Source organism: Oenanthe melanoleuca, chromosome 13, assembly GCF_029582105.1.
Source record: "Oenanthe melanoleuca isolate GR-GAL-2019-014 chromosome 13, OMel1.0, whole genome shotgun sequence".
In the NCBI taxonomy this organism is placed as follows: Eukaryota; Metazoa; Chordata; class Aves; order Passeriformes; family Muscicapidae; genus Oenanthe; species Oenanthe melanoleuca.
The window spans coordinates 9557327-9675007 of record NC_079347.1 but is presented as its reverse complement, the minus strand read 5'-3'; the positions used below and the strand labels follow the sequence as shown (position 1 = coordinate 9675007).

General features: G+C 47.9%; 3 protein-coding genes and 1 long non-coding RNA gene across 6 annotated transcripts; 1 reads left to right on the top strand and 3 right to left on the bottom strand.

The window, feature by feature from the left end:
* Positions 1 to 1802: 1802 nt before the first annotated feature.
* On the bottom strand, positions 1803 to 44282 carry RNF130 (ring finger protein 130). Its single transcript, XM_056502154.1, has 9 exons — positions 43343 to 44282; positions 33276 to 33470; positions 20076 to 20326; positions 16527 to 16598; positions 14616 to 14698; positions 8061 to 8157; positions 6876 to 7080; positions 4763 to 4856; positions 1803 to 1997 (listed from the first exon to the last, which is right to left on the bottom strand). Exons 1-9 carry the CDS (start codon positions 43608 to 43610, stop codon positions 1982 to 1984), a joined length of 1281 nt encoding a protein of 426 aa, XP_056358129.1. The 5' UTR covers positions 43611 to 44282; the 3' UTR covers positions 1803 to 1981.
* Positions 44283 to 47530: 3248 nt separating this feature from the next.
* FLT4 (fms related receptor tyrosine kinase 4) lies at positions 47531 to 104663 on the bottom strand. Of its 2 annotated transcripts, none has more exons than XM_056502506.1 (30): positions 104510 to 104663; positions 83917 to 84013; positions 77950 to 78221; positions 73630 to 73742; positions 72586 to 72748; positions 72199 to 72338; positions 71338 to 71506; positions 70670 to 70787; positions 69935 to 70086; positions 69176 to 69338; positions 67288 to 67432; positions 64645 to 64753; positions 63211 to 63570; positions 62815 to 62961; positions 62034 to 62165; positions 61654 to 61760; positions 61222 to 61357; positions 60307 to 60411; positions 58812 to 58925; positions 58491 to 58579; positions 58105 to 58252; positions 57448 to 57542; positions 56980 to 57102; positions 56497 to 56608; positions 56023 to 56122; positions 55431 to 55536; positions 54373 to 54512; positions 53657 to 53777; positions 52800 to 52885; positions 47531 to 51499 (listed from the first exon to the last, which is right to left on the bottom strand). In XM_056502506.1, exons 1-30 carry the CDS (start codon positions 104565 to 104567, stop codon positions 51280 to 51282), a joined length of 4140 nt encoding a protein of 1379 aa, XP_056358481.1. In that variant the 5' UTR covers positions 104568 to 104663; the 3' UTR covers positions 47531 to 51279. The 2 variants fall into 2 exon arrangements, with proteins under 2 accessions (XP_056358481.1, XP_056358482.1); XM_056502507.1 differs by having other exon boundaries at positions 47531 to 51496.
* A 4164-nt stretch (positions 104664 to 108827) lies between these two features.
* Positions 108828 to 114469, bottom strand: LOC130258821 (nuclear factor 7, brain-like). 2 transcript variants are annotated; one of them, XM_056502530.1, is made up of 7 exons: positions 114379 to 114469; positions 113607 to 113881; positions 112956 to 113051; positions 111150 to 111383; positions 110775 to 110794; positions 109944 to 110059; positions 108828 to 109850 (listed from the first exon to the last, which is right to left on the bottom strand). In XM_056502530.1, the coding sequence occupies exons 2-7, from the start codon at positions 113877 to 113879 to the stop codon at positions 109306 to 109308; spliced, it is 1284 nt and encodes a 427-aa protein (XP_056358505.1). In that variant the 5' UTR covers positions 113880 to 113881; positions 114379 to 114469; the 3' UTR covers positions 108828 to 109305. The 2 variants fall into 2 exon arrangements, with proteins under 2 accessions (XP_056358505.1, XP_056358504.1); XM_056502529.1 differs by having other exon boundaries at positions 114383 to 114469.
* LOC130258822 (uncharacterized) lies at positions 112988 to 117475 on the top strand. The gene is made up of 3 exons (XR_008841542.1): positions 112988 to 113073; positions 116960 to 117126; positions 117290 to 117475. It is a non-coding gene; the product is annotated as an uncharacterized LOC130258822 (long non-coding RNA).
* Positions 117476 to 117681: the final 206 nt, after the last annotated feature.

Below are 117681 nucleotides of genomic sequence, written 5' to 3'. Positions count from 1 at the left end.
TGACCTCTAAGTAACCTATCAAAAGTTGTATCACTATTAACACTTCGTTGAGACAATTGTTAGAGGCTTAAAAGAAAAACTAGAGAAGATGATGCTGAGTTATTTAAATCTTCCATGGAGGGAAATGCACTAAAAAGTCCTGTCAACCCTTTTGTACCACTTATCACTCAACTTCTCCTTCTGCTGCTGTTCTGAAGAAACATGAACAGGAACTATTATGGTGCCTTTTGCATCTGGGTCACTGCACTGCTCAAGTGGTCCCTGCCCAAGAGCACTAAATAGCACTTACAGAATTTTGTTTCAGGAGACAAGCACAAACTTATGTTTTATTACTGCTGTTGAGAGATGAGTGACAAAAACATGTATCATAGTTTGTTCCCTAAATCATGCTCTAACCACATTCCTCCTTTTTTGGCAACAACACTCAGTTGACACATGTTGTACGTTACAAGCATACAGCCCTCAAACACAGAATGTTTTTTCCTTCTCATGAGTAAGTCCAATGGGGTTTTCCAGTCTTTCAAAATGCACTTACTGCTCTATTGATTTGTTTCCACATTTCTTTCAGAATTTCACAAGGACACATTGAAGAAGAATTCTACTAAATGCACTGAAGCTATCACATTCTTCACTGCTTATTATAAGAGCTGCCTTCTCAACTGAAGCCTGATGGACAAATAAGAATTAAGAAACTATTTTAATGTAGCATCTGGCTGTGTTCCTAAATTCTAAAAGTGCCTATACATAAAAATAAAATTAAATTAAATCCTCTAGTTCCCAGTGCATAAAAAAATTAAATCTTACAGCAAAATTGCTTCTCTCTGCTCATTTAATTAAATTAGAAAGCATTCACTTTCTACATCTTTATCTGAGAACAACAAAAACAACTAAATGCAGAATAGTTTTTAACTTCTGTCAATTACTTTGTCCTTCCCAATTTGTTACCTTCGTTTACCCATCTCGTTAAGTCAAGCATTAGCATTTGGCTGCAACTCAGGCCCATGTGTTTTAACTGACTATTGTGAAATTACACAGGGCTTGCATAACTTGCATGAAACAGCCAGAGTGAGGACAGTGAGAGGAGATGTTTTCCCTCTGTCTCCTCACCAGTACAGAAGCTGCGGCAAGAAAGAACATGCTTGCATAGAGTTTCTACATTAAAGAGCGTTATCAATCTTCCATGATCTGAATTTGAGCCAAAACTAACCCCCACCACTGATATGAAAGGAGGCTTCACACATGGCAGCAGGGAAATGCTGTGCTTTCACTTGTTACTAGGAAGGAAGAACTGGTTTAGAGTGGCTTCACTTTTATCGAAAGGAGGGTGGGGTGAAAGTAAAAGACAGAAAAGGTTTATGATTTCTGTTTTGAGACAACAGCTTTGCATACCTCCAGCAATGCCTGGCCTCAAGGCAAAAATCATACTGCAGTGCTCCCAGGGCACTGAGAAACTGAGAAAATGTTCTTATTTCAAATTAATTCTCAGCTGGAGTCGAGATAAGTCCATTATAGCAAAATTGACAGCTTGACCCAGCTTTTTTCCCTAACAAGTTGATGTGGAACAATTGCTAACAGAACTTTTTAGCCATTTCAGTGGCAGTTAAGTCACTTGATGGCATCATAACAAGGGCACTGCATGAGATTTCCACTACTTAGCTTGTGTCCCAAATGAATGGAGAATAATAGAGATCTGCAAAGATGGAATCATTCAAAGGAAATAAAGCACCTTGTAAAATTTACAAAATGCTCTCAGACTTGAGTATTAACACAGAAAGCCCAAGAAAAATGAAATTCTCACAGAGTAATATTTCATAATTAAAGTTTTTTTATTTCTTCACTTTTTCTTTAATACAAAGCTTTGGCATCAGCAAATTTTATGAAAAAATAGAATGTACTAAATAATTGCTTGTGCTGCATGATCAATAAATGATGCATAAAAATAGGTGTCTCTCTCCAAGGCAATCGGCCGGAAAGCGTTTCTTCAATAGCATTCTGCTCTGCAGGGCAGAAAAAAAGGAACAAAATATTTATGTTAAAGTTAATACTTAAAAAAAATAAATTCCTGTAAAAGTAAGTTAGTGAAAAATGACTAATTATACAAAGCCAGAGCATTAAGAGACGTCTGTATTTGTCACATCATTCCTACAGAACAGCCAGAGGTCTAAGCACTTCTAAGTTTTTGAGGACACTCCATCTGCTACTGAAAACTTTCTCTAAGTGGTGCTATCCAACATTTGGGCTTTCTGGGCTTAAACCCACACTTACACAGTAATTTCTGACTGTTCCCTAGGAAGCAAGGCAAATTGTGCTGCTTCTGTTCCCTTCAAACACTGCCTAAAACTTTTCATAGTAGTACTAGAAGGGTATTTTGAGACCAAGAGAAAGCAGCTGGCTTCTTACTTTATCACTTAGACAATGTTTACTTTCATCACAACTACTAAAAAATGCATGTGTGTGTATTTATACATACACAGCTAAATATGTATATACCCACAACTCCAGAACTATTGCTCTAAATAACTGTGTTTAAGCTGTGGAAGGACATAGCAAAAAAAGGTGCAGAATATGTTTTTAGGTGAGTTTTAAAGCAGGATTTCAAGTCTTTTACTTGCATCAGCATATTATATGGCCTCATTTTTGCTACTGTTGTTTTTCAATAAGAAAACCCCCTCAGATTCCTCTTAAAACACTATCATAAGAAACACAGGGCATGCCAGCATTGCTTTTTACATGGAGAGCAGCATAAAAAGCAGGCATGCTGCTTAATAGAAAAGGCAATGAGAAGGAGCTGCCATGTATCTGGCATGATATTCAGCACAGAAAATTCTCTGTCTGGCACTGGGAAGGTGTAAGTGAAATAATAAATCTTAGCATTAGTGTCATTTTAAAGTGTCTAGAATGAGTAGTAGAAGCTAGCAGCACTTGTGGAGGCTGCTCAGATCCCAGAGGATTCAGATGAAGAGCTGCTGGGGTTAAAGGCCACAGCCAAGAACTTCAGTTACCCAAATAAGTGATTTTTGAAGCTCTGGTTTCTGGTTGTGAGTTTTCTCAAGTCTGTCTCAAGTACTCACTCAATGTGCTTGCATTTCAATTCCTATCTCTCAGAAAAGGAGCTCTCCTTTTATCAGCAGACCCTTTGTTTGTACTGAGGGAACATCACTGTGAAAACACTTTGCTGGAGGCCCAAAGTCCCTGCCAATGTGCAGCAGCTTATCCTTGCAGAAAAAACAGTTCCAGATCCCACTGAGCAACAAAAACAAGAGTTGCAAGGCAAGGCAGAAATGCAGCTGCTATCAGCGCCCACATCTGGACAACACTTTGTGGGCTCCAGCTCCTCCTCCTTCCCAAGGACTGTGCAAGTGCCCAGCAATGCAGACATTCCTGTTCTACAGCTCATCTTGCCCCATGCCCTCCCAAGCTACTTTTCCAGGCAGATTAAAGATTAACTATGTTCAGCTGCAGTTATGTTGCCAAATTGCTAATTGATGACTGCAACTTCAAGATTTTGACAAATGGAAAAAAAAATCAGTAGACATGATAGGGCTGTTTGAAGTTCTAAATGTTTTCTTCATAAAGCCCTTCTGGAATCAGCATATGAAAAGAGTAGGAAGATTTGCAAATTAGTGGTAATCAAAAATCCCTGACCAATATTATGGACCCTCCTGAAGATCATTAGCCTGAGATTGCCTAGACTTTTACACTGGAGACTATTAGACATGTTTCCATTCTACTGAGGACAACTTATACTTTTCAAATAGCAATTAAAAGAAAAAAAATATCCAAACCCCTTCTCTTATCTCAAAGAAAAAAATCCCAAAGAAAATGTTTATAAAGCTGCATTTCCCAGCTGCCTTTCTTTGGATCTCACCCCACTTCTGGTAGGGAGGTCAGCACTTTAATGGAAACTCAGCAGTGACAAGATATTCAGAGACAAAGAAAGACGTTGACACTTTGCCTTTCCAAATAAATAATTAAATTAAGATTAAACATATATCCTCAGCCCAGATATTCTGTATACCTATATGAAAATAACTAGATGTACCTAGATCTGCAGAATAGATTTATACTTGCTCACACACAGAATTATAAAAAAAAGGACTGAAAGTCATTTGCTAGGGTAATTTCTTGTCCAGCCTGCCTGGAGGGAGGCTGGGGGTTTCCATATAGGTTAAGAAAGCACAGAAGCAAGCATCACTTCATCTAAGAGAGAATAAACAGTACTGCATTCATTGCTTTCATCTCTCCCTTACCTAAGAGGAAAAAGGTAGTTTTCTATTTAAATACCATTTTCCTCCCCATCTTAGCTGAAAGTGTGCCAACCAGAAATATGGAATGTTTTGTTTGTTTTTTTAATATGAAATTTGACTATATAATTGAGTCAAAAACTGTCAAAGGTAACTGCTGGTAGTAAGTTTTGGCTCTGGCAGGTGAATTCTGAATATAGGAATTTAATGGCAGGAATCTAATGTTTACCTAGAACTGTGATCAAAAACTGACCATAAATATACTGTTTTCCCCTTTTCATGTCTCCTCTTAGCAAAGAGATTTCCTCAGACAAGCCAGCTAAATATAAATTAAGAGGAACTTTACATGTCACCCTGAAAGCTGCTGTTTACAGAGACACTCAGGGTTGAGAAAAGCAGGAAATTAATTTGATTCCTTGGAAACTACATATTTCCCCTTCTACTGATATTTATTCCCAATGTTGTCCATGACACACACCCACCCAGAAACACACAGAAACATCTGAGTATTTACTTACTCATTAGCATTCAAGCTAGCTGTGGCTTTGATGATCATGTAGCAGAGTGTGAGGGCACTGAGGAGGCCAAAACTGGCAATAATAAACCATTCTTCTGTTGACAAAGGAAAGGGAGGAAATCACTCGTGGGAGAAAGCGATGCCAATATTTCCCTCAAACACCACTGGCGGAAGGCAAGAGGCTTCTAAGCCATGACTGGCCCCAGGAGGTGAAGCAGAAGGAGGTTAAGCCACAGAGTTACTGACGGGAGAAGGCTAGCAAAGAAGAAGTGGAGAGAGGTGCAGAAAAAAAGCATGGCACAACAGTATTTCCTGGCTGAGCCCAAGGGTTAGTGATAAAGAAAAGTTACTTAACAATGTAAAGTGAAATGCAGGATCAAGGGAAAATGAAAACTCTGTCCATCCCCAGGTCAGAAAGACAACTGTCAGGTTGGGTTAGGTTGGTGAGATGCAGCTCTTTCACATAAGGACACCCAAAGTACTATCACACCTCAACTGTGTATTTGCCCCCTCCCTCCTGAATTTATGTTACAGTGTGTTATTCAAAACCCAATAAAGATCAGGATAGATTGCTCAACAGTAAAACATAACTAGTTTCCTTAATAGATATACCCACAGAAAAATAATTTCAATACTAGGGTGGACACAACACACACATATTAAATAAAAACTAATACAAAGAAGTCTATTAAAGAATGTTCACTATTCAAAATTCTCCCCAGGATCAACCTGGCCTGCAGTAACATTCAGAATACAAACACTGTTGTTGAATACAGCTTTTGGTTTAACTCCCATGCACCAAAGAATGCATGTGTTATCCATAAAATACAAACATTTCAACAGCCCTTTCTAAAGCTTTACTTTATAAACATCGACAGAATGAACCGTTGGTGGTTTTACCCTGGCATCCCATCTGTGCACAAGCAGCACTACAGCTGTGAACAGACAGTAAAAATCACCTTCTGAAAAGGCAATCAATAAAAAGTGAAAACTACAGTTTTCCCACCCATGACAAGGAAACAGCACAGCAACAGATCTGTTCTTGTTCAACACATCTGAGTGCAAGGTGAACCAGAGGTTGAACACTGGATGGCAAAGTGACTAACTGGCTTTGTGGAGAATCCTGATTTTGTATGTGGATTTTCCAATCTCAGATCAGGACCTTTCTAGATACGGACTATGTTTTTCATGCGGTGAGGTTTTTTGTTTTAATGAGACATTTACTTTGCTACAGCATCTAAAGAAACACTCTAATGAACTGCAATGGTTTCACTGCCTTGTATACATGTATACCAATGGTAGTGTCATGAGTTCAAAATCTAGATCACAGATGCACATAAACAAAATACATGTAGAAAATTAGCCTGTTGTACTGCATGGATTCTATTTTTTGCAATTCAGCCAGAAAAACAACCATGCACGGATCAAGATGAGACTGTACAGCATATGGATAACTTATGCAATTCCACACATACTGTATTTATTATAGTACTATTGTACATTAAAAATCCTATGTAAATTCCAGTCAGTGGAATTTTTCCATGCTGCTCTTATGAATAAGAGCTTTCAAGCAGCGCAGGAACAGTCTTCTGATGTTATAAAACACTTGGACAATACTCAAATGTTGGTACATCAAATGCTTCTTTAATTCACAAATTTTGTAAGAAAAAACACCTGCTAAGTGATGTCAGAATTCCAGTAGCAATGTTCTCAGGGGAAAAAATGTCTGCAGAAATAGCTATCAGCTAAAATATTTATATTTGTAGAAATTATTGCATGTAAAGTATTCTGAAGGGATAAATAACAATTTTGGCAATCCAGCTTCTTGTGCTGGTTACCAAATTCAGGAAGGTTATTTTGGTGCCATTTCAGTCCATCCAGGGTTTTTTGCACACGGATCTAAATGGATATACTATTAATAATGGAAGTGCTGGCACTGTCATACCTAGAGTTATTGGTTCCAATAAGGAGCATATGCCTCTTGCAGAGACACTGAGGTCACCTTTGTGCCTGCAGGGACATCCATCACCAGGGCTCTGCTGCACAGAGGGACACACACACACACACAGAGCACAGAAGCCGTAGGATGGTACCAGGAGGCAAAGGACACTTACTTGTCACTGCAATGTTGATCTCTCCTGACCTGGGTGTCAGCTCCCCGTCCTGTGGCAGCTGTGACATGCCCGAGGAGCGCAGGGGCTCCAGGCTGAGGGAGCTGTCGGCGCCGAAGTCGCCGAGCGCCGAGCGCCTGCTCGCCGGCTGCCCCCGCGTCAGCCTCTCCATGTCAAAGGCGACGTTATCTGTGCAGGGCACGTTGGGCTGGGCAAAAACACAGCTCTGGGTTACACTGCTGAATGCTCCATGGGCAGCACACACACACATTGAACTAAACCACTCACACACCCTTTGTTCAGCTGATGTGGCTGTCCCCAGGCCACACAAGAGAGAAACATGAATGAACAACTTCTATCTCTTCAAGAGAAGGAAGAAGCAGAAAAAAGGATTGGAATACGAGGAAGGGACTCAAGTACACTTGTAACATAGCCTATGCCTGTATGGCTTACCACAACCATGACAAACTCTGAATTCTGCATCCTCTTCTAAAAACCCAGGAATGTTATTAACTGCAAAAACAGGTCATCCACAAAATATCTGCTACTATTTCTTAGGAAATGTGCAAATTTGCAACTGACACAGCTAAAAATGGAGGCCTCATTATTCTCACTGTCTTGAATCAAAAACCACTTTAGACAGTCTCTCCATATGTTCTTTTCTTACTCTGAAAAGAGCATCACTCCCACTATGTAATTTTTCCCTCATACAGGAAAGATTAAAAAAAATCTGCTTTGAGGTTTCACTGCTATCCCTTTGTGAACTGGTCAATGAAAGCAGTCCTTGGGGATCCCATAAGACATGAACTGCTTGAGGAAACTCACTGGCCTTGGCTAGGGTGGGCTTTTAATGTGCAAATTTAAGACTGCCTACAGGAAACTACAAGAACAAGAGAATCAGAGAGTAAATTTAACATGGAAGAGTTGAAAAGACTTGAGAAAAAGGAAGATTGCAGAGAATCTAGTGTAATTCCAGTAGATAATTGACAATATATGACAATATATTCTCAACTAATAACCAGGGAATGAAGGAAAAACAATGAATCAGCACCAAAGAAATTTGTAAAAACCCCCAAATACTTTCTGAGTAAGGGCACTGGAACAGCCTTCCCCCTCTCTCCCCTACAATTCATCTTCCTATTCTGGGTCTCAGACATGGGAGGAAGAGTTCACAACCAAGCTACTTACCACAATTCCCAATGCTTTCAAAATGTTCAGTTTACACATCGGACACGTACAGTGCTCACTGAGCCATGGATCCACACAGACCTTGTGGAACACATGCCTAGAAGAACAGAGAAGACACATACATAGTTTGCAAACAATTCTATTTTACACAATGAAAACTGATAAAAATTTGGATAGTTACTTTTTTTTTAAAATTTATAATACATGCAATTCTTAGAATTGCCAGTATTCTGTGCTAATTGCAGTAGGTAATAAGAAGGAAGTAAGAAATAAATTAAAAAATATTGCTTGCTGTTGTCAACCTTTACTAGTAGCTCAATTAGGAGGAAACACTTGAAAATTTTGTTCCCCTTTTGCCCCCTTTTCCTCCCCTTTTCTTGTGGCTATGAGTAGTAGATGTAAGGTAGAACCAAGGTAATGCCATTTCCACCATAACCTTGTCTACAGCCTTGTCTCAGTTTTGATGCAGAACCTGACCATAAACTTGGTAGGAAGAGCACAGACCCTACACCTGTCAATTTTGTTCACAAGTCAGTGGAACCAACCTAAACACATTCCTGTCTGACTTTGAAAAGGCTTTTATAATTATCACATTGAAGTAAAAATAAGGCTTTCCCTGCCATCAGTATTTCTTGATATCACGAAGAAAAACACGTCCATCATCATACAATTGTCATACAAATAAAAGCAGAGGCAAACTGGGCTTTCAGAGATGGAAAGGCAAATTGGGCTCCTACTTGCACAGCAGGGAACACTGCAATAGGCAACAGTCTGAATTGCCTCCTACGTTGCATTTGAAATCTTAGTCAGATACATGAATATAAATATAAGTGTTGGGATTGATATAAATCAATATAACAAGGAAGGACTATGCAGAGACCAAAACAAAGTATATAAATTAAAGGAAGCAAAGGAAATGCCCTCCTAGCTTTTCAAAAGGCAAACTTTTCAGAGTATATTCATGGCAGGAATGGGTATCACAAGACTGTCTACCCAATATAGCTTTAGCAAATACTCATAATAACCCAGTCTGAGTAACTGCTTATGGTAATTCCTATGATAAGAGCCCTGATCCTTCATTTCCAGTGGTGCTGACTGCAGAGGAAGAAGCCAGTAAGAGCAGGCACACCCAAACACGACAGGCTGGTGATCATGACAAAGATCAGCAATTACAAGGGCTGCTTAGTCAGTGAAGAGCTGTGCTCTGGAGCCAGCAGGGAAAGGGACAGAACAAACAGGTCTTGCTATCCATCTGAGGCATCAGCAGGGTCTGGAAGAGGTGGCCATGTGTGCCCCCAGGGCAGCATAAAGCTGAGATACTCTCTGACCCCTCCTTGCTCGGGTTACAGTTGTGCTATGTGCCTCAGAAAGTTCAGCATGGAATCTGGGCATTCTTTGCTCCCTATCTCTTGAGATTTTAAAACTAAAATGAGATCAAATGAGGCATGCTACCAGACAATTCTCTTTTAAATCTCTGGAAAGCAACCTGAAACTATTAAACACGGCAATAGACACTATATAATTATTGTCTATGTCTACTCAGTCTGATGGAGGGACTAAAGAATATCAACATAGTGAAGTTCTAGGCAGCTACAGCTTTATGTCCTACCTGTACTAACTAAAGATGCAGAACTAGGGTGTAAAATAGTCAACAGAAGATGGACAGGCAGCAAAAGAATTTTGCTTTTCTTTATCCCAGATAACACAGGAATAGAAACTTAAAGAACCTCAATTAGTCACTTGCCTGTGCCCTCTAGCAAGCTGGCTACCACAAAAAACAGGGTATGTACAGTGCCTTCTGTTCAAATCATCACCCAAAATAGACTCACTTCTATTATTATTAAGTCTTAATGCATTCACTTTATTACTCACAGAACTACAGGAAACAATGTTTAGAAACTCTGGGTGATACATAAAGGTTTGAAATACTCTGAAACATAGAGAGATGCTATTTTTCTATGTTAGGCAAATGATGACTTTTATTTGCTTATATTTTAAGTCTCTGGAGTCAGTTTTTTTAATGTAGAACAAACCTGAAAAATCTAATATTTTGGGAAAGAGCAGACATCAAGACTCTGCAGAAGTATGAAAACAGCTTTATTATATCATTATTGGCTAATCAGTGCTGTAGAAGCACTCAGATCAAGAGAAGCATGCGACTGATACAGATGCCAACATGCATCCACTAAATATTGTGAGTTATTTTTAAAAGTCATTAGCACTTTGATAGATTTATATACACAGCCCAATTGTTTTTGTGACCTCCTAATTCTTTGCTTTTAGTTCCTGAATCTTCAAAGACGTTTATTAATGTGTTTCAAAGAAGTGCAGTTCTCCAAAGGTTATTGATTTAGAAAGCATGGCTCTGCCTACTACTTACACAGTTTCTCTACCTCTTAAAATGTTTGCTGATAGCATCATTGTGGCTCAGGCTCTGTCTGGATTCCTCTATTTGCAAGAGTTAAAAAGCAGTTATACAGCAATGACGACAGCAAACAATTATTTTAAAACCTCACCCTGACAAAGCAAGCCCTTGCAATTACTGCTGTCATAAACCTCCTCCATCTTCCTATTTCTGTCACTGGTATTCCAAGACCATAAACGTGACGAGTTCCCAGCGAGCTGCTCCTGGTCACGACAGCTGCTGACGCTCCCCAGGAGCCACGCTGGGGAGTCAGGTGTGACACAGCCCTGGGCTGGAGGGAGCAGGGCCAGCAGCCAGGCTGGCAGCACTGACAGAGTCTCCCATGCGGGCACAACTCCAGGCAGGTGACCTGCAGGTATTTTTCCACTCTGTCAGCACACCCCATCCAGTTGCCCTCCAGCTGGTAATAAACACCTTAACACAGACTCTTGTACAACAAGGCTTCTTTGCAGCTTTTCACAGGGGAGAAGGTGAGTTAGGAATCTCTTCTGGTGGTGTAAGGCCTCCAAATTCACACATCACAAAAGCAGAAGGGTTGAATGATTTATGAGTGCTGCTCCCCTAGAGCTCACTACCCTTCCCTGCTCTCAGTGCAGCATCCCACCAAAGGGACCTCTGCTGCTGCAAAGCAGGATTTTTGGCCACTGCTGAAGGCAGCTGCTTCCCTGGCCCTGGGGTCCAAGGCACTGCAGGAAGCAGAAAGGATGCTATCAAGACTCTATGTTAATTTGGTCTTAAAAATAAAAAGTTTGCAGCAGCAAGTCTGAAAATCTGGTTTAGTCACTTTTGTCACTTTCCTCCTTCTTGCCCAGGACAGGAATTAAGACTTTTGCTCAAAAGCCACTTATTTTGTAGTATTTGCTACGCTTTTAATTATTTTCCTACCTTATTAATTCCTTCCTTCCTCCTTTGGCCACCTTTCTGCCCTTCCCAATGTCATTTTCTGTTCTTCTCTAACCTGTTACTTCGCTCTCCCTTTCCCTTATCTTTCACTAATCCTTCACACTACCCACTCCTGATCACTTTTCACCTAGTGCCTTCTCAGCCCCTAGATACAACAGTGTGATGGTAGAATAAAACTATCTGAATAAGGAAAATTGTCCATGAGGTTTGTCTTTTGCTAGGATCCCTCTGACATTTGCTTCCTCTACTTACTTTTCACTTATATAATGACATTCACAAAAGACACATTCCTCAAACTTGGAAGCCACCTAAAATAGGTGGCTGCTTGTCCCTCTGTGCACTAAAGCTATAGGTATGGCCATAGACTGCTGGTACTGAACATCTCTCTTTGAAGCATAAAATGAACTACTGCAAACAATGCACTTGAATTTCTACAATTTTCACTCTAGTTTATTTTAAAATTTGCCACAGTTTCGTGTTTTGCTACAGAATTTTAGGTGCAACTTGCTCAGCTGCTGTAGATTTTGCCTACTGCTTGTCAGCCCAGACCAGATTTCTCTGCTGAAGCACAGTGTGACAGGACATACTTAACTGAGGAGAACAACTGTGCTACTAAAGAGAAAGGCTACTTTTAAATTGATGAAAGCAGCAAAGATGTCACATGTCAGTGATTCCAGCTGTCTAATGATTACAGCTTCCCCAACAAGCACAGTAAGAACTTCTAGCCTTTTATTTGCTTCCTCTTGGTCAAATAATTTTCTCCATGGTTTTCTTGCAATTCATCTTCTCATCTGGCTTAGAAACTCTTCTAGGCTTTGTTTTATTGTCTGTGTGCTGTTTGGTTTTTGGTTTGTTTTTTTTTCTTTTAACTAACATTGATTGCATGCTGCACTAAAATGGAAGGCTGAAATATGAGGAAGTAGAAAGAAGTTAAACCTCCATAACAAGATTTGGGGAAAAGCATCTCAGGCACTGAAAACCGAAAAATCTCACATGGAATCTAAAATTTATTTGGCCCATCTTTGAAGATACTAGTTGGCTTTTCATCTACAAGTACAAAAATGTCTTGTGAAAAGCATCCATCTCACTGTTTGTGTCTAGCCTAGACAGTTTTGCACTTAGCTTAAAAGCTGAGGTGCAGCAAATGAAAAGTGAGATGTAAAAAAGAAGTAGAAAGCGAACATAAAAGTTGTCATACAGCCTTTGGCAGGAATGAAATCTGAGCCTTTGCTGACCTTACGTTCTTGTGAAAAACAGAACAGAAAATGATCTGTACAAGAGCCTTGATCTCTCCTTTACATGGGAAACTGCACTGGGGCAGGCTGTGCTGAGGTGGCAGCCAGGTGCACCTGCATGCAGCTCCCTGAACAGCTGCAACTATCCCCGAGAGCCCAGAGCTTCCTGTCTGCAGGACTGCAGCTCAACAAAGGTGTCAGAAGAAAAAGGTCTTTCTTTTTAATTTAAAAAATAAATCAATGATCACCTTGTTTAAATGGTCTGGATATCAGCAACATATCCACTGCTTGCACAGGGGCAGTTCTTTAACTGGCTTTTAATTCCAGCTCTGCCTTGTGCTCAGTGGGAACAGATGTTTTCCTCCCACGAAGACTCATTTTCTCTTCACTGGCAAGGACCTCCTCCTGGCCTTTGCTCAGTATCAGGAGAAAGGCACAGAGGAGTGGGACTTGTGACCTTTCATTCCATGTCCTTGAGCCTCACAGTAGCGCTACACAAGACACACTTTCTTAAGAGGCAGTTTACAAAACAATCATCTCAGTGGTCCAAAACTGGTGTGCAGTTTCCAGAAGTTCCTCCTCTAATTTCTGAATTACCTTCTGCAGAACATATCCAAAGAGCAGGGCTTAATTCACCTATACAAGCTTCACTTGAGATTGCAATAGATGATGTAACTCTGAAATCTTTACTTTACACTCAGGAGTACATTTTTCAGAACAAGAGTACATCGGTAAAAATGACCAAATTGTAAAAAAGAAATGCACACATCCACATGATCAAAAGCTCCCAAATCTTTTCAATCTAAACTCTTCTATTCTTGAATATTTTAATGAGAATTTCTAAATGATTAGTTGTAGGGTATTTTAGCTGAACAACACTGAGAATCTAAAACAGGTCATTGTTTCCTGCTGTTCTAGCAGTAAGAAACAGAGAACAGTAAACTGAATTAGAGTTTTGGCTACACATATTTTGATCAGTAAGATATAAAATGATACTGTTTTCCTTTTATGATGATGGAAATGCCCTGCACATCAGAAGATATTAATGATATTCAGAAGAGCCTCCAGGAGGATTTATAAGACCAATAATGAGCTCTTATGTGCTGCTGCTGCCTGACTGGAGATCGACTCCAACACATGACTTTGCTACTTCTGGATTATCATGCAGACCCATTCATGTACCAAGCACAAGCCAAGTTACTGGATCTGGCAGCACATATACAACCTAATTTACATGTTTTGTGTCTGGAGATGAGGAGAAAACTTTTCATTTCAGAACACAAGGGAAAGATGTCCTTGGTAATGCTACCAAAATGTATGATTCATCAAAATCAACCACGGAGTGGAAAAGTATTTAAAAGCATTTCTCAAAGGAAAATGTCCCAAAACAACTCAAGAATGGAATTGGAATGGAAGCAGACTAAAAACCTGTAAATGTCAACACCATGCTATAAAAGGGGGAAGAAGTTGTCACATTTTAAGCAGTAATGCAGAATCACCAGCAAGTACAAATCTTCAGACACGAGCCAAGATCACACTGCATTGAAGAGACCAAAGAGAGATGACAGCACAGTGGCTGACTAATGCCAGGTGGTATGAAGGTTGCAAAGACTGCATTTCCATTCCCTACAGTTTGAGGAACCAGCAGACAGCTGTTTCACATCTACAGTACAGAATACTGCAGCTGTACCTGGCTTATTATACTGAAGTGCTTTGAGTCTGCCCATCACTTGGTCCTTAAACCTGCACTCCTTCCCCTCACTGCAATCTCAATCGCTCCACTGCCAATATCTTTAATATAATTCTGTTTAATCTCCACTGTCCTAACACCTTCACACCTTCTGGCACCACAGTCTAAAATAAAGTGGCTGTTATTAGGACTGGAACATCCAACAAATGCATTTGTGAATTACAATGCATCTATTACATGAAATGAAACAAAAGAACACCAAAAGAGAATAGTTTCCAAACAAAGCAACTTTATTATCTTACTTGCATGGCAAAATGCGAACAACATCGTTCTGCTTGTAACTCTCAATGCAGACAGCACAATGATCAAAGTCTGGGTCTGTTTCCTAAAATGAATAGAATGAGAATTCAAGTCAAGAGTTGAGGCTATGACAAATGTCAAAGTAGTTGTGACTAGTACATGAACTGCACTGTGCCAAGTGGCTGTTACTAAATTATAAACCCAATGACTGGATTATTAAATCCCAACATGACTTAAGCAAGAAAAGCATCTCATACATGCAAAACTCCCCCTTCTTGGAGCTGGTAAATCATCATTTGATACATAAGCTAAGGCCTAAGGTGATTTTAATGTTCAGTGAAATTGTTATAAAATAGAGTGGAGATTTTCCTAATTTCCTTCTTTTTACTTCCAGCTTAGAGCTAACAATTCGATTTTATTCAGTTTTTTTTTGTTTGTTTGTTTTGGCAGAATAAGAATTCTGGGGCTCATTTTCACAGCCAGAACGAGCACACTTTACTTAGTGCAGAGTAGTCCACATTTGTGGCTGCTGCTTACTTGAAGAATTATCAAACTTCTTACCGAGATGTGAATATGAGGATCACTGATTGACCAGCTCCTCTCTTTTCTGTTTTCCAGAAGTTATGATTTTTTAAAACTATATTTTTAAGTATATTTTAAAATTCCAAATGAAAAAGGCAGGACTTCATTTGTATACAGATAGACCATCAACAAGACATATTTAAAATGTTTGGGCCTGTGACACAAAACAGGCTGTGCCTTTTCTTAGTTCAACTTCATTATTCTTTTTCATGCCAACCAGCTACAAGCCAGACACCAAGAAAGAGACCAGAGCAAGGTCAAAGCCACTCCTGGTCAGCACCAGCCAGGGCTGCACACAGAGAACCCTGATGGCTTCTCTGAGGAAGAAAAGGTTTTTCCCACTCTGTTCACCTGCACATGCACCTCATGCTGTCTGTACTGCAACCTACATAGCACTTGCCAGTTCTCACTTTTTGCTGTCAGGACAACAGCATTGTTCTACATGCAAAGATTCCTCTAATTTGTATGTTCTCCAATTCCAGGAAAGGTTTAGTGCAGTGGCCTGTTCTGAAATAGAACTATATAGGGAGGGAGGAAGAACATAAAGACATTTTCTCTGCCTTCTCTCTGGAAGCAAATTTTCCTATCACTTCCTAATCTCCCACTGTTGATAGTGTTGATAAGAAAGAAAAAAGGAATCACAATAAAAAGGTCCTAAGACATAATATTTTAAAAATCAAATCATAGCCAGAATTCCCCTGTCTTTTGAAAATCAAAGCTAAAAGTTAAGCAGGATTAAATAACTATTTTTTCCTTTCAGAATGAAAACTAAAGCAATATTGCTCACAAAAATGGAAAAAGCTTAGGACATAACACACCATATATTTTAGTTTGTATACTAGCAAGAAACATTCTTAGAGTAACTTTGACTGAAATACCTCTTTATGCTCCTCCTTAATTTACTGAATAGTCATATTTTACTTAAGAGATTATCTTCAATTACCTGTCTTTTAAATTTATTTTTCCTTTATAGAACTTACATATGATAAAGTTCTAAGCTTTATAATTCCACATAAACAATGCTAGCCCTATGTTCTCATGCCAGGACACCCTCCCAGTCAGCCAGCACACAAAACCACCCTCAGTCACAGTTGCCAGATGGAGTGCAAATAGTATTTAAGCAAGGGAAACCTCTTTGAAATATACAGACTTACAGCACACATCAATACTAACAGTTACACAAAATATTGTGTCACAGGACAAAGTAAGCCTCCAACAAGGAAGGCAAAGTCAGAAATCAAAAACAAAAAGAAAAAACTGAGATTGTTTCCCAGAAAACAATTAAACATGATGCTGAAGTTTATCACGTTGAAATCTTATTATTATTATACCTTATCACCTTTCTTTACTGTCCTGGTTGTCAATTTACCAATGGCTTTCTTGGCAGCATCTCCAAGACGACGCTAATAAAGTGACAGAGAAGAGAACACAAATTAACCCTGATAAACAAGCTTCATTAGTGTCCTTTATAATGACTTATTTGGACTCAATAATACCATTGCAATACACACTATGGCAGCAGGCCAACACATAAGGTAAAATGCAAACACAGCAAAGCACAGAGATTCATCAGGAAGGAAAAACAGCCAACAACTGGATCCTCAAATGCTCTCCACAAGCATGGAGATAAAACTCACTGACTGTGTAGAAGTCCACAGAAGTGAATCAACATTGATGTGCAAAACTAATCAAACCCAGGTTGCAGGACAAAAGCTGAAGCAATGTCCCCTCCCAATGATTTCCATTATATTTTGTTCATACTGATTTTTATTCAGTGTACTGTAATATATTGCTTGCTCTCTTAAGCTTGAATTATTTTTATATTTCCCCTCTGAGTAGGCTGATCTTATTCTGAGATGCAGTGTAACCTAGTTTCTCTCTTGCTATTATCCAAAACCACCAGGATCTCATAAAAGAAAAAACTGATGGGTCACGAAATCTAAATTACCCAATACAGACTTAAATAAAGCTGAAATTAATACTGGTTAGAAGATAACCTCAATTTGAATGCAAAAGCCAAATTATTTTTTCCTGTTTATGCTGCTTTATGACCACCACAGCTGGATGAAAGGAGCCTTTTCTGACATTCAAGTGCTGACTCCTAAGGAAATGCCCACTTCTCAGCCAATAATGAACTGTTTAGCCACGGTTTTCCCACTGGGGTCCCAGAGACAGGCACTGAATGAAACAAAGATTCTGTCATCTTCCTTCAGGGACATGAGACATCAGTTTGCAACTGACTTAAAAACCAGAAGTTATGTATTTCCTCTTCCCTCTCCAACCTGAACTAAGTATTCTGCCTTTGAAAGGGAAGAGCTGCTTCTGAGAATGTAGCTCTCAAAACCTCTCCTGCAGCCTGCAATGAATGTGTGGGGTTTAGTGCCCACTATTAATAAAACTGAACCCCAAATCCTTCATAAGGTGTGTCCCCTGTATCACACATTTCCTCACATGCAAACTGCAGTGAAAGTTGCTTTTATGTGAAAAACACAATGAGCTCAGAAGTCTGTATCACAACTGACTGTACCACTTATTCTAGAATTACATAAGCGCTTTTCTTCCTTGTGGTTTTCACAGAACAGCAGCTCTTATTTTATATTTTTTAGAGCAAGGATTTGAAAAAAATCAGATACACAGTTCCAGCTACTGAAGTACATCCATGTAGGAAGGACAGCATCAGAAGCATGGGATGGGAAATGATACGCTTCCTAAAGGCAGAAATCTCACCCTAACTTCAGTATGTGAGAATTTGGTCAGTTTAAGCAGATCTAAATTACATGTCCTGGAACAAGGATATTAGCCTGAGTACTTAATGACACACAACACACTGGGCACACTGCTGGAGTAGATAACCATTGCATAACCAAAAGTGTCATTACTAAGAGAGGAAGGAGGCTGAAATGGCATTTAACTTAAATGCTCAACTCTACCAGCTAAGTAAATGTGGGTAGTATCTATATTTCGTTCTACTGCATGTGATTGTATATGCACTACAAGAAATTTTAAAGATTATTTTCCCATTGAAAGCATAATATTTCAGCAGAACTTTCCCAACATATTGAAGTTCTTTTACATAAATAAATTTGCTAAATAATAACTTCCATCTCTTCCGTTTAAGAGGTCAATCTCTTCCATTTTCTAATTTTAACAAATACTCTTTCATGCTAACACTGGAAATGCTCAGGATTTCCTATTTTGCCAAGTTAGGGCACAGGCATACAGCACATGCTTGCCTTTAAAACCCACAACTGTCTGGATGAAAAAGGCCACTCCCACATGCAAAAGAGTTTCACACCTCCACCGGAAATGCACAAGAATAATGATGTGAAATGCCAATATCTACTTGTGTTATCTACAAAAGACACCAAGTTTTTGATGGCTTTGATTTAAAAACCAGAAAAACTTGCACCTTGACATAACTTAAAAACAAGATCATAGCCTAAACCAAGTTATTTAATCACTAACAGTGCTGTCTTTGTGAAAGCTCTCAAAGCTCTTTAAAAATAAGCTGTAGCTGTCGCCACCTTCTTATTAAAGTTTAATAAGCTCAGCTTTTTAAACCACATAAAATTTTCATCAAGTTTCTCCTGACCTTTGTAAAAATCTAAAGAAAGAAAAAAGGTCATAAGAGCCCTTTCCCAATGGAGCAACTGTTTTGAAACGTGGACATTTGGAAGGAGCCTAGAGCCATGTAGGGGATAGAGAAGGCACAATTTAGTATTCCACAGACATTCATTAAATTACAGTTATATTTAAACTTTCACCATCCCAAGGGACCACACTAAGTACCAGCTACAGTGTGGTCATTTAAGAATGACATCCTTAGGAAAATCTACAGGATGCCCAAGGGACCTGCAGCATCAGACACTATTTATAGTAGCTGAAAAGGAAATCCTGTGCCACAGCAGAGGCTTCGTAAGTTTGAATTTGTTTTAGATCTGACAAAAAAACAAAGAACTGACCCACAGTCAGCTGCTGTGTATCAGCTGTAATTTGGGGAAGAGGGGGGACAGTTACTAGAGGTCAGGAGGTTTCTAAGTTAGTCTTGACAGAGAGGCAGGGCAAAGAGAGCCCTGTGGATTTCCTGAGCTTTACTGACCCTTCTCAACAAAAGCCAAGGCACACTATGGAGGGTCATTAAGTGCACTCCAGTAAAACATTTACTCCTAAAGTTTATCTGTGTTTGAGTTGACAACTTGATTTAGTCTAGATGTCTGGATATGGTAATACATAACTCAGTTCTTAAACAAATAAAGAGTTGAAAAAGAATATAAGAAAAGCATATTGGACAAAATTTTGGTTAAAATATATTAGGCATAATTAGGCAGGAGAATTAGGCACTCCTTACTAAGGGTGGTCTCAAATAAAGTTGAAAGTTAACACAGACTTCTAAGCAGCTCTACACCTTAGTTTTTTTTACTCTACCATTCATGACAAATTATGGTTTGGAAATACTTCTGTACAATTTCTGAATTACCTTAACTATTACAGAACATATCACTAAGAGCATGGAGAGAATTAGTAACATTTGCTCACTACACAAGTTGATTCACAATTTAACTTTCCTCCTCATTCCCAACATACATTCAGTATACATTACTCAGCCAATACAGAATCCATCTTACTTTTGAACTTACACAAACCAAAACTCAAGTATTTTGCTTCAGTTTTACTCCTTCTGTCATGTAATAGGATCTGTATCAGTGCTGCTCAGGATGTAAACACTTTGCTGTATAAAAATCCTTGTCTGGCAATATGCTCTGCCTTGTAACAGAGGTTCTTAACAACAGTTTGATGGGAATTCCTTATTTTTTCTCTATTGATTATTGTATACAGAAATATTATCTCCATAACTTAAGAGAAAAGAAGAGACCCCTTACCTGATTTCTGTCACGTGCACTTGTGTACCTGATCTTCTGGATGAAGTAAAATATTAACCAAGCTGAAGAAATGATCATCAAGACAATGAATGATATTGACACAAAGACTAGAGAGCCCCGACTGAAGTTCTTCGGAGGAACACGGGACCCCACTGCTATGGCCATCAGGACAGAGATATTCTTTTCCAAGTAATTCAGGATCTCCTTAACCTTTGATTCTGTAATCATGACAGCAACAATGTCTCCAGTTCCTATAAAAAGGGGAAAAAAGTTCAATTGCTATTTAAAGTTAACACAGCACTCTGCTTACAAGATTTTCCAAATGCAAAGCCATTTGACAACTCAAGAAGCTTTAATCTAAGCCATCTATGGCACATGGAACAATGCTACTGGGCACTCTACTCATGCCTTGTCCTTCCAACTCAGATTTTCAAATTAGGGCATTAATATGCAAACTCTCCGCATCTCCACAGACAGTAACAGATCTCTACTGCTGGTTACACAGTACTTCCCACATTGTAATTACTATGTGAAGTCTGAACTAGCTTTCCAAAGTACATTTGTTCCAGATCTGAAGCAGTGAATACCTAAACAGGCAACTCTCAGAAAAACATTTAGGAGATGAGTGAGAATATGAGAATATTGCTTGAGCACCCTTAGCATAGGCTGTGCTGTGGATGTTGCTGGGGAGAGTTATGCAAGTTCCCTTGCATGGTTATGTGGCTGCACAGTAGAAAAAGAATTGAAAAAACTTGGCAGAAGTTTGACAGCTGATTTTATCACCCGTACAAAGACACGCTTGATAGGATCGCAAAGAGGCTGTCAGCTTCATCAGCTCCATTTTCAATGTGTAGCCCATCTGTTTTCATAGTTTCTTGCCTCTAGACTATTTCCTGTCCCAAAGGGAAAATTATTGGTACAAGGATAATAGGAAAACCATGAGCCTTGCTGAAAAAGAACAAAATCGCCTATACAGCAGAGAGAGCACCTATGTTTTAAAGTAAAGACCCCATTAAAAAAAAAGAGGATCTTGAACACAGGGTAATTCTAAGTTCAAAGAAAGAAAAGTTTCAGAAAAACCAAAGCCAAAAGGAAAAAAACCCTTGTGAAATTTCATTCTTATTCATCCAGACTTATTTGCTTCCTATACTAAAAACCTTTTCAAGACCTATTTTCAAAATGCTTACAAAGTCTGTTCATCTGCTTGTTCCATCTGCTTGCTCCAATTCACATTCCCTCTGAGAGGAAATGTATAAGGCAAACAACTTCAGCACCAAGATTCTGGATTTAGAGTGGATTTAAGCTACAGAGAACCTAGAATGACAGTAGAGAACATGAGGTCCTATTTTAACATAAAGCATTTGTTCAAAGTCTTTTAATCAAAACCTAATTTTTAAGAAACTACTGTATCCACAAAATGATGTTCAAGAGCCAAAAGAGCAGCTTGTTTGAAACCTTGGGCACAATAACTCCGGGTGACAGCTACATAATTTTCCAAAATGGGGACTTTTAATGGAGTTGTGCAACAGTCTTAAATGTTCTCTTGTTACTCTTTGAATTCACCATGCTAAATAGTAACATTCATAGTCACTATCATCAGATTTCCTATTAAGTTCACCAATGTTGGTGATGTGGATTGTGCTGATGAAGATACTCAAAAGAATCAAAACTGATAATCTCAGAAATTAGAATTTGCACAATAATTGAAAAAACCATTCCACAGCCCTCAAATTGCTTTCCTCAATAAATTTAAACTTTTCTTTATTTAAAAATGAAATGGAAAAGTCATTCAGGTTTTGTCCTGCTAACATGGGATTGAATAGGAAAAGAAAGTTCAGTGTTTCCTTCTGAATATTTTTGAAACAGTGCCACAGTAATTCAAAAGCTTTGAATAGCAATGAAAACTGAACCCAATTTATTTAATCTCTAGTATAGCACAGACTCACACAAGATCAACTTTCATCCAGCTCTCAGAAGACACTTCAGTACCAAGTCTGATTTCATGAAAAAATAACCAATATATTTAATAGACAGCAAATCTCAAAGTAAAAGTCCATCACTACCTTTATTTTCATGGAAATCTACCCAGATTCATATTTGTCCAGTTAGGAAGATAGTTCCTACCCAATCTTACAGCACATTTTTATAGCACAAGAGACACCCTTCCTGCAAGATCCTGTAGATGCAGCACATGCTCCTGCAACCCCAAATCCCTGCAGCTCAGATAGTGCAAGATCAATCAAGAGAAGATAATTTATATTGCTTGATATTTTCCCCAGACTTCAGTTCTGCTCTTCATATCTAGTTCAGACAGAGAAGAAAAGCAGGGAAGGGTACAGGAAGACTCTATTCCCCAGAGCACATGTTCTGCTAAGCTTCCCCAGTAGGAATTTATTTGCACTGAGAAATTATGTTATTATAAAAATATCAAGATAAAGCACTCAATGTAATATTCTAACAGGATTTATAGTTATCTACAAAGCAAAGATGACAAAGATCTTCTGATACTAGTCCAGTTCTATCTGAATCCAAAGCTGAAGTCTCTACCTATTCCCCTCTACCCAGGGAATGTGACAAAGCTGACAATCTGTCACGCGTTTTATATAAAGCCCAGCACAATGGGAACCTCTGGCATCACTGCAAAGTGATTTGCATTCCAAATGACTCAACTGGGAACAGCCAAAGTGCTACTGCTGCTTCTGACCCTGCCAGAGCCAAGGAGAACTGCAGAAAAGAAAAATAAATGGTGTCTGTTTAACATACTGAAGCTCAGTGGAAACTGGGACTTGGTTCATCCGTATTTTTGTCAGGGGCATCACCCTAAATAATTTTAGCAAGAACTCCCTGTTTGAGAACAATTGGGGGCAGGAGAAGAGAGTGACTCATTTATTTTAAGCACCTTGAAACCTTGTATTTCTGAAACTTTAGCAGAAAAAAAAAATCCTCAGGTGAAGACAGAAAGACTAAGAGTGTTTGTGAAACTCAGAATATGGTCTTACTCCATAATCTTACAAAAAGCAATATTCTCCTCAGCCAAGAACACAGTGTCCAGAGAAAAGAATCTGGATTGCTTACTAAAGCTAATGAACTACACATGGAACCACAGATGACAAGCTAGGACAGACGGTAGGCATAAGATAAATATTGATGCCTGTAAACATAAATCATTTAATTGCTATCATCCAAGCCCAGGCAGCGCTCTCCAGCTTGCAATTTTACCATGCACATGTTTAATTAGGATAGTTATACAACTCTGTGTATGAAAAGGGATGAAGTTGTGACTAATCATTAAATCTGTGTAATATTACATTGTGAGAGCAGAAGACAGAACTTAAAAGCTGAGAAGACAGTAAAAACAAGACTATGGGAAAAACAGCAACATCCAGAAATTTCCTGTGGAGCTCATAAGGAAACTGCTTTGCTCTCTCACTGACCTATTCACATCTCCTAGCAATTCTAAAAGAGCATGCTTAGAAAGTCAATAAAAAGTCATCTCAAATAAATGTTACAAGTGTCATCACAGGCAAGTATTTGTGGTGCTTTTGTTGTGTTGTTTTTGGTAGGTTTCTTTTTTCATTGTTGCTGTTGATTCTTGACCACCAAATGTTTATCAAAGCTCAAAATATGAGTAACTATGTCCAGGATACCAGGCTGAAGCTGAAGACAGGCATGGTTCAAAGAGAAGACTTCAGGCACCTTCAGTCCATCCAGCATGCACTGGAGGTTGCAGGGAATGGCAGCCTGGCAAAACGCAACTGCCAATCAGGCTGCAATGTTTCAAGCACCTTCTTGCAGATGGGGAGGGCAAAACCACCTCGAGTGTGGAAAGTGACAAACCACCTGTAAGAAGCACTGAACTATTTTGATTTGATGCAACAAGGTTTGCAGAGAACTGAGAATTAAGTCACATACTCATAACAAAGGTCAGTGATTTGCTAATGGCTGATATTTTAAGCTAAAGTCCTTGCAATAAGTCTCTGATAGTGGCTGCTGATGCTGCAGACACAGCATGAAGCACACAGACTGCACTCATCTTATGCTTGTGTAAGAATACTGTTCTCTCTTTAAATAGCAGAGAAAATTTTACTTCAACCGAGTCCTTTCATAATTTCTATCTGAAAAACCTAAACGTAGCACATTTACCTGAATTCTGTTGGTGAAAATTCTAGAGAACTTCCTTAGAAAACACAAATTCCCCATTTCCTGATAAAGATTGGTCCAGACCATCACTCGAAAGCTGGATTCAGACAGTGAAAGGCCACTGCCTTTCTGAGTGTGGCATTAGGATCATCATCACGATAACGTAATTGGAAATAAAACTGCCCATCCTCAAAAACCAGACTTCCCTATTCTTCTATTAAAATACTGTAGCTGTGTGCTAAGCACTTCTGAATGCATTATGTCAGAAATAAAAAGACAGCAACACCTACTATTCAGTACCCAGGAAAGGGATCAGTCCTACTACTGAGAGCGACAGATTTCTGGGAATAACATCAACTAACAGTGAAACCACTCCAACTGAATTTGGGAGCCCAGAAAATGACAAAGAAAGCAGGAAAGCACTAATGAAAGCTATGGCTCCATATGAAATTTCAAGAGACTGATTGTGAGTTTTGTGAAAACTCCAGAAGACATCTGAGCTGCATGAGAGCAGAGGTGGAAGCAAGGATTACCTCTGCAAGGGAAAGGATTCAGCCACAGAGGATATAATCCATGGGACCCATAAGGCAAAGGATATGGGAAAGGCATACTGATCTGTAAGCAAAGCTGTGCTGCTAGAAAAAGGCTTGGGGAGAACTGTTTTTAAATAAAAATTCCATGGCACAACAGTGGGGAAACCCACACATTTATCAGGTACCTTAATATTTTTGTCTGATGCAAAAGAAAGAAATTTATTGTGAAGAATAACTCTTACATTCTAAACAGGTTTATGGGAAAGCAGACACCAAGAGGACGAGCCTTGGCATATCTTCAGAGTCATTAAAACCGGTCTAGCCGCACATATTTTTATTTTGATCTAATCAGAAAGTAAACAAGAGCACATCCAAGCTGTCAACACATGAGCAATCTCAAGAGTAGAATATGTTGTCTGAGATGTCCTAAATCAAATACTTCTGAAAACAGAAAAAGACCATAATATTTGACAGTTATTGCATTCTAAACAAGACAAGAATTTAATGCAAGGAATATACATTAGTTTTAAAATGAGACTGGTAGAATTTTAAAACATTTGTCTTCCTGTTGCCTTAATAATTTTGAAAATGTTGAATTCTTGCCTGCATGTAAACGTTTAGCTTAGGATGTCTATTTTATATATGTCAGACACCAGAACAGATTTTACAAAATTGCTATGAGAAAAGTCATAAAGGGCAGCAGCACATGAAATTATTACCCAGAAGTCAGGCTTTTCAGGATGCCTCAGTTAAATACAACCAGTGGAAAAACTTTGTATCCCAAAACACTGAGCAGGTATTTTCAGAAATCACAAGCCTCTTTGCTGCAGAAACCTATACTAAACAACCTAAATAAAAAAGCTTCTGAGATTAAAACTTGAATTCTCTCTACTCAAGAAAACAAAGAAGTAGGTATTTCAAGTTCAGTGAGGAAAACGCTTCTGTGAAATACTGTCAGTGTGAGTCTGAAGAACACTTAAAACTCTTCTTTTTAGCAAAAAGAACTTCAACAGATTTCACTCTGTCAGGTAAAGAGAGGGCTCTGCTCTGTGCCCTCTAAACATGATTACACACACTTCAGTGTTCTGCAGAGTGCCAGGCACTGCTGTACTGCAGACATGATGGACCATCACAAAGCCCTGCTCCTTTAAGAAAAACAGGCATTGATTGAGGCATATGATTAGAAAACCAGAAACAGCAAGAGCAGCTTTTCAAAGATGGGTGTGACGCAATTAAATTCGAAACAAATATTAAAGCTTAATCAGATTCTTGTTGTGCTGGCCTGTAGCACATTAAATTCCTAAGTGATAAACAATAAACTTATAAGCCCATCCTCCTTCATTAAAGAAGAAACAATGCCTCAGTAAAATGTCCTTGCTGTATTTTTGATCCTCTTTATAATCTACTCTGACCAAGAGTTCCTAAAAGGAGAGCCAAATAGCAAAATCAGTTGAGAAAATGGTTGGGCTGTATTTAGATGACAACTGCTGACACGTTGTTTCATAACCCACTTGTTCTATTCTGACACTTAGGGAAATGTTTCTTAAGGAGAAGTTCACATACAATCAAAACAGATATCACAGCCACATCCTGATTCATTCACAAGTACAAATCCTGCTGATACATGTGAGCTGGGGAGCTACGCCCCTGGATTTCCTCAAGCTTGTCAAGGTCAAGCTGTCTTATCCAACACCCAACACATTCTAGAAAACCAACACTCACAGCCTCTCAAGTATACAACACAACATCAGCATGTACAAAAGAGGTTGGGCTTCTCTGCAGATCATTTCCTCTTCACCCACCTCACCCGAGGAGCTCCCCTCTATTTTCCATCTCAAGTCATATGACAATAAGCTCTGCTAGAATAATTAAGATCCTCTATTAAGCTACAAGATGCACCACCTCTTTATTGTTAGAGTCCCTCAAGTTCCAGAATCCCTGCTCAGTCTTTAAACACGCTGCTTCAATGCTTCTGATGGGCAGCAGGAGGACAGACCCATGGCCAGGCCAAGAAGGGGAGAGAGTTTATAAATCCCTGGAATTTGAACTGCAGCAGAGCTCCTCTAGAATAGCAGGGACATTGGGTTTGGGGTTTCTTGTGCTCCCCTCCTTTGAATCACCTTGATAATTCCACTTATATCACATATTCCCTTTCTGTGGAAGGGCTTTTATCTCCTGGGTATTACTTTTTTTTTTTTTTAATTTTTTTTTGTTGTTGCATGTGACCTTTTGCACTCTTTACACTGGGAAAAACCAAGCCTAGACAGGGGAAAAGCAGATAGATGTTGCAATGACTTTACAGACATTTCACACTTTTTCCTCTGCTTTTTTTTTTGCATCTGCTTGCATTGCAGTTTTATCTTTTCTAAAGGAAACGGACATTCCACCTAAATAATGCCAGAAGAATTAAAAAGCTTGGCACAAAGAAATATAACACTTGATAATCCCCTTTCCACAATCTGTGCAGATTTTTATATTTTTTTATTCACATTTCTATATGGCATTTAGCCATGTTTATGGTAAGTAAACTGATTTGCAGTCTCTTTTAAGGAATAAAACTGTTAAGGTATTAGTATGCTAACAAAGTAGACCAAATTCCTTATTCAAATTCCTTATTCAAACCTTAAATGTAAATTAATGAAAAGCTGAAGGATCACGTGAAGTTTTGACTAGGGAAATGGTGTAATCTTAACACATTACACACCACTGAAAAAAAACTGTGTCATAGTTTCACACATTTCTGAAATAGTCTATATCCATCTATCTTCAGAAGATATTTTTGTAATTTGAAAACAACTTTTCTTCACTTTCTATACTTCTGATGTCCTAATGTCCTAAACCTGTTACACTATTGCATTTTTGCTTCATCAGTAATATTAATGCAGTGTAGACCTCATTGATTAATTCATCAATGTAAGACTCACTTGGATTTTGATAAATGTCCCTTGCATTCCTTAGTGTGATGAGGTGCTAGCAGGTGGTTTACATTTTGCCATTTCTGGATAGCAGTTTGTATTCCCACTAATGAATGGTGCAGCTAAAAAACCCAGGGATTTCTAAAAAGAGCAATTTGTCACACTCATGTATTTTCTTCTACAGACTTCTGTACAGATCAATCTGGACGTGGACAGTCATTCCAAACAAATTCAGCAAAGCACCAAAGAAAAATGGCAAGACAGCCTTACCCAAGGACACTACAAAATACTTTGAGAGATTTATAAATAGCATATTCACAGATTAATATCATAAATTTGTTTCTATTGAGTCCGTAGATATGGGGAATTACTCTGCTGCTGGAGCTCAGACTTTGGATAAGAAGAAGAATGTAATTACTTACAGTCACTAACAGTCCCGTGGGCCTTTTCACAGTCACAGAACTAATTACCCTTTCAGCTGGCTGAGTTAAAATGAGTCTGACTGCTGTTATTTCAGTTGTGGATGAAGCATGTATGACATAGAAACACTAGTAAGGAGCTCTGCAAGGCACCAAGGCTATGATGGCTCTGTAGAGGGGTTTCCCTGGATTGCTTTGAAGAGACAAGTGCTTCGTTATGGTCCAGAATCAGCACATCAGACACTCCTCTCCACATCTCTAAGTGCCAGACACTCCCATCTACTGTGTGACAGATTTTCCTGATTGATACATCTCCAAGGAATGCAGTGGGAAACAGGATCAACAATAAAGCTGTTGACACTTGTTCTCCATATTTTCAATTAGAAAACATAAACGAAAAATGATCAAATATATGTAAACAATGCCTAGACTATTAATTGCTTTGCCCTTAATAAAGCTTCAGCTTTCATGACTCAGCTCTTTTTACTAATATTCTAAGATAAATTAATAATAATTCATTTTAATAGCAATATTGTAACATACAATAAAATTAGTTTTGACCTGGGGATTAAAAGTAGGTCTCAGTAATCTAGGGCAAGTTTTGCAGTGGATTTGGTGTAGAGCTAAAATATTCGTCAGCACACACTTGTGCAAGATTATCTGCAGTGCACCCTGCAAGAGCTTCCATGCATCAGTTCAGCTGAGAGTTACATAAAGAGACATTTGTGAGAAAAAGGCAGGCAGCAGAGTTAAGACATGAGCTGCTCAGGGATCAGTGCCACAGCAGAGGACAGTGACACTTCGAGCCCTGCTCTCTGTAATTGCACCCACTCCGAATGAGGGCAAGAACGTGGAACAGCCATCAGATGGCAACAACTTCAGATTACTTCCTGTCCCTCCTGCCTCTGACCCACTGACCTAAAACAATCCACAGAACATACAGGCAGATTTAGCACAGTTCAAAGCAAGTACAGCCCTTGCTTTCCACACTAGTGTGCTTTTCAGGTGAACAGAGGGCCATGACAAATCCTTCCCTTGGAAGGAGCCTGTTTCTGGGAGCAGCCCATGGCAGACAGCTCTTGCACAGTGCCACAGCAGAGGAACGTCACCTGTGCACATCATGGAACAGAAACACCTTCCTCCAGAAAATTAATGAGTTGTTTCTTTAGAAGAGCCATAAAGACTGATCTTGATGACCTGTCAGCATCTTGGTTCAAAAGACCTTAAAAGATTTACCTGTATCAGGTAAATCTTCTAAAACCAGTGTTATATTAGAAGTTGTTTATATACTTCTGGAAATTTCTTAGGTGCTCATAAACCATGGTTACTGGAATCCAGCAACTTCATTTTGACACTGCTTTCTACATGTGTTTCTCTTTTTCTGTGAATTCCAAGTATGAAATTTGAATTTTAGAGGCTTGTTTGACATATATTCTTTGATATAAATCCAAATAAAAGTCTAGATTTTAAGAGAGAAATTCAGTATCATAAAATCAAAAAATGGTTGGAAGGGACCTTAAAAATTATCCAGTTCCAACCTCCGCAAATTTTTAACTATTTTGTACTTAACAGGATCATCTCTACAACACAGAAACAAAAAAGGAATTAAAATGTTATTTAACCTGAATTTTCTTCCTTTTCCCATAACTGTTTATAAAGGAGACAGCTACTACATATTTTCTCCACCACATAGGCTATTTTTTTGCATTAGACAATGTCAGTTTTGCTTTAACAGAAACAGCAAACAAAACCACATAAAACTGCCTTCCTGCCAGTGACATCATAGGCTAACATAACCTATGCTGGGAAAGGTGTTCTTTGCTTAGCCTGACAGAAGACAGCTACAGGATTGTGCAAAATAAGTATACACTGACACGTACAAGGATAGGCACAAAGAAAATAATGTTGCAAATACATCAACAGATGTACAGGTATTTAAAAAGAAAGCTGACCAATTACTGAAGGTCATTATCTCCTTTAAAACTCAAAGGTGAAAATGAAGGGGCAGAAACTTGGTGGACTATAACACTAAAGAAAGCAAATTCTGCTATTAGCAGCAGAAACTGTTCATTTGACACAGTGATGATAGACTGATTCCAGAGTGACAGTTGTTATCCAGCCACCAGAAGGAACTGCCATTCTGCTAAGTAATATCTTGAATACGAACAAATTTCCATAAGAATAAAATTTTCAAATGTGTATTCAAGCATAAAATAGCTTGGATAAAATATTAATCCTGCAGGTGGAAAGTGCTTCCTAAGCTCTTTTCACAGGGAATCACCTCTCTGCAGGTGGGCAACATACATAAATCTGTGTAATGTGTTATTTATTTTTATCACAGACACTGTCTGAGCGAGTGATTGGAATTCATGCAAATATCCAAGCTGGAAAGCTTGCAGTTCATAGTGTGCATTATAAGCAGTTGTTGCTTTCCTCTCTGCTTCACCAGGAAGACAGAATATTTCTAAGGCTTGATTTGCAGCAGTACAAAGATTATGTTACAGCAATATAAAATAACATAAGGTCTACATTCTCCTTGGTCTATGGAAAGAAAATATAGAGTCATTAACTCGGTCATCATAACACAGCTGCAAAATTATTTTGTGAAGACTGCATTTTAAAAAAAAAAAGAGGAATATTGCACAGCAATAGACATCATATGGAGCTAACACCAACCTGGTGGCTCACCTCCATCCTCACTTGCTATCAACTCCAACACATTAATTTAATCAGTGCTGAACAGCTCTCAAATACACAGGGTCAGCTCCTCCCAACGTTTAGGGACAGAAAATACTAAAGAGAAGTGATGTAGTACACTGGAATATCTAATTAGCAGATCACACAGAATCAATTAGGTTGGAAGAGACATCTGAGATGATGTGGTTGTTCACCACCTAAAAAGCACACAAGCAATCCTATAGCTGACAAGGCAGAAAAAGGAAGCCCAGGGAATGGCTTGAATGTGTGCAAGTTTGCCTTACACACATTTTTAGAATATACTCATCCCATAAGCACAGGTTCAGGAATCTGTCTCCCACCTGGAATAACTCTCAAGAAGGGGAATGCTGGATTCCAAACCCTCCCTGTGCTGGGACTAACACCAAAGGACTGTCTACACTCCAATTACACACAATTACAGTTCCACCATCAGCCCACCAGGAAGTTATTTGCAGGAAGCTCTGCTCTGAGGAAATCCCTCACGTGTCCGTAACACAATGAAAACAAAGGCTGTGGAGCAGCATTTATCTTCATCACAGGTGCTACTTCAGTTCTAGAAAATTACTTTTAGCCTGTCATGTAGTTTGAGCACCTCAAGTCCAACACTAATTTTGAAACAGTCTTCAGCCCAAACCAGGGCAGGTTGCAGAGTATACTGAGCACAAGCACCTAAAATCCAGTATTTCAAATACACAAAGATAAAATATGCATAATCTCTAGTAACTGCATTTTTTTTTAAAGCTAACCATAAATAAGAGTAAATATTTGAAACTCAACATGCTGAAGACAGTATTGGTCTTTTTCCCAAATATCAACTACCCAAGCAGCTGCCTGGCTACCTTGCAAGTCACTCTTTTACCCAGAGCAGCTCTCAAATTTTACATCTTGAGATAGTATTTCAACCAACCAGGACTACTGGGACTATTGATAAAGTTTCAAAGACAACACATTCATCTTCTGAGCTGAAACAGGGAGTGAACAAGGGTTTCCTAATAAAAGACAGACCCCATCTTACTGCTGTAAAGCAACTGTCAGATCTAACAGCATTATGAGAAAGAAGGTATTAAAGTTAGAATCAAACCCATTATATGATTTAATGTGTAATAGAGCCAACAATGCTAAAGCTGTATGAGAAGTAGTAACCTTTTTTCCTGACACAGAGATATTCCAAACCACGGAAAAACTACAAATCATAGCTAAATAGAACATATTTATATAAATATTCTTACAGGCAGTTCAAAGAGCCCAGAGCTGAAGGTTTAAGAGGGCACTAAAACTGCAGACAGAGAAATAGAGGATATAAAAATAAAAAGAAAAAACAAAAAGGGGAGGTGGCAAAAAACTTTAATTAGAATATGGAACTTTTTGTTGGCAGATTACTTATCAAAATGTCTAAGAAAGGTACCTGAGAAAAAAATCAACTGTCAACAGGCTTTGAATTGCTACATGGAGGTCAAAACCCCCCTGCAAAAATTCCTGTGGTATAGAGAGCTGGGAAGGTCAAATCCCTCTAACATTTTCCTTGTGAAAAAAAAAAGAAAGAAACAACCACAGCATTTCTTTAGTAAAGGAATTTAATTCCAATTGTGTGACAATATGCAGAGCAATAATTAAGAAATTCTAGTTTCCAAGCAACCCCTTATGCTAGAAGAGACTGAAAATATTCTAAAAAAACATAAATCAGCCAACAGTACCACCACCAAATATAGAGATAAACCTTTTCTGATTAAGCTAAATAGTTCCAAAATGAGAAAACCCTCTGGAAAATTAAAAAGGTAGTTACCAGAATTGCAAAAGTAATTTTTAACCAAGGAAAATGTTTACATATGAGGCTTCCAGCAAAAAAAGTATGTCAACAGGAATAGTAAAATTTTACACATCGGCAGCTGTAAAAAAAGAGCACTCTCTAGAAAAACAGACTTCCAGCATTATTCTAGACAATTTACAGAGGCAACTGCCCTCCAAATGACTGTTTTGTTGATTCCTGTGTAGCACTCAGACTTTCATTGTAGAAAGAAAATCCTCTGTAAACTGTCATTAAAAAAGCAATGCAAGCTCAGATCCCAAAATACAACTGTTAACATTTGAAGGTAGCCATCAGAATAGTGAGTTGGAGACATGTTGCTACAGAATTCTTCATGTTCAGATGCTTTGTAAAATTCTAGATCTTCCATTATATATGTACATTAGCTTCTCTTCTGCAGAAAGGTTTTAAAGATTGCTCAGATCTTACAGGCACTTCTTCACTGCAACACACCCACATCCCCACTGCAGAAGAGAGTTTCTCATGGGATAAAAGTATGCTAAAGGAAAACAACTTTTCAGAATTATTGGCTTATTCTACCATATTGCATATATTCAAATATCCTTGGGGAATGGGCTACTTCCAATACCATCTGTCCAATGCCAAGGGCTCTTTCAGCAATAGTTTATATGGCAAAAGCATTATAGTGAAAGAGATTACATTTTATTTACCTTGATGAGTCATCGTGACAGGTTCTTCACTGGATATATTGTTGTAAATGACCACAGCTGTGGCATTATGTGAAGCTGCTCGCAGTATTTTCTCTTTAAATGTACAGTTTCCTCTCTGTAGTAAAGCAATCCACTGCTTGGTGTTTGGTGGCACCTGGAAACGTGTGCGAGGGTCACAGCCCAGACGATCTGCAACTGAAATGGGAAACAAATTTACACAAGTGCCAATTGCTTCTAACAGGCAAAACAAAGGAAAAAGAAAGAAAAATCCTAATTCCAAGTTGCTGAAGTACTTAAATGTTATGCACTAGGAAGCCATTATTCTCTTGTGAAGAAAGTCTAAAGATAACTGTATTCTTCTTAAAAAAGGATTTTAAAAAAAGAAGTCTCACGCATTGAAAGCTGTGACTATATGCCCAAGAATTAGGCTCACTAACACAAGCTATTTTTAACTCCAGTGCAGCCAGAATAATGAATTCACATTCAAATCAATACCTGCCTAGAGGCCAAAAAACATTAGAATATGGTTCATCTGCTATAAGCATTTACAAAACAGCTGTTTATCAGTCATTCTGGGGAGTACAAGCCTTTTTCTTCTTCCTAATGCAGCCATAAATATCACTGCAGTGGGAAGTACAACTAAACAAAGCAGGTTGTGAAAACAAGATTTCACAGTTATCTGCCATGTGCAGGCTACTGTAAAAAAGGACAATATTAAAAGCTGATCTTGTAAAACCCCAGCAGCCAACATCAGCTTTTTACATATGCACATTTTGTCTACAAGGAAATGTATTCAAATTCATAGAGAAACAAATGGGTTTGCAAACATAATGCACTCGTCAGCTAAACAGGTATAGACAGTATGAAGAAAGAGTAACAGAAATGGCAAATGCCAGATGTTTGAATTCAACAGTGTGCAAAGCTCTTTTGTCCCTTCTGATGGTGTAACATATCCTGGAACAACCCAAAGCCACAGAGCTGTGTACAAAAGGCACCAAACCCAAGGCAGAAGTAACTTCACAGCAGCTGAAACTGATGAAAGACGGATCTGTTTGCACAACTGGAAACACAGCTTAGTCTGATACACTGGTCATATCATTAAAGGATTTTATAAATTTAGAGCCAACAATAGTTTATAATGCAAATATATTTATCCTTTCGAATGCCAAGAGTATAATAATCTTTGGCTACTAAAAATAGTTAGGATAAACAGTGATTTTTTCAACACATAAAAGACCAATTTATTTGCATAATAGCTCAGAAAACATTACAGTTCTGCAATGTAAGAGCAAATCAAATTAAGTCTCCCAAAATTTTTTTCCTTTTCAAGAAGCGAGTTCAGCACAATTATGAGATTTCAGCAAAAACTCTCTCACCAAAAAAATATCCAGTTTAACCTATTAGCTGGAAACAAAACAAAAGGTCTTTTTAAGCAATCTCAGCTTAACATAGCTGAGGTTAAAACCTGTAACAAAGGAGATTCAAAGAGATGTTTCCTGAAACAAGAAAGAAAATCTTCTGCCTAAAGAAAGCTAGTGCAGATTAATCTATACTGTGGCAGACATACAGGAAGTCGTTGCATCTCTTAATTTGGACAAGAAGTGCCTCTCCCTGTTCCCCTGGAAGGAGGGTGGGGAGCCAGATATCAGCACATCCTTCTCACAATTGTTTTTCAAGCCTGTATTAGATATCTCAGACATGGAGGGCTATTTGCTGTATTTTTGTTTCATACAAGCATCAGGGAAAATCTGAAATACAGATGCCTGAAGCCAAATTTTATAGAGTGTTTTCTTCCATTACTCTGACATCGTTACTGGAATCCCTATGGAAATTGCTAGCTAGCACTGATCCACACGTGTTTTGCAGCACTGGTGATGGACATCAAAACATCAACCATCACAGAAGAGCATGATCATGCCCAGTGCACTTTTGCAGCTTGTCTTTGTAGTCTCAAATTTAAGAAGAGTATGTATTTTTTTAAAGGAATTACAGTCCTTTTTGTAAACGTGGAAGAATCACAACACATGTGCCACCAACCTTTCTGCCCTCTGTTAAGATAAAAGCTGCTTTTTGCCCTCTGTTAAGATAAAAGCTGCATGAGTCCCTCTTGTTTTGAATGTTTCCACTTAAAAATATGGAAAGGGGAAAGCACCAGCAAACTGTGATAGGAAGTTTCTCAAGCCATGCAAGCTAAAAATCCCATCCTTCTCCCATGAAATCACATTCAAGAATCTCAGATATGATACATCTGTTGGAAAATACCATTTTGAAAATGGATGCAATTCCACAGAATCCCCTCAAACAGCCAAAAATAAATCTGAAAGTAGACACTATGGCCAACATAAATGTATCTAAAATATATGGGATTATTAAAAACAGATTATGTACTGTTTTCTTCAGTACCATCATGACCAAAACTAAAATATGAAGTGAAAACAAAAATGGCCACAAGAACAAAGCAATGGATTATTACAGTGAAAAACCACAAAAGCAACAAAGAGCACCTTGAATGAGGAGGCAGCAATCTCAAAATTCACATAAGCACCTTGAAATTTGTATGCTTGAAAACTTTTAGCTTAAAAAGCAACAGAGAAAGAAGAGATAACAGAAACTGCGTCTGTGGGAAAAGTAGTACAAAATTTTCTACTACAGTAGAGATCAAAGTCTCTCTCAGCTGTGGACAGAGCTATGAAACGTTACTGGATAAAGCAACAGAATTAGGAAACAAGATATTAAGAGATTAAAGCTTTCCAGATATAGACCAACAAACACCACTCAAATGCTTACAGCATGTTATTCCTGACGAGCTGCATTCAGTATATCCTGATGAAAATTTAACAGCTGACAACATTAACTCAGTACTATTTAAGTAATACAAAAACATTGAGGAGAAACTGGTTGGTTTAGATAAATCTGAACTGTCTGCAAGTCACTTGAGATTTAATAAAAAGTCACAACCCACTTTTCTCTGCATTAGCATTTTATTACACCACACAAATGTTAAGTAATCTTTTCACTTTTAACGAAATAATAGTGAAAAAAGTGGGGTGTTCTGCTTGTCTTTTAGACTGAATAGACTGAAGATACTCTGAAAAGCATGGAAGTCTTAAAATCCCAGTTGCCCTCCTAGAACTGTGAGATGGTTACAATAAAACATCTCCAGTGGCACTGAAGGGGACACACATGAACAGAGTCAGCATGATCATCTTTCACACCCTCCACTAGCCTGTCACCTATGACTTGCTATTCAAAGTTCAACTAGAATCAACACCACATGGGTTGCAAGCATTACCTGGATGAGAATAGAATTGTTTGGGTTGGAAAACACCTCCAAGGTCATTGAGCCCAACCATTAATTGGCACTGCTGTGTTCACCACTAAACCATGCTCCTGAGTACCACATCTACAAGTCTCTTAAATCCCTCCAGGTATGGTGACTCCACCACTGCCCTGGGCAGTCTGGTTCAGTGCTTGACAATCCCTTCACTGATGATTTTTTTTTAATATTGAATCTAACTCTGCCAGGAACAGCTTGAGGCAATTTCCTCTCACTGTGCCAGTTGCTACCCAGGAGAAGAGGCTGAACACCACCTGGCCCCACCCTCCTGTCAGGGACTTTTAGACAGCAAGAAGGTCTTCCTGAGCCTCCTTTTCTCCAGCTCCCTCAGCCTCTTCTCATCAGACCTGTGCTTCAGCCCCTTTCCCAGCTCCTTCATCCTTCTCTGGACATGTTCCACTATCTCAAGGTCTTTCTTGTAGTGAGGGGCTCAAAACTGATGTTATTTGCCAGAATGAAAAGCAACTTCCATTAAATTATTCTAAAATAAATCACTCACACAGAAAAAGATATGATCAGAAGCCACTCATGGAAAGTCAGAAGATTTAAGCATACAGAAAGCCATATAAGTAAGTTTCCCTATAGGTGTACTGCTCTTCTGGCTTATTTGAAATATAAGCTATTTACCCTTTACCCTGCCTGTCTCTATGTTTATCTATGCATCATTTGTTGACAAAAAACCCAATTTTCTGTTAGGAGTGGCAGCCTGCTGGGTTAAAGAGCTATGTACAATGTTGTTGTAAATATCTCCCTTCCTACCATAAGTCCAAACACTACAGAAGAGCCTCTTTACTGAAGAATCAGCTGTGATTTAAGTAGCTACCATTAGATTCATGTTTGTTTTCTGCTTTAGGAGAGCTTCAGTTTCCTTTTGCAGAATAAATGAGGCTGCTCAATTTGTATAACTGTTTTTCCTTGAGCATTTTTATAATTCAAGACCCCTTTCTTCTGAAGGACTAAGGTTTGTGACAGCATTTTAGGGATTCATGGGAAAAAATATTTAATAATGCAACAGATCCAACTAAGGTTCCTCAACTGCTGAAGAAGTAAATGCAAGCTCACATCAGCACAGCAACAGTAGTTTCCTCCTTTTTCAGTTGCTTGACCAAGTTTTAGGCCTCTCCCTATAAGAAGGAGAGCCATTTTGTGGAATAAAAATAAAATGAAAAGGGCAGCTCTCAGCAGCTTTGTCAGAAGAGCACACCTGTCTGAATGCAGACTGTCTCCTAGTTCTCAACTGTGGCTGGGTTTGCTCTTTCTCACACTGTGTGTTCCTGCTGCTCTTGCATCGCTTTGAAGGCAACTGTGACACCCCCCTTCAGCCAAGGTTGCTGCACTGGCTGTTATCAGACTGTTCCCCTTTTCACAGAAATATCCCACTCTCTGGGCATTAACCATTTTATTCTATGCAGGGCTTCTTTCTCTTCCTTCTTTTGTCTTTTTCCTCTAAAGGTCAGATATCTTGCTATTGATTTCATCTTAGCTAATACTGTACTCTGTAAAGCCAGCACCAGTTGCCAGACCTGATCTGTCTCAGCTGCACATACAGAAATCATTTTAAAGTCTGACCTTCAGTCACTGTAATACAATAGCTGGAGAGACACCACTAGTATTTAGAGGGACAGCAGATCAAGAGGCTTGCTGGGAAAGAAACTACAGAGCAACAGGGGAAAGTGCAATGCCATGCACGCTGCACCCCAAAGTGTTGCCTCCCTACAGCTCTGCTACCCAGGTAGGCTCTATGTAGAACACCTGACCAGTAAAATAAGACAGCTTTGTGCAACACGTTAATTATAATCCTGTGATAAAATTTCCAGAAAAGGAATTCAGCTGGGAAATTCACAGAGCAACTCAGCAGCGCTGATTGATTATTTCAAGGAATGGTACTAGTTATTTTCTATCCCATGAGGGCTTAAGATATGCAATGGACATATTTTCTTTCAATGCATTATTACTTGTGTTATTATCAATACAGCCCTTATTCAAGCCAGTCACAATTTCTGCTTTATAAGGTAGTGCCAATGAATCAATGAGTTATGTACAGCAATGTTTTATTTTCAATAGCTCTTTCAGGTAATTGCTTTGACTAAAGCTGGCTTTAGCACGAAAAGAAACTCTCTGAACAAGAGGTAATCTGGTTTCAGGGAGGAAGTTAAACAAAAGAAAATCATTGAAGCTTAGAAGAGCCCTATAATAGTTCAGATTTAATCTTGTTAGCTCAGTAAGTATTCTACAATTATGGCTATATACTCCAATATATAACCTCCACTTTTGCTATCAATTAATGACTACTAATTAAGCTGGTACAAAGATCAATGATGAAGGACAGAAGATTCTTTTTCCCCTATTCCACTGATATACTTGCTTGTCGCATTTTCCTAAGCCTTACTGGTTTGGATTCTGGGCCAGAATTTCTGTCTGAATGTGCCTAGAGCTCTGCAGTTACCAGGAAACTGGCATTTCAAACCTTCTGCAGCTAAAACTTGTTCACACAACATGTTTATGAAGTGCCAGATGCTACAGAATGCTGTAGTTAAAGCACTATGCACAAGATACACCACCTTCCTAACACTGAGCCAATATTGTTTCTTCCACACTTTCACCTTTTTATACTGTATGTTTTTGCTCACATTCTCAGTCTTCTTGCCCAGCCCCAATCCTTATAACCCTTTGAGACTGCTCTCTCTCCAAAGCAGCTTTCAACCAACCACCACCTCCCTACAAGCCTGACAGACTCCATCCCTTTCCACCCCTCCTCACCCCCTCGTTCCTGATCTACTGGTTGGTGAATTTTAACATTTCAAGTTTGACTCAGCTGCTATTTCCCTTTCTATCAGCCCCATCAGCAGTCCTGGTCATCCTGCCTGCTTCCCAGCTTCCCAAGCCAGCCAAGGTGCACAAAACCTTACATCCCAGAAAGTCCTGCAAGGGGACTCTTAAGAGCACACAAGACTGAATTTCCAGTCCTCACACTGGAATCCAAGTACAGAACAAAATCAATAACCCAGATTCAACAGCCACAGAGTCCTCTTCCCCATGGAGAATGTTTTTGAGGGAACTAAACCACAAAGCACTGCAGTTTCTACCAAGAACCATTAAGGTGAGTATTCAGTGGCTTCTAGCTTGGTTTGCCATGGCAAGGGGAATATGCCTGACACCTAAAGGTCTGCAGCACAACTGGTGTCAGGCACCTAATACCAAAGAAGAGTAAAAGCACAGGTCATGGGAGTGGCACAGGGCTGAACACTTGCACAGTGCGTGTACAGACATCCAGGAGCACCCAGGCAGCTGCTGTGAGAGGACTGGGGTGAAATGACCTGGAAGTGTTCAAGGCCAGGCTGGATGAGGCTTTGACCAACCTGGTCTAGGCATGTGTCCCTTCCCAAGGCAGGTGGCTTGGAACCAGACAATTTTTAAGGTCCTTTCCAACCCAAACCAATGAAAATGTCTGATTGCACAAAATCACAACAGAGTAAGGGACTGAGAAGCATTCTGGAATATTGCTGAAGGAATACTATAAACCTGAATTAAACTACCAGAAAACCTGCATCAGGCTGTGAAGACACATTTCACTTCTATCTTTCCATGCACAACAAGAGGAGCATTTTTTTTAATCTGCAAGCATTCATGTCCAGAAGTAGTTTAAAACACTCTTCTAATAAGAAATTAAGTAATGACAAGAGACGAACAAGTTAGAGAAGGTAAGAAAAGGAACTCAAAGCAGAAGAACGGAAGAGAGATTAATAAAGAAACTGTTGCTATCGTGCATTTAATGTGCTTTGAAAAATATGCCCACACAGGTGCTGAATGTATACCCAGCAGCCAACTGTGACCAAGAGCTCGCTGGAGCTGCACTTTCACAAGTCACATTCACAGGCAGTCATGCCAATTACTGCCACCCCACTCCCAGGGGAACTCTGCCTTTGAAAGCCCCTATCAATTTCATACAAGCTCTATAAAAAGAACACGGAAAGAGTTTTAGTACATGTATTAACATGACATGGTTGAATTCCGTTAAAGAAATCCTGCTAAAGAAATGGGAGAAGGGATTGACTGTCATGCTGCACCAGGATTTAGAGTGGGTGATCACATGGGATTGGCATCTTCAAAAAGTAATAAAATATTGGGTATATTCAAAAACAGAAGTCAATAAAATGTTGGAGGAGACTCCCACAATAAAACATCACAGATCACTTAAAATTACAAATGGTGTATGGTCAGCAGCAGATCATTGGCCCTATATCTTGAATTAGTAAACTCATTTATTTCCCTGCAGGCAATGAGTAAGAGATGTGATAAGATGTGATGCCCCATTCCTGGAAGTGTTCAAGGCCAGACTGAATGCAGCTCGGTCTAGTGGAAAGCATCCCTGCCATGGTGGGGTGTTTGGAACTTTATGATCTTCAACATCCCTTCCAACCCAAGCCATTCTGTGATTCTTCACAGAGCATGCAGAAATGTGAAATTAAGGACACTTGAGCTCTAAAACAGTCCATGCCATCAAGGTGCTAACAGATCACCCACATTTGTGAAAATCTCAAAGATAGCCCACAAATGGGTAAATGCTTGTCATCAAAGCGGTTTCAAATTCAAGGTATCTTCAAACAAAGTTGTTAACAATTGTACTTTTCTTCTGAGGATACATGAAAACTGGGGTACAGCAGTGCTGGCTCTAAGAGCAGTGGCTGGCAGCTACTCATGTTTAGAGCTATTAGAAAAGATTTTGCAAACTAATTCTACAGCAGTATTAACAGGCTGATTAAAAAAACATTAGAGCAATTACTTTCAGCAAGACTGCATCATCTTTTATCAAATCTGAATATTAAAAAGCAGATGATGTTCAAGAACAGTTTAACTAAAAGCACAAAATATTTCAATCTTTCTTACTAAATAAAACATTTTTAAACCACAGGCACATCAGCAAAATTCAAATAAAATATAAGTATATAACAACTTACAGAGAACAATTGAGTATGTAAAAGTAAGGAAGACAACTGCTGTTTTGCTTACTTTGTCTTTTATGAAACAGAAAGGCAAAACTGAAATTCCCCCAAAATTGATAACAAAGTTTTAACAACTATACTATGTCAAACCATGTCAGGTTTGACATTTTCACACTTCCTGCTGTACTTTCTCAATAAAGTTATTCATCACACTACTTAGCAGTAGGTATAAAAATGCTGTATATGGACTGTTCATAGTTTTATTTAGCTCTTCTAATTATCAGTTGTCTGTGAAAATGCTGTCAAAGCCTCCCTGTGTTTAAATTGCACCTTAGTGAAGGCATATCAAAAGAAAGCAGAAAAAGCTACAGAGGCAGATTAAAAGAAATTAGTACCAAATGTTTTTCTTGACAAATAACACAGCCCCAAAAAAATAAAGTGCTTTGATACCTTGCATGTATAAAAACACAGTATTTTATAACCCGTTAAAATATTACTTGCAGTAACAGGATTTACATGACTAAAACTTTTAGGGCAGACTCCTGATTTCAAGCAGGTTGTGTGAGGATGCAAGTGAGGAATACCAGGAAGCAGAAGAATGACTGCAACATATTTAATGTTGGCTGATAGACAGGATTTGATGTACAAATAAAAATCATTTTACAGAAGACTTCCCCAAAAATTTCTGCTTCCTCACTCTTCCATCCCAAAATCTAACCCACTAATACATTCTAGTTATATTTTGCAGAGCTAATGAAACTGAGCTCCAGCGAGACTGGCAAGCACCTGCTGATGCACAGCCTGATCCATCTGGACCAGAAGCTTACAGAGGCTGCCTAGCAGAAACATTATTCTGAAGAAGCATCATACTATTTTCCTGATGTTAAGATTAGGCAAATTCTCTAAAGCTTCTAATAATACAGTAGTTTTGTGCTACCAATTCTTCTAAAACACTCTTAGTATTCATCACTTAGACTCTAGTTTCAACCAACTACAGTATTTCACTTAAGACATTATTCAGATATTTACTGTCCAAGAAGCAGGTTGGGACCATTGTATTCCATCAATTGGTCCGTTTCTTAAAGATGGCAGTACAGACAATGTCAAGAATGGTTTTCAAAATGAGATACTATTAAAACTACATTACTATTACTGCAGAATCCGATTTCATTACAGACAAAAATCATGACAATACTCTCAGCTGTTCAAATTATTGTTCTCTATAAATTCCAACATTTACCAAAAGAAGAACTATGGACAACAGCTTCACTTTATTAAAACAAAAAAACTTATTTGGACACTCTATCCAGTGTTCAGTACTACAAACAAGCACATTTTGGGCTGGCTATGAGAACAACGACTTGGTAGCTTCAGTCCTTCCAAGTCTTGATGGGCAGCTTAAACAGCATTTTTTGCGAATTGCACACTGCAAAACTGTGACTTCATGCAGTTGCCAAAGCTATCCAGATGCACAGCGAGATGGCTCTGCAGCTGTTCTGAGATTCAAGGCTATGCTGTAACCAAATACTGTCAACTATCGCTACCCCCTCTGTAATCAGTTAAGGAATAACACCTTCACCGCTCAATACACCCCATCTACTGGGATCCATGCTGGAAAGCACATTATGCTTTGCTGAGCCGCTATTCAAGCCAACACTCTCAGATCACGGATTTATTTTATTTTCCTCTGGGCAAGCTTTTCCTCCTCGTTTGTTAGAGCTCTCTAGGAAAACCTGCCCAGCCCAGGCAAGGACCAGCCACCCGGCAGCGAGCGAGGGAAGCGTTACCTCCGTTGATGGGGACGGGAGTCACCAGCAGCCCCTTGACCTCCACCTTCGGGGAGTCCTGCCCGTAGCGGCCGCGGTCGATGCGCAGCAGCGTGGGGCCGCCGCGCTCGGGGCTCAGCACCGTCACGTTGATGAGCGCGGTGTAGTACGCCTGGCTGGCGTTGTCGGCGCCGGCCGGCCGGACCCGGCCGTGCCACAGCAGCAGCGGCAGCAGCAGCAGTACGGAGGAGCCGCCGTTCCAGTGCTGGCGAGCCCACCGCCAGCTCATCTTCGACTCCAGGCGAGCCGACCGCCGTCACCGGTTGCCTCCGCCGCTCCCCCGCGGCAGCGCACGAGCCCCGCACGCCCGGGTGTGTCCTATCCCATCTGACAGCCCGCGAGCGGAGAGAGACCAAAAGCAGGCGGAGCGGGGAGGAGAGCTCAGGCTCATGCCATGGGAGGAGCCAGGGGAGTCATGGCAGGTCCCAGCCGAGTCCGATCCGCCGCCGCGGCTCCCAGGGGAGGCTGCTCGGGGAAAGCCGCGCTCCGCCGGTCCCTCGGGGCTCCGCCGGTCTCTCAGAGCGCCGCGCTCATACCTCCCGCCCGCCGCCGCGGGGGAACTCCGGCCGGGCGAGGGGAGGGGAGGCGGCGGGGGCGGCGCCGCAGCCCCCTCCCCGCGCAGCCCCTCGCCAGCCCAGGGGAGGCTGCTGGCAGAAGCTGCCGCCTCAGTCGCGCTCGCGAACGGCCGCGGGGCTCGCCTCGGGCTCGGCCCGCCGCGCCGCCTCGGTTCGCCTAGGGGCTCGTTGCCGCCTTAGTGCGGCATGCGGCGCAGCTCAGTGCCCAGCCCGGCGTCCACAGCCGGCAGCCCTCGCTTCATCCCCGGTTCGCCCCGAGGGCGACGGGGCTCCCGCACCGTCCCACAGCTCCGCCACCGGCTCCGCACCCGCGCCTCGACTGCAGCTCCGCGCTCTGCGCAGGCGCCGCACGCCCCGCCCCGCGCCACGAGGGCGAGAGGCGGGGCTTGAGGCTGGACCACGCCCGCGGGGAGGCGGGATCATCTCAGAGGGCGGAGCCATGGTGAATGATGTCATCGTGGGCGGGGCCAGGCGGTGGTAGGCGGTGGTGGACCCTGGGGATGGCGGTGACTGGAGTGACACCGGCATTCAGTGGCCCGCGGCTAGGGTGAGGGGCTGGATCACAGCGTCACAGCATCACAGCATCACAGCATCACAGCATCACAGCATCACAGCGCCACAGCACCACTTGGGTTGGAAACGACCGCTGAGCTCATCGAGTCCAACCTGTGACCACATACCAGCATGTCAACTAGACCATGGTACTGAGTGCCACATGCAGTCTTTCCTTAAACATCTACAGGGGTGGTGACAACATCACCTCCTTGGGCAGTCTAATCACCTTTCTGTGAAGAAAGTCTTCCCAATGTCCAGCCTAAACCTTCCCTGGTGCAGCTTAAGATGTTGGGACAAATACAGGCTCCCACGGCTCCTCAACATATTTTCAGAAAAATATTTCCAGTTCAGGAGTGCTGATCGCCAAAAAGATACAAAGAAAGAGTTTTAAAGCATGTCAGAAATAGGAGGTGAAAGAGCTGTGTGTGTGAAAACCAGGTAGGATGTGTTTAGTCTGTCCAGGTAAAACTGAACAGGCTTTTGGGGCAGGAACGTAAAGCCTCTGTGTCAGGATTGTCATTCTTGCACTATTTGGGGTTACTCACTTCTGACATACTAAAATGGGAAATTGTACAAACACTCAAATATTGTTAATAAATATGAATCCCAGGAAATATTGTAAAACAGGGTTTGATGAATGATCAACTAACATTGTTTTAAGGATTTCAGCCTCTTGGGAAATGTAACAGTGTAATGGCCTCCTTGGATTTTGAAAGGCAAACTAACTGAAAATTAGAGAACAATTACTGCAGGACTGTGAGTTAGGATATTTTCTAAGTTTCTGAAAAAATGGCTGTGGAGCTGTTCTTTTGAGATATGGTCTCCTTGGTGACTTCCCAGCTGCACAGGAAGGCCCTCAGATAAGCCTGGTGTTTAACCCATGCATTTTATTAATCTGTTTTCTTCTGGGAGCTTTAGTATTTTATTCATTTGTGATGCACCCGGTCACACACACATAAAATAACACTGTCGAAGCACAGTCTGTTTATTTCATTGAGATGCAAGTAGTTTTATCCTGCCCTTGGAGAGACCTGTTCCATTTCTGAGGAAAGCAGCATGCTTGCAAACCTGCATCTCGGAGCAGAAGGGACCTACGGACTCTGCTAAAGCCATATTCTGTAAAATCCTCTGAGAATCTGTTTCTGCAAAGCTCTGTAGAAATGTCAATACAATTCAGGAAATGATTCTGAAGAGCAACTGAATGTTCTGCTTACATTTTTTAAAAATTTAATTTTGCCCTTCTTGGTACATGCTGGGTGAGGAATCACATACTATTGATTGCCTCCTCATTTCACCCAAACTTTCAGCACAGCCGGAGGGTGAGAGCTGTGGCTGACACACTGCAGTGTGGAGAATATGTTTTGGAGCTGTTCTTGCTTTGATTTCTCAACACTAAGAACTCTGCATCATTCTGATGCAAACTCATGTGCTTTATTGCTGAAATATCCTCAGAAGGGGCCAAGAAGTCATGGGAGCCTGAAGGATTTTTCCCTATCACTGTGCTGACCTTCAGAGAAGGATCTCAACACACTTTTGGAAGGCATTGAGGAAGCATTCACTGGCCATGTTAGAAGCAAAACAAGGAGCCCAGCCAGAGCATCCCCACTTCTTTGCTAACCACATTAAATTGCTGGTTTTTACTTTGCCCTGTCCAGTTTCCTGTGGGCTGTGTTTCTGACAGAGAGAGGTGCTCCAATGCCTGTGTGAGGGCTGCCTCCTTGGTCCCATTCCCATTCCCATTCCCATTTCCATTCCATCCCCATTCCCATCCCCATCCCCTAGAAGAGGAGCAGCCAAGCACTGCTCCAGCATGCACCAAAATAGGATATTGCATCAGTAGAGCAGCTTCAATATCCTCATTCCCCAGATGGGCAGGCCCCTGGTTGGGGAAAGGAAAATTAAAAGGTCCTTTTGGATGCTTTCACCCCATGGTGGAGCTGAATGAAGGGATGGCGATGGAGAGGAGCGGAGATCTCCTCTTCTGTCCCCTCAGCTGTGTCTCTGCCGTTGATGGCTCCTCAAGGGACATTATTTTATTCAGGCAAATGGTGCTGGTCCACCGAGGGGTAACGAGGGAGCTGTGCCTGAGCGTTCCTTGAACTCCTGGTGATTTTTAAATTTTTTTTTACGGAAATGCTCATGAATCCACTTGCGCCCCATTTCCCAGCGAGCACCTCGTTGAGCCGCGGTGCCGCCCCTGCCTCGCTGCCGCCCTCGGCTTTGCTGTCACACAGCCACAGACCCGCCGCCATCTTCCCGCCGGGGCCGCGGCCGCCGGGGGCAGAGCGCCACCTGCGGGCCGCGCGGGCACCGCCGGGGCCGGACGGGGCGGGGGCCGGGGCCGTGAGGGGAAGGGAGCTGGGCGGGAATTTGGTGCTATAATAACAAGAGAGTCTGGTCCCGGGGGTTTGGTACCATGAGGGGAAGGGGAGCTGGGCCGGAATTTGGTGCCATAACGACAAGGGGGAGTCCAGGGGGTTTGGTACAATGAGGAGACGGGGAACTGGGCCGAATTTGGTGCCATAACGACAAGGGAGTCCGGTCCGGGAGGTCGGCACCGTGAGGGGAAGGGGAACTGGGCGGGAATTTGGTGCCATAATGACAAGGGGGTTTGGTACCATGAAGACAAGGGTCCAGGAGAGGCTTGATTTCCTGAGGAGAGGGGTGTCCGCGGTCTCTGGTTCTCCTGGCGTGGTGAATGAGGACAGGAAGGCTGGAGACCTCCAGGCCTGAGACCAGGGCCGAGGTGACAGGGAAGGATCCTGTATCTGTGGCACAGGGCTGGGTGCTATGTTTGATTCTGCCAGCCAGCTTAGCCAAAGAGAATCTGACTTCATTGTGAAAATGGCAGACTTTCATCCTGGATGGAAACGCCACAAGATCCAGCTGTTTCCAAGAGGATTTGGGGAAATGCAATTGTACACAAAAGTAAAAATAATGAACCCAAAATGTGCTGATGGTTTGGGCCGGGGCTGGGCTGCCCCAGGGGCAGAGGTGGCCCCAGGAACCAGAGAGCAGCTGCCAGTTATGACTTTATTCATTTTCACATTTAGATATTACAACAAAACTCTTAATGACAAAGGATAACAAGTACTATAGGAGGAGAGGAAAGGAAGCAGTGTTCTAACTGGTTTGATATATAACTGTGAACTTCCAGAGACAAGACTCAATGTGAGTTACAATCACTCACATACGATCACTGGTAGGAAAACTCACGTGCAAATACCCGCACACTCACCCACAGCACACTCACACACACAGACCATGCTTTGTACTCACACATAACCCCTGTTTTAGCCTACTTGCTTCAAAGGCAGCCCACTGAAACATTGGATGCTGCTAGAGCAACAACAGGTACCAGGTTAAAATATTGCAATATAAATGTAGTGTTACTTGATACACAGGTTTTTCTTCGGAGACACGTGTATTTGCAAGTAGGGGACCCAACACTTCGTTCTCAGGAGGGAGGAATGTCCTCTCAACACCAACACTTTGTGAAGAAAATTGAGACTGAGCATAAAGTGGAAGCAGCCATTTTAAAGGAAGGTGATGATAAATAGCTTAGCTTCAATGCTGAGTTCCAGTAAGAAGCCCAAAAAAAAAAAAACAAAACAGGGAGTGCATTTTGAACAGAGCAGGCACAAGTATCGAAACTGGGTTTTAAACATTGAAATACTCCCTTGTTGCTGTGAAAAGATAAACAATACTCCTGTCTCACATCTTAAAACCTAAACAGACCAGCTTCATTTCATGCTTATCTGGAGACTGTAAAAATAAAAAGCCAGAAATAATTCAAGAGAATGGGAAGGGTTATCAGGTTTGCACATCTAATTTTAGTACAACTTTAGAGAGCAAAAGTACAATTGTCTCAACAGCTCTTCAATATCCCACACTACAGTGGTTCTTCATCAGCAGGAGTGTCTGAAGAGGAACCAGCTTTTGCTCCTATCAGGCTGCATTGTTCATGCAATGGTGTTGACACAGACACAATAGGATCTGATTCCACCCCTCATCTAGATGGTGCAAGAGTGAGAAAATAAACTTCTGTGGAGTTGAGTGTTCAAATATCAGGTGACACAGAAGTGCTTTCCTCAGGGTGAAGCAGGGGATCATTAATGGTTTTAACAACACAACCCTTCTCCACAAGAATGCTTGTGATCAATTTACAGTTAAACTTAGAGAAAAGGTGCAGCTGTACTGGCTGGATGTCCATGATGTCAACCGGCCTGGGCACTGAGATGCCTCTGTCCCCTTTCTGCTGAGGAAACCTGCCACTGCCCAGCAAATGTCATGCTTTGCTGGCAAATACTTATCCCTTACATATGGACAGGGACTTACAGCTACTTTGAAATTCTGTTTTCTAAATATTATTTTGTTGTTGGGCTCTCTCTCAGATGGGGCTGTTTCCAGGTGGAGAACTCTTCATGGAGCACTGGAAACAAGAGAGTCTGGGTCCTAGGGACACACATCACCCAGCGAGCAGCCTGAATTTACCTCAGCTGGTCACCTTGTACCCTGCCAATGCCTCTGTCAATGCCAGTGGAAACTTCAAGCAACACAAGTCACATGCAGCCTTCCTTCTGCCAAGGAAACCACCAGTTGAAAAAGCAGGGCAAGATGAGGGTAGGAGAATTTGATCTGGCCTACACCCGGTTGGCTGTCCTACTTCCTTGTCCTGGCTCTCCAGCAGCTCCTGCCAGAGGATTCTTACTGAGTCGTAACAATTACTTAAAGATGCTTACATTTCTGGCAGCTTCAGGGGACACCAGTAGAAGTCAGGGATTTCATTGTCATAAGCAGTTTCCAATTCCACATCCTGAGCCAGTTTGGCTCAAGCTGGTCTGGTTTTGTGCCTCCTTTGCCATGGAAATTGCAGCCATGTCATCCTTCTGACACAAAAAGGGAGTGGAACATTGAACAAGTTGCACAAGCTTAGAGAATCTGAATGACAGGCGTGCTTTTCCCATGTGCTAAATAAATCTCCCCATTACACTTGTGTGGAGAACTATAATTAAGACTTGGCAACATCATCCATAAGGACTCACAGGCTTACGTCGGGAAACGCGTAAAACCCTCTGCTGGAAAAGAAATGCAGTTTGGGAAAGCTGTACATCTGACAGGAAACACAGTTTTACAAGTCCAGACTCTTGGCTCTGTGACAGAGGTGTGGCCCACAAGCAGTAATTCCCTGGTGCTGAGATGGCCTGGTGCACAGAGCTCTGCCAGCCATGGGCACGTGGGAGAAGAGATGATGACAAGCTGTTCAATCGAGCCTTTTCACCCAGACTCCTGTGGCGGTGATGTAACTGTGCTCTGTGGCTGAGCTCTTGGATTGGGAGCAGGATGGAAAGAAGTAGGTGGGAAGTGGTGAGGCAGCAGTACAGAAATCTATCGAGGGGGGTTGCAGAGGTTCCCCAGAGCTCTGAATTAATGTGGTATCTCTTAGAAACGAAAGACCAAATTGAGCAGATGTTTCTGCAGCAAATAACTGTTTCTTAGCGCTCTGGAGTCAGGTATGCTCTGCTGGAAGCTCTGCAGAAGAAACTGGAGAGGAGCCCGCTGGGCAGAGAGTGCCTCCTTCGAGTCAAGGAACTTGGGAGACAGGAAGGGTCATGGTGCAGAACTGTCCATCCAGGAGAATCAGGGCTTGAACCCTGGCCAGGTCCTGGGCTGCATGTGTTCAGTGATGTCAACACATAAGGGGATGCAACCCAGAGCACCTTATTGCTGGAGCACTGTTCCTTCCATTGTTTCCAAAATGCTTTGCAGCAGCTTGAAAATAAACATTTCACTCCCTGCCCTTTTGATCTTGTTCTTCCCAGCAAACTCTATGTTTAGAAGCCAGCTCAAATTAACCTAGCTTTGCTTTAATTTCTCACTTGAGCAACAAATAATCTCAGCACCATTCTGGGAGAAGGGGAAGGCAAGAGCAGCAGACCTGTGAGTAAGCTGCTCTCAGTAGAGATCATAAAAGAACCTGTTTTGCACATGGCCTGCAAAAAAATGCTGTTTATCTCACCGGGAGCAATTTAGCCATCAGATGATGACCTACTCAGCAATAGCTGTGTTGAGATGGCTAAAATAATCCTAGTGATAAGGCAGATTGTCAGGTTTCCCCCCAGCAGAGATGAGAAGGATGTGAGTGTTGCTTGCAGAGGAGATAGAGAGGCTGGCACCTACTCAGGATGAGCAGCACGCACGAACATTTACAAAGATCCCTTGGGATCTCTCCGTACACCTCTTTAAAATGTCCTGCGCTTGCTGCTAATACCACTAGGGATTTCTTCCTTTGATTCTGCTCCACAGCTCAGCAGCTGACATCATGATGAGGGGAGGAGGAAGCAATCCAAGGAAAAACATTCAGGCTGCACACCAGGAAGAAACTTGAGACTAAGACAGATCTATTTATATCTGACCTGAAATGGGCTTTCTGAATGGGAAGCTGATCTGAGCGGAGGCTGGATGTTAGGCAGAAGGTGCCATAGTGCTGAACACAGGCACCCACTCTCCAGCAGAATGCATTTGTCTGAGGTGCAGGAATAAAAGAAACATGAGGAATCAGTGAGGTGCTCTCTCCAGTCACGGCACAGGGAAGCTGCAGCTGGAGGTGCTGCACGGTTCATGCTGCAGTTCCAAGGACATCAGTGTTCCCTGTCCATTTGGGGTAGGTTCTCTGTTGGGTTTGGGCACAGGTTGAAGGAGAAGCTCTGAGTGACCCTGGTGACGTGCCTGGAGGGCCTTGGCAATTGCCTCCGGGGCCTGGTGCCATTAGTACTGCTCAGAGAAGAAGGAAGCATGGAGAGTGGGGGGACTGGCCCCCTCTCCAGGCGGGGTGCAGCTGCCATCCTCAGAGTGTTCTGACAGCTCCCCATATTCACTGTTGTAAAAAGTCTGGCCTCCAACTTGGGACCCATACGACGGCCGACATCTGCCCCGCAGGTCCGACTGCTCCCCTGACAGCTCCCCGGTCCGACTGGGCCCTTTACTGCTGTGAGGGAGAGAGACACAGAGAATTAACCTTGGCACTCCTAGAGATCCTGCTTAGAGATCCCAGCTTCAGAAAATCTCATCTTCTAATGCATGCAGCAGAGACAGGGTCAGGAATGGACTTGCACCTCCAATTCAAAGCAGAAAACCAGGCCTTGCTCTAAATCTAAGTACAGCCTGCATGTTTTGTGACAAATCTACACATAACCTGGCACATTTACTTCAGCTTTTCTAGATACCTTTGGGATACCTTCTAGATACAGGGAAGGGCTAGGACATCAATGAGTAGGGAGAGACAAGAGACATCGCCTTAATTGCTTCTAGACTGGCAGGAATAACAGAAATTGATACAAACCAACTGCCAGGATGGGGGAAAGGAAACAAAGGAAGATGATGAAGATGTGGGCAGAAATCATATGTTCCATCTCAGTGCCTGCCAGTTCCAGGTAACTGGCAAGAAATCACAAGAGCAAGGGCAGGGACACATTCAATAAGAGGTTTAAGAGTAGTGTTTTCCAGGAGATGGGACAGCAGGTGTAGGAGAAAACAGGAACATGCTTTAGGGAAAAGAGGACAAGGAGAAGACACAGGACACTGTTTGATACAAGAGCAGAAAGGCCACAGGGCTATGGCTAAGAGAAAAGACAATGACCAGTCCAAGAGACTTGGGACTGGCCTTGTCTACGTATGAGGTGACATGGCTTGCTCAACACACTGTCACAGAGACAAGGTCTCAGTCTGGTGTGGGAGAGATGAGCTGCACAGGTTTTCACCCAGTTTCAAAGCCTGGGTCATCCATCACATCCTCAGCTCTGAGAGTGCCAGCTCAACCTGCCAGACTCCATGTCAGCATGTGGGAATTCCTAAGGCCTGCCCCATCCTTGCAGCGCCACATCAGGGCCCTGTGCCACATGGTCAGGGCTGAGGGAGGAAGGTGGCAGCCACATAGTTTCTGCCCATCCCATCTGCCACTGTTCGAGCAAGCCCTGATACATTTCACTAGAAAATGTCAGTAAGTATTAACAGTGTCATTAACACTGACACTCCACTGTGCCTCATTATCTTAACAGGCACATTGTCATTGACGGGTACAGTTTATATTTTTAAATGCTAGAAAACAGCAGGCTTGTCTGTTCTTCCTGTGTTTTGCCTCTCATTAAGGAGTACGCGGACTTATCTGGCTCAGAGCCCACAGCTGAAAGCTCCAAGCAGTGCAGCCTATGGGAAGATACCAGGAGCTGCCTCCTGGTCTCACTGCATTTGGCAGCAGGGAAGCCTCAGTGACTAGGCTGAAGGAGTACCTGAATCCACCTTCTTTTCTGTGTCGGTTTTCTATCCTCTCAAATTCCTCAGATGCCAGAACCATCCCACTGTCTGTCTGATTGTCCTGGAAGGAAGCAACAGGAGTTATCAGTAACATCCCTGTCGACTGATCAGAGTGGGAAGGGAGGAGAAATCATTCAGGAGATGAGATTGTGTGTATGTGTGATGGGGAAGAAGGGGTAGGAGCACTTTACCAGCATGCTCCATAGTTTTGTTGTATCTGATTTTCTTAGGTGCCTTCTTAAAAGCAGCACATAAAAAGATAAGATTTGTGTGCTTAGTTCAGTGCCATTTTTTGGGGAACAAAAAAAGAGTGCTCCCTGGCTGGAAAATTTATTGCCATCAAATCTGTGAGAGGGGATAGTTTCCTCTGAGACTAAAGGTATGACTTCAGTTCTGCTGCTAGAGGAGATATCAGTACCAGTCCAGTTCAGAGACCTGGAGAGTCCCTACTGCACATTGCCATGTGGATCAAGACACAGGAGCTGCAGATAAGCACTCTGGGTTTACCTAGTCCTGGCAGGATTTCAGTGTGCTTAACCAGGCTGTGTTCACAGACTTGAGAGGGTGAAGAGCAGGCTCTTCTCTGAGGTTCTTTACAGGCTCCCCATTTGTATATCTAACCTCCCTATTCCCCACTAAGGCAGTATGAATTGTGCTGGAGAGAAACCCCTGTGTACTAGATGAAGAAATGAATGTGCATAGGACTGGATGGACCGAACAGGAATGACACAGACAGACTGACATAAGATAGGAGTGATCTTCCTTCCACAGTCTCAACAGTAAAGGTGTCAGAAAGGCTGCCCCCACTCAAATACACTCAGGTGCTACTCACCGGGTGTGCCTTGTACATTGTGTGTGTCATGGGAAACTCTTCAAATGTCTTTATCCTGGATGGACACCTGATCTGATTTCCTCCAGTCAAACAACCAGGGAACGAGACACAGTTGTAGTATCTGCCAACAGGAGCGTACAGCATTCAGTAAAAGCAAGTCGATGTCTGAATGAACAGAACCTGAACTCAACCTCCTCACTGTGCAACCAAAGTATGCAGGGAGGAGGATGATTCAAATGGTGGATTTGGAGAGGGTAATGGGGTCACCTTAGACCTCTTAACCCCATACTACTTCTGCAGTGGTGACTAGACTGACTGAATCAGGCCCCAATAACCTCTCCATGTGGGATAAGTAGAAAATGTCATATAGATCCCAGGCATCACATTATCATAGTTCACCAGAGAGGAGAGGCCTGGGACTAAGTGTTTGGGTCAGTTAGGAACAGATAGGATGAAGCTCCTTACATGATACTCTGGCAGCATAGCTGGAGCAGAAGAAGGAATGTGATAGGCTTACAAATCAGCACTTCCTCATGAGCAAAATTAAGTAATTTTGCTTTTATAAGCAAGAAGCTGTGGCCTAAATGCTTGGATCACACCTTACCACCTGGGATTTTCCAAACGTCTGGGTTCTCCCCATATCCCTCAGGTCCCCTTACAGGTCAGGCTGCTCACTGCCTGCTGGGATCTCTCTTCCCTTTTTGGAGGGGATTCACCTTGCTGCTAGGCTGTGGCAGCGTATCCTCATGTCAAAGTCCTCTTCATCTGAGTTTTGCTGGGCAGAGGAAGGCACCTGGGAGAAACCATCATCCTCTGAGCTGTGAGAGTCGTTCAGCGGGATGTAATCTTTCCCTTCCTGGTAGGAAGAACAGTAAATGGCCTTACAAAAAAGGGAGGACATTCCCACAAGAAAAGGCTCTGCAGGCAGAAGCTGTCAGAGCTTGGAAGGAAAATTTCTGGTTTATAAATTTTATTTCTCTGGGACAAAATATCTGGCTGGAGATTTCTGTGACCTTTGTGTTAAGTAGCTGTGAGTAATGCATGGAGGTGTGTGTGAGCAGGAAAACAACTGCCCATAATAATCCCATAATTCTCCAGTTTACATGGGCAGAGTACTGTGCTCCAGGGCAATGTCATTTGTGGCTTAGTCATGCCTGTGCTGGGAATCAGTGCTGAAATGTTAAAGCCAGGAACATCAGGATAAGATAAGTACTCAAGTATTTAGCTATCATTTTCTGAAGGGCAACATCAAGAAAAAGTTAAAATCAAAGCTGCATGCTCATCACAGTTAAATGTCCTGGTGAGTACCACATGGAAGTGATTAGTAATACATTCAAAGAAATCTGTATTACTGACTGCTGTAATGTAACAGTTGTTTGCTTCACATGGCCCTGACATTTCAATCTGAGGACAGTTTCTGAAACCCTGGTCAAGTCCTGGTTTTCATTATGCAGGCATGTGGGAGGCAGAAGTACCAGGGCCTTGAGTCAGCTGAAGAACTTCAAATAATCATCTGGGGATTAAGATGGAAGTACTAGAATGATGGCTGAGAGCTTCTGCCCTGCAAGGAGCAGAGTTTTATGAGGACGCAGCTAATAGGCTGTTGCAGAAATGAGTTCTCCAAGACCTCTGGGAAACAGACCTCTGACCCAGGAATCTCTGTGTTATTGGTGGCCTGCACAAGTGTATTGCATTGACCATGGAGTTAGCTGAGGGCACAGTGGGGGAGCTGATGACAGAAGAAAGCACAGCAGGGACACAGAGAGGTTTTCACCTGCTGGACATTTTCCTGAAGAAGGTTCCCCAGTATCTCCACAAGGTCAGAGAAAGTCGGTCTCTCCTTGGGATCGCCGTGCCAGCAGCTCAGCATTATACGGTAGCTGCCAAGAAGAGATGCTGGTTTTGCACCACAGAAATCCCCTCCTGTCCCTCTCCACAGCTCCCACCCATGTGGTGCCCACTGGGACAGCCAGTTCCTGCACTGTGAAGGAAAGCTTGGTCCCCCCAGCACACTGGCCAGGTGGACTTACTAGCAGGGTGTTGGTTAGTTTATACACTTATTATAACAGGGAACAAGGAGCTAATTCAGACCCCCCTTCAGAGTAGGAGAGAACAGTGCCCACTCACAGACCCATCCCAGCTCAGGCTTACAAGGACACCTAGAGAGCTCTGATCAGAACCCATCTGTCTTGCTCTGCAGCATGGTTTCAAGTGAAGGATGTGTTGGCTCATCCCCTGCCCTGGCTAAAGGCTTGCATCCCACAGAGGGGCCTGTTCTGCTCTATGCTGGGATCTGGTAGGTTTCTGCCCTACCATGGAGGTCTCTGCTCTGACCAGTGCTAGAATCCCTGAGGTTTCTGACTCACATTTCTGCTGTGGCATACTCTGGGGCTCTCATCCTGGTACCATCTTTGAGCCTCTGGCAGAACTCCTCATTGATCTGGACTCCAGGATATGGAGATGCCCCTAAAGAAGGTTCAGAGAAGGGTGGGAACATGAAATGTGCCATCAGAAACCAGTTCTTTTGCGACTGCCCTTTTGAGAGTGCCCTTCATCCCAGAACAGAGAGATGTGGTCACTACTCATACACAGCCTAATTCTTGGTGCTGCCTGAGCCAGGCTTCTCTGCCTCAGTGAGCTGGAGGTCACCTCTGCATGCCTGTGTCCCCACCACTCTGTTCATGGGTGGATATGGCCTCCATGGTTTTTTTGCCTACATCGATGTCACTTCCCATCCTTAGATGTGCTTCAGAATGTCTGTCCTGCACAGACTCACCCACAAACTGCTACATGGGTAGAGGTGTTTCCCTCAGCAGCACGAGACCCTCATTAGCACTCACCTAGTGAGAAGATTTCCCAGAGAAGGACCCCAAAAGACCAGACATCACTCTGGGTAGTGTAGACCTTGTCAAAGATGCTTTCTGGAGCCATCCACTTCAGTGGGAGACGGGCCTGCAGGAGGGAGAGACAAATGTTCAGTTGGGAACATGTCCCAGGACAGCCCTTCTTGTAGCAAAGGGACGAAATGGATGAAAGGAAATCAGAGCCAATAGTCCTACTCCTCTCTCCTTGGAGGAATTGGTTAGGTCAGAGAGAGGGACAGAGACACTGGAAGGGGGATGAAGGAGCATAAGGAGGGGTAAGTTAATGACAGGCTGAGGGGCAGAAGGAAGGAGACAGAGATCTGCTGGTGGAGGAGGACAGGACATGTGTCATTGGTCCAATGGCTTCTGGTCCCAGCCATGCATGTAACTCACTCCTGCTTTTTCATCTTTTCATCAAGGGGGCCTAATCTGTAAAGGTTTTGAGAAAATTGCACTCACACTGCCTTTCCTGACATAGTCGGGGTCCTTGTAGATGTCCCTGGCCAGGCCAAAGTCACAGATCTTTACCACGTTGTTTTCTGACAGAAGGATATTGCGAGCCGCCAGGTCTCTGTGGATGCACTGAGGACACACAAAAAGGAAGGGGCAAAATAAGAGAGAGAGAAACCACAATTATAAAGTGTACAGCACCTCCCTTTTCCCATAAGCCTGAGTTGTAGTGGGGGAATGGTGGAAATGGGAAGAAGCTAAAGATAAAAATTTCAAAAAGGGATGGTTAAGGAGAGGTTGAAATACAAGAGAACTTATTTTCCAGCTTTGTGTACACACATCAGTCTCAGATTTCCTGAGGAGTGCGAGGCAGATCACTGAATCTCTCTGTGTGCCACCTGGAAGGTGGATGTAGTCAGGTCTCTCTCATCAGGCATATACAAAAAATGAGGTGAGCAAAGGAGAGGCTGAACTCACCTTTCGAGATGCCAGGAATTCCATGCCACGTGCTACCTGGAAGCTGTAGCAGATGAGGTCTTCCATTGTCAAGGGACTTTGCCACAAGTCATCCACTGTCCAGAAGTAACAGAAAATGATTAAACAATTGGCAATCTGTTGTCCTTTTTGCCTCTCTCCAGGTCTGCAGGATACAGCCAGTTTCTCAGTGAAATACAGTTAGTCCTCAGTCCTAACTGGAGTAATCAGCTCCCCTCAAAGATTTTCTGCTTAGGCAGCAGAAGGCAAGAGGCAGGAACCTGCTCAAGTGTGAGAAGGAGTCCAGCCTCCAGCACATGTCAGTGAGATAGAGTTGTGGGGAACAAAACTGGAAGGGACCTTGAAGGTCAGCTCATTATTTCTCTCCTAGGGAGGACTCAACAAGATCTCCCTCAGTTCTTTTCTTCAGGCTAAAATACCCAATGGGATTTAATTCTCCCTTCTGGGTTTCTGGTGTCTATTGCAAGAGACAACAGGTGAAAGAATAGCCCAGTTCAGGGAACTGCCACGCAGCAGTGATTGGCTCCAAGGCGGGGTCCCCGCTCCCCACTGATATTCCCTGCCCATTCCCCAAGCCAGCCAAGAGTGGCATAGTTTTGGTGTTGCAGGTGAGGGGCTGCTGCCAAGCTGGAGTGGTACCTTCCTGGATGGGCAGCGCTGTGCGGCTCTTGTGCATCAGGAAGCGGTGGAAGATGGCGCTGTCGCTGGTCCCAGAGCGGCTCCTCCTGTCTGCCCTCGCCGCCTGCACCATGGACTGCACCTGGATGCGCAGCCTGGGAGACTTCTCCTGCCCAAAAAGGGACCAAACCAAAACCCTCAGCAGGCAATGCACTCTGTAACCCCTGCACCCATGAGCTGCACAGTGTCTTCCTGTCCTTAAACTGTAATTCTGGCCTGGAAGCATCTACCATTGCGGGAAGAAGGACAGAGGGTGTCTTTGTCACATCGTCAGATCATGTATTAGGCTGCACGTCTTCCTTCCCTAGACATGGAACAGGTCCCTAAGGGCAAAGGAAGCTACTCACCCTGTAAGGACTGAATCCTTCCCTCTTGGCCCGCAGGTAGTTGGAGAGGTTTCCATATTTGCAAAACTCAACAATAACCATGAGTGGACCTGGTGAGAAGAGACCAAAGGTTGGGGCAAGAGGTAAGGGCCTGAGTTGTTCAGAATTTGCCACAACTAGTGTTATATGCAGCCCTACTGAGCTGTGACATCTGCTCTAAGTGCACACAAACACACTAATAACTTCCCCATGGTGTAATCACACATGTGGACTGCAAAAAGACACAGGGGACAAGCTCTGATTTTTGGGAGTAGGCACAGCCTGCTGCCCTGGGATATTTACCATTGGGTTTGGTACAGGCACCCAGCAAATTCACCACGTTGAGGTGATTCCCAATGTGGATGAGGATCTTCAGCTCTGACATCAGTGCCTTGTGCTCGCTTGCAGTAGCTCCCTCTGGAAACACACAGACCATGTCATGACACCTCCTCACAGCTTTTCACTCCCCTTTACCACCCTTCTATAGCACTGTGTTAATATGAGCCTTGCTGAGGAGCTGTGACCTCAAAGCCTCAGTACATTTTGTTATTGCATGTTCCCACATGTAATGTCAAGCCTTGTCTGGAGATCCCAGGATCCCTGCTGTAACACATAGGGTGCTCTCTGTAAGTGCCAGGACCCAGAACAAAGGACAACACAATCTGTGCCCAACAGATTTTTCTTTATGATAGCTGTGCAGTGAAAAACAGCACTTGAGACTTTCATTGGGATGTACCTGTTTGAATTTCTGCCCTTTTGGCCTCCAAACAGAGATAATGAGCCATGAAACAATTTGAAAGAAAATTAGGAACAAAAGACATCTGATTCTTTTTATCACAATTGAAGATAGGAGATGTCTCAACTCAAACCCAGATATCTTTTGATGATTTCTCCTCAATAGCAAACACAATGTCATGCTCCTGCCATTTCTCTGTACTGCATCTTCTCTCAAGTGTCCAATTCACATCAATTCTTGACCCTTTGTTTTACCCCCAGGGTGTGTTGTCTGGTTATGTGTGTGCCTTTTTCTTCTCAGCCTCCCCACATGCATTTTGTCTTTCACTTGAGAGTTTGTAAGTTCAGCCTGTGAGACAGAAGTATCTTCCTTGAGCTGCAGCTGATGGGCCAGGTGAGAGCCTTGCCTTAAAAAACTGTAAAGCAGCCTTGCACACCAGGCTCCCTTCTGCTGTGCAGATGATCTGTACTCTTACAACAGTAAATACTGTTCAGATGAGCCATAACATGATTTCCATGTGCAGGCTACTTCTGGCTAGAGACTGCCTCAGTGTTTATTTGGTGCCAAATTACACAATAATGCTTTGGATGCCTGTTTGAAAGCATGGCTATAAAAGTTTAAAATCTGGATAGACCAGGCTTTGGGTGCAAAGCCAATTTAGTCCTCAGAGCTGAATAATAGCTACAACCAGCTTCCTAACCCAGCTCTGGATCTGGCCCATAAACACAAAATACAGGCCCATTTGGAAGAAGGCACTTGGGAGCATCACTTCCTTCATGCCAATGAGGGGCTCTGGATCCTTGTTTGTCCTTTGAGTCAGATTTCATTTTTTGCCTTTGCTGACAGCTAAATTTCCTTGAAAGCTGAGTTCCCCAAGTCCTTGCTGTCTGCTCTGCCACTCCAGCCTCCCAGTGCAGCTGAGTGGAGCCAAGGAGGATCAACTTGTTGAGGCCAAGAAGCCATTAATTAAAGACAGGCATTTACAGGGTGAATGTTCCCTGGCAGGTGCCTCATTATTTGCTGTCTACACACATTGCATGTTTTGCTACACTGTTCACGTACCTTTCAGCATTTTGACTGCTACAGTCTCACAGCTGTTACTTTTATTGATCCCAAATGCTGATGCTTCCACCACCTTCCCAAAGGCACCATGACCCAGGACTTTACCTATGGACAAGGAAAGTAAGTGTCAAGAAAGGCAGGTGCAGAAAAGGCAGAATAGAATGAAGGAAAACAAAAATCCCAACAGGAAATCATGGGAAGAAGAAAGAAAAAACATCATAAAGGAAAAGGAAGGAGTGGAACATGTGCCCTTTCAGGTGGCTGCTTGCTGTGTCAGTGAGAATAAGAGAAAGGACGATGGGAGGAACTGAGACAGAGCTGGCATGGACAAAGCAGAGGAAGGAAATGGCCACGCACAAGTGAGGGGCTGTTTGTTGCCCTCGAGCAACAAGTTGTTGTGTGTGGGAAAGGTAAACCACCCCTTGCAGCACAGCAGCCGGGACTAATGTCACTGCTCTGTGCCTCAAAGGTAGTCTGCTGCCCTTTAAACTCTGCCAGAGGGAAGGGGTTGCAGGTAGGTGTTGCAATGTGAAGAGGCCAATAGATGCAATCCTGGTCCTGGAGTCGGGGTACCTGCTGTGAACTGAGCTGTTCTGTCCAGACTCCCACTTGAAAAATATGGGAATGTATTTTAAAGCATCCTCAGGGATCTTCTGTTTTCAGTAATATCTATGTGGATACACTAAGGAAGTCTGGGCTTACAGTTATCTCAGACCTGTCTACAGTCAGACCCAAAGAGATTTCCCAGGCACAGCTGGGCTTTAGGGACAGCCTGGGGAAGAGGATGGGAAGCCTGAGGCAGAGTGAAAGCATTAAATACCCAGAGATGTGTTAAGAAATCTGAAGAGTGAGTTTATAGGGCTGGTGGGAAGCCCTGGCTGCAGCGTGCAGAGGGAGGGAGGGGGTCTGGCTCACCTAAACGCAGGCGGTCCCGTGGGAACTCCCACTTGCTGGAGTCATAGGGCAGGTACTCGCACTGCTCCTCCAAGGGCACCTCGCCAGGGTCCATGATGATGGACAGGTAGCCTGTCTTGATGTCTGCGTGGGCTGGCTGCAGGAACCCCAACACAAAGGGTGAGAATCTGCCCTCCCTGCCCTGGGTGCTGACTCCCAGATGGGATTTGGATTCTTTGCCTGCCTTGACCTGCTACCCCCTCAAGCAAAGGCCATTCCTTGTCACCTCCTTTACCAGAGTCCTTACTCACCCTGTCCTTGGCAGTAAGAGCACTGGAAACATCACTCAATGCCTCCTTTTAGCAGGTGCTCTCATGCAGCCCCACATCACAGCACTGGTGTTGCCCCAAGCCCTGGTATGCTACCTCCCCTGGGGCAGTGACAGTCACCTACCCTCTTGATGTTGCAGAAGATGAGAATAAGTAAGATCCAGAAGAAAACAGCAATAACTCCAGTCCCAATCAGAATGACAATCTCCACATTGGTCCTGTCATCAGAGCCTGTGGGATGGCAGAGAAATCATAGCCTCAGAGATTCCCATTCCATAGTCCAACACCTTATGGCCTGCATCAGGATGTGGGGTGACTGGAGACATGTTTGCTTGAGCTAAACATGCTCTGGACTATAGATCACAGGATGTGAGAACACTATGCCACCAGCAAGGCCAAGGGGCTTTCACTGGCTCCCACTGCCACAGGGAAGAGTCATGGGAGCTTGGCCATAACTCCTATTCCACCCCTTCACATCCCCAGGGGTGTTGTGGCTGCTGGTACCTTCCACGGAGACACTGGCTGAGGAGTTCACACAGCCCTTAGCGTTGCAGACGCTGCACAGGTAGAGGCCAGCATCCTCCTCCCTCACCCTCTGAATGCTCAGCCTCTGGTTGAAGTCTGCCAGGTCAATCCCTGTAAGGCACAGAGGGTTGTGGTGGTCACTCACAGGGAGGGAAGATTAGTACACTGGACTCAGGCTCAAAATAAGGCTTGCATTTTTCTGCTGATTCATTTTAGATGGCAGAATGACATGCACCAGCTGGTGGAGGCTCTTCTCTTGATGGCCCCAGAAATACTCTGGAGAGGCTTTCCCCAGGTAGTGCATGGAGGGGACAAATCCCCCACTGAACATGCTGAACAGGGACAGTGCCCAGGCAGTCCAGCTGGTGTGTGAAGTTCTGCTTCAGCTTCAGAACTTGTTCCTTTCCCTCTGCAATGTGCCTGGATCCTCTGCATTTCCTTCCACGAGATCTGGGTCAGTCCCTGCATAATCAGAGATGCCAGGCACTGGGCTGAGAGTAAGAACATGAATGATTTCTCTCTCCCTGCTCTCCAGCTGAATGTTCACAAGCACAGACAGTGTTGAGCCAGGCCCTAGGGCATAGACTTGGCCAGTGAGACTGCATCTAATTAGGACAGAATGTGATTAAAACCAGGGTCTAGCTGATGCAGAGATAGGTGCCTTTATCTGAGCACAGCAACTCCCAGAACCCAGCAGTGTCCATCTCTCCAGCTGCTGGACATAATGCCCTGCCTGTGGTCCACCCCCAGCCCACTGTACCTGACACTTCTTCCACCAGTTTCTCGTCTTTGTACCAGCTGATTTCAGGAACGTGGTTGCCGTCCACCTTACAGCGCATCTCTATGGAGTCGCTGACGTTCACCCAAATGTCTGTCAGGTTCTGCTTGAGGCGGGGGATCTCCAGGGCTGGAGGAGCAGCACAAAGAGGAGGAGGGGAAAACGGGAAACTGATTGATCAAAAGAATATCTGTGTTCCTGGGGGGCTTTGGGTCTCTGACCCCTGCTGAAGGATGTCTTGAGAACCCAGATGCCCTGCCTTTGCCACCTCGAGTTTAGCTTGCTTGTGTGGCTTCCCCTGGGGATGGACTGGGGAGCTGATGGCAGCAAGAGCACCAGCTCTCCTCTGTCACTCCCGCCAGCCCTGTGGACCCTCACCCTGCACAGAGATGTATTTCTTGTGGCAGTGTTTCTCCCGGGTCTTCCTGTTCTGCACCTCACACACATAATCCCCCTCCTCATCCAGGGAGATGTTTGGGATGGTGAGCAGCAAGGTCGCGTCGTTGGAGTCGGGCTGGAAGCGCAGCTCCCCCTGCATCTTGGTGGCATAGTGGTGGACATTCTTACAGTCCAGCACAAGGGGGTTGCCCTCTTCATCATGGAGCTTGGAGAGGTTCAGCCGATACCACTGCAGGTTCTCATAGGTGTAGTTGTCTGCATTGCAGCTCAGCTGTAGGTTCTGCCCCTCTATGGGCTCTTCCGAGGGCTGGGACTCAATCTCGAACCCGTCCGGAATGGCTTTCAGGAAGGAAATGAACATATGAATGAGTTTTCATGGCTGAGCTGCCAGACACAATGAAATTGTCTCCTTGGGCTCAGCTTTTGGAGATCTGCCTGTCCTCAGCCAGGGTAAAGAAAACCAACTGTGACATGCAAACTGCTGGCAACCACAGCTCCAGCGAGTGCTACGGGTATGCTCAAGTCCCAGGGTGAAATTAAGATGGGGTCACAAATGAAACAAGCCAGGGAGGGCTGAATTAGGCTCTTACTGCTCCCAGCTCAGCTGTAGCATTCTGGTTTGCACACATGCCCCCTTTTACATGCACAGGCAGTGACACAGCAGCCTGGACAGCAACACAGAGAGCATTACTGAAGCAGTGACTGAAGATGTTCATCCGGCATCACAACAACTGGTGGCTCTGACAGCCCAGGCACTATCACAGGGGCCATGAGCCCAGCCTTCTGGGCTGGGAATTGTATTATGGAATTCTCATTCCATAGGATAAGCTTTTGCTGTGCTCTCTGTCTGAGCAGACAGGGACAGGCTCCCGCCAGGATGGGGTAGCACTGGCAGGAGGTTCATTCAGCCATCTATGGCCATGACTCCAGCCCACACCACTGGGCCCTGGTTCCTACAAACTCAGCTTCCTCCCACCACCAAAATCCTGTGGGATCACTGCCAGGGGCTGGGGCCAGCGGGACCTGGCCTGGGATAGGGTCGGGCGGTGCCACTAGAGGATGCTCTTGGACCAGACACATCCCCAGCCCAGGGACTGCCTGGGCCTGAGCCAGCGGGATGTCCCCAGCCCAAGACCTGCCCAGGACCTGCCAGGGCTGCTGCAGGACCTAGGCACAGGCAGTGCTGGCTCATTCCCAGGTCTGCCTGCCAAACTCTGCCTGTGCTATCTGCTGCCAGGACTTCAGGCATTTGCCACCCAGCAGAGCTCTGGGTTAGCCCTGCTTTCCTGCTGGCCTTCCAGTCGCTGTTGAAGATCTTGGCTGTTAGTGGCAGGACCTAACAGCTCTAAAGACCTGCCTATTTCAAGCAGAGACCTTGGCTGGTGCAGCTGGATGGGATTTTACAGTACTCACTGGTCACGTAGAAGTAGATCAGCCGCTCGTCTCGACCCACTTTATTAGAGGCAATACACTTGTACATGGCTGAGACATTGGCCTCCTGGATGGCCAGTTTGCTGACTGTCTGATTGGGGAAGAGAACATAAGTAGCAGTTAGGAAGAGCAACAGGGAAGAGAAGTAGGATCACTGCTGCTCTCTGGCAGGTAGCAAAGCCCCCAACAGCTGTTGTTGCATACCCTGGGAAAGGGTTATGCAAAACCAGACCCTTATTCTACAGCCCTTTGTGCATTTCAAGCTTTATCTTTTGGTTTTACCAATAACAACATGATTTTATTCCCAATCTCTGCATCTTTTAATGGAGCCCATTCAGCATAGATGCCTCTCCGTGGGAGCAAACTTCTTGTTAAGCCCCTCAGGTCACAATGGGGACAGTGCTCAGCAAGGGGGACAGTAACATGATGCAGGACTGAGGGGATGGTTAAGCTCCTGCCAAGCTTTATTTATAACAGTGGGAAGAAAGGGAAAGGACACCAGGGCTTTGATTCCCTGAGCCCTCTGCAGTTAAGTGACTACACAGCGTCCCACAGGGTTCAGTGGAATTTATGGTAGTTACTACAAGCACTCCTTTTATTCATAAGGAGAAATCAAACCTGTGAAAACATCCCAGCTCTCATCCCTTCAGGAAGAGCTGTCCTCTTTCTTTGAATTCCAAGTGTACATAGACATGGTCCTAAAAGCTTCCTCCTCTCTCCCTCCAGGGAGACATGACTAAGATTGGGCAAACAGCCAGGCTGCCATCCTGGGAGCATGGACCCAGGGGATGCTGCCTCCAAATAAGCCAGGAAAAGCAGCTGGGGAATAAGGCTGGTCTCCTCCTCCTCCTCCTGGCTCACACAGCACATGTGTGAGCTATCAAAAGTGTTACAAGCACTCCCCTTAGAGGAGACTTGCAGTTTGAGGCTTCAGTTTAAATGACAAGTTAAACACATGCAGAAATCCCTCTAATGCAACAGTGTTTAAAATGCAAAATTAACATGTTCCTATGGGGAAATTTCTTTGCCTTTACATCCTACAGACTTTGGGAAGCATTTCCATTCTGAGGGGAAATGTATTGAGGTTGTGTTAACCAGAAGGAACAGTCATTCATTCAGTGCATACTCAACACAGCTGAAGTGACTTTATTACTGGTACTTTTGTGCATTCCCTTTTCCGTTTCTTGGGGTTATGCATACAACCAGAGTGACCCTATTGCTGGCACTTTTGTGTGCTGCCTTTCCTGTTTCTTGGGGATTTTCCTTCTGATCTATGGTGTTATGTTTGAGCTGGGGTTTCTTGATCTGACATCATCCTGCTGCCTGCAGTGCATGGCTGTGCACTGTGCATCCTGTGGCTCGCTCTGGCCTTTATAGATGGAATAAAAACCAGGAGAATGGTAAGAGAAGACAGGCAGAAACGACAAGGAGAGAGAGAGAGAGCAAGCAGATTTTAGGATGCAGCATCCCACTAAAGCTCTTTTCTCCCAAAGCTCTTGCACGTCCATGGGCATGCACAACCTAAGTTGAAGCTCCAGGACAGTTACAACCAAACAGATGGAATGAGAAAGACACAGCTGAGGAATAGGAGAAAGGAAGCAAGGAAAATAGGGAAAGATCAAAAAGGACCAATACAAGTGTCACATCCTCAGTGGGACACAAGGGCTTCTCACCCAGGAGCTCCCACCACCCCTGCTTGTGTCCCTGGGGAACATCAACCCCTCACTCTCCCTTCAGCTGCTCTGGGAGGAGAAGCATCTGCCCTTGGCACCCTTTTGGCAGAGAGATGAACTCCCGGCCAGGCCAGGGGACGGGAAGTGCCTTTAGAGGTGTGTAGGAAAACAGGAAGTGACTTTCGGAAGCAGGGGCCCATTTGTTTGTTCTGCATCCCCGTGTGAGTGGCTGGTGCCCGACACCAGTGGGGACAGGAACCTCGTCATGGCGCAGCCCTGACACTCGGGCTGCCCGGGAGACAGGGAGAAACAGGCAGCGAGCAGGTCACACACTGCAGCCAGGGAGAGATGTTCCTTCCAGAGAGGAAATGCTGTGATGGAGAAGTGGCTTTGTGGAGCACACATTGCTCCAGCAGATGGATGCCAGCTTCTCCAAACCACCCTCACCCCACCAGGATAGGGACAGCTGGATGAAATCCCCCATCAGACACATGCACCATCACAAGGGCAGAGATTTCCTGGCCGGTTTGTGACTCCTGCTCTCCTGCCCAGGATGTTCTGCGGGGTTTGGCTCTCACAGCTCATGCAAAATGCTCAGAAATGGCTGTGGAAGCCCCCATAGTATCTGTCCCACATGACTTCCCTAGCTGGATGCCCCGTGTTCAATAACAATCTGTGAAATCCCTCCTGTGCAGCCAGTCCAGTGGGAGCCTCTCTGGACACAGGGTAATTTCTCAAAGATGACAGCTCTCCCTCGCCCTGGGGCAGCCTGGTACTGCGGAGGGCAGGGCTGGGAGCTGCCACTGATGGTTTACTTTAGAAGCAGAGGTGTGAAGCCCTCCCCAAATCTGTCTCTGCCCCTTTCCAGGCCACTTTTCCTGGCTTATTGCAAAGGAGTCCCATGCCCATCTCCAGCTCCCTGTCCCAGGATGGGTTTGGATTGCAGCCTCACCTTGTTCCGCCCCTCCACAAACTCCACCCAGGTGTCGATGCTCTCGATGGGGTTCACGGCGTCCTGCTGTGACACATCTTTCCAGTCCTTGCACTCGGGCATCCGGTCCCGCTGATGGCGCCTTGCTGCCCGGTGCCTGCTATTGCTAATCCAGCAGCCAGGGACCAGCAGGGGAAAGAGAAGAGAGACAGAGAGAAGGTTAGCTGGGAAAAAGGCAGCAAAAGCAGCTTTGTGTCAGAGAACTGATGGCCCTGTCCTATAATTATGCAAAACTTCCTGGGTCTTTCAATTACACAATTCTGATGTACTTTATAAGGGTGCCTAGCAACCAGTGAGGATAAAAATTTGTGAAGGTGTGAAAACCGAGGCAGGGAACAAATACAGGTGTCCTGAGCAGTGTCTTCACCCACAGGCCTGGGGCTTCATCTTTCCTTGCTAGGGGTGGAGAACGGCAGGGGTGAAGTTGATTCACATGTGCCTAGGGCAACTCTTGGTGTCATTTTGCTCAGCACCAAGGCCTTAAAATACTGCTGGGACTGAGAGTCAGGGGTGTCACTGGCTGGTGCTGTCCTGGAGAGCAGATGGGGCAATACCCAAGGGCATGGCACCCAGGGGTGCTCCTGCTGTCCCAATTCAGCAAAAGCCAGGAGGGAGAGCTCCAGAGTAGAGGTGCTGCTGGCATCTCACGATGGTGATGGTACCTCTTCAGGCTGAGACAGGTGGGTGGGGAGAAGTACTGAAATGTGTCAGGGATCTGGGATGCTGCAGCCTGCAGGATGCTTTTGAAATGTGGATTGGGGTGGAAGATGGGAGGGTCTGCCCAAAAATGTGGGTTGGGATAGAACAGAGAGGCTTCAGGTGACAGGGAAGCAGAGGGGAGCAGAGGGTACAGGAGCTGTAGCAAAGGTGTGTGCTGGCAGTGTGGGGCAGAGCACTTGGCGGGGCAAACACACTGGTGAACTGTGTAAACAACAGGAAGCTAGAAAGAAGCCTCCTGCATCCTCTGGAGCTGTGCTAGGCAGAAATATGGTGGCCTTGGGAGACAGTGCTCATAATTCATGGGCCCCTCTGTTTCCTGACAGGGCCACAGTGCACTTGCATGCGATGGAAAGCTCTCTGGCGTCCCTGGCTTGGCAAAAGCCTGCACAGGGCTGCAGGACCTGGCTTCCTCCAGGCACTCTGATGTCCTCCACCCTGACTGCTCTGGCTACAACTCCCCAGTATCCCTTTTCCTTCTTCCGGTGAGGTTGTCATTAAAAAATGCCATTGCAGCCTTGCCTGATGCTGCCTCAGGTTCCCAGGGCATGGGCAGTGGGCATGCACCCTTCCTGCCTACTATTGCCCCAGGAAAATCATCCCAGCAGCTGGCAGAGATCTGGCACTTCCCCAGGACTCTACAATTCTTCCCCACAGGCAGCAGCTGACCTATGAGCACTTTTGCTTCCCAAGAGAAGACAAAGGACAGAAAAACCACAGGGACTTCAGGGCAGGAGTGGCCAGGAGCCTCAGCTGCTATCTTGGGATCTCACCAAGGGACTGTGACAATTTCTCCTGCAATCTGCCTCAGTTTCCCCATTAGGACAGTGATCAGTGGTTTAATTGCAGGTGCTGTGAGATGTGGCTGGGCCATGGACATCCACTGACAGATGCAGGTGGCTGAGGATGCAGAGGATGCTGTGGAAGCTGTTGGTGTCTGGGACCAGCCAGCCTGGGCAAAACTCCCACATGGACAACAAATGTGTCCACTCTGCCTTCCCACAAGGTGCTGTGTTGTGGGTGGGAAAGCTAAAGCAAAACACAGCTGGGGGCACAGCCATGGTCACAAGAAGCCCATAACACCTCGATGGTGGCCTGACAAGACACAAGTGTTGGAAGAAATGGCACTTACAGGCTGCGTCGGGAGAACATCCGACAGGGCATCCAGGGCCTCCACTGCCACTGGATCACCTCTGGTGCTGGGATGCCATAGACAGTGCAGGTGAGGGCCTGAGGGCTCCTCTTGGAGTAGATGCTTGGGGAAGAGGCTTCCTTTTCATGGATGCGTGGAGGGACTGCAAGGATCAGAGTGACATTGTGAGCAGCTGCAGGCTCAGCTGCTGCATCCCCAGGCCTGGCACTGCCCTCCCCAGGCTCATTTATAGACAGCCTGGGCACTACAGCTCTGCTAGGCAGACCTGCAAGGCACAGCAGATCATACTTAAGCAGATTCAAGTGCCATCATTTCTCCTTTCTCTGGTGAGTGGAACTGTCTGGATACTGCAGGGCTCAAAGCACAGGGCCACAGAGCCTGCTGGAGATCCATCTCCAGGCAGCAGTGCCTTTCCAGCACAGCAGTTGGCATCTGCTTCCTGCATGACCAGTTTCTGCTGTGGGAAAACTCCATAAGGGCTCCCCACCCAGAGGAACTACTTCAGATCAAGACTTCAGCAGCAGCAGCATGTCCAACTGCAGTTGGGAAGTGGCCCCTGAGCAATGACATATCCTGCCCAAACGGAGGGAGCCAGGAACAAAACTGTGCCATGGAGGAGGAAGAGGTGATAGGTACCAACTGCTTCAGGACAGCAGTGGGGACTTGTTCTCAGAGCAGCCCAAAGGCTGGGGCCATGGGCTCAGCACTGTCCCTCTGCTCCAGCCCTGCCCCCCTTACCATTGACGATTAACTGGAGGCTGATGTGCTTCTCCAGCCCCGCCAGCCTGTTCCGCAGAACCAGCGTGTATGTCCCAGCGTGCTGCTCCGACACATCCTTGATCTGCATTGAAGATTGAGATTGCTTGGGAATTAGCTTTCCATCCTTGTACCTGCGGGGAGGCAGAGAGAAAATGCAGCCATGGGGAGGAAGTGTCCCACTGGCAGCTGGGCAAAGGGTTTGCTGGTCCCCACAAGAGTGCAGTCAGGGTGCCCCTTGCTAGCACTGAGGACCTCTGGACAGGCCCTGGGCCTTCCCTGGACCCAAGTTATGGGTCTGCACATTGTGTCACACAGATGTGTGTGGGGCTGGGGGTGTTGTAGCTCTGCCCTGAGCAGTGAGTGGGTGCAGAGCTCCCATCTCCAGTCAGCTCTGATGGAAGTGCAGCATGGTGAGGTGCACAACCCATCCCACTGCCTTGCTCCTCAGGGCTGTGATCACCACAGAGCAGAGGGACAAGAGGGACAGCTCCTGTGGGAACTCCACTTGGCCCCTCCAGACAGTGCAGAGCTTCCAAGCCAGGCTGTGCAGCTGAGAGCCAGGACATGGGAGAAATTACCCCCATGGGTGGAAAAAAGTGACATTTGTGACAATCTTGGCCACACAGGGACCTAGCAAAGAAGCCAGCCTAGGCTTCCCCATTTGGCAGAGGAAAGGAGGAGAGAAGGTGGCTCAAGCTAAGAAAGGTAAGTTACCACTGGAAGTCTGGTGGGGGATAAGCCACGACTTTCACTGGCAGTTTCACAGCTTCGTCTCCTGCAGTGGCTTCTATCACTGGGCCCTTCCTCCACTCCACAGTGATGAAGGGCTTTTCTGCAAGGAAAAAAGGGACCATGGAGGAGAACTCAAAGAGACAAGGTGTCATAAAGCTCTGCTGCTCTCCACAGGGCCCAACAGCAAGGACCAAGGACAGGTGGGGTGTCATGATAGTGCCTCTGTCTCCCTCTTGGGAACCATTGGGGATGCAGGAAGGCTGGGCTGCCCTGTGTCTTTCTGCTGCCAAGAAACAGCCACCCAAAGCAGATGGTGCCTTGTGCACCTGCAGCTGGTGTTCCTCAGGCCAGCCATGCCATGGGGGCACAGCATTTGCCACATGAGCACTGCATTTGCCACAGGGCTGCGAGATATGTGTGTCCTGGCATTCCACCACATTTGGTCCAATTTGGTGTTGGCATCTCCCTCCCTTTTGGGACCTTGCTGAATGTGACTCTGCTCCCAGGGCTGAGGGGTTGGAGGAGGGCTGGGTTTCACTAAAGCAGAATGGATGGAGGTTCAGGAACTGCTCTGCCCAAGCAGCCTGGGGCTGGCTGTGTTGCAGCTGGGCTCTGGCTGTGGCTCTGCAGGGCCCTGGCAGGTGCTGTACCATGCACAATGACTTCAGTGCTCTCCTCCAGCATCTGGGCACCGGTGGTGGCAGTGCATGTGTACTTCCCCAGGTCCTGCTGGCTGATGTTGTGGAGGGTCAGGGTACTGAAGAGCTCTGTGTTTATCTGCAGGGACCGGCGCTCGGACTCGATCACTGCTCGCTGAGTCTGTGGGAGGTGACAGAGAGAAGGGGATGAAAGACAGCAATGGGATGGGGCTGTGTGGATGGGCTCTTCACAGCTCTGAGTCCTGATGCTCAGTGCTTGTCTCTACCAGGTTTCTGCACAGCTGACTGCCATCCTCAGGGATGGAAGGGCACGTATTCTGCATACTGACTGCCTCAGGCTGGGGTCAGATCTTAACATTTTTTGCTCTTGTAGCCCAGCAAGGCTGGGAGCCCCATGAACTGAATGATGTTCTCAAGCGGCTCTCCTGTCTCACCATTAAAAAAAGCTAGAGGATACAAGAGGAGGGAACCCAGTGGGGAAGGGACCACCTTGCAGGCTCTTGGTAACAAGGGCTTTATGATTAGAGTAGCTCCTTTTGAATTAATCATGTTAGCTCTGGATTTGCACTGGTGAAAGTCAAGCCAGTGTTTTCCCAGGAAGCCCAGAGCAGTAACACCTTGGTAAGGAAGGAGCTTTCTGCCAGGAAAAGGGGCCTTCCTTCTGTCTACAGGATAAAAAAATGGGAAAGCACTCTGACCAAGGTGTCCAGGGCACAGCATAGTTAGGATCATGAAGCAGAGCCCTGCCAATGAAGGGGCTTCCTTTGTTCCAGAGGAACAATGAAGGGTCAGGAGGGGGTGACTCAGGGGGTAACAGTTCAGTGCACAGGGAGCTGCTGTGTTTGCTGGTACCTGTTTGCCAGGGTAAGTCCACTCGAACTCGACACCGGAGTTGAACTCAGCCCACACTGTGCAGTTCAAGACCAGCTTCTCTCCCACTAGCAGCTCCATGGCTTTCTTGGGATACAGCTGGATGTCATATAGCTCACTCCCTGATGCAGAAGAAGAAATGAAAATATGTTTCTGGTCTAGTAACTCTTTGACTCAGGCTGTGCAGTTACAGGAGGTTTGGGAACGACTTCCTGCTGCATGGGGTATCTCTGCCTGACACACAGTAGAAGAGATATAAGCACCATGCAGAGTTTGTGTAGCTAGGGAGGACCATAACAATCCCATGAGCCACACTGATGGACGTCAGAGCCACCCAAACTGCTCACCTGAACCTTCCCAAATATTCACCTGCTATATGGATGATGAAGAAATTGGATTTGAAGACCTTCTTGTCGATTACAGTCTCACAGTGGACATACAGTAAGTCCCTGATCAAGTGTGTGGGTACCTGCATTCCCTTCTTGTTGTCCCAGAAAGTGCTTTTCCCATCAGGTTGGATGAAGAAATTTTGCTGGAAAAATCAACATTTTGAAATCACAGGGTAACAGCACTCCCACTCCACCCCTCCCAGGCTTTATGCTGGCTAACACATCCCTTTTGTGGTAAGAAATGAGGCATCATGCTGTGCTGGCCTCCTGCCCTCTCCCCCCGAGGGTTTGCCATCTAGGAATTGTGGCCTCCCCTCTACCCTGGGTAGCTGCATCCTGCACCATGAGCCTCCCCATCTGCAGAGTGGGCCAGAGACTTCCAGGAATGGAAATTTCTAGAGATAGCTAAGGAAACTGTTCTGATGTCCCAAGCATCAGCCCCACTGGGATGAGTGCTGACCTTGGGTAGTGTCCTTCCCGGGCAAGGGAAAGGCCCCTGGCCCCCAGAGTGTCCCTGGAGGCCTTTGTACAATAGTCACACTCATCCTGGAAGGATGTATTTGCATTGTAAAAAAAAAAAAAAAAAAAAAAGGGGAGGGGGGGAAGGTGAAAGCAAAAGCAAACTGATAAGAGAGTTGTTTTTAGTTATGAGCCCCAGGGCTGCAGCCTCTTCCCTTGTGGGGATGCTGAACACCTAGAGGGGTGTAGATCACAGAGATGAGGTATACAGGGGATGCTGTGGGGAAATGGGTTTAAAACAAAGTCTTGTTTTGTTTCACAGAGCTCCAGGGAAGACAAGCAAGGTTGGCAGGAAACCCGTGGGGTCTGCCCAAGGGAACTGGACAACACAGCTTCAACCAGCAAATAAAACGAGGAAGCCAGTGGCTTGTACTTTCCATGGAAAATGTATCCCATGCATTTTCCTTTTCTGGCAGTGCCTGTCATACTTCCACTCAGGCAATTACAAATGCAGAACAAATGCAATACATCTCAGTCCAGAGTGTCCCAGCAGCCGAGCTCTCACCGAGGTCAGCGTGACGTTAAGATCTGGGATGGACACAAGGCATGGTACCCAAGTGTTCTCCTTCTTGCTGATGAGGAGGGTCTCTGGCTTGTTGATAAATGGCTGTTCAAAATCTGTAGAAAAGATACAAGAAGAACTAAAAAAAAAGAAAAAACCTGGGAAAAGGCAGCAACCAGTAGAAAAGGAGGCTTTCTGAATTTCTTTAACACAGCACAAGCTTCACAGAGGGAGTGGTGTTGAGCTGTTCAGCCCCATCTGCCTCATGTGACAGTCAGAGGAGCCACCTGGAGCTTGGGAATGCCAGGGCAGCCGGCTTGTGCGACATGTGGGCAGTGCAGGAAATGACCTCCCCTTTCCTGGAGCCCTCCAGGACTCGGCATGAGCCTGACCCCTGTGAAACCAGTGTGTCATGTCCTGGGCTTGGTGTCTGTCCTGGTGGCTGTGGGGCTGGTGGGGCTGGTGGGGCTGTGCTGCCCTGGTGGGGCTGTGCTGCCCTGGTGGGGCTGTGCTGCCCTGGTGGGGCTGTGCTGTTCTGATGGGGCTGTGCTGCCCTGGTGGGGCTGTGCTGTTCTGGTGGGGCTGTGCTGCCCTGGTGGGGCTGTGCTGCCCTGGTGGGGCTGTGCTGTTCTGGAGGGGCTGTGCTGTTCTGGAGGGGCTGTGCTGCCCTGGTGGGGCTGTGCTGTTCTGGTGGGGCTGTGCTGCCCTGGTGGGGCTGTGCTGTTCTGGAGGGGCTGTGCTGTTCTGGAGGGGCTGTGCTGCCCTGGTGGGGCTGTGCTGTTCTGGTGGGGCTGTGCTGCCCTGGTGGGGCTGTGCTGTTCTGGAGGGGCTGTGCTGTTCTGGAGGGGCTGTGCTGCCCTGGTGGGGCTGTGCTGTTCTGGTGGGGCTGTGCTGTTCTGGAGGGGCTGTGCTGTTCTGGTGGGGCTGTGCTGTTCTGGAGGGGCTGTGCTGCCCTGGTGGGGCTGTGCTGTTCTGGAGGGGCTGTGCTGTTCTGGTGGGGCTGTGCTGCCCTGGTGGGGCTGTGCTGTTCTGATGGGGCTGTGCTGTTCTGGAGGGGCTGTGCTGCCCTGGTGGGGCTGTGCTGTTCTGGTGGGGCTGTGCTGTTCTGATGGGGCTGTGCTGCCCTGGTGGCTGTGCTGCTCCCCGACCTTGCTGGCTGAGGAAGTGATCTGCAGAGCCATGGTATGCAGATGTCATCCTGCAGCCATCCTGGCCAGCAGATAAACACATGAGCTGAGCTTTCCAGGGCTGCCACCCCACTGCCGCCCAACTGCTGCAAGCACAAATATTGACAGGAAGAGCAAAACCATCCAAAAATAATCATTATGAAATGACTTAGCAAGGCCAGGGATGTTACACTAAACTCTGTGCAGAGCCAGTGTAGAATCAGCAGTGACCCAGGCTGACTAAATGGGATGAAGACAGAATTGGAAGAGACAAAGAATTGTGAGGCTGCTTGGTGGCCTCAGTGGCAGATGATTTATTCTGTACTATCAGCCTCTGCCTGCCCTTTCCACAGGGTTTTATGCCTCACAGGATGTTCTGAATAGAGACTGGTTCCTAGTGCCTCAAAGGCATGGTGTTGCCAGCATCTCTCCTCTGTAAATGTCCATCCAGCACAGGGTTGTGATCAGCTATATTCATGGAAATTGTCCCCTGGGTGTAAGGGGCTTTATAAGGAGGTGATGGGTCTCTGTCTGGGAGGCACTGGGCTGCCTCAGAGTTCTGCTAGGGGAGATTTTACATCTTTTGGTACACCAGAATCAGACCAAATGATCCCAGTGCTCTACATTTAGTTTTATTCACCTGTGTTTCAGCTAAACCATCAAGGGAGTGTAGCATGAGGACATCTTGTTTGTCCAACCTGAGATTCTTTCCCCCTGATACCCACCCCCTAAAGAGACCCATCTAAAGGGGCAAATCAAAGATGCATTTGGAAATGATCCTCACTTGGGGATTCTGTTGTTCAAATCATGTTGGGCAAAACCCAATTTAAGTCCATAAACCTTTCATTTTTGATCTGTAAAGCTGCTGCTTCAGTGACAGTCATCTTGCAAAGACCGTTCCTCTGTGTCAAGCACTTTTTCCACAGTATAGGTGAAACAACCCCCACTCAAGAAATTGTATTGGTCACCTATTAGGAAAACAGAGATTGCCCAGGGAGTTCTTATCTTTATTTCCTGGGGTTTTTGCTGCCACAGGATTGCTGACTTCTGAAACCACACATTTGTTTCCCAGTGTGAACATGTTTCTCATTCCTCTCCTGAACCCTGGGCATGTGAGAAGGAGGAGCTGCACAACTGCCAGAGGTGAGGTCCCCTTCACGCTCAGATGGCAGCCAAGAACTGATTTACTGGGCTGGTCCTGCTGCCAATGAGCTTGTGATTCATGCACTAACTCCCTCTCCGACAACATCACAAAATTGCTTAAGACTGCATTAATGGGTTGGATGGGAATAATTTAGCATCTTCTTCATTAATATAGGCTAAGCTTTATGTGATGTGGGCTGTACAAAGCCTGTCCTACCCTGATGAGGCGTTCTGTATCTACGGTGCTATCTGTAGTTGTAATAAAATACACACCTAACCAGGCACATGGGAAGGAGAGACATGTATGGAGAGTTCATTTAATAACTGAATTGCAGGTAAAATACAGAAGAAACCATTTTTCCAGGCAAGCACAGATATTTTGTTCCTGGCGATTTCACCAAGCCCTTAACATGAGAAATGAGCTTGATGGATAAACCTGTGGTCTGATCATCCTGTCTCCAAACATCCCCAACACTTACATCAGCCCTTCCAAGCTCTCCAGGGACAGTCTCACATTGCAGCCCAGTTCAGCAGGAACAGGCTTTATCTGAATGTTCTGCAATGGCTGTGCTTACCACATGCCTGAGTTTTCCTGACATGTCCCTTCTCCTGCCTGAAAGCCTGTCCTGTCTGGAAAGGCAGATTCTGAAGTTTTCTAGATGCTTGATAACCATAAGAGGGACAGCCTGAGTATGAACATGTGCTGTGCAGCCATGTGCACAGCAGTGCTGCGAGCTGTTGGCAGGATCTGTCGCACACACGCCTTCCACAGGCACTGTGAGTCCCATAGGCCCTGACAGAGTGGGATTTATTGCCCCTAACCTGCACCTTGTGCACTCTCTGGTAAACAGGAGAGCAGCTCCTGAGCTGCAGAGAGGCTGGAGGTAAGAGAAGGTGGATTGAGGGAAAAGTGACATTTGCTGGATCACAAAGAAAATCAGCTCTTGTGAAAACACTTCCTGCGTGTAAGCTTGTGGGGTTGTACTCATTTTCAGTGTATCTAAAAAGCTCTCTGCCTCCATCCTGATCCAACCCTCTAGAGTGTCTGAACACCCCTGTCCAAGCCACAGATGTCTGAAATCCAGGCAGGCTCTGTCCTGTTTTAGGGTGGGCAGCATAGCCCAGGGAAAGAGGAAGCAATTGCCCAAACAGACTTCAATTCCTCTCCAACAGCTGCCCAGCTTCTCTGATTTGCCCCTGCATTTTTCTCTGCATAGTTGCAGAAGCAGAATGGGACTTCTGAAAAATGCATCTTATATGTCATGACCTGCCTGGTTCATGACAACTGCACCAACTAATAAATGGGGGCGGAAAGAGAAATAGCTCAGCCAACTGTTTCCAGGGGACAGAGTTCATTTATCTTGCTGGAGCCTGCTGTGAGCAGTGGGGGAGACGATGGAGGAGAAGCCCCTGGGACATGGAGACAATGAGTATTGGCCCTGCAGCCACTCCCCAAGTTGAGGTTCCAGCCCCCAACTTGGTGAGGAGGTTCTCTGCAAAAATACCTCTCATATCCCTGCCTGCATGGGCAGCCCTGCACAGGGTGAGAGGAGCACCTGGATCTGTCACTGTGGAGCAGCTCAGGCCAGCAGCTCTGGGTACAGAGTGCCCATGGAGTGTTTGTACCACTCATCCTCTCCCTCTCAGTCTCAGCTTCATGAAACACTACCACCCCTGGCCACCAGCATCTCAGGGAGCCCCCAGCTGCCCAGAAGATAACTCCTGTGCTTTTTTTAGTGGTGGAGCGGTGAGGCCAGGCTCTCACTCCTTGAATTCCTGCATTCCAGCCTGGCTGGAGCGATGCCCCCGGGATGGGACATAATTGAATCCCAGGCGCTGCCGCCATGGACGGATATTGGCCCCCTGCACTCCCAGGGAACCAGCCCTTGGCCCCCTCCCGAGGCTGCAGCAGCCACCCTCTGCCCTGGAGGGCACACTGAGAAGTTTAATCTCTCAGGTATTCTGTTGGTGCCTTGCCCCCAGCCCGCAGGTGCACAGCAGTGACAGCTCTTACCTCTCACGAACACGTAGGTGCTGGCTGCTGTGGTGCCCTCGATCTTGGCATCGATGTACTTGTAGTGGCAGCGGTAGGAGCCCGTGTCGTTGGCCTGTGCCCCCGTCAGCAGCAGCACTTTGCAGTACGGCTTCGTGCCCGTCCCCTCGCAGTCTTCCTCCTGGATTGCCCGGCCGCTGCTGGGGGCTGCTGAGGCCACCAGCTCAGTCTCCTCCTTCCCTGCAGGATCCACCTTGCCCCCCGGCCACGACCACTCCAAAGGGTGCTGGCCCCTAGACGTGGGCAAAAAGCAGCGTTAGCTTTGGGCTGAGCACGGTGAGCGTGGTGGTTTTATTGCTCTGTGTGACTCTGTGCACACCTGCACACGCAGTCTGGGGCTGGGCCATGGAGGAACAGCCATCCTCCAAGGGAGAAAACAGATTCCCTAAGTGCTGGGCAAGCAAAGGCTCATCCCCTTCCCCAGGCCACCCCTCTGGCCATGCTAAGCTGTAAGATATCAGCCCACTCACAAGCAAGCCCCTCTGTCCCATGGCACTGTCCTACAGGTATGAATACCAGGACAGGGAAATACACACAGCCCTGAGGGAAAGGTTCCATTTATTTTCTATTCCCTCTCATTATTAAAAGGGTCCAGAGCTATTAGGGAAACACATGGATGTGATGATTTCCCTTGGCTCAGTATAGCTGCTGGCTGGGGCTCATTGTGTGATGAATGGAGTGGGAAGAAGAATGGGGGAAGGAGAGCAGACTGGAAAGAAAGCAAGAAAGAGAAAAGCAGGAGGGAGTCAGGGATAAAAGACAGCAAGGGGAAAACAAGAGGAGGCTCAGCTGACTGCCTTCTGGCCAGCTGCCAGCTGTTTCCTTCCCTCTTGCTGAGGGAGGGGGCTCCCTTTGCTCTGCACAGCATCCTGCAGCCCCCCCAAACCCCAGCTGGCCTGGGGCTGCCACCCCTTCCCACCTCTGCAGAGACACTGAGCTGCAGACACCTCTGATGGCACGAGCACAAAGCCTGTTCACCAGCAGCCCAAAGACAGACAGGAAAGTCCAGGAACTCCTGAAACCCCCAGACAGAACGTGTGTATTTATATATAGCTGAGGATCTCCAGAGTGGGAGCTTGCATGTGCACACACGTGGCACTGCAGCTTGTTATAACTGCACTTGTTTACTACAAACAAAACAAGCCTTTATTCCACGCTGGAAGTTTCCTTCTGTGGAATCAGAGCCCCTTTCAGAGGAAGGCATAGTCCCCACTTGAAAGTTTGCCAAATAGCTGAAAGTCACTTAAGTACATGCAAAAAAAAAAAAAAAAAAAGAAATAGGGGAAAAAAGAAGACATCTTAAGAGACAGCTGTGTGGTAAAAATGGCCTTTTGTCAGCACCATTGGCTCTATGAGGGGAAACTGTGTTCATCCATTATGCAGGTTGGGAATAGATATGCTGGCACATGCAGCCCCTCTGCCAGGGCAGCTCCATGGGCAGATGTTTTTCAGCACAGGCAGACTGTGACCATCACCAGACAGCAAGGGACAGTGAGGAGGAAGCAAGATAAGGTGCCATTGGAAGGCACAATGGCTCAGACACGAGGACAGGATTTCTGTCCAAGCATGGGGGAAAGACCTGCCCCTTTGTGTTTGTCTTCAGCAGCTGATTTATCTTCCTGCAGGCTTTGCTCTCTTCCAGCTCGCTGCAGATGAGTTTGGAGAGAGTGTGCTACACTCTTCCTATGTCGCCAAGCACAGGGCTCTGCAGGCAGTGAAGAGCCCTTGGGAACAGCCACACAGCCCCTCTTACCCAGCTCAAACTTCTGCTTTCTCTAAAAATTCCATCAGTGCCTGAGGCAGGACTATAAGTAGAGCTCTGGCAGCTTGTGTTCATGAAGCACAGGCAAGCTTCTCCCAAGTACCAGAGCCTCATGAACACTTCAATAAAAATAATAACTGAATTTTGAGTTTTTCCCATCCTATTCATGCACATGGAAAATAACAGTAAAAATGATCACCAGGAGCATCTGGTGGCCTCTGCCATAGCTGTTGCTGCTGTGTCCACAGCCCCACTGCACTGGCACAGACCATGGGACTGTGCCCACTTTCAGCCCAGAGCTGAGAGCTTCAGACCAGGAATTTTTGGCACTGCACTTGGAGGAGGGTAATTGTAAAAGTCTCCAGTGTTTCCGCTTTCTGTTTGTTTACCTACTGGGATTTTCACACATTATCGAATTCCCTTGTTTCATTAACCATCAAGGCCTGCAGTAGCTGAGTGACATGTATTTATTTAAACATGGATGGGCCAGTGCACACAGACCTGCCAACCAGCCCCTGGGCAGCTCAGCCCAGGCATTCCTTTCAGATGTGCTTTCATTTCCTTTCATATGTCCCTAGGCTTGGTGAGGACACAGAAGGTGTGGGCATTACTGTGAGTCCAGGTTACTGTCACTGGTGTGTTAAGAGGACCAGAAGAAGGTAGGAATGAGGGGCAGGCCAGGCTCACATGGATTTATTTGGGGAAGGGTCCAAGCAGCAGTTTTAGAGCATTCCCTCCCTCCCTTCTATCTGTCACCTTCCAAGATTTATTCCCAAGTCGTTTTCTTTCAGCTTGGTGATAATGTGACTCTTGGCAATGGAGCCTGCTGATGCCAGCTGGAAAAAAATGCACTGTAGTCTTCTCCACAGCTGTTTTCCAAAATCTTTTCAGGATAGATGCTCTTCAAGGGAGATTATGCAATTGGCACCCCTCTTCTTCAATCCTCTTTGAAACTCCCATGTGTGGCATGATGGGTAAAGCTGGTTGTGGTTTTGTGGCTTAGCTGGGACAAACCAGACTCCCCCCAGCCATGGAGGATGTTCACAGCAGCCACACACGTGTAGGAGAGGGCAGCAGGTGTTGTGTGGTCCTGAACACTGCTCCAGAGCAGTGGTTGTGGGGCTTCACATTATCCTCAGGCTCCTTCAGCCCTGCCACAGTGCTCATTTCCCCCATGGGAGCCAAGAGGACTCTGGGGTCAAATATTTCCTCTCTGCCACAGACAGATGAGTCAGCTCTGGTAACAGGTCACTGGGCAGCAAAGGACATCCTTGACCTTCTTTTTCTTGGTTTGCTCCCCACCTGTGTGCCCAGCACCTGCAAGATGGATGGGATGGGATGGGATGGGATGGGATGGGATGGGATGGGATGGGATGGGATGGGATGGGATGGGATGGGATGGGATGGGATGGGATGGGATGGGATGGGATGGGATGGGATGGGATGCCACAGCCAGGACCAGGTTAATTTCTCTGGAGGTTTCTGCTGTTGTGCAGCTGGCTCCTGTGGGATTTGCTCCAATGCTCATGAGCTGGAACAGCACAAGCTCTCTCATGAATGCAGAGATTCACAATATTCTTTCCTTCCTTCTAGGAATGGGAGCTAATAAAAGCTGCACTGTCCATTTGGGCAGCAGCCCCTTCCCCCTGTTCTTCCACATGCCTGGATGAAAACATCCCTGGGGCTCTCAGCCAGCCCTGGCACAATCTCTGTTTTGGGGAATGTTCCTGCACTGGTGCCCTGCTCTGTCTGGGCCTCTCAAGGGTGCCTTGTGCTGGGTGACAAGGGAACAGGACTGCATGTGCTGGCATTTGCAAAAGCAGAGCCCCAGCATCTAGTGGCTCCTTGTGTGTTGTGCCTTTGGGTATCCAGAGGCATTGCTTATCCCGTGGCACAGACTCTGCTCCCCCATGAGGCTTGGTGGGCTGTGAGCAGGAGCAGGGCTGCAGAGCTGTGGATGTCTGAGATCCCGGCTGCTGCGAGGGAGCCTGAGAGCACAGTTGGCTGCAGGACTCTCACGCTCGGTGGGTGAAGCTTGAAAGGTCTCCAGGGAGTCTCACGCGGGGGTTTTGAGCTCATCTTTCTGCTGAAGCACTGCTTCAAGCAATCCTGTACTCCTGGCTCCAGGGCAGCTCGAAGAGCAGCCAGAGGACATTGCTCTCAAGGGAAGGCCAGGGTCAAACTGAAGTCACCTCCAACACGATGCTCAGCAGGAAATCCCTGGATCCTGGATTTGATTTTGTATTTGTTTCTGCCCTACCCTGCCCCACCATCCTCTCCTTTGCCTCTTCTCTTGGTGGTCTGCATGTTTTTCCCTTCAGCTCCCATTAACACAAGCCAGGTCTTCCCAGGGTGGGCCATGGGCCAGAGAAGAGGTTGGAGAAGCAGCTGGGTGTAATTAGAGATCCAGGGACCAGGAAAGATTTACTCTTCATTCAAATGAAGGAAGTGTCCCACAGTCAAAGCCCTCTCCTCAAGACAGACAAACAGAGGACTGAGAGCTCAGAAGGAAAAGGGAAACACTCTGAGCCATGTAGGAGATACTGAGACTTATCTATCTGCAGATGGTGTGAAGGACACAGCACAGCCCCAAGGAGCACATCAGCATGCAGAGGCAAGGAGCAGCCAAAGAGCAATATGGGCAGAGGGTCCGTGGGTTTTAGTGCTGTTTGCAGATGGTCCTGTGCTCTTCAGCTGGCCAGTCTTTCACAGCTGCAGAAGACACTTTCTTTTACCTCACCTCTAACTTTATTATGTCCTTTAACCTTGGCTCAATCTATAGACAACAGTCTTGAAAGCACTTTCTGTGTCCCTTTCTGGGCCCCTCTTGATAAGGGGTCTGCCCTGATTCTAAGCTCCTTCAGAATATCCTCACTGAATCTCACCTCTTCCAAGGTTTTAATAGAGAGTGTCAGTTCCCACATCCCTCTGTGAATAAAAGTACCAGGCAGAGCACTGGAATCCCCAAATTCCCTTCTCCTCTATGCTCTTTGTGGCTCTATAGATGACCACAGCTCCCCATGGGCAGTCACAGACACACCTCCAAATCACACATTTCCTACATCTCAGCACACGATGGCTTTTCAAGTCACCAGATGAAAACAAGCTCATAACCACTCAGCTTCCTAGAGCAAGTGAAATCAGTTCAGTAATTAATATCAACAACCTTTCCTCTGTCCTTCTCCCTTGGTTATGAACTGATTCACAAAGGAAAAGCAATGCCATCTGTTCCAGGAAAAGTTAAATATGTTTGTGACATGACATGAACACAATGCCAGCCAAGTGTTTGCAGTAATTGCTCCGTGGTTATATATAACACTGAGAAACACCCATTTGAGGCCCACGCTGAATTTAGATCCCCATTGGACCCAGCATTCAGATCCCAAGCATGGATCTGTTTTCAGCTGCTGAAGGGAAACTCCAGGAAAATTGACCTTGGGAAATTCTCCCACTTGTTTATGCCTTTCTTTTTTTTTTTTTTTTTCTTCTTTCTGAAACAGGAGGCAGTCCAGAAAACATGCACAGCCAAGTGTCCCAGCATAGATAAATCAGTTCAGACACACCACCTTCTCAGAGCCACAGTGTCCAAAACAGCCAGAGATTCTCCGGCTCCTCTCATGGTTATTCACCTGGCCTGACTGGGGCTTCTTTTCACCCACTTATATAAAGGGAGAGCATTAAATCCCATCTTCCTAGAAAAGCTGGAGGCCTCTCATAGCCACCACTAAGTGCAGCCTTGCTTTCACCCATGGATATTTCTCAGTGTCCCCCAAATGTCCCACTAGATTTAGAAACCAGAACTTCAATCTCAGTGGTCCCAGCGAGGTGAGAATAAGCAACATCAGAGAAAGACAGGGAGAGTCAGGAAGACCAGTTTCCCTGAAGAGCTTACAACAAAGCTATCAAATCACACAAAATGTTTCTTTGTCTTTCTTCTTCTCTGAAAGACTACAGCAGAGGTTATCACTGAATCCTCTGAGACATCTTTTGCTTCTTTTTCAATTAATTAGATGAATTCACACTTGTGGGATGTAGAAGATTTGCAGTCAGACATAATTTGCAGGAGTACTGCAGCCAAGGTGTCCCTGGTGGGCTCTCCTTGCCTGCTCCTCCAACACCCACCAGGTCAGAGCAGTCTGGACAGAGCCACCCTGGCTGGTGCCTACCTGCAGGTGATGGTCAGCGTGTCCTTGGCGTTGATGACGTGCTCCTCCTCGGTGATGCTCAGAGTAGGAGGGGTCATGGAATAGCTGCTCACCAGATCTGTGGAGAGAAAAGAGAGAGGGGACAATGCAGAGATCCACGAGCCTGGGCCCAGCCTGGGGCAGCAGCTACCCTGGTGCCACGAGCCCAGAGAGGGGCAAAGGCTCTGGAAGAGAACATCTCCTTGGGGTCTGCTCCTACAAGGTACTTAATGCTGGATCAGTGGGACAAAAGGTTTGCCTGAAGCCCTGGTTCCAGTGAGCAGCTCTTCAGCTCTTGGGCCAGGGCCAGACAGCCTAGCATGGATGAGGGCCAGAAAAAGGAAGGAAGACCAGAAATTGGGGGATTCAACTGTGGCCATTCCACACCAGGTGAATGATATTGGGCTTGCTTGGACTAGGGCTCTGAAATTATCCCCTCTGCTAATGGGAGGGAGTCTGGCAGGAGATTTTTCCATACACATGTAGTTTTCTGTAATCAGGGGGACAAATCAGGGATGCCCAAATACCACAGATGTGTTTGTACTGAGATGCTCTCCAGAGGCAAGAGGCATTCATGGAATGCCCTTCTCCTGTGGTACACTCTCAGGTGTATTCACCTGACTGGGACCAACCTTTGTGGATTGCAGCAGCCCCCTTCCCTGTACCACTGGACAGGCATTCCAGGAGTGAAATTATCCAGGCTCAGGGACAGGCAGTTAAACATTATCATGCTCTTCTTCCAGCTTTTTTTAAGGAGAGCCCCACATTTTGTGTGTTTGCATCTCTGGCATGCCAGACACGCACCCTCAGTGAGCTCCTCATGGACAAAACATCTCGAAGTACCGGTTACCCTCAGAGACTACTGCTGTTTTTCTCAGCACATTGTTGTCGACTGTCATTACTCCATGATCTTTATCTTAAAACTCCAGCTTCTGGAGATGTGAGATAATTCAGAAGTCTTGTTGACTGCAAAAACAAGCAAACTAACCAGAAATAGGGGGAAAAATGTTATAGAATGTGAGGCTGTGACTCAGGTAGGTGCTAAATGTTAAGGAAGAAAAGAATGCAAAAATATGCTGCTAACTTGGCTTTATACAAAAACATGAGGTATTTTGCAACTATGTTCTGTGTATGTCTGTTTCCTTCCCTTGCAGCATTCAAATGCAGGTATGAGAGATCTGTCAGTGTTGGAGAGGTCTCAAGGATGTCATGTTTGCATGCTTTTCACAAGCATCTGTAAAACCTTTCCTCCAAAACTGTGTCCTGAGGACTACAGGCTGAGAGCCTCAGGATGAGAGGAAATGGTCTTAGGTTGTGCCAGGGGAGGTTAACATTGGATATTAGGAAAAATTTCTACACTGAAAAGGTGGTGAGGCATTGGAACAGACTTCCCAGGGTAGTGGTAGAGCCACCATCCCTGGAAGTGTTCAAAAGACACGTGGATGTGGCACTTGGGGACACGATTTAGTGGTGAACACAGTGGTGCTGGGTTAAGGGCTGGGCCTGATGATCTTAGAAGTCTTTTCCAGCTTCAATCATCCAGTGATTCTAGGAATGTTTCTCTATGGGGAACCCTGACTCAGGAGGCCACCAGCTTCTCAGCCACAGGGGTGGCACGGGGATCCAGGCTGGAGAAGCCCCCGTGCCCAGAGGCTGCAGGGGACCCGCAGCGAGGGACGTGCGGAGCGGCACCGCCAGCGCTGCCAGCCCTTGTTCTCCACAATTGTTCTCCGCTTCCTTCCCGCCCGAGCACGCTCCGAGCTGGTGTCCCCATGGCTGTCCCCATGGCTGCCCCCATGGCAACAGCAGGGTGACAGCAGCCATCTCCCCCCGCCATCTCCTCCCTGCCCTCCACTCGCCACCCAGCCAGGGGCAGGGCTGGCCCGTGTCTGCCGCCTCCACACCTCTCCCTCTAACAGCAGCCACCACTTGTCACTCAGCACACACGGTGTCACTGTGGTCCCTGGGCTGCGTGGTGCTCGGCCACCACGGAGGACACCCCGCCTTGTGCCTCCAGCCTCCCCTTCCCCGATGGAGGGGACCGCAGATGTCACACAGAAAAAATGTGCCCCGGGGCTGTGAAAATAAATGACCGCATTTTTTGTAAAATCCCTTCAAAATGTAACAAGGTTTATTAAAAAAAGGAGGCGGGGGAAGGAATCTGTCTCCTAAGCTGCGTTTCCTATTAATGCCGGACACACTTATCCCAGTGCAAACACTGCTCTCCAGATGGCCACAGCTTCCCTGTCCATCGTCCCAGGGAGCAGCTGGGGGTGCCTGCCACCCCCACAGGGCTCAGCCCAAAATGCAGGAGATAATGGGCTTGCATGGGCTGGCTGGGGACAGCAAACCCTCTCATCCTATCTGTGCTCGGGGGCAGCAAGCAGAAAGGTAATCCCCAAAACCCTGGCATGGACAGCTCAGGCACTGAGCTTATGGCTGCAACAGGCTCTGAATTAGATCTTAAAACTGGCATGGGCCCTCTGCTTGAACCATTGTATTAGTGCCAAGGTGGCAGAACTCTCTTGGCTAATGCTGTGCCCATCACTGGGGCTGGGGGGAGCAGGACAATGGCAGAAATAACCCCCTGCCTCCCTTCACGTGCTGCCTGGTGACCTGTTAGCAAACAACACCAGGGGGTGGAGGGGAAAAAAGGAAAAGTACGATCTGTGCAGGTTAGGGCTGTGGGATTCCTGCAGATGCATCCTGTCCATGGCCCTCGGTGAGTACAACAGGAAAAGGAACCACTGCTCACTCCGAAAGCACCGTGGCGCGGGGCTGGGGACACTCCTGCTGCTGGCAGCACTGCTGGCCAGCTCTTGTGGCCATCCAGCCTCTTCACTGGCCCCAGATTCCTGGGAACTTTGGGGACTCCCTGCACTGGCTCACGCTGATGCCCTGCACTAAGCCTGGCATCTCAGGATGCCGATGCCCAGAGCCACCCATGGCATCCAGGACAGGCAAAGGGATGTACAGACCTATTCCCAGCCTGCAAAATCATCTTCAAAGCCATCAGCTTTCCCTGCAAAATTTCTCTATCACTCTGTGCTTGCCAGATGGATCCACCCCATTGCTGGCCTTGCCCTTTCCCTCCCTGAGGGAGCATGTGCCCTGCCATGGCCCTCTCCTGAGTTTTGCTCTCCCCAGCACTGAACTTGGTGCTGGGTTTGGCCATTAAATCTCTGCTAACCGACACACAGATGGTTTGTGTCTCTGGCAAATCCCAGGGTGCGAAGGAGATGTCTCCAGAGCATGGAGTGTCTCCTCTCCTCTGAGTCCCTCCTTCCCCACCTCCAACCCCTCTGGTGCTTTATCTCCTCAGCCCTCCAAGCAGCTCCCTCTTTCTCCCGCACACCCAATTGTGCCCTTGCACAGGGAGAGCATTAATGTAATTAAAAAGGCATGCAGCAGCTCTGGCTTTGTTTTTTCAAGATGGCTGCAGCTTTTTTCAAGTAAGTTGGCAGCAGGATATTAAAATAAACAGAGGGGGATTGATGGGATGCAGTGAGAGGAAGCAGGATCCCACAGCCAGTCACACCTTGTCTATTCCCAGAGAAGCACGTTTCCCAGCAGCTCTCCTTGCCTTGATCTGGCAGCACGTGGCTCTGAAAGGGGCCAGGCTGCACTGAGGCCCTTATCACTGCTGGCTGCTTCATTTTCAGGGCCCTCTACCTCCTTCACTGCTGCTCTCAGCTGCCTCCTGCATCCAGGACTCGCCCTGCCTCGTGGGAAAGTCATGTTCACCCTGGAAAGTGCTCTCCACCCCAGGCATCTCTCAGCCTGGCCTCACCTCTGCGCCCCTGGGCATGTGGGAAAGCCCTGTGTGGAGCCTGGTTTTGCCTTGTGATGGCTGCAGATGCTAAATCCCTGCAGAGCAGCATCAGTGCCAGAGCCAGCACTGCCACACGAGCTGTGGCTTTGGGAACAGAGCAAAAGCTGAGTGTGGGACAAGGCAGAGCATGGTTTGGTGCAGGATGGCACAGCACAGCTCCTGCTCTCCGTCTGCTCCCACTCACAGGAAGCCCTGCACCGGATCCTCCCCCAGCCCCACACACCCCCCCAGCCCCTCTCTGCTTCCCTTCCCTCCCTCTCTGCTGAGCTGGCCCCGCTGACTGATTAACGGGGCGCCTTTCCGGACAGGGATTTTGTTCACACTCTGTCCTTCTCGCTGACTTCCTTCCCTGGCGCTGGATCGCTCTGGTCGCAGCCATCACATGTCCCCAGCTAACCACACCTTGGCGAGAGCTTGTGAGAGCTGCAGGATAACATGCACAAAGCAAAGCTGGTCCAGCTTGCTGTCTCCCTGCACCTTGCATACCCAGCCCAGCTGCCCACCCCAGTGCTGAACCATGGCTAAAGATAGGCTGGAAAGGAAAAAAGAGTGTCCTTTCCCCGAGCAAAGCCCCCCTGACACTGCTATAACTCCACCTCTGTTGTTTTCAGACAAAAATTCCCCATCCATGAGCATCTGTCCAACACGGCAATGCAGGAACTCAAGATGTGGACACTTTCTAAAAAGAGAAATTTTGTTTGCACCAGTCACTGTGTGAGCAAAGCTCTGCTCCTGAACAGCCATCAGGAAAATCTGGTACCTCTCTGGCCAAGAGGGACCATTCAAAAGAGCAGCAGTAGCTAGCACTGGGGCAGAGGGAGGAGAAGCTTTGTTCTGCTCTTTCTGCAGACTTCTTCTCCTGCTTTCCAGGCTGGACTTGTCTGAATTAGCAGCATTTTCTGGCAAAACTGCATGTGCCCCACAGGAACTAACTCTGGCACCTCAGGTGCCATTTTGCCCCCCTGCTCCAGTTGCAATTCCCCATCTGCCCTTGTGCTGGAGGACCTGTGGTTGCCCACAGACATGTGGGAAGCCCATGTGCTGGAGGCAGAGCCAGGCCAAATTCCCACCTACAGGGCTGAAGTTCCCCCATAGAGTGACTTGTTCTCATGCACGGGGCAAGCATCCAACTGTGGGCTGGAGCAGCAAAGTGTGAGTGCCACGTCACACAGGGAGCAGGCAGCTGGCAGAGCAGCAGGGGAAATCTGAAGTAGGGCTGTCAGCTCCTCCTCTTCCTCCTCCCAGTGCTCTCCAGCAGGGAGGAAGGCCTGTTTTGCAGAGAGATGTGATATCACATGAGGCTGAGAAATAAACAGCAGGCTCCAGCTGAGGTAGGGATGAAATACCAGGTGTCCTCTCCAGCCTCACAGCAGGCAGATTGAGCCCCAAACCATGGTGGGCACTGACACCAAAACAGAGCAGATTCTGCCCAGCAGCCTGTGCCCAAGGACTGCCAGGGGAGGGTGACAACCACCCAGGTCCACAGTGAAGGTGAGAGGAAAACAGAGATGGAAACAGGCTAATGAGCAAGCAGTGAACAAATGAAAATAAGGTGATGATAAAAAACTGAAAATCATCCCCAAATGATGCATATGCACAAGGACAAACAGAGCAGACCCCTTCTTTTATGGGTTCGTGGAAGATATTCCCAGTCCCATAACTCAGGGTTGACCCTCAGTTCAGACCAGCCTCAGAAGGGTTAAACAGGAGGGCTGTGCTTCTCAGTGCAGGACCAGCCCTTCTAATCCTGGTGTACTACAGCAGCATCACAGTCCCAGCCACACCACTGAACCACACCAGGGGCTCACTCAGACCCTGGGCAGCACCTTCTCCTTCTCACAGTGGGCAGTGCCAATGCCAAGGCATTGCTTCTTTGGTCTACAAATTTTCATCCATGGACCTCAGAGTCCTGAAACAACACCAAATCAAAGTGGGGCAGGCTTGTATCCTCACCAGTTTGCGAGGGCATTCCCAAAGCATCAAATGTTCCATTGCTTCAATTAGGACAGCAGCAAGGTCACAACACAAGCAGAAGGCACGGCCAGAGCAGCAGTACCCTGAGGCTGGGCATTCCACCCTGCTTCCCCGGCCCCTGGCACTCCACAGCTGCACATCCAGTGCCTGGTGCTCTGGCCAAAGAGGCCTCAGTCCAAAAAGCTGCTTGGCCTCAGTGCATGCACCTCAACAGGTCTCTTTAGCCTCTCATGGCTGATAAACTTTAATTTACTGGTTCTTTTCTGGTATCTCATAACCACCTGCACTGATGGGTAAGGAGGCAAAAAAAAGGCACAAGTTCTCTGGGCTCCTTCAACATTTTGTCTTCCAAGCTGGGCATCCATCAGGGAACAGGAACCGAGCAGCTCAGAAGCAGAAGCCACTTTCAAAAGAGATGGACTGTCCTGAGCAGAGTCACGGTGTGTCCCTGGTCCCTTGGTGCCTTCAGGCAGGGATTTATACCGGGGTATTCCGAGCCAGCTGCCCTGGGCAGCAAAGCACGGCCACACCCAATGCTGAGCAGCTCTCACCTGGTTTTGGACTCTGCTGTGCCCCGGCTGCTGCCAGCACATCATCCCACAGCATCCCAGAGAGGGCTCAGCCTGTCCGGAGTGTTTGTGTGTCTGCCGCTCTCCTCGGCAGGAAGCACTATCTCACCATCGCCCTGCTCGCTCCAGCCCGGTTTCCTGCTCCATCCTGCCAGGTTTACCCCGCTCTTTCCTCCTCCCCTCCCCCTGCCCCACGGCTGTCAGGCCATGTTTGCATTTCTGTCTCCTGCCGTCTTTCCTCTCCCTGCCCATCCTCCCCGAGCGGCTCCGTCCCGAGCCAAAGTTAGCCCGTGTCAGGTAGCCGCATGTCCGGCCGGGGGCAGCGGGTCAGCCGGGGCCACCCTGCAGACCCTGCAGGATCTGTGCTGTCAGCAGCCGGCCCGGGTCCCGGGGGAGCGCCTGTGCGCTGCCCTCGCTCCGGGCGGGATGCTCCGGCACATCAGAGCGCAGCTTTCCCCGCTCCGGCACATCAGAGCGCAGCTTTCCCCGCTCCGGCACATCAGAGCGCAGCTTTCCCCGCTCCGGCACATCACAGCGCTGCTTTCCCCGCTCCGGCACATCAGAGCGCAGCTTTCCCCGCTCCGGCACATCACAGCGCTGCTTTCCCCTGGTACCGCCCGCCCTCGCTGCTGCGGGCAGGGCTGGCCAGACGCCGCTTTGTTTGGTCCTCCATCCCCTGGATCGCTCCGCGTTTGTTGGCTGCCTGCTCCTGCCCGGAGAATCCTTTTCCTGCCTTTGAGATAGAGGATGCTCGAACCATCTGTGTGTTTTATTTCCTTGTAGAAACTAACAAGCCAAGGATTGCTTCCTCTCGCTGACATTTCAGAGGGCAGCTCCGGCTCAGCGGGATGCGCAGGGAGGGGAGGGGGGGCCCAGCATCTTCAGACAGGAACAGGACCTATTCTGTCCACAGGATTCACTCCCTAAGGGGCAGAAATCCTCAGACCTACCCAAACGCCTGTGGCAGCTCCCACTCCACCACTGCCGTGGCTCTGCAGGAGCCCTGGGCGAGCTGTCCTGCTTAGCATACATAACCAGCCCTCCTCCAGTGGCCCCTATTAACTGCACGGCTAAACCCTTGCAAAACTCAATTAAAATTATCCTCCTGCATCTTAAGGACTGTCAGGTTGCTTCTCTTCCCGTTTTAATTTACTTCTTTCAAAACCTTGCCCTGCTCACCTTCTCTGCCCCAGCAGGGTGTGATTAACCTGGCGCACGAGGAGCAGAGGGATCTGATGGTTTTAGGGGACTGATATCAGCAATTAGCACCGTTCATTGCATCTCTGACTTGAAGGGATGCAAAGCATGGTCCACAGTTTGTGAGAAAACAAGTGTTGGTCCAAATTCACTACTTGGCACACGGTATTGCCAGCACAAATCCTGGCAATGATGGCCAGGATGGGCTAGGGACAGACACCCCGCTGTGGGCCCTGGGATCTGTGGGACAGGACTGCTGCTCCCTCCAGTTCATCTGTCTGGGATTGCTCAGGAGTTGCCTGACCATTGCAGAGGTTAATTCCACCCCGTGACTATCCAGGTGTAACCCCAGGGGCTTTGCTGGGCTGAGGTACCTCTGGCAGCAGTGGGTACAAACCCATGGAACCCTAAGGACACAGCTTTGGCCACTGAGAAGAAATGGCAGCCCATCAGTGATTAAAGAGAAATGATGGAATGAAATTACAATTCCCTGCTTCTTACACCTGATGGAGATATGAGGCAGATGACCAAGTACCTCTTCAAGAAACTCAGCTACATTGTGGACTTTTCCACTGTGGGACACCCACAGAGAGATTCCCAAAGACAGATAAGTTCCCAGAAGACAAGTCACCACCAGCTCTTACACACCATGATCCAGGTGAGACATCCAGGGCCAGGAGTCTCTAGACCACCCACTGCCATAACAGAGGGGGCACATCCAGGGTATTCCTGTCCATGCCAGGGTATCATCCCCTTTCCCAGAGCTCCAGCTGCCCATGCTGAGGCTGCTGGCAGTCCAGGCAAAGCCAAGACCAGTTTCAGCACCTGGGCAGAGGCTTCCATTCACAGTACCTGGACTTTGCTGCATGAACACAGAGGAAGGGAAAAGCCTGAGAAACATGAGAGAGAGGGGAGAGAGATCCACTCAGATTCAACATCAACTACAGCTCCATCATGAGCCATTTCCAGAGGCTGAGGTGAACTGCTGAAGCAAACTGCAGGTGTGCTGTTGGGGGAAGATGGAGTTCAAGCCACGTGAGGCCTCAGCATCCAACTCTCACTGGGAGATGAGAAGGCAGAGGCAGCTGACCTGGAAGTCAGACAGAGCCCGAAGGGTCAGCACTGAGCATGGAGAGAAAAGGGCAGTAGCATTTGGAAAGAAAAAAACAAGTCACAGGTTTGCTTTTTCCTTGATGTGTGTGGGCTTAATTGCTGGTCTTTGAAATTTAACTCTTCCCAAGACTATTGGTTTATGGACAGACTGAGTAGGACACTGAAAAAACCCTGTACCCACTCAGGGCAGGTTTCCCCCTGTGAGCAAAGCCTGGGGTGCCCTTCCTGCCTCCTGCCCAGCCTGCTGTTCCAGACTGACTGTGCTGGGCTTCTTCAGGGGTCTGCAAGCTGTGCTGGGAGACAATGGACCAAGTGGAAAAGACCTGCTTCTCCATCTTCATGTCCCTGGAGTCTGCATCCAGATGTTTGCTACTTAGCTGTGAACTGAAATCAACTCAGAGCCCTCAAACCAAACAGCTGCCCTGGAGCTGGCAGTGCCTGTTCTCTGCAGCACAGCCCACCCTCAAGTTGATCTCCAGCTGCAGGGTGCAAGAGAGGCTGATTGATAAACAGGGTAAGTGGGGGAAAAAATAGTTTTGCAATCAGATGATTACTTGGCCTTGGAAAACCTGCATTCAACTCCCCATGTGCTCCAGGCTCACTGGAAGGCTGGCATACAGCTTCTATGTACCTCCACCCCTGCCTGAGCCACAGAGGGTAGGGCAGCAGAAACTGGGCTGCTCTGGCTTGGAAAAATATGTACTGGTGCAAGAAAGGAGGAATCCTTACTCCTTCTAATTATAGGCACACAGGGAACAAAGAAAATTAATTTAGCCCAGAGCCAATGCAACATGAAAAAGCTGCATTAGATGAGGATGGGTGCAGAAAGTAGGAAGCACAAGCGAAATGCAGGAGGAATTTAAACTTCCTGATTATCAAAGAGGGGGTTTCATGCACTGAGTATAATCTAAAAATAATAATAATAAAGCAAAAGGAAGAGTGATAGGGGCATAGAGAGAGCTGCTGCCTGGGGAGCACGAGCCCTGCTCGCTGCGCAGCCTCTCCGTGCACACCTGCACGTGCACACACGAGCATCAGCACGACCCTGGGTGGGGTGGGCACGAGGGGAGCCAGGGAGATCACAGGCACACACTCTTCAAAGCAGAATTAGTCATCAGAGGTAGCAGCAGAGGAAGGAAGGCTCAGGTACGAGGTCAGACACAAGCAGGGCTGACGGAGGAGTTCTGAGCGCTCGCTGCAGATCTGAGAGCCCTGAGCGCGAGCAGGACGGGAGGTGGGATCCCTGGGGAAAATGCACCTACAGCACATAGGAGATAAGAAATTCCAGCCCTCCACTGCACAGCTCAGCTTGGCTTTCTGCCATTCCTGAAAGCAGCCAGAGCTGCCCAAACCCTGATGTGGTTAATGAAATCTTACTCAGTTCTCTGCAGAATCCCCAGAAGGGATGGGCTCTAAAGAGCACAGCAAAGCTCTCCCCCCTTGCTGGGCTTTAGCTCAGCCCTGGGTCACTGATCCCACCTGTTCTTTGCTGGGCAAAGAGATTTGAAGATGCAGAAACTGAGGGCAGTGGAAGGAAGTCTGTCCCTGTGGGGCTGTCCAGGGCATTGATGGCAAGTTACAGATGCACACGCTCTCAGTTTCTCTTGGCACAGAGCTGTGACCACAAGGCAGGACCCGCTGCAGCAGGAGATGATAATCATCATCTCTGAGAGCCAAAGTGTACTGGGGCATTCGCGTCACTTGAGATTAGTTGGCTGTTTAACATCTGCACAGATTTCTCTCTTCATCTCCACATAACACCCCTTGTGCAGCTATGAAACTAATTTAATTCCCTTCCAAGAAAGGCTGAGTTGGAAATGTCACACTTTGTATATCACAGCACAATTCCCACAATGAAACGCCCAGCCTAAATGGCAGTGTATGACTCTGGCTCTATTTGAAGGCCAACAAGCTAAACCTCCTTCTGCTTTTCAAAAATAGCTTACAGCAGGGTGACCAGGTTCCATAAACACGGTTACTCTGTGTTGGTGTGCAGTTGTGACTGTTGTTTTCCTGCTCCAAGGTGCTTCCCTTCCACGCAGCGCAGTGGGAAGAGCACGCAAGCGGACGCGATGGGAAGGAAGCGTTTACACATGCTAATGACTTCCAGCCAAGGAGCACAAGTACCAACAGGGAAATGCTGCTGGAGGAGCAACATGCCACTTCCCCAGCTCTCCCTGCTTGGCACCATCAGGTACTCCATGCTCAGAGCCATGGGGCAAGGCTGGTGATGGCCCCTCCAGCCCCTGGGAACTCAAGGTGTGGCTGAAGGAAGGACACATTGGCTTGGTCCACACACACAGGGGAATATGGGTGTAGGGGTGTTTGGGCACCATACTGGACCAAAAGGGCCAGGATAGACACTGGCCTTTCCCCACTCCCAGAAATGAGAGTCCTTCCAAGTGCCACTCAGGTTCATTTCATCATACACATCTCTCTTTATGCCAGAACAGGTTTCCTAAGTTCATGTGGGGTCCTGTTTATTTTTCTTTTCTTTTTTTTTTTTTTTTTTTTTTTTTTTTTTTTTAAATCACTATTGTTTTAAGAAGTGTTTTTCTTTTGGCAAAGGTTACCATGGGGGCAACACGGAGTCTCCTGCCTTCTATCACCACTAAAACCTCTGAGCCAGAGCTCAGCCCAGCCACAGCGCTTATCTTCAATGAAGGCAGGCTTGGATTTCCCCCTCCATATAAAAACTAGATCCCAGCACTCCCCCTCTCCCCCAGTGCATTCTTTCAAATGCCACCCACTCCTTGTTATTGCTGGGAGGCTGGAGAGCCAGGGATTAACTGCCTCAGGCTGCATCAAGCTTTATTTGTCTAAGCAGCTAAGGGTGAGGTACAGCCATAAATACTGTGAAATGCTGAATGCTGTGGAGGGGCAACATTGGGCAAGCAGGCATCTTGGCAGCAGGGATTGCATCTCGGGCTGGACACAATCCTGGTGTGACCAACATCACTGGAAAGGTTCCTGCTTCCCTACAGTACAGGGGCTTTGAGGAACATCAAACTCCATCCTTGTGTTTAAACTGTGGGCACCACTCTACACCCAGTGCAGCACTAACAGTGGTGACTCTGTCAGCCCTTGTAGCACAGGAGTAAGCAAACATGGTGAGGAAAATCCCACTGCAACAGTCACCCAAGCCCCATCCTGGGACTGCTCCTGCCTGCCCAGAACAGGCACTACGGGGTATGGTGCAATTGCCTTGCCTTGCACACTGAAATGTCACGGCACAGAGAGGAGATGAAAGACCAGGATATGCCCTGATCCCATCCCAGCATCAGCAGTGCTGCCAGAGCCAGCACTTACAGCCCAGGACCTGCCAAGTCTGACAGTTTGGCACCAGCCAACAAACCCTGTGAGGAGGCACCAGGCCCAGATGCACACTCTGTTACCTAAATTGCTTTACAAGGCATTACCAGGTAAGTCCTTTCAGAGGAAAGGCAGTTTCTTCCCCTGTGCTTCATGCCAGCACAAGGACCATGCACTGCTTGCTTGGTGAGTGATCTCCTTGGTGTGGATGTGTGCATCTCCCATGGTGTGGGACATGCTGTTAAACCTCTGCCCTTTGCTCCCCAAGGCCAGGGGCTGCAGTGTGGGGAAGGATTGATGGCCACTCAGATCCAGTTATGCCCCTCTGGGGACTCTGCTGGGGCTGGGACGAGGCAGGGTGTGAGTGATGGATTTCTGTGGGCGCTGGATGCCATCACCTCTGCTGGCTGTGATTTCACTCACTGCCATCGCCCTGAGCTGGCAGCTCCCAAATCTGAGTATAAACCACCATTGGTGCCCAACTTTCTTGCCTCAGTAAATGTCAAGATTTACTGTCATTCATGGAAATTACTGGCTCGACCCACACTTATGTCAGTATTTATTTTTTAGGTCACTACATCTAACATCCATCTCAGTGGACATCAGTACTTCAGAAATGGGGAAAACAAGTTACAGATGGAAAGCTAAGCCTGGAACTGAACCTCACTGTCAGCACACAAATGTCTATCCAAACATACAGGGTGCCCTCAATCAATTTGGGAAGTTAGTGGGGGAATTTCCAGGCTCTGCTACACAGCCCTGTGCTTTTTTGTGGAGTAAATAAAAACCAGTAAACCTTTCACAGATTTCCCTGCTTCATGGAGAGCTCAATGCCTCAGTAACTCAGAATGATGATGGAGGACCCCAAAACCCTCCACGGGTCTCATGAGTCTGGTGAAGGTACAGACAGACCTTCATACACCTGCAGAGCCACTGCCCAGCTCAGAGCACCTCGCTGTGCCCTGCAGGGTCTGCCAAGCCCCAGCTTGTCCTGCCAGCAGCTGGAATGGAGAACCTGCTGCAGGATGGGGAAGGAGCAGAGAGGAAGGGGACAGTGACCCAGGGGGGCTGCCAGGGGTGCTGCTCGCTGGCTACCACCAGCTGCTCAGAAAAGCCACCGTGAGCTTGCAAATTCTTTATAAACTTCCCAAGTGACACAATTACTCAGGGGCCAGATTCTGAAGCTCTTCCTTCTCTCTTTACTCAGACCAAGCTCCACTGAAGTCACTGAGACATTGGCCTAAATACAAGTGAAGGAGTTCAGGATTTGGCCCAGTAATAAAAACTTCCTTCCTTTGTCTACTGCTCACTCCACATGATCCCACTGCCTCCCAGCCTCCTCCTGGCCTTGTCTCCTGAGGCTGGGGCCGTCACTTGTTTTGATGTTGCTCTCTTTGATTTTACCCTCAGCCAGACCATGCCAATCCCCTCAAGCAGCTGCAAACTGCTGAGGTAGAGGGAGCTGGGGTGGCCAGTGAGGAAGAGGGGGAGATTGTGGGGTTAAATACAACCTGGCTGAGGCACAGAGCCTTGGGATCATAGATGGATGCAGACACCACGCAGGCTGGGAGCTGGCTCAGCCATCACCTCCCCAGTTCCTTCAATGCCCCCGTGAGGACAGGTTGGAGCATCTCCAAAAAAGCCTTTCTCCCCCCTGCTGAGTGCAGAGCAAATGCCTTGGGCTCTACACCAAACTTTTATGTGAGGGAATGGGTGAGATGACTCCTGCCCAGGAAAGTACAGCAGGAAGTTAACTCATCACTGCAATGACACATGCTAGAAAGTGATACCATAAGAAACACATATAACTTTAAACAAATAACTTGCAAAATGAATTTTGCTGCCTTTTCTGCCTCAAAATAGCCAGGAAGATGCAAATCCCTGTCATTCCCCAAGGGTACCTCATCCTCAGCATGACCATCTGAAACGTGCACTGGAGCAGGAGCTCCTGCTTCCTTCCCACATCCACCAGCCTTGCACACACCTGTGACACAGAGAGCAGTACAGGGACACACATGGGCAGATACAGCAATCCCCTCTGCACCAGTCTCCCTGCCTGTGCTGTTCGGTGACAGAAAGCAAACACAAAAGGGATTTGGACTCAGCTGAAGTGAGAGTCATTTGGTCCTGAGATACCACCATGGTTTGATGACCTAAACCTCAGTCTTGCAATTCATGGATGCTGATGTGGGTGACCTGGTCAGACAGTGGATGGCTCAGAGAGAACTGGCACAACCCCTGTGAGCTCCTGCTGAGGTTTTGCACCTTGCAGTGAGATTTTTAACATTCCTCAGCTAAGAGTGAAACAGAGGCGCACCTTGGAGTGTGCAGCTCTCACCACCTTAGAGAGCACAGAACTCTGAGCAGCAGAGGAGTGGTGGTCTCAAGGTGCAAGGCTGTGGCACAGCCTTTGCACAGGTCTGTGGGAGCCCTGTGCCACCCAGCCTGGCTGAACCAGCTCACCACATCCTGCATCCCAATGCAAAACACAGCAACGCCAACCTGGGCATTCCACAGACTGAGAGAACAATGCCCTGGCCAGTGGTAAGGGCTGCTCTGCTTGGGGCTTGCTCTTGAGTAAATACAGTCTTGCTGTACATTCTGCCCTTTTAAAGTACATTAATTTCCATGGAAACAATGCTGTTACTGGTATGGCAGCAGCCTGGTGGCCTCCACAGATGCAAGGCAAAAATCAATGGATACATTGACATCCAAGCTGTGTTTCAGGACTTTTTGTGGTTTTGAGGCTGGTCACAATGGGCACATATGAGAGAATGACTCAGACACTAGGAAGATGCCATCTTCCATGGGGACAAAACATGGAGGAACATCTCCTTTGCTCTGTTCTTCTGCTTATACAGCACACTCTTGTATGGGATCTGCTCCCAGCACTGATGTGTGTGCTCAACTTGTGGCACTGGTCAGCACTCCCAGCTCCTGCTGGAGCACCCCAGCCCTGGCTGCACTTCACATCCTCATTGCCAGTGAGAACAAAGCCTCACCTGGTCTCAGACATTGGCAGGCTTTACTCTATGCCTCCCCTCTGCCCATCCATGGCCCTTTCCACCAGCTCAGATGCCTCACCAAAAAGAAGGAAAAAAGCCTATATTACAGAGGTATGGACACACACCATCACTTCTCAGTCTTGTGAGTCTTTTCAGTAGTACTGAGGGGGGTTTTTACACAGAGCAGCATGAAGGGAAAAGCTGTGAGTGCCCTGCCTGGCTGTCCCCAAGAACCCGGAGCAAAGGGCAGCCCTGGAGTCCCCTCCCAGCCAGGGCAGCGCTGCCCTGCTCCCTGCCGTGCCGCCCATCATAAAGGGGTCCCTGAACTGTTATCAGCCAGTGACAGTTTCCGCCATCAGATTCCTCCTGTCCGTCAGGAAAGCTAAAAAAGGAACATCGTTCAGGCGGCTGCAGGAAGAGGGGAAATGCAGGGACATCCGGCCCAGCTGCCAATTTTTCCTTTCCCATGAACCACCACTGACCTCCACCAAGGGAGAACCTGGACACCCAGCCTGGCATTGGCACTGCTCCTCTTTGCTTAACCCTTCTCTGGGGGATCCCCTGGCCCCTGGAGCCTCCCAAGCAGGTGGTCTCACCAGGCAGGGCAGTGTGGCTGTGGTGGGATGGAGTCTGGGCGCTGTGTCTGTTTCTGGCACCACAGACCAAGGCAGGCAGACTCGGTGCACTGCCTGGCACTTGCCCAGCCAGCTGGAGTCACTGCCAGGAGAAGGCTTAACCCCTCCACACCTGCACATGGGTGGGCAGCTACACCTCACACAGAGACAATGGGTCCCAAAACATCAGTGACCTGCTCCATCGCTTCTCTCTTTGCATGCACCTACACCAGGAGCAGAGTCAATCTTATCTTTTCACCAGTTCCTCTGAAACAGAACTGGGGTTTTCCAGGCTCTGCCAGGAGTTGTAACCAGCCCTGGGCTGGCTGCTGCAGACAGGTAAGATTTCATCTCCTTTTTCTCTCTGCTCACTCCAGGGCTCTTCCCAGTAGTAACAGGGACCAGGACAGTCTGCAATGCACTTGCCCCTTTCTCATGGTCCTTGTGAGCAGTTCTGGGGTCCTTGCTGCCTTTCACTGCATAGAACCCGAGCATGGGAGCAGCAGCTGCTGGGTTATTATGTGCTCAGATACAGGAGACCACAGCACTTAAATCTGCCTTTCCCCATCACCCTGTCCTCCCTCTTTGCCCAGTGAGAGTCTTTTCCTGACCCCCTAAACCAATCCTCCCTCATTAGCACATGACGTCCGTCCCACGGCACCTCCAGGTTTGGCCGCAAAGGCTGCACGAGGAATCCTTGCCCTGGAAGGAGGGGGCAGAAACACAGCAAGAAAAACAATTCACCCGTGGGAGAAGTTGTAAGGTGAAATGCAAGTCACTGGCTGAAACCTGTTTCTGCTACCTCAGCAGAGAAAGGACTCCAGGAGAGACTCCAAGACTCCCCACTTAATATCCTCAGCTTATAAAACTTAGTGGGAGTTTCAGCACCGGCTGCTGCAGAGCCAGGTTTTCCACCCTCCTTCTGCTGAACTTGCACCTAGAGATGGAGTGATTTGCTGGACAAAAGGAGTGGCCACGCTGGGCTCGGGGCTTGTGCCTCCTCGCCGACTTGAGCACAGGCCACCTCCGCTTCCACCATTCTGCCTTAACAATGAGGCACCGCAGATGGGCAATAATGCTGCGCCGAAAACATCAGAACTACTCTGACCAAAGAGAAAAAGCCCCCCTGGGACCTGGCTAACCCCCTCTTTTAACAACGTGAAATGAGAAACAAAGGTCTGGGATAGCTAGAGGCAATAAAACCCCTGGAATTCATTTAACCAGTCACTAGATGCCAGTGCAGCTGCAGCAGTATTTCTTTTCCTAATGAAGGACAAAAGCTCTGGCCCAGGGCAAGGCTCAGCTCTGGTCTCCCCAGAAAACCGTGGCATGCACCAGGAGGTCATGATCCCCCCACAGCACACAGCAGGAGTGGGATGTGTACCTGGCTGCTGCCCCTCGCCCAGCTGGAGATTTGCAGGAGCTGCAGGGAAAGCTGGGGCAGGTCAATGCAAAACACAGCACTGGGCACCTCTGGCTCACAGTCCAAGGTGGGAAAAGGAGGCTTGCAGCTTGAACTAACCACCCATGGATTTTCTCCTTGCAAACCCGTGTATTTTTCCATGCACAGCTGCCCATGGACCCAGGCAAACATCTCAAACCCACAAGGCCCTGTGAAGGTGAGCTCCACTGCTGCTGAGCCACCAGACTCCCACCATGGGACTCCCAATAAGGGATTCCACCAGGAACTGCCTTCTCCAGGCGAGCCGTGATTTTGCAGCCCTCAGTCACAATGCCCCAGCCTGCCTTTCCTAGAGGAAGAGCCCTGTGGCTTTAGTCATTCCTCACATGGAAACCACCAGCCCTGCTGGCTCCCCACCTTCCATGGGCAGTGGAGCCTGCAGGGTCTGGCCATCCCAGGGCTTTTTGCTTCTCCCTGAACCTGCAGGACCTCCCCATCACCCCCAGCTTATTGCAGCTTCCCTCCCTGGGTAAAATGCACAGCTCCCCCAAACTGGGAGTGAGGAGTCTCCAGCCTTGAGTCCATTGTTTTGGGGCTGTTTCAGTCCAGCGGGCTGAATGCAGTCACCTCTGCTGTGCCAGCCGGAGTGGCTGAGAAAGTGGGTGAGATAGGTGCTAACTCCAGGGCTCAGCTTGCTCCCCAAAGCTGCTGAGAGCTGGACAGACCTGGGGACCCACCGAGAGCCCCCTCCTGCTCTGCAAGGCAACCTTCTGAGCTTGGTGGGAGTCCTCTGTGGCTTTAGAGAAGCTGCTCCCTAGCCACGGTCCCCTCCCTCCTGCTGCCGTTCCCGTGGGATCCCGCTCTCCCCTTCTTTCTCCAGGAACTGCCTCGGGATGCCGGGAACAGCCTGTTCCCTCCTGGCTGGCTGGGAGCACCTGCCCTTCCCACGCCTGCCCCGGAAAACACCGCAACAGCGCGGGGCCAAGAGAAACCCCGGGGACAGCGATCCTGCCCGGAGCGAGCCCACGGGACACAGGCGGCGGAGGGGAGCGGGATAACTGGAGGAAGCCCCGTCCAGCCTGTTCGCACTGGCTGGGGACATTGTGCTGCTGGGGGAGTGTCCCTCTGGCCAGACGTCAGCCTGAGCTCAGTGACGCCCGGGTGGGTGTTTGTGCAGGCAGCGAGCCGCGGGCTCGCGTGCCCAAACCAAACCCCAGGGCGGGAGCTGCAGCTCACTCGTCTGAAATCATCCTTAAGCGGACAGCAGGGCGCAGCAGCCGCGGCTGTCCCTGCCCTGTCCCCTCCCGGGCAGCATCCCTGCACACCCACCATCCCTGCACGGCCGCTCCCCTCGGAGGCCCTGGCTCATCGCTGCGGGCTGAGCCTGGTGGGGTTCCTGCGCGGTCAGGGCTGTTGAATGAAAGGGTGTTGCTGAAAAGGCCCGTGTTTATTACTTGCAATAAAGCAACTGCTTCAAATCCCAGCTGCACAGGCAACTGTTGCTGCTGGCACGGACAGCGCGGGGCTGTCCGAGCACCGGCCGGGAATTCGGTGTGATCCGAGAAGGGATCGGGCAGCGGCAGCCAAAGCCATCGGCTCAGGTCCTGCACAAGCCTTCCCTTCCCTCCCACAATGGGCACACGCCCGTGGAAGCGGCAAGCCAGTGTCCCCAGCGGGACTGTTTGGCCGTGGGGGGCTCGGCACTGCTCTGTGTCCAGAGGATGGTGGCTCAGGGAGCACATGGTCTCATCACCGTTCACAAACGGTTACCCTGAGAGGCAGAGATGATCTAGAATGCTGGGGCTGAATCTCTTCCTGTTCCCCCATCTCACTGCCTGCTCAGGGCAGCTCCCCAGCTCCACTCCATCCCGGGTGCACCATGGAGCTGGAATGTGTGAGAGTTTTGTGCTCTTACACAAAGCATCCTCTAACGCTGGCCCATTTAAACAGGCACCATGGTGCCAGAACAGACCTTTCATGAAAATCATGAGATGATTATTTCATCCTTCACAGGTGGAACAGTCTCACACACACATCCCTGCATCCAAAGGGAGCAAATATTTGCACTCCATTGGGATTATAGTTAATGAGAAATTTGTGGGTGCTTTAGGCACTGACAAATTGTCCTCATTGGCAGAATGGAAGGAGGGGAAGCAAATCCCCATGGTACCATCCCCCAGTTGAGCTCCACATCACCGTTCATCGCTGCACTAATCAGGCAGCACCGAGAGCTTCAAAGCTCTGCTCAGCCCTGTGCGACGAGGCCACACAGCTGCACCGGCCAGAGCCTGCCAGGCACTGCTCCTGCACCTCCAGCAGATGAAAGAACCCGGGAGCAGCTACACCGTGCTTTACAAATTGCTAACAACAAGAGAGCTTTGAACTGTTGCTCCCACTGCAATGCCAGCAGCAGCAGGTTCCTTTCTGCCCAGCCTCCTTGAGCAACCCTTGAGCTCCGCCGCCCATTGTGTCCTTTGGCCCCATGACACCAGAGCCATCAGCAGCTTTTTGGGCAGAGCAGGTTGACGATGACACTGTTGGTGATGCTGTTCATGCCACACCTGCAGCTCTCCTGTGAGCTCATTTCAACGATAGCAGCAAATGCCAGTGATGATAGCAAGTCACTGAGCTGATGCTACAGAAAATTCTATTGATGTTCCCAAAATCAATCTCCCCACATTGCGAGCTTTCTCCATTACTAACTTTTTTTTTCAGTATTGCTCTGATCTGGGCTGTAAATGCTTTACTCGTGCAAGAAAGAGCTCCTCTGGGGGAGTGGTGGGGTGTCCTGCAGCCCCATCTCTGCCGTGGTTCTGCACTCTCTGCCCAACAGCCTTTTGCCCCAGAAGTGCTATGGGAAGGGAAAGCATTTCACTGGGATCCGCCTCGGGTGACTTCCGAGGCGGACCAGAGCTGGGACAGGCAGGCTGGACAGCCGCGCACGGACCCCCGCCTCCTCGCGCCTTCCTCCCCGGCACACACAAATTAATGACTCTGTGCGTGAAAAAATAAATACACAGAGCAGGGACTGGCCTCCAGCCTGCCCTCCAGCCGGGCGCGTCCCCGCGCAGCGACATCCCTCCCGCGAGGGTCCCGTGGGGCTTCTCCCCGCTCGCAGCGACACATCCGCGGCTGGAGTTCGGCGTGCGGGTCCCCCCAGGGTCCCGTCCTGTCGCTGCGAGCACTCCGGCAAAGCCGTCGGGGACACCCGGGCGGGCACCGCGGCGCGTCCTGGTTGGGGACGGCTCGGGCAGCGCCGCTCGGGGATGGGGCACTCCAGGGCGGACTGCGCCAGTTCCCGTCGGGGACTGGGGTCGCCGGGACCGGGAGCGCCGGTCCCCGCCGGGATGGGGGAGCCCGGACGGGCAGCGCCAGGGCACGGCACACCCCGTCCTCGGTGCGGGCAGTACGGGTCCCTGCGGGGTCTGGGGAACACGCGAGCGGAGGCGCCGAGTCCCGTCCCGTCCCGTCCCGCCGGAGCAATCCCGTCCCCAGCGCGCCCGCAGGTGCGGAGCGGGCATCAGAGCGGGCAGGGCACCCTGAGCCCCGCAGCTCACCTGACTCCGAGACAATGCCGAGCCAGAGCCAGAGGGGCAGCGTGCAAACTCTCCTCATCTCCGGGGCTGCCAGCAGGTCCGTGCGATGCGGAGCGGTGCGAGCGCCCCGCGCCCGAGCTTTGCTCCCGCCGCGCCCCAGCTGCGGCGACGCGCGGCAGCGGCGGGCGGGGAGCACCGGGGCCGCTTCCTTTTCCTCCGCCCGCCCGGGCCGCCCGCCGCCCTCCGCCGAGCCTCGGGGCGCCGGGCGGGCGGGGCGGGACGGGGAGGGGCGGCGGGAGGCAGAGCGGGTGGGGGGAGCGCACCTGCGGCTCCGGGCACTGGCGGGGAATCCGCGCTCCCCGCACCAGCGGGGGTGCGCGCATCACTTCACACCTGGGTGTCTCCACCCGTGTGTGTGGGTCTGCATCTCCTGCATCTCGGGGGGGCAAGCGTGTTCCCCGCCCGTGTGGGTGGGTCTGCATCATCTCTGACCCGTGGGCACATGAGCACCCCCACACCTGCGTGTACCCCGTGTGTCTCCCCGCACTTGTGTGAGAATGCCCGCACATCGCCTGTTTCTCGTCCGTGCCTGGGTGCACAACTCGGCCTCTCGGAGCAGAGGGAATGCTCACAAACACGCTCCCAACACACACGATGGAACACATCTCACACCTGCCTGCACACACCCCTTCATACCTGTGCACCCCCTCAGTTCCACACCTCGCACCTGTACGCACACAGCCCTGCGCACACCCCTGGAACCTCCCGCACACAGACACACGCACTCAGGTGCGCTCACACTCGCACCTTTATTCATCGGGGGTGCAGCAGGGCCCCGCACTCACGCCGTCCATGCGTGCACAGTGCCAGCAGCACGGAACAGCCGCGCTGTCCCCCAGCCCCGCTCAGCGTGACCCGCACGGTTCTCTGGCAGGCACGCACCAAACCCGCACCCGCACGGTTCTCTGGCGGGCACGCACGAAACTCGCACACGCCCGTGGCGTTGGCAGACAAGCGGTGCGGCCCCGCCGGTGCCAGCGGCGCTGCCCCCACAGCGCTGGCACTGCCAGCGACAGTGGCTCTGGCTCGGAGCGAGCTGGCGGCGAGTGTGCCACAGACGGAGGCGACGGCAGAGCTTTGGGAGCGCGGTGGCACAGCCGGCACAGCCCGGGCCAGCTGCCTGCGCACCCAACGGGCGCTGAACGGATCAATTAACACAGCCCCGTGCTGAACCACAGAGGATTATTAATTACTCTCACTTGTAGGCAGTGAAGAAAGAGCCTGAATGAAAGCCATGCGCTCATGGGTCCAAAAAGGCAGGAAAACTTCTGCTCACGTTGTGAGACCCGCAGAAGAAATCACCCCGTCCCTCTCCTGGAACCCTTAGAGGGACTCTAAATCACAGAGTTTATTTTACCCGACTCCCCCCATCCTGATTAGTGAGTTTTAAACTCAGAGAGTCCCAACTCCATCACTCTTCAGCACACACAGCTTGGATCCCTCCCGGATCTCAGCAGAGCAGAAAGCAGCCATGCCTCTTCATCCCAGGTGGGTGTCCAAGTCCCTCAAGTTTGAGGAGAGACTTCTGAAACTTGCCATGATAAGAGAGAGCTGGAATGTCACAGAGGGGTGGCACTGCCCAGCACTGAGTGAAGAGCTGAGGTTGCAGGATCAGAGCCCTCCCCAGTGACAGGGGCTGTGATGAGAGAAGGGGCAGCCACACAGTGCGCCCACGCTGGGGACAGCATGGGGTCAGCACCCTCGGGACGTGAGGGGTGGACAGTGACAGGGAATGAATCACATGGCACCACGGAGCTGCTGGCCGAAGTCAGAGGGAGCCTGGAGAAGCTGAGTGTGTGAGGAGCAGAGGGTCTGAGCAGGGGTTGAGGGGAGGCATTTCCTGGCACCCCAAAAGTGAAGGGATTTTGGCATCCTCCACCCGCTGCAGTCCGAACGTGGCACGGTGCAGGAGCAGCCCGTCCATGCTGCCATCTAATGGCAGCAGTGACAGGACACCGGGAGGGCTCGCCCCGCCACGGCGGGGAATTTTCCATCACAAACGCAGGGCGACTGTGGGACCGATGGGACCTTTCTATTGTTGTGGCCCTGGGAAACAAAAGGATCTTATTTTAAAATCTTGTCCCCATTCCAGAACGTGGGGGGACCCGAGGAAGCAAAGGCTTCCCCAAAGCACTGGGTAAAGACACACACAGATCACAGAAGGCTGCCAAGGCAGGAGCTGCTGGACACAGCTCAGCCCTAGTATAACTTTGGGAAAGGGATACTGGAGTGGCTCTGGGAACACCCAGGGACAAAGCAATGAGGTAACCCACAGGAAAAGTACAGCCTGGCCCTGGGAGAAGATGGAAAGAGCCAGCCCTGGCAGGTGCAGAGTCTGGATGCTGGCGTGAGGGGTACTTTAACCCCATGGTGCCCACTCTCCCATCCCTATCCCCTCCTGCCCCTGAACCCGGGCCAAGCTCAGGTAGTCTCTGCATTCACACCTATGACTCCTACTCCATGGTGCTCTGGTTTGTCACAGAAATGTGTTTTTCAGGCAGCATTTAGCGGCAGACTGCATTTCCTCACTGGGCTAACGCTGCACGCACAGCAGCCCAGAGCAGCATTTTCCCTGGATGAAGGAGCTGCTCTGCCTCCCCAGCCCTGCCCTGCCAGCAGGGCCAGGCAAGGACATTATACCCCAAAATGTGACTCTGCCTGGGAGCAGCGTGCCACGGCCACCACGCACAGCCTGGCAGGAGAAGGAAGGATGTGCTTCCTCGGGAGCATTTGGGACAAGGCTGCTCCCCAGCTCTGCCTCAGGCACGGGGAGGGGTGGGAGGTGGCAGCAGTGGCAGTGGCACACGCTGGCAGCCTGTGCCACCATGCTGGCCCATGTGGCACACGGCAGCACTGGGCAGCGGGAGCTGGCACACAGCAAAGCCTGGCTGTGCTCACTCTGCTTCCCCTCACACCTCAGGGACTGCTTGCCCAGCTGTACCTGGCTGCACTTTGGGGCAGGCTGGGGAGCTGATGGGTCTGAGCTTTCCCTGCTGTGATCAAACCAGCCTCACCTTTCCAGAGGCTCCCAGCCCTAGCAGGGGTAACAGCCCTGCTCGCAGCACCAAACCAACAGCTCTTTCTTCTCCACTCTTATTTCAGCTGAGGCTGTGGGGCAGTGAGGGGAAGAGATGAGAGCTGGGAGAGGAGGCTGAATCCAGCTCATGGGCCCAGCACTCACTGGCTAAAGGCTACCAGGGGCCAGGAGGGAGCACAAACCCCCAGAATCCCCTCCACACTGGACCCCCGAGCAAGGCTGCACAGAGCAGAGGCTTCCCCGTCACTGGGAGCAGCCCTGGGCTGTGCTCAGTGCTCCTGCACAGGACATACCTGCCTGAACCCTGCATGGGACATCCTGCCTCTGGCTTCTCCTGTCCTGCACAGGCATCAGGCACCCCCAGCCCAGGCACACTGCAGCACTGGTGTGCAGAGAGGAAATGTCCCCCGTGGCACCAGGGGGAACAGGGCTCCTGGGCAGGAAGATGGCCAGTAAAGGCCCTGCTTTGGCAAGTGTCCCTGTGCCCAGCTGTGGGAGCTGGAAAGCCTCACACCTGGCCCTTCCCACACCACAGAAAGCTGAGCCTCTGCCAGAGGTGTCTGGCTCCAGCCAGCACTGGGGACTACAGAGTATTGGGGAGCTTTGGCCTCTGCTTTGAGCCTGGAATGGATTTAGGTGGGAAAAACATGACATTTCCACCCACCCAGGCACTGCCATCCTCCCTCCCACCCACCACTTCCACCAGCCAGGCCTGGACCCATCCCAGCACCTCTGCTGACTCATGAGGCAGAGGCACTGCCAGCACCTCCTGGGCACAAACCACAGCAGCCAAACTTCCTTAACTTGCCCTCCCCAGGGATCCCTGCCTGCTCTCCTGCAGTTGCAGAGCTGCCAGCAGGGCTACAGGGGGCTGACAGGGAAAGAGCCACATTCTTGCTAAACTTGGAAACTGGGATTTGGCATTTTTCACATGTACAAATCCTTAAGACCCAGCCAGGCCAGAGATGGCCACATCTTTAAAAACTGTAGCCCACGCTCAGGACTAGGCTCAGAGGACTTCTCTCCCTTGTTCTCAAACAGCAAATGGTGAAAAGCTGCTGGAAAATGTGCAGGGAGTGCTCTGAGGAACCATGTGGGAGCAGCAGCTCTTTGAGCCTCTCGTGCTGCAGGCACAGAAGAGCCAGGGCTGGAGCAGGGCTCCGGGGACTGCTCGGTGCCCCCTGGCTGTTCCACACCCCAGAGCAGCAGATCCCCCAGCACACAAGCCCCAGCAGGCAGCACTGGCTTTCCAAGGAGCTTTAATAGTGAGGGAGGGGAGGGAGCAGCGCCGCAGCCCCTGGGCTCCCTCTGCTGCCGGCCCGCAGCCCTGCCAGCAGAGAGCCCACGGAAGGAATGGGGAGCTGAGAGCCACCAAAGGGTGCCCCAGGACCCCTGCCCTCCTCCATGGGACTAATGGGTGGGAGCACAGAGAGACAGGAGTGCCAGCAACCCACAGCCAGCTCCCCTACAGCCCTGTGGCTGCTGCTACTGAACTGTGCTCAGGAATGGGAGGCTGCTCTTCTAGGGGCGTCAGGAACCCTGTGAATGCCTTGTGCCATAGCCATGGCACAGGGCAGGGAGGGCAGACAGGACCTGGGAAGAGACTCATCTTCTCCTTCCTCCCAAAGCTGAAACAAAACAGCTCCTCCAACACCCATCAGGCTGTGTGTGCAGAACTGGTGTCCAGTGCAGCCTGGGGCAGGAGCCAGGCTGGTGTCCCTCACAGGGCCAGGTGACAGAGGCGCATGGGCTCCACGTTGTCCCTCCCATCACTGAAGCAGGTGCTGAAGAAGGGGCAGTATCTCTTGGCAGAGACCTGGTGGAAGGTGTAGAGGTGGGACATGTCCCCAGCATCAAAGAAGGCGACAGTGCCCTCCTGGCAGTCCAGGAAGACGCCCACTTTCCGTGGGGGCTGGCGGGGAGCCAGGCGCACCCAGGGCGTGGCAGTGGCCCAGTACTCTGTCCTGTTCCTCAGGCGAAGCGTCCAGTAGCCATTCTCTGGGCACAGCTTGACCTTGGCTGCCCGGTCCACAGTGTCAGCAGCCACCCCCAGGTCCCACTTGGTTTTGCTGCCCACCCAGACCTCCCAGTAGTGGCGGCCGCAGTCGAAGGCCTGCGAGCCCAGCACGTTGACACACTGCCGGAAGCGCCGGGGGCTGATGGGGACAGGCTGGGCTCGACTCCTCTCTGTCACTGCTGTCAGGTCCCTGGAGAACACCAGGTTGGGGTGGGCTGACTCAGGGTCAAAGGTGAGCGGAGCAGGAGCTGCAGAGACATCAAGCATTACATTTTACCACCTGCAGACTCCTCTAAGCATGCCTGGCCCACCACACCCATCTCTCACAGCAATGTGCTCACCAGGGCAGATGGAGCGCAGCATCTGCCTCCAGAAGATGTACTGCAAGGGACCACTGTGGCTGTCCCTGTAGTGCTGCAGGTCCAGGGCAGGCTGGCTCTCAACACGCACCAAGGGCCTGGGGCAGAGAGAGGCAGGGAGGGTCAATCCCTGAGCCACTGCCAAGGCACGCAGGAACAGCACAGGCAGGGTTGCAGGACAGTGCTGCATGGACAGATTTGGTAAAGAAAGGACACAAATGCTTGCTCTTCCCCCAGAGCAGTGAGTGGCTCAGGGCAGAGGTGTCCAAGACAATTAGCAGCACTGCTCGTGGAGCAGTGACTCCTGTCAAACCCACACCCAGCACACCCAACAGGATTCCTGCACGGCTGAAAAGGCTGGGCCTATGGAGTCAGGCTGCATCCCAGGGAGGGAGGAGATAGGAACACACTCCCCTGTGGCAGCTCTGGCCCTCAGCTACTCCCAGCCCCAGATAAACCTGCACCTCAGGGTCACTTTTGCAGCCTCATGAGTACCACAAAGCTGAGGAAGAGCAGGGAGAGAATGAAGCACCCGAAGTCTGTTCCTTCTTGCAGCACACATGGCTCTTGCACCCATTTCAAACCACTGTCTCCTCCACCCACTCTTCCAGCCACGCCAACATGTAGGATGCTCCCTGGGAAGAGCAGTGCATGCTAGGGACCAGCCTCCAACTTGCACAGCACCAGCGACTTCCTGAGCAATTTGTGATGCTTTTAAAACTTGAGATAAAGTGCCTCTCCCATGTGGTCCCAGCCAGGGACTAAGATAAGCTCCTGAAAAAGGAGTCAGCTTCTTTCATGCCAGACACGTACCTGATATCCAGGCTCTCCACCTGCAGTGAGAAGCAGAGAGAATTAGCAGTCACTAATTCATGCAGCTGCACAGATAAATTCCTTGTCCCACCTCCTCCTGCCACACAAGCTACCAGGACCTGCATCCTGGGGAAAACTGACTGGGCACTTGGGTGGAGAATGAGGAAGGCTCCCAAGACCTACCACATCTGATGCCACTGTATCCCTTCTGGCTAAATTCTCCAAAATCCAAGGGACTGGGCAGATAATCCAGAGGGATGGCAGTGAGAATAGCATTGAGGTACAGCCTAGTGCTATAATTTAAGACTCTCCCATCCCAATTTGAGATCCTGAAACATCCCTCAGCCTCCTGCCAGAGTCAGCAAAGCATCTCACCTCCAGCAGTGACACATCTTCCATCTTGCTCAGGGTCTGTTTGATGTGCTCGATGTCCCTCTGCAGCACTGCCACCCCCTCCTCCAGCTGGCCAACGTGCCTGTGCAGCTGGGCCAGTGACTGCTCCTCCTTCTCACCCAGCTCTGCCAGCACAGCTCTCTCCTCTTCCTCCAGGATCTGATGAAGGTGAGCAAACTCAGCCCGAATCTTGAAGTTCAGCTCCCCAGACATTTTCTGAGCAGAGGGAAAAGGCAGAAGGTGAGTGCCACAGCAAAAACACACAAGTAGGTGCACATGATGGCTGTGCCTGTTACTCTGCTTACAGAGCCCTAGAAGTTTGAGGTTTAGACATAGCAATGACTTTTTGGATGGAGAACAGGACACAAGGACAACCTTCAAGGCTGCAGAGCCAAAGGAAAAAAAACAACAAACCCAAAAAAACAGCCTCCACCAAAGGCCTGGTCACTGTAACTAGAAATCCCCATATGTAGCCACAGCCCTCTCCCACACCACCAGGAATTTGCCTGTGGGCAAGACTGGAGCTGTTTAAATTTTGTGGAGCTGCAGACTCAGCTGTTCAGGTTAGTTTACATTTATTTTACATCATTCCAGACCCTGAGCAGAGCTGTCTGACAGGCAAGCTGCACAAACTAATCTCTGTCATTAAGGCTGATAAAATCCCATTCAGCTCTATTCAGAGGTCACTTTTTTCCAGTTGTTTACCTTGTTGTGCTCTCAGTGCCTTCCTGCCTGTTTACAAGAGACAGCCAATGACTTTATTTTCCTTAAATCTTTAAGCTTTTAACCTCCAAGTGCAACCTTAGCCCTCATTACTTTCTTGAGGAGTGCTTCCTGAAGTGCACATCCCTTTTTCCCCACAGGAAACCCATCTTCCTCGGAGATCTGAAGCTTCACCAGCCTCTTCTTGCTCTAGCAGGTGTTTGTGCTGACACACCAGAACCACAGAGGAGGTGCAGGGCCTCCCTGTTCAGATCAGCCATTTGCTTCTTTACTCTTGAGACACCTCTTGGCTCTTGCACAGCAACAGGAAAACACGTGCTTATTTGCTAATACTTCTTCATTAATCTCAAAGGTCTATTCCACATCTGGCAAGAGGACAGAGGTTTGAAATGGTGCAGGCTGGAGGATCAGAGTCTCCAGTCAGAAGACAGGGGTTTTTTCCCCTCTAAGTTTTTATCTCCTCTCTCAAATACTTACATTTTCCTTTAACTCCCCTTCCTTAGTCTTAATGCTTTTATGCCATCCAAGAAAGCAGCACAGTCAGCCTGTGGCTGTTCTCTCTTCACAGATTTGTACCAACAGGGACCCTGGTTCCTCTCAAGCCTATGGAGAGCACTCAGGCTTGTCATTCACCTCAGAGCTTTGCAGTGAATCCCAACACTGCCTTTGTGGTAAGGCCACCACTCTTGCAGTGCCAACCCTGCAACCCAGTTCCTTCAGCTTTGCTGCCATCCCTTCTGACATGAGAGGATTTTAGAGCTGCCAAGAGTTAATGCTCTTCCAAAGAGGCAGGGCCAGAGCAGGCTGCCCACAGCTCTCACCACTCACCACATCAGCTCTGCTACACCAAGGCATTTATTAATGAGTGCTAATGCTCCTCCCAAAACCTCAGCTGAATATCCAGCAGTGATAAGCTTGGGCATACATGCAAGGGAGCTGGTGTAGATCCCCACTCATCTAGGTTTTTACAGGAAGCTAAGCTAAACCTCAGCAGAAGTGATACACACATGCTCTGTGAACACTGCCCCAGCAGCTGCCTGATGAGCAGCTCCCACAGGGTGTTACCGTCAGGCTGCAGATGTCCTCCTGCACCACACGCTTCCTCTGCAGCAAGTTCTCCATCTCCTTCTGACGAGCTTGCAAAGCATCTTCCAGGTGATTCTGCAGGAGCAAGGAAAAGAAGGTAAGGAGGCCTCTTCACCACTCTACTGTGATTCAGGAACAGTCCCAATTCTTATGGTCAGCATCAGAAGGAGACTGCAACAGGATCTCATATAAAGGCTGTAAGGAGAAGCAAGCACCTGATGCACAGCCTTGAGAATTAAGTATTTGTGCAAGTAATGAATCCAATTTATTTTTAACACTGGGAGCTCCAGCCTGGGATATCTGTTTGCACAAGCTTTAAATGCTGCATGTTGTGAAGGGACTGTCTCCTCAAGCAGAGCACCTGGCACAAGCAGCCAGGGACCACATCCTTAAATGAGAAACAACAAAGCTGTGGTAGGAAACAGACACATCAGAGAGGGAAACAAATGCAAAAGAAAAGCTGGAAGGAAAGAGGGTGAGGGACTAATCAGGAAGAGACACAAATGTCACTGCACTTGGGGCAGATAAGGCTCCCCAGTGGGAGAACTGCCTGAGGGAGGTGAGGCGGTGCCTGTACAGGGCTCATGTGACACCTGTCCCCTTCTCCCCAGCCTGGCCGAAGCCACTCACCTGCATCTTCTGCCGGTGCTGCTCGGAGCCGCAGCGCCGCAGCTTCTCCACCAGCCCCGCCAGCAGGTAGTGCGTGCGGAAGGCGCGGCCGGGGAAGCGGCGGCGGCACTGCGGGCACGAGGGGCCGTGGGCGCAGCTGTCCCAGTACTGCTGGATGCAGCCCCTGCAGAAGTGGTGCATGCAGTCCAGCATGACGGGCTCGCTGAACAGCTCGCAGCAGATGGCACAGGTCAGCTCCTCCCGCAGGCTGCGCTCCTGGCTCCGGCCGGCCATCCCTGCGGACACACAGGAGACACCCTGAGCTTCCCGAGCAGCACACACACAGCCCCGGCCCTGGCCCCGGGCCGGACTCGGGCCGCTCCTGCGGTCTGGCTCTGGCAGGGGCTGGTTACCAGACCAGCTGCTACAGGGGGTGTGTGCAGCGCTGGAAAGCCCCAATTACAGAGCAGGCCTGGCCGAGGGTCGCTCCTTCTGCACGGGAACAACTTTTAATTTCCCGTCGCTTCAGCAAAACTGCTCAGCGCGTCTGACAGGGCCCGGCCTTGCGTCCCCACTGGGCCCCAGCGCAGGGGACACCGGCCTGAGGGCTGTCAGCAACCACCCACACCCCGAGGAGCCCCCGGGCCGATGCGGCACCTCCGCCGCCGTGCGCGGGACCCCTTCGGCTCGATCCCGTGGTGCGCGCCGCCCGCTCCCCTGGGCGCAGCCCCGGCCCCCCGCCATCCCAGGGACCCCACCGCGCTGAAACCGCTTTGTTTAAGTCCGGTCTAACCCACTGCGGTCCAGTCCAGCACCGTCCCGTCGCACCGCTCTCCCACCTCCGACCTTCCAAACTCGGGGCCACCGCCACGCCCCGCCCCGCCCCTCCCGCAGACTGACGCCCGCCCTGACCAATCACGGCGCGGATACCCCGAGCGCCCGTCAGCTCATTGGGTGGGATCCCGCGGAGGGAGAGGGGCGCGGGCCCGGCACGTGACGCGGTCACGTACGAGAGCGCTGGGCCAGCGGTGGGGGCTTCACGCGCTGCCCGCGGGAAGGCGCGTGAGGGGCCGGGGGCACTGGAGTGCACTGGAGTGGAGTGGACTGGACTGGACTGGACTGGACTAAAGTGCACTGGACTGGACTGGAGTGCACTGGACTGGAATGCACTGGACTGGAGTGCACTGGACTGGACTGTCCTTGCTCTGTCCCTTTGCTGACCGTGTACTGCCCCTTTACTGCCCCTGCACTGTCCTGCACTGTCCTTACTCTGTCCTGCACCGCCCTGCGCTGCACAGCTCCCGCCCCACTGCTGCATTCAGTAAAGAGCACAGAAATGAGCTCCAGGCCAAAGCCTCCCTCTCTCTCCCCTGCTCGCATTTCCTTCAGAACACAGCTCTGGTCAATGCTTTGGGGTCACAGCTTTGGGTTACCTCAGAAATCACGAGGGCTGCAGGCTTGTTAGTGTAAGAAAAAAATAAGGAAGGGTTGTCATCCTTTTGTGGTCACCTGATAATGGGCCCTGCAATGATGTGAGAAGTGGCAGACACTGGTGGACATGTGAGAAAAATCACGAGAACTTTCAATACTGGAAGTAAAAACAAATAAACCTGAAAGGAGAGGGGACACAGGGACTCACAATAGCTATACAGACCACCTGCCTCTTTCCTAACCACCATTAGAACTGAAGCATGCCCCAAAAGGACAACATGCCAGCATTGTCCAGCTACTGCCCTCCTCCTCCTGGTGCTCTGTTTTCTCATTACAGCCATGCAATTAGTGCAGAAAGTATTTCTGCCCATCTTCATTTGCTCATCTGAGGGATTTTCCCAGGCTTTCTCTCACACTGTGCGTGCTTTGTCCCTGGCATGTGGCCACAGCAGCCCTGCCTGCAGGCGTTGACCTTGTCCCCAGCCACCCCCCAGGCTCACACACTCAGCCACAGTCCTGTGCTGATGCTTGGACTTGGAATATCACTGTGTGCATGAGGAGCAATCAGTCCTGGGGGATAGTCCATAGGCAAGCAAGGTACACCCCTTGGCCTCTGGTTGGCCAAGCAAGTGACATCCATGGGCACCAACAAGGTCATGGCCAAATGGGCTGGAAGCTCCCACACAATTATTGTAGGGGCTCAGGACTGCTCCAGCTCTCTGAGCAAGGTGGGTGTTGGCTGCACCCTCTTGCTCCAGTACCCATGGTGGCTCTGGGACAGGGATGCTCAGTGCCCACTGCTCACTGGGAGCTGGGGGACAAGAACTTACTGGGCATGGATTGTTTCCAGCAGGCTGAACTTGCTCCCATTGCTGCCCTTTCATCCTTTCTACTGCACAACATGGAAGAGTGCCCCTGGGAATATTGCTAGGATGATGACACGGGACCTAGGGACAGCACAAGGATCCAGGGATGCCTGAACAATCTCCTCTCAGCTGTGACTTCATGCAGCGAAACAATCCCCACATTTAGATCTTTGTGCTTCCACCAGGCTGGCTCTGGCCCTGTGAACATGCCAGGGCTGAATGGGAGCAGTGCCAGCGCCAGCAGTCCTGAGAAACAGCTGGCTTTGAACGCGTGGATTTTGGATGGGAGCTGAATCATCTGCTTAGATGCATCCTTTTGAGAGGGAAATGGCTTTGTCATCTGTGTCCAGCCTTCTGGCTTTGCCACTGTTCCTCTAGGAGACATTATAAACTATGCACAGAGACAAGACTCCAGCACAGCACACAGCCTAGGGTGAACCAGGCTCACCTGTTGCAGCACTGTGATCCTTTACTTGTGAGGCACTGCAGAGAGGTAAAAGCATAAATAATTACTTTTTATCAGAGATCTGGAATGTGCTGTGAAATGTTATGTTCCCCCAGCAGCCCAAACCAACAGTGCTGGCAGGTGTCCTGTGAATCAGGATCTGTGCTGTGATCAGAGCTCATCTCTCCCTATCATGGAGCAGAGGAGGTGACAGCCTGCCTGGGGCACCTGTGGGCCCATTGTTTGGAGAGGCTGTATCTGGGTAACTGGAGCTTCACCCTGAAACAGCAGAATTTGGGACAGCTCAGCTGATGTTGAACTTCCCCATCAGCTCCTCTTTTAGCCCCACTGGAGCACAGTCCTGGTCCCTCTGTGCAGAGTGAACAGCAGGAGCATCCCCTAGGCTGGACAGTGCCAGCACATAACCAGGACTGGCATGGGATGCTGCTCTCACGGAAGAGGTGCTCTGCACCAGGGTGTGGACCTGCCAGCTTGGGTTCAGGTGCTGCAGGACATCCTTCAGCACCCAAAGGAGTTCTGGACCCACTGGTGTATAGGTTTTCCCAAATAACTCCCCTTGCTGCCAACAGAACCTGCTGCTCATGTAAAATTGCTTCTTTCTATCTTTGCAGGTTTGAGCTGCAAATGCAGATTTTGGAGCCAAAGGAGGAGTGGCACCATTTTACCATGCACTGCACTAATCCATCAATCCAAGAAGAAAGTTCTAACACAGATGGGGATGTCCTTGTCATGGCCATTTCACTTTCTGGGACATCAGCTACAAAGTCTAAAACTAGCAGTGAGTGGCAGTCATTTCCCAATGAGCACATCTCCCTTCTGGGATTGAAAACACACACCCGAGCGTCCCCCGGTCTCAGATTCCTGTTTAAGGGCTCCTGGCATCTCCTTCTTTTCAGCACTCACTTCAGTTGGCAATGTAATGTTTTTCTTTCTTTTTTTAGCATATTCCTCTTGGGAGGCTCCAAGCTCTGGGCTGGGACCTGAGAATGCTGTGTTTGGATAGTTTGATTATGCACTGGGGAGGTGAAGGATAACATGGATTGAGAAGGGTTTGGCTCAAAGCACATGGATTGGGTCCAAAACTCTTCACTCTTCTCTGTTCCATGCAATAAATATGTATTCTTGGAGATGGGTGTCAGAGGAACTGTTTGGCCTTGCAGGAGGAGGAGGATGAAGTGGGAAGTGCAGTGGGTCCAGCTGCTGGGGAACTTCCCTGGGGCGTCAGTGAAACACGAGGGGAAGGGGAAGCAACTGCTGATCCCAGTGTCAGTCCCTTGTGTCGGCTCTCCAGATGCAGGCAGGGAAATTCCATAGGGGACAAGAAGATTTGCAT

What these genes read in the sequence shown, in the direction of transcription:
- FLT4 (XM_056502506.1), bottom strand. Translation starts at nt 104,567, where the DNA reads ATGAGGAGAGTTTGCACGCTGCCCCTCTGGCTCTGGCTCGGCATTGTC. An exon ending in AGCCAGTGTCTCCGTGGAAG is followed by an intron (nt 61,761 to 62,033) that starts GTACCAGCAGCC and finishes GCCATCCCACAG; the next exon opens with GCTCTGATGACAGGACCAAT. An exon ending in TGCCTGTACCAAACCCAATG is followed by an intron (nt 58,580 to 58,811) that starts GTAAATATCCCA and finishes TCTTCTCACCAG; the next exon opens with GTCCACTCATGGTTATTGTT.
- RNF130 (XM_056502154.1), bottom strand. Translation starts at nt 43,610, where the DNA reads ATGAGCTGGCGGTGGGCTCGCCAGCACTGGAACGGCGGCTCCTCCGTA. An exon ending in TCCCGTCCCCATCAACGGAG is followed by an intron (nt 33,471 to 43,342) that starts GTAACGCTTCCC and finishes TTCCCATTTCAG; the next exon opens with TTGCAGATCGTCTGGGCTGT. An exon ending in TGAAAGCATTGGGAATTGTG is followed by an intron (nt 7,081 to 8,060) that starts GTAAGTAGCTTG and finishes GTTTTTGCCCAG; the next exon opens with CCCAACGTGCCCTGCACAGA.
- LOC130258821 (XM_056502530.1), bottom strand. Translation starts at nt 113,879, where the DNA reads ATGGCCGGCCGGAGCCAGGAGCGCAGCCTGCGGGAGGAGCTGACCTGT. An exon ending in AGGACATCTGCAGCCTGACG is followed by an intron (nt 111,384 to 112,955) that starts GTAACACCCTGT and finishes CCCTCTGCTCAG; the next exon opens with AAAATGTCTGGGGAGCTGAA. An exon ending in AAGATGTGTCACTGCTGGAG is followed by an intron (nt 110,795 to 111,149) that starts GTGAGATGCTTT and finishes TTCTCACTGCAG; the next exon opens with GTGGAGAGCCTGGATATCAG.